Source organism: Saimiri boliviensis, chromosome X (assembly GCF_048565385.1).
Source record: "Saimiri boliviensis isolate mSaiBol1 chromosome X, mSaiBol1.pri, whole genome shotgun sequence".
Taxonomy (NCBI): Eukaryota; Metazoa; Chordata; class Mammalia; order Primates; family Cebidae; genus Saimiri; species Saimiri boliviensis.
In genome coordinates, this window is record NC_133470.1 from 17,753,630 (window position 1) to 17,897,808 (window position 144,179).

The following is a 144,179-nucleotide window of genomic DNA, read 5'->3' on the forward strand; positions in this document are numbered from 1 at the left end:
AGCTGGTATCAGGCCTCTTAAGGTTAGGAACCTGCTTCACTGGAGGGACTAAGGTGTATCTGGTCCACTGGCCACAATATTCCAGTGAGTAGTGCTGGGCAAACTGCTTCACTGAGGCAGTGGCAGGGGTATCTGTGCTTGCTTGCTCATACCAGCCACTGTGGCAGTGTGGCAAAGTGTATACATGTCAGCTGGGGCAGAGTACCAGTGGGAGCAGGGCTGCAGTATTGCTGCTTGTGCCTGCAGTGGTGGGGGAGGGTCTGCTGACATTTGTGCACATATTCACAGCAGCGGTGGTAGCAGGAAGTAGTAAGGTTGCGGGCATCCCTGTATGTGTTTGTGCCAGCAATGGCAACATGGCCAGGTGACTGCATGTTAGTGGGGAAATGCAGTGGGGTGCTGTTATACCAGCAGCAGTGGTATGGTGGGGTACACATGTACACACAAGCTGGTGGGAGAAGGGAGGTGAAGTCCACCCATGCATGTGCACCAGCGAAGTGGTAGTGGGGTAGTCATAGGCAAGTATGTGCTGGCAAAGCAGGCAGGGGAGCCTGTGGATGGGGGTGGCTTGGTGTGCATTGGCGGGGTCTAGTCTTCTGAAGCTCTCCAATGGCCATCTGTGGCCTGCTGGCAATGGAGCCATGATGAAGGCCCCTGGGAAGCAATCTGTTTGGGCATCCAAGGCTGCATTGCAAGCACGTGTGGCCAGGCTAGGGCCCTGGGAGATGCCAGCAGACAGGGCAGTGCTCAGATCTGACTGGCTTTGTTTAATAGGCAAGACCACACTGCTATGTCCAGGTCTGACATTTGCTGTAAGTCTGAAGTCTCCTAGAGGAGCATGATGAGCCTTGAAGGATGAGCATCCTTGGCTGTGCTCTACTGCAGACATTCACACACCAAATCCTCTGGGTTCAGCACAGCCTGTAATACTGGTCCTACCACCTCTCTAAATAACTCTCCCTGACAGCTCAAGTATCTGTGGGGGTTGCAGGATTTCTTGCTGCCAAGATTCTGGATATTCCTGATGAGAGTGGGCCACTTCTCACCTGCTCAACTCACCCCTTCTCCAGGATTTGCTGGGGGCCAAGAACAACAAGTCCCAGTGCCTTGCAACCTTATGCAAGGTTCCCAGCTTCCTCCTCTTTCAGCGCAGCACCTGAATTCTCCCTCTATCCACTCTAAATGCCATCCCACTGAGGATCTGCTGGAACATCAAGTGTTCCAGTCCTCGATGTCCCGGTCTTTCTGGCTGCATCTATTTGGCCATCTTGGCTCCACCATTCCACATTTTTTAACTTATTTAGTCACACTTATAAGTAAAATTGGGTGCTTGTGCCTAGATGCCATAATCTAAGGTCGTGGGTTGCAAAGGGGTGCCATTCTTTACTCTCTTGGTATCCTCACAATGAGATTTTGCAGTTCTTTCTATTAATAGATGGAGTCTGTTTCTCCTCTCTCTGAATCTGAGCTGCCCATGGGACTTGCTTTGCTGACTATTATGAAGCAAAAATGACATTGTGTCAGTTCTGAGCCAGGGCTACAAATGTTCATGCTTCTGCCCTCCCTTTTAGACTTTAGTCTGTGTCATGAGAACAAGCCTGGGAAACTCTGCTGGAAGATTGAGACCACATTAAACAGAGACAAGTCATGGCAGCTCAGGCCATCCTAGACCAGACTTCCTTTGACTACCTAGGTAGCTGACTACAGACCCTTGAGTAAGCCCAGCCAAATCCAGAAGTATTGCTCAGCTGAATCCAGCCCAAATCGCCAATTATGAACTGAATAAATGGTTATTGCTCTAAGTTATTTTGTTTTGGGGTGGTTTTTTAATACAACAAAAGCTAACCAACTTGCCAAAATACCACCATATTACAATTACAATTATGTGAAAATAAACAGATTTTAGTTTCAGAATGCAAATTTATGAAGCATAAGTCCCACTTTTCCTCTTGGAATGTTCTGCTTTTACTACATTATTTGTGGCAGCATTCTGTTGTTTTAAGAGTTTCTAGAAAAATTTTATATTACTTGACTTCCTATTTTGAAAATTTACATTCAAGAGATAAAGATTAAGAAGACCATGTCCTAGTGTATACCACAGTATTATGAGGGCAGTAGAAATTTGAGAAATGTTTACTTCTGCAGCTACATAAAGTAGCAGGTCCTAGTCCAAAGAGAAATAGACTGTCCCTTGTGATATGCAGAAGAGTTAAAAATAGAAAACAGAAAGATTCTTCTGGGGCTTTTAGTAGTACCTTTTAGATAATAAACTATAACATGATAGAGAACAACAAAAGTCACTTATAATCCTGTTTCCCAGAGGTAGTTAACATTTTAGCACATTTCTTTCCATGTTTTACATATAATTATGCATGGTTTTAAATCTTTTATGATGTTTTATATGCTTTTTTGTCCTTTAAAATGCAGGTAAACAGTGTCCCATTAAAATTTTTCTGTAAAATAATTTTTATTTCTATACAATATTCTATTATGTGCGTATATTACTATTGACTTTAGGTTATATTTCAATAATATGATGTGCAATTAAATTATCAGGAAACTGATATAAATAATATGATGAACATTTCTGTGTATAAACCTCTGTATATGCTTATGTTTCTAGGTATTTTCTTAGGACATATGCCCAGGAGTAGAATTATCAGATAGAAGGGCATTAATATTTTTAAGACTCTTGAAATATATTAAATTGTCCCTAAAATGATGGCATCAATTTACATTTCTGACTTCAGTGAATGGAAGAGAGTCTTTCAATGCACCCTCATAGGATTAAGTATATGTTTAGTTTTAAATCTTGGCTATTTTGAAAGACATGAAATAAATCTTATTGTTTTATTTTACTTTTTTATTGATAGTAAAGTTGACTAATTTTCGGGTATCTTAGCAATTTTCATTTTTATATGGAAAGGGTTTTTTGATTATGTCATTTCCTTCATTTATTAAAATATTTAAATTTCTGTGAGCTCTTTATAGATTGAGAATTTTAATCTTTGTCTCACATTTCTTGAATATAATATTCCCAACCTGTTTGATTTCTAAATTTGATAAACATGTCTTACATTATATCATATTATATTGAAGTTTCCTCTTGATTTTTTAAATTAAATTATTATTTAATAATTAATTTTTATTAAAATCAAAAGTTTCCTCTTGATTTTACATTGTATTATATTGAAGTTTCCTCTTGATTTTTTTTTCCAGTGTAGAAAACTTTTCTTAATCCTTAGATCAGATAACCATTCAGCCATTTTATTCTGTGCTTTTATGTTTTAATTTTTTAATGCTTCTGAATATTTAATCAGAGGGTCAATCATAACTCCCAGAGCTTATGTGTTTAGGAAGAATTAATTACTCCAGGTGAACTGTGGTGAGAGAATCTTTTTTCTTAACGAATATACACTTAGTGATGAAGTTAAAAGATATTTATTTTAACTTTGACAGTTGAATTTTTTTCTGTCATACTGCTAAACTTTTTCTTTCTAATCCAGAGATACAGCACTATCTCCAAGAGAAATGACCTAGATTCACTCTCTGTCTTACAAAAGCCAGTTGAGAGGAGTGAGATCTGTTTCCACATCAGTGATTAGTCTGGTCACTGTGATGAGAAACTTAGAACACATGTACATCCAGGAGACTGAATGGACAATATGGCATGTTAGAAGCTGGCCTTGATGGTTGTTTTTTTTTTAATAAAGTAACTCCCAAGATTGCATATTTTCTTCCTCTTACTGTTTCCTGATGGCTTCCTAGCATAACAAATGATTTTGTTTTCTTAATATCAGCTAAACTCATCTTTTATTGCAATATGCTTGGATGTCACTACACTAAAATTTGCACTGCAGTAATATAACTTATTGGTGGTATTGGAGGCTTTATAGAAATTATTTATCACATATTATCTGCCCACTTCTAAATCTAAAGCAGTTTAAAAAAACTTAGATACTATGAAATCAACACATCTGTAATTACTTAAGTGCAAGTTCTAAGTAATGGGAGCAAGTATTGGGATAGAGATGGAAAAGATGGGAGTGGAATAATTAAAACATAAAACAGAGCTAAGAGAGGATGATGTATAATGAATCAAATAACTTTAAGCTTCCTGGAAGCCAAAGTCAAAAGGAAACATAAGGAACACAGCAAATTATCAGGAGAGACCATCTCCTAGCCCAGATCTCTGAGAGAAACTGAACAATGGGTTGGGAAATTTGAACAATGTAATAACAAGATCTTCAATACAATTCTGTAATATATACAGAGACCTTCTTTATATGCCCATTTTTATATTGGTCTTATATAAATAATTAAGGCATAATTTCAATATTAGTTTTGTGAAGCCATTTCTTGTGGAATCAGTTGAGAAGGCAATATTGATCAAAGGGAGGATTTGGAATGAGAATCCATAGCATAGAAGAAACTGCAGGTTTGAGGGCTAGTTAGTAGAATTAGGACTTGTGAAATCTGTCATTTCAGTAGCAGAATTTGTACGTTATCTGAACACCATTGAAAGAGAGACAAAGTTAAGTTGTGAAGAAAGGGTGGGGGAAAAGTGAAGGTTTACATTTTGGATTCAGTGGCCACTTTACTCTTTCATGTGGTTCAAGAGTCTGTGTTCTTAATGACTACCTTTTCTACTCTTCACACCACAAAGAGGAAGATTCTCTTTTTCTAGGTAGGGATCAGGATACACTGTTGAAATTGAACTGGGGTGAAGAGAAGTGACTTATGAAAATGATGATCTCTTTTTCAGATTAGTATTTTTAGTTTGAAACCCTATCATCTAATTTCCCTGGATTCCTACCTGAGCCTAATGTTCTCCAGTTCCTTCTTATATTATGGCAAGGTAGTGTTATCAAAAATATAGAAAATGAGAGAAAATACATATGCATAATTACATGACTTAAATACAACTCTATATTCAATTTGGATAAACTGTTCTCATTTTAATGTATGTATATATATATATATATGAATATATATAAATTCTTTTTAAAACTTTTGATTACGGAAAATTTCAAACACATGGAACAGGAGACAGAAGGGCATAATGAATCCATCAATCATCTTCTTGCTGCACCAGTTATTGGCATTTTTTTCAACTTCATTTCATCTCTCCCACCTCCTACTTTTTCTCAACATTTTATTATAAAACTTTTCTAATATAAAGAAAAGTTAAGACTGTAAAGTAACATTCATGTGTCCAAGACTTAGATCTATAATTAATCTATTCCTATATTTGTTTTATAACATATCTATCTATCCCTCCATCTATTCATCTATCAATCCCACTTATATTTTTATGTATTTCTATGTAAGTTGAAGACATCCATATGTTTCCCCCAAATACTTCAGCTAGTGAATTTTTGAGTGCATTTATTTATACTTCCTTATTTTGAGGTAAAAGTTACATACAGTGAAGTTCACAAATCTTTAGTGCATTGTTTGATGAGTTTTGACATATGCATATTTGACCTAAGTAGCCTAAATTATTAAAGTATAAAATATAGAAAATAACCATTACCTTAGAAAATCATGCCCCTTCCCAGGAAATTCATGCTTGAACCTCTATCCTAAGGGACAACCACTTTTCTGATTTCTCTTTTTACTTTCAGAAACTGATGTTTCTTTTTTTACCTTTAGATTGGTTTTGCGTACTTTAGAACTTCATATAAATGAATCATGTAATATATGTTATTTTGTGTAAGGCTTCTTTGACTGAGATAAATCTATACTGCATGCATAAGTAATTTGTTTCAATATTCAACTTTTAAAATTATGACATATTTTATAGCAAATGCACCATATCCTTTTACCCGTCAATACTTCCATTTTGTTTGTATTCTCATTTATACATAAAGATAGTCTGATTCTTGTTTCTCTCATCATAATTTTTTTATTGCTTTTTAGGTTTTGGGGTACATGTGAAGAACATGCAAGATTGTTGCATAGGTACACACACGGCAGTGTGGTTTGCTACCCTCCTTCCCCTCACCTGTATCTGTCATTTCTCCCCATGCTATCTCTTCCTACCTCCCCACCGCCCCGTCCCTCCCCCATTTCCCCCCAACGGACCCCACTGTGTAGTGCTCCCCTCCCTGTGTCCATGTGTTCTCATTGTTCAACACCCGCTTTTGAGTGAGAACATACGGTGTTTGATTTTCTGCTCTCATGTCAGTTTGCTGAGAATGATGGTTTCCAGGTTCATCCATGTCCCTACAAAGGACACAAACTCATCGTTTTTGATGGCTGGGTAATATTCCCCCTCATCATAATTTTTTTATTTCCTTTCTTTTGTTAAGCCACAGATCACCTGCCTGGATTCCTTATTACTGCCACACTTATGTCACCAGACACTTTGTGATAGTACCATGAATGAGGGAAATTTAACATTTTCTCCTCACGTGAAACGTGTTTTTGCTATATTATTCTTTCGATGTTTTCCTAGAGCACATTTATCTTCTACATATGTTTCCAGACATTTCTTCCCACTTGATTTTCCCACCTTCATCTCTATATGCATCACATCCCAATCATAGCATTACTCCACTCATCACTCTGTAAGAGGAACTATTTTACATGAATGGTCCTATTTTCATGGATCCTTTGTTCTGTCATTTGTAAGTGGAGAACAATCACAGTAAACGAAGTAGGGAATAATGGTAAATCAAGAATGCAATTTTTACTCTAAATGAAAGCTCCTTCTTTTCCTGACTATTTTGATATAAATATTTTAAAAGTTGTGTTATACTTTTTGTCAATTTAAAAATGTTACTCTCAAATTTCCACAGACAAGCTTTTGACCTTAACTACCAGCAGTTTAAGTGTGGGACTTGGAATGAGCAAGGTGAGTCTATGTTCCACTTCACCACAGATGTCAGGTTAATTAGTAAAAAGCCTAGAGGGAGAAATTTGGGGATTTAATTTTTATCACCCACTGGTGGAAAAGCATCAGCTACCAAGACAGTGTTCTCAGTATGTCTGCATCCTGTTATTTCTCCACTTAAAATTTACATCCAGAATAAAATACACCCTCTTGGGGATCACAGGTGTTGGCAAACACATTTACTTTCCCTTTTGTGAGAAGCAGAGAAAGGCAAGTGACTTATTTCTAACATACACTGGAACTCAAATTTTTAGGTAAAATATAAAAATTTAGATATTATTTCAAAGTATCTTTCATATCATTACATACTGTATTACATAGTACAAGCAATATATGCTTTAAGGAGAAAATAAGTAGTCTATTCTTTGAAAACTACAATCGTTTGAACCAATTTACCATGAAATGTGTTAAAATGTATAATAGGGAGACATTTATAAAAATGAGCTTTCCAGGATTTGGTAGGGTTTTCCTTCTTCCATTTAAAAATGGCCATAACAGGATATGTAGCAGTGCGAAATTATTATAATGACATTTCACTTTGGCATAAAAAGAAATGTCTGCTACAATAAAATGTCTCCCCTCTTTTACCATGTTTCTGTCCCCTTTTCCCATATTTCTGTCATGTACTCTAATCAATAATTGTTGAAACAATAAATATAGAATACTTGCTGAAATGATAAGTATAAAAAACATAAGCACAAATTATGTGGATTTAATGGAAAAAGACAATTACCTGGGACAGTAATTTATGAGTTTATGGAATATGTTTAGGTTCATAATCACTTTTAATGTGTTTAATATTCACAGATGAAGTTCAATGATGTTTGGTGATTTGCTCAAGGTCTCAGTATGTCTGCACCCTGTTATTTCCGGGAAAATCAGGACTCAAGCCTCAGTCATCTGAGTTTATACCTAGTCTTCTTCCTCTTATATCAGGCATTTCCATTAAGTACAGAAGATACATATATACACACAAGTGATTATAACACAAGATGATAAACAATGAATGATGTATATGTTATATAAGATTCCACACATCACATCCAGATGGGAATATCAGGATGCATCCTTGGATTACAGTGCATTGAACCTTTCTTCTTGACAGAGTAGAGATAGGCTAAATTTCTCTTCAATTCAAAAATATGTACGGTTTCTGCATTTGGATTCAAATGAAATGTGCAAGTGCTCCAGGTTTGTGTGTCCTTTGTAAACACAACTTCCTGTTGGATTTCAGTAAGATTCTGAAATGACTTAAATAACTTCCTGAGTATTAAGTAGCTCTTGAAGAGTAAGATCTTGATGAATTATGTGTAATCAGAGACACAAATTCAAGACATGAATTTTAAAATTCTCCCCAAATACACGTGCTTAAAAGCAACATAAGGCAAGATAAGTTTGCAGGAAAAAAATGTTTTAGGGTGTTTTCTTTCTTAAGTGGTCATAAATTCTATGAAAGGGCAGAGATCTAACAAATAATAATGCCTGTTTGTACATTTTGCCATCAAACATCTCTACTCTTTTATTTTCTATATCCTCAGTGGGACCGCTCAGAACCATGGACAGTTCCCTTCCTGCTCACAGTCTTGGTTTAAAGCCCACTGAACAAGCTTTTCTTCCCAACTCAAACCATTGCCTCAGGGACAATTCAGCATTCTCAAATCTCTACATAAATTTGATAAGATGTGAGTCTGGCTCTTCAGCTGCCTCTGTGGACCTCTGTGAAGCTTCTGAGTGCTGGCAGGCATTATCCTCAAGCCCTTACTCCAAAGGTGGTACATCAAATATGAAAAAGATCAAATAGGAAAGGGAGAAATATGAACAGTAAAAATGATGTTGGAAAAGTAGTAAGATGAGGAGAAATATTTAAATTTTGGTGAGAAGAGAGGAGAGAAAACAGAGACTTATATTTTGAGTAGAAGTATGACATGGGAAAAGGCTCCTCTCAGTATGAGTTCTTCAGAGCCTTTGGGAGTGCTCAAGAAATACTTGTTGAAATACATACCTCAATAGAAGAATTTTGGAATGCTTATTCCATTTATATTAGGAAAAGAAAGAGTACTAAACACTAAGGACCTGGGACGAAAGACTTGATCAAAAGCAGATTCTCATGGGCTTGAACTTCTGAGCTTTTTGCTGACCATTTTACATTCTATTATTTAAAAAAAAACAAAACAAAACAAAACAAAAAAAAACTCTTTGGTATGTTGGACCCACCCTCAGTGCTATGATTTGAATGCATTCCTCAGAGTTCATGTATTGGAACTTAATCCCAAATGCAACAGTGTTAAGAGGTGAGATCTTTAAGAGGTAATTAGATCATGAGGGCTCTGCAGCATGAATTGATTAATGCCATTATCATGGGGATGGGTTCATTATTGTGGGTGTGGTCCTCATAAAGGTTGAGTTTAGCCCCTCTATAACTCTCTCTTGCCCGTGTAATACTTGATGTCATGTTACTATGCAGAAAGAAAGCCTTCATCCGATGCTGGCTCCCCAATGTGGGACTTCCTAAAGCCCAGAACTGTGGGAAATAAATTTCTTTTCTTTATAAACTACATGGTATCTGGTATTCTGTTATAGCAGCACACAAGAGACTGAGGCACTCAGTCAGACAGAAGGAGTTTTTCTTTGACTAATGGAAACCAAAACTGATGAATACATGTAGACAAATCTCTTTCACAAAACATATTCAACATCACATAGCTGGATGGAGAAATTTTGCAATTGATAGAGCCTTGTCTAGTGGAATGTGGCAACATATTTAGCTTTTGGCTAGTCTGGAATTCTAACCATGCCATATGCAAAATCTGTGGCAATCCCCAATACAATAGAACCAAAGAGTTTAATGAATCAATTGAGAGTAATCTGACTTGCTGGCTTCTGAATAGGACTTAGAATGGTAGTGGCTTAGTCAGTTCAGGCCACTGTATCAAAGTATCATGGACTGGGTGGCTTACAAACAATATAAGTATTTCTCACAGCTCTGGAGATTGAAAGTCCAAGACCAGAGTGCCAGCATCATTAAGTTCAAACAAGGGTCTTATTCTGGGTTGCATTATGTCAACTTACTATTGTTTCTTCACATGACAGAAAGACCTAGTTAGCTCTTTGGCCTCTTATAAGTGCACTAATCCCATTCATGAAGTCTTCAGCTTCATGACCTAATAACCTTCCAAAGATCCCACCTTCAAATACCCTTACATTGGGATTAGGTTTCAATATACAAATATTGGGGGAACATATTCAGTCCATTGCAGGTTTTAAACTCGGAGCATATGAAAAACATGAGCAGGAAGTAGGGTAGGAACTCCCAATTTCATATAAGATGGTGAACTAGCATGGGATGCTGGCTACCTGCTCCCATAGCAAACCTAGAGATGCCTCAGAAGAGACAGAATGACAGATGGATTCCATGAATTCACATAATATATGGAAAAACCTTTGGAGAAAATGAAAGTAGTCGGGTTTCTGTGTGTGAGAAGAAAAAGCAGTAAAGATGGCGTCTCCTGTGCTAAGAGAGGATGAAAAATGAGATGAGGAAGGATTGAGGGAAATCTTTCTAATTATGATTTTTATTTCCTCATTTGCTCAGGGCTGATCACTGTTAGCCCCATTGCTACCCAAGGCTAGGAAAGGCAGCAATGCCAATCATTGCTGAGTAAAATTGGGGAATCAAAGATCCTGATAAAATGAAGAATCAACAGGAATCAGTCTGGCCCTGATTGGTTGTTTTCCCCTCTATTGAAAGACTAGACAATTACCACAGAAGCTACTTGTTCCCCAAAAGTTACCTCAGTGGGTAGTAAATACTGAAGTGGGGGTGAAAACAAGAAGTGATGGGATCCATAATACAATACTAGAAGTCTCTGCCTTAAATCATGTTCCCTGACAAACTTCTAAAGGGGCGCATGGTCCTGAAACAAAGGTAGACACTATAATGCAAACCATCTGATTACTCTAGGGGAAAAATGAATGAACTCAAAGACATTTAATTGATGACTTACTCTAGGAGTGAAGTTGTATCACAGAAAGCAATGGCCCCACTCTCAAGTCAAAGTTATGAAGACAAGAGCAATTAATAGTAATGAACAACTCTGTCTAGTAGAGGGATATATTTATTAAAATAGAGGTTAGGTGGCTGTACCAAACATCTAGTTGTTTTAAAAAGACAGAAGCTTAGTTTTGCCCATCAAATGTGGTCTAATACTAGTATAACAGGACACCTGGATCAAGAGCCTAGTGTCCTTCCATCTTGTTCTGCCATCCTCAATATGAAACTTCCATCTCTTTGTCAAAGGCAAAGACACCATCAGATCTGTATTATAACCAGTGAGAAAAGTGAAAGGGGAAAAGGAAAGATAGAATTCTTTTCTTTTGAAAGTATGGACCTGCAGCTTTCACAAATCACTTATACTCACACTCTACAGGCCAGAATCTAGTCACATGGTCCCACCTAGCTGTAAGTGAGGCTGAGAAATGAGCCTTTGGCTTTGTGCTTAGATAAAAGTTGGGTGTTCTACTACCAAAAGAATGAAGGTGAGGAGAATATGAAGGAACAACTAGCATTCTCTGCTACAAGGAACACTCTTACAAGAGTCACTGATCACAAGTCACAGAAAAATAGTTGGAGATGCTTGGTTCTTGGCTGCTTGTGTGGTCTCAGAATCAATTGGGCACTTTCTCAGAGGTTAATTTATGGCAACAAAGAGAAAATAATGTAATACTGTATAATGTTGTGTAAAAAAAGTATTGGAATAATAAACTACAATTTGATATCAGGAGTTATCTCCGGGAGTGTGGGAATATGGATTGTGTTGTGTGTGTGTGTGTGTGTGTGTGTGTAGGGGGGCAACATTTTTATAATAAGCAAGTATGCATTGTATATAAAAATATCAAAATTTATGCTTTTATGACAACCAAATTCTGATGTTAACCGTTTGTTATCTCTTATAGTAGAAAAAATATAATGAGGTTGCCATTCTTCAGACTCTGTGTTTTCCATATCTTAATCATCTTTATTAAGTATCAGTCATCTTGTTGCCACTATCATTCTATATCATTCTAAAGCCAAGAAAAGAGTAAAACTGATATTATATAGTTGCTGATTTTTGTAACTGATGGATTTGGTAGGTATGAGGATGTCAATATTTAAGAGTCAATTGCTATAGAAATGAATACATTCCCATTTTCTTCATATATGCTATGAAATGGGTATGTTCCTAGGGGGAAACTGCTTTAGACTTCTAGTAAACCTCACTTAAAACCAATAAAAAATATGTCTCTAAATATAAAAGCACCAGAGAGGATTGAGCATCTACTCTGAGTCAGATGCTTTCACAAACATTTTACTTAATTCTTACAGCAACCTCTACCAGTTGGCTTCATCCTTCTTCTATACTTGAGAAAAAGGAGGCCCAGAGTACAAAGAAGTTGTAGAGCTAGTGTCTAAAATTGTTTGTTTCTAATCCCAAAACACATGCCCCTTTCACTATAACTTATCACCTCATACAAAACAAAGTGTGCTGCTTGTCTTGTTTGAAAAAGTTTCACAACATGCCAAATTATTCTTACTTTTACATCTATCCAGCTTGAAGTGGAGATATAGCTGATGTGTCCTCTAGTCCTTACAAATCAACTCCTGTATGTGTTTCTACTCAAAGCTAAATGGTCATTTAAGCCCTCAGCATGAACAATTTTTCCTGATTTTTTGTTTTATGCATTTAACACCTCTAGATAAAATGTCAATAATTATACCTTTATTCTGCATTTAAAATTTCAATAATTATACCTTTATTCTGAATTTATGTTAAAGATTATACTTATACATGACAAATTATTTATAAATACGTATTATAATCATTATTTTGATTTTTGTTTGTGGCTTATTTTCGTTCCATGGGGTCTCATTTAAGGCGCACACGTTTGTATTATTACATTTATTTGGTGGGAAATGAGACACAATTTTTGAGGGGCTGCACTGCAATAAGATTTCTACAGAGATTTTATGGGAGAAGTAAGCTGCGAATAAACTGGAATACTTGTTAACCTGAGCATTGCAACCTCAAATAGAAATTAAGTTTCCACAAAAGATCACTATGAGCAATTTAATAATGATAGTGTTGTATTTTAGCTAAAAGCTCAGAAATAGAAAAATAGGAAACATCAGGACCTAAGAAATAAATCTAGACTATGTAGAGCTGCTGCCCACTCTATACCATTTTCCTTCTGAAATTGCTTTCACATATATAACAACTCATACATCTTTCTTCTTCTCCATGGAAACCTTTCTTCTAACAATTCTACAAAGCTAATTACTGCCACAGAGATATATGGTACAGAGAAAGGTATTGAGCTTGACAATCCTGAAAAAAAAATTGAAAATGTTTTGTAAAAGGCTATTGGTTTGGGCCAACTTTGCGTGAAATGTTTAAATACGTAAATGTAATATCTTAATATGATGCAAGTAGGTACACACTTCTGAATTGTTTAGCATGTCAAATACTTTGAAATAGCCAGTTGCCCACTCTTTCAAGTTCTAAGACTTAATGTGTCCTTTGTGAGACAGAAGGGTTATTCTGCAAATAAGGAAAAATTTCTCAGTTGTTACAGGTGGACATATGGTTGCATTGATCCAAAAATGCTTAACTGACTTAGACATCCAGAAAGTGGTAAAATAATTATTCTGGTCAAAGGTTAATTTGTTGTATTGCAATTCTTGGTGTCAACAGGTACATTTTTTGGTGCCATAACTGTATATCAAGTCCAGTAGTGGGTGTGCAGTTGATTAATATGCCAATGGCAGGCTGCTGCTGAAATGCTATTTTAGCCAGGCCAGCTTGTACTAATTATAATTACTTGACACCTCTTCCCAAATTTAGTGTCAGGAAAGTTGAAATCTTGTTTCTTAAAGAGTATCTGAGGGGTGTGTGTGTGTGTGAGTGTGTGTGTGTGTGTGTGTGTATGCTGGTGTTGGGGGAGGTGCGGTGGTGGACTCTGCTTTCTGAATTGTCTTTTGTGGAATTTAATTTTTAGAACAAAACCCTTATAGTTATTTGAATTGTATCAATTTGATCCAAATGCTTTTAAAGTGGTTATGACCACACAAAAAAGTTCCTGGAATTTTTTGTTGTTGATGGGATTGGCCTTTGGAAAGTGATGATGAAAAAATTATATTAGCTTGTGCAGATTTTAGATTCTATCACCATTTCATGATTTTTTTTGTGGGGAGTGGCATTTTATCTTAATATATTTCCTGCTATGTATAAAACAGTGCCAATCCACTATTTTCAATTCAAAACTGTACACATTTTGTAAGATATCACTTTCTCAGTGAAATTTCCATAGTGTAAACCAGAATCTATCTTGCTTGATAACATTCTTCTTCTTGAACTCCTTTTTGTTGTCAGTCCAATTTGTTTGACTGCAAAATTAAGAACATAATTTTCTGGCCTTTTTCTCCTCCTAGTCCCCCAGCAGGCCCTCTTATACTTTTTCCCCATCTACTTTCTACTTGACACTCAGGATATTCTGATAAGATTGCAAATCTGACTGTACTCACTTCCCTTACTTCCCAAGCACTGGAGTCCTCCTCCCTGGACAGAGGCTGGGGAGAATCATGGCCTTTGTCTAATAGCTAATTGGAAAATTTCAAGAGGTAATTTCCAGCTTTAACCAGGTTTTTGTGAGGCTAGCAGAGTGATCATTAAAAAGTATATGGCTTAGTAATGGGTCATTTCTTATTCTTGGCAGGCTCAAGGAGGTACAATTGGAGAGAAGGGGATAAAAGAAAGGCACGAACAGTGCTTTGGATAATAATCTGCTGTACTAACTCCATTGTGAGAGAGGTGACCTTGTAAATTATGGAAACCTAGGGAATTATTGCCTTTTTCTTTTTACTGGGTTTGTTTGTACTGTCTCTGCCAAATACTGTTTGTTCTCAAAAACCATGAGTGAGTGTATGTGTGTACACACAAGTATGTGTTCCAACACTTAATCATTGGGAAATGAGAAAAATAGACTTATCTGCAACTTATACTGGTGGGAGAAGCTCAGATTAGAAAAAAAAGCTGGTGAAACCCCGTCTCTACCAAAAATACAAAAAATTAGCTGAGCATGGTGGCGTGTGCTTGTAATCCCAGCTACTCGGGAGGCTGAGGCAGGAGAATTGCCTGAACCCAGGAGGTATAGGTTGCGGTGAGCCAAGATCGCGCCATTGCACTCCAGCCTGGGTAACAAGAGCGAAACTCCGTCTCAAAAAAAAAAAAAAAAAAGAAAGAAAGAAAGAAAAAAAAAAAAGAAAAGAAAGCAATGCCAATGCACACCTGGATATTTCTATAGGATATGGAATGTCAAAGGTTACTATGAACTGTCTTGCTAGACCCTAGGTCACAACTGTAGCTTGAATAACTCAGATTTGTGAAAATTACTGGCAGCAAAGATATATCCAGGACTGAGAACAAGACTTACATGTACTGGAAAAATGTCTTGCAAGGTGAGTGAAGATTTGGAAGAACATGGATATGGAATTTGGACACCATTCCCCACATAAATACTAAGTCCTTTTCCTTCGGGTTATGGAAAGGAATATATTTGCTATGTCCTCTGAGATTTTTTCTTCCCTTCTCCACTGTAATTCTCAACCATACGTGGAATTCTAACATATATTCAGCCTTAAAGTGTGGAACTATTGGGATAAATAAACAAAGAAGGAAAATGTTTCCTGTCCCATGTTTTGCCCTCACTGGGGCCATACAAAGGGGAGCTGTAGCCCATTAGGAGACTCTACCCAATGTCCAAGCTACAGCTGCAGTGGAATGAGCAGGAATGAGGCAGCACAGAGAGGTGGGCAGCAAACTGCAACACTGAGGAAACTTTTGTGAAACTCATGAGCCCAATCAGATAAGCTCTCCCTTCTCCCCAAAATGCTGAAGGAAGTAACCACAGAAGATATGGATTGCCACTTGTATTCATGATATTGTTACTGTCCAGATTAGAATCCTTCAATAGCTTCCTATTGTCCTTGGAAAAACAGGAATGTTGGGGCTCAGAGCATAATACCACAAAATATGGCACCTTGGCAATTGAGAAACTGCAAAAGCAAGAAGGTCACTCTGACCTTCTCCTACCTTTCTCCTTTGAAGCATGGTCATGAAAGAATTTTCTGATCTACTGTCCCTGAAAAGTAGATTATAAGACCCTCAGGTGACAAATGCCCTGCAAATGAAAACTACAATGAGAACTCATCTCACCCCAGTTAAAATGGCCTTGATCCAAAAGACAGGCAATAATGAATGCTGGTGAGAATATAGAGAATGGGGACTGTTGGTGGGAATGTAGATTAGTACAACCACTATGGAGAACAGTATGGATGTTCCTCTATATAAATTTTTGGATCAGCTTCCCTATATCTGTAAAGAGGTCAACTGGAATCTGATAGGAATTTCAATGAATCTGTAGACGAATTTGGGAAGAATTACCAACTTAAAGATATTAAATTTTCTGATTCATGAGTGTGGAATGTCTCCTCATTTGTTTATATCTTTGATTTCTTTCAACAATGTTTTATAGTTTTCAGAGTATATGTTTTGTACTTCTTTTGTTAAATATATTCAATTTTATTCCTTTTGTAAATTAACTGCAAACATGCAGATGCCATATTTTTAATTATTATTTTTATTCAATAGTTTTGGGGGAGCAGGTGGTGCTTGGTTGCATGGGAAAGTTATTTAGTGGTTATTTCTGAGATTTTGGTGCACCCATCACCTGAGCAGTGTATAGTGTCCTCAGTGTGTAGTCTTTAATCCCTCACCCGACTCCCACCTTTCCCCTGAGACCCCAAAGTCCATTATATCATTCTTTTTTTTTTTAATTGCATTTTAGGTTTTGGGGTACATGTGATGAACATGCAAGATTGTTGCATAGGTACACACATGGCAGTGTGCTTTGCTGCCTTCCGTCCCCTAACCTGTATCTGTCATTTCTCCCCATGCTATCTCTTCCCACCTCCCCACCCCCCCGCCCCTCCCCCATTTCCCCCCAACGGACCCCAGTGTGTAGTGCTCCCCTCCCTGTGTCCATGTGTTCTCATTGTTCAACACCCACCTATGAGCGAGAATATACGGTGTTTGATTTTCTGCTCTTGTGTCAGTTTGCTGAGAATGATGGTTTCCAGGTTCATCGATGTCCCTACAAAGGACGTGAACTCATCGTTTTTGATGGCTGCATAATATTCCATGGTGTATATGTACCACATTTTCCCTATCCAGTCTATCATCGTTGGGCATTTGGGTTGGTTCCAGGTCTTTGCTATTGTAAACAGTGCTGCAATGAACATTCGTGTGCACGTGTCCTTGTAGTAGAATGATTTATAATCCTTTGGATATATACCCAGTAATGGGATTGCTGGGTCGAATGGGATTTCTATTTTTAGGTCCTTGAGGAATCGCCACACTGTCTTCCACAATGGTTGAATTAATTTACATTCCCACCAACAGTGTAAAAGTGTTCCTATTTCTCCACATCCTCTCCAGCATCTGTTGTTTCCCGATTTTTTAATGATCGCCATTCTAACTGGTGTGAGATGGTATCTCAATGTGGTTTTGATTTGCATTTCTCTGATGACCAGTGATGATGAGCATTTTTTCATATGTTTGTTGGCCTCCTGTATGTCTTCTTTTGTAAAGTATCTGTTCATAGCCTTCGCCCATTTTTGAATGGGCTTGTTTGTTTTTTTTCTTGTAGATCTGCTTTAGTTCTTTGTAAATTCTGGAGATCAGCCCCTTGTCAGATGGGTAGACTGCAAAAATTTTTTCCCATTCTGTTGGTTGCCGATTCACTCTACTGACTGTTTCTTTTGCCGTGCAGAAGCTGTGGAGTTTGATTAGGTCCCATTTGTCTATTTTGGCTTTTGTTGCCATTGCTTTTGGCGTTTTGGTCATGAAGTCCTTGCCTACACCTATGTCCTGAATGGTTTTGCCTAGATTTTCTTCTAAGGTTTTTATGGTATTAGGTCTGATGTTTAAGTCTTTAATCCATCTGGAGTTAATTTTGGTGTAAGGTGTCAGGAAGGGGTCCTGTTTCTGCTTTCTGCACATGGCTAGCCAGTTTTCCCAACACCATTTATTAAACAGGGAGTCCTTTCCCCATTGCTTGTTTTTGTCAGGTTTGTCGAAGATCAGATGGTTGTGGGTATGTTGTATTTCCTCTGAGGCCTCTGTTCTGTTCCATTGGTCTATATCTCTGTTTTGGTACCAGTACCATGCTGTTTTGATTACTGTAGCCTTGTAGTATAGTTTGAAGTCCGGTAGTGTGATGCCTCCCGCTTTGTTCTTTTTGCTTAGAATTGACTTGGCTATGTGGGCTCTCTTTTGGTTCCATATGAAGTTTAAGGTGTTTTTTTCCAGTTCTGTGAAGAAGGTCATTGGTAGCTTGATGGGAATAGCGTTGAATCTGTAAATTACTTTGGGCAGTATGGCCATTTTCACGATGTTGATTCTTCCTAACCATGAACATAGAATGTTTCTCCATCTGTTTGTATCCTCTCTTATTTCGTTGAGCAATGGCTTGTAGTTCTCCTTGAAGAGGTCCTTTACGTTCCTTGTTAGTTGTATTCCTGGGTACTTTATTCTCTTTGTAGCAATTGTGAATGGCAGTTCGTTCTTGATTTGGCTCTCTTGAAGTCTATTACTGGTGTATAGGAATGCTTGTGATTTTTGCACGTTGATTTTGTATCCTGAGACTTTGCTGAAGTTGTTTATCAGTTTCAGGAGATTTTGGGCTGAGATGATGGGGTCTTCCAGATATACAATCATGTCATCTGCAAATAGAGACAATTTGATTTCCTCCTTTCCAATTTGGATACCCTTTATTTCTTTTTTTTGCCTGATTGCTCTGGCTAGAACTTCCAGTACTATATTGAATAGGAGTGGTGAGAGAGGGCATCCTTGTCTAGTGCCAGATTTCAAAGGGAATGCTTCCAGTTTTTGCCCATTCAGTATGATATTGGCTGTTGGTTTGTCGTAAATAGCTTTTATTGTTTTGAGATACGTTCTGTCAATACCTAGTTTATTGAGGGTTTTTAGCATAAAGGGCTGTTGAATTTTGTCAAAAGCCTTCTCTGCATCAATCGAGATAATCATGTGGTTTTTGTCTTTGGTTCTGTTTATGTGGTGAATTACGTTTATGGACTTGCGTATGTTGAACCAGCCTTGCATCCCCGGGATGAATCCTACTTGATCATGGTGGATGAGCTTTTTGATATGCTGTTGCAATCGGGTTGCCAGTATTTTATTGAAGATTTTTGCATCTATGTTCATCATGGATATTGGCCTGAAATTTTCTTTTCTTGTTGAGTCTCTGCCGGGTTTTGGTATCAGGATGATGTTTGTCTCGTAAAATGATTTGGGAAGGATTCCCTCTTTTTGGATTGTCTGGAATAGTTTCAGAAGGAATGGTATCAGCTCCTCCTTGTATGTCTGGTAGAATTCAGCTGTGAACCCATCTGGACCTGGGCTTTTTTTGGGTGGTAGGTTCTTTATTGCTGCCTCGACTTCAGACCATGTTATTGGTCTATTCAGGGTTTCGGCTTCTTCCAGGTTTAGGCTTGGGAGGTTGCAGGTGTCCAGGAATTTATCCATTTCTTCCAGGTTTACTAGTTTATGTGCATAGAGTTGTTTGTAATAATCTCTGATGATGGTTTGGATTTCTGTGGAATCTGTGGTGATATCCCCTTTATCATTTTTTAATGCATCAATTTGGTTATTCTCTCTTTTCTTTTTTATTAATCTGGCTAGTGGTCTGTCTATTTTGTTGATCTTTTCGAAAAACCAGCTCCTGGATTTATTGATTTTTTGAAGAGTTTTTTGTGTCTCTATTTCCTTCAGTTCTGCTCTGATCTTAGTTACTTCCTGTCTTCTGCTAGGTTTTGAGTTTTTTTGATCCTGCTCCTCTAGCTCTTTCAATTTTGATGATAGGGTGTCAATTTTAGATCTCTCCTTTCTTCTCATGTGGGCACTCATTGCTATATATTTTCCTCTAGAGACTGCTTTAAATGTGTCCCAGAGATTCTGGTATGTTGTGTCTTCGTTCTCATTGGTTTCGAAGAACATCTTTATTTCTGCCTTCATTTCATTGTTTATCCAGTCAACATTCAAGAGCAAGTTGTTCAGTTTCCATGAAGCTGTGCGGTTCTGAGTTAGTTTCTGCATTCTGAGTTCTAACTCGATTGCACTGTGGTCTGAGAGACTGTTTGTTATGATTTCTGTTCTTTTGCATTTGCTGAGGAGTGATTTATTGCCAATTATGTGGTCAATTTTAGAGTAGGTGTGATGTGGTGCTGAGAAGAATGTATTTTCTGTGGATTTGGGGTGGAGAGTTCTGTAAATGTCTATTAGGTTTGCTTGTTCCAGGTCTGTATTCAGGTCCTGGATATCCTTGTTGATTTTCTGTCTGGTTGATCTGTCTAATATTGACAATGGGGTGTTAAAGTCTCCCACTATTATTGTGTGGGAGTCTAAGTCTCTTTGTAAGTCATTAAGAACTTGCCTTATGTATCTGGGTGCTCCTGTATTGGGTGCATACATATTTAGGATCTTTAGCTCTTCTTGTTGCAGTGATCCTTTTACCATTATGTAATGTCCTTCTTTGTCTCTTTTGATCTTTGTTGCTTTAAAGTCTATTTTATCAGAGATGAGAATTGCAACTCCTGCCTTTTTTTGCTCTCCATTTGCTTGGTAGATCTTCCTCCATCCCTTTATTTTGAGCCTTTGTGTATCCTTGCATGTAAGATGGGTTTCCTGGATACAGCACACTGATGGGTTTTGGCTTTTTATCCAATTTGCCAGTCTGTGTCTTTTGATTGGGGCATTTAGTCCATTGACATTTAGGGATAGTATTGTTATGTGTGAATTTGATGCTGTCATTTTGATGCTACCTGGCTGTTTTGTTGGTTAGTTGATGCAGATTCTTGATTGTGTTGATGCTTTTTTACCATTTGGTGTGTTTTTGGAGTGGCTGGTACTGGTTGTTCCTTTATATGTGTAGAGCCTCTTTCAGGAGTTCTTATAGAGCAGGTTTCGTGGTGATGAAATCTCTGAGTGCTTGCTTGTTCACAAAGGATTTTATTTTTCCTTCACTTATGAAGCTTAGTTTGGCTGGATAGGAGATTCTGGGTTGAAAGTTCTTTTCTTTAAGGATGTTGAATATTGGCCCCCAATCTCTTCTGACTTTTAGGGTTTCTGCTGAGAGATCTGCTATGAGTCTAATGGGCTTCCCTTTGTTGGTAACCTGACCTTTCTCTCTGGTTGCCCTTAGCATTTTCTCTTTCATTTCAACCCTGGTGAATCTGACGATTATGTGCCTTGGGGTTGCTCTTCTTGCGGAATATCTTTGTGGTGTTCTCTGTATTTCCTGGATTTGAATATTGGTCTACCTTGCTAGGTTAGGGAAGTTTTCCTGGATAATATCCTGAAGAGTATTTTCCAGCTTGGATTCATTCTCTTCATCACATTCAGGTACACCTATCAGACGTAGATTAGGTCTTTTCACATAGTCCCACATTTCTTGAAGATTTTGTTCATTCCTTTTTGCGCTTTTTTCTCTGTTCTTGCCTTCTCTTTTTATTTCATTGAGTTGATCTTCGACCTCTGATATCCTTTCTTCTGCTTGGTCAATTCAGCTGTTGAAGCTTGTGCATGCTTCTCGAAGTTCTCATGTTGCGTTTTTCAGCTCCATCAATTCACTTATACTCCTCTCTATGCTGTCCATTCTCGTCAGCAGTTCGTCCAATCTTTTTTCAAGGTTCCTATTTTCTTTGCGATGGGTTAGAACATGTTTTTTTAGCTCATTGTAGTTTCTTACTACCCACCTTCTGAAGTCTGATTCTGTCATTTCATCACCCTCCTTCTCCATCCGGTCTGGTTCCCTTGCTGGTGAGGAGTTGTGATCCCTTTTAGGAGGAGAGGTGTTCTGGTTTCGGGAGTTTTCATCCTTTTTGCGCTGGGTTCTTCCCATTTTTGTGGGTTTATCCACCTGTTGTCTGTCTCTGTCCCAGGGAGTTGGAGCTTTATGAGTTTCCATTGCACTACTGCCTTTTTTGATTTTTCTTTCAGGTCGGACCCGCCCAGCTAGCAGCACGCCTAGCCCTGCCCGCAGGGGCTTTGCTGAGCTGCTGTGGGCTCCGCCCAGCTGCCCTGAGCTCTTCCCTGCAGTCCTTTTTATATGGGCGTAGTTAGAACTGTCTCGGCAATGGTGGCCTCGCCTCTGTTATGGTGGACTCTCTCTGTTGTGGCAGGTTGCCTCTGCAATGGCGGGTTGCCTCGGCAACGGCAGCCTGCTTCAGTAGGGGTGGAGAGTCTCAGTAATGGCAGAAGCCCCTCCCCCACTGAGCTGGACCATCCCGGTTCAGCTGTGCTTGGTTTGAAGGGCTCAACCCAGAGGGTTTCCAATTACTGTTTTTGTTTTCGTTGTTGTTGGGGGTGGAGGGGTGGGACCAACCGAGCCTGATCACCTGGCTCCCTGACTCAGAGTCCTTTTTTTTAAGTTGAACGACCCCGCGTTCCGGTCGCCTGCCGAAAAGGCGCCGGGATCTCCCGTGCTGCGACTCAGGGAGTCGGCTCGAACTGCGGTGCCGGCTGCTGGTGGATTTTTTGCCTAGGAATCTCCTGGCCTGACTCGCTATTTCAGATGAATGGGCTATTCTGCCGTCTCAGAGCTCTGCTCGCCAGCTAAGAGGGCTCCCAGACCAGTGGCTTTTGTATGGAGAACCACAGCAACAGGGAGTGGTCACAGCAGCCGCGCGGGCGGATCAGCCCCACGGGGGCCAAAACAGCCGCACCGGCTGGGACTGCGACGCTGGCGACCCCTCTGCCTGGGTATCTCCTGGTCTGTGGGCAATAAGAGTTCGTCTGGAAATGCGGCGTCCACTCACCCTCTGCACTTTCACTGGGAGCTGAAGTCCTGAGCTGTTCTTAGGCGGCCATCTTCCCCCCATTATATCATTCTTATTCCTCTTCATCCTCATAGCTTAGCTCCTGATTATAAGTGAGAACATAGGATGTTTGGTTTTCCATTCCTAAGTTACTTCACTTAGAATAATGGTCTCCAACTCCATCCAGGTTGCTGCGAGTGCCATTGTTTTATTCTTTTTTATGGCTGAGTAGTATCCTATGGTACATATATATAATATATATGTATATATTAATATATATATTCTATATGTATATATTTCATATATAATGTATGATATATATGTATATATTATATATACATATGTAATATATGCATATATAGTATACATATGTGTGTGTGTGTGTGTGTGAGTGTGTGTGTGTGTGTCACATTTTCTTTATCCATTCATTGCTTAATGGGCATTTAGGCTGGTTCCATAGTTTTGCAATTGCTAATCGTGCCATTATAAACGTGTGTACAAGTGTCTTTTTCACATAATGACTTCTTTTCCTCTAGGTAGATATACAGTAGTGGGATTGCTGGATCAAATGGTAGTTCTATTTTCAGTTCTTTAGGGAATCTCCATACTGTTCCCCATAGTGGTTGTACTAATTTACATTTCCACCAGCAGTGTAGAAGTGTTCCCTTTTCACCACATCTATGCCAGCATCTGTCAATTTTTGATTTTTTAAAATTATGACTATTCTTGCAAGAGTAAGGTGGCATCTCACTGTGGTTTTGATTTGCATTTCCCTGATAATTACTTATTTTCAGTACTTTTTCACGTTTCTTGGCCATTTGCATATCTTCTTTTGATGATTGTCTATTTGTGTCCTTTGCTCACTTTTTGACAGGATTTTTTTTCTTGCTGACTTGTTGGAGTTCTTTGTAGATTCTGGATATTAGTCCTTTGTTGGTTGCATAGTTAGCAAATATTTTCTCCTACTCTGTAGGTTTTCTGTTTACTCTGCTGATTATTTCTTTTACTGTGCAGAAGCTTTTTAGTTTAATTATGTCCCATCTATTTATCTTTTTTTGTTGTTGTTGCATTTGCTTTTGGGGTCTTGATCGTGAACTCTTTGCCTAAACCAATGTCCAAAAGAATTTTTCCGATATTATCTTCTAGAATTTTCTTCTAGAAAATTTGTTAAAATTTTCTTAATTTCTTCTAGAAAATTTATTAAAACCATTAATAAAAATGGTTCTCGGTCTTAGATTTAAGTTTTTGATGCCTCTGGAGTTGATTTTTGTATAAGGTGAGAGATGAGGATCCAGTTTCATTATTCTCCATGTAGCTTGCCAATTATCCCAGCACCATTTGTTGAATAGGTTGTCCTTTCCCCACTTTTTGCTTTTGTTTGCTTTGTTGAAGATCAGTTGGCTGTAAGTATTTGCCTTTATTTTTGAGTTCTCTATTCTGTTCCATTGGTCTATGTGCCTATTTTTATACCAGTACCATGCTGTTTTGTAACTACATACTTGTAGTGTAGTTTGAAGTCAGATAATGTGGTGGCTCCATATTTGTTCTTTTTAGTCTTGCCTTTGGAGCTATTGTAAATGAAATTACTGTCTTTATTTCAATTTTTAATTGTTTATTGCCAGTGTATAGAAATACAATTGATTTTTGTATATTGATGTTGTATCCTCCAACCTTGCTAAACTCATTTATTAAATAGTTTTTTTTAGTGATGTCTTAGGATTTTCTTTATATAAGATTATCATCTCTAAACAGATAGCTTTACTCCTTCCTTTCCAGTCTTCATTTTCTTGTCTAATTTCCCTACCTAGAACTTCCAGTACAATGTTGAATAGAAGTGGTGAGAACAGATATCTTTGTAGTATTCTTGATCATAGGAGGAAATCATTCCATCTTTTACCATTGTGTATGATGTTAGCTATAGTTTTTTGTTGCTGTCCTTCATCAGGCTGCAGAAGTTTCTTTTCAATTTGCTGAAGATTTTTACCATGAAAAGGTGTCAGGTATTATCAAATGCTTATTTTGCATCTACTGAGATAGTCATGTGATGTTTGTTTTTATTCCAATGATATGGTGTAATACATCAATTGATTTTCAGGTGTTAAACTTACATTGCTGGGGGTAAATCCCACTTGTTCATAGTGTATAATTTTTTTTACATGCTGATGGATTAGGTTTGCTAATATATGATTACTTTGTGTCTGTATTAATAATAGACATTATAGTTTTCTTTTTATGACTTTTGTCTTATTTTGATATCAGAGTAATACTGGGCTCATGAAATGATTGAATTGGGATGTATCTCACCTCTTTTCTTTGAAGGAGTTTGAAATACTTGGTATTCATTTTTATTTAAATATTGGTAGAATTTATCTGTGAAGACATCCAGGCCTGAACTATTTTTTTGTAGGTAATTTTTTGATTACTAATTATATCTCTGTATTTGTTATCCTTGTTCATCTTTAAATTGTACAGTTTGCTATTTTTAGGTATAGTGTTCTGCAAATACCAACTAGACTACATGTTATGGTCTGGTTGTGTCCTCCAAAAATTCAAACATTGAAACCTAATTACTAAGGAGATGGTATTAGATACTAAGGAGATGGTATTAGAGGGTGAGGACTTCGGTAGGTGATTAGATCATGAGGACAGAGCCCTTTCGAATGGGATTAGTGCCTTTATAAAAGAGTCCTGAAGAAATGTATTAGCTTTTCTGCCCTTCTACCATATGAGAACACAGCAAGAGGTACTGTCTATGAAGCTGCCTTCACCAGACACCACATCTACTGACATCTTGGTTTTAGAATTTCCAGCCTCTAGAACTGTAAGCAATATATTTTTGTTGTTTATAAGTTACCCAATCTCAGGTATTTTGTCACAGCAGCCTGAATGGATTAAGACACTAAGTTAACTGATATTGTTGCTCAGATCTTTTGTATTCTTATTAATTTATTTTTTTCCAGTTATGCTGGCAATAACTGAAAGAGGTATGTTCAAATTCCCAACTCCAATTATGGCTTTTTCTGTTCTTTCTTTTAGTTCTGTAAGTTTTCATTTTGTATATAGTGAGGCTATATTATTATATGGGTACACATTTAGGATTATTATGCCTTGTCAGTATATGGATTTTTTTCTTATCATAAAATGTCTTCTTTATCCGTGGTACTACTCATAGCCTAGTATGTCTGTAAGAAGTCTTCTTTATCTGATATCAGCGTAGCTACACCAGCTTATCTTACTCCACATACTCTGTTGACCAGTAATTCTTTGGTCTTGTTTTACATGAGGGAGTACCAGAGAATCTCCTTTTCCCAATGTGGGAATGAGCTTTCTAGTCATTTTCTCTCTTCGGCTGTGCCGAGCCTTAAGATGGTGACTAGAGATATTTACCTGATGGTACTTAAATGGCATTTCATTGATAAATAATGTAATCTTATCAAGATTTAAAGGATATTTATATGAATAATATATAGATTATTTGTGGTGAGATTCAGCATCACAAAATGAGGAATCATAGCAAAGTCCTTCTTCTTACTAGTTATTTTGGATAAACAACTATTATCATGTGTTGGAGATATTGGTGCCCAAGAAAGTGATTTCGAAAGTTTCTAGAGGAGGAAAGTTTCAACATGTGTGCATGCTTTGAATAATGGAGAACAACGTTTTGGGCAGGAGGTCACAAACTTGAGAGTAGCTCTTCCTTCTACATAGACTAAAATAGCTTGGAGTCAGTTCCATTGCAGCATGAATAATAATGTGGCATTGTGACATAGTTTGCCTGGAATTTATGTATGTATTGATGTGTATAGCCACAAGTGAAAGACTCTGGTTGTAATGATAACTTGATATCAGAAAAAACTCTAAGGAGTTTAAATGAATAGATAATGCATTCTATTCAAAGGCTCTGATTGTTGTTGGACATGTTATTTATGAATCAAATCTGTGAGTACTAGTGACAAGTAAGATGCAAAAGTCTGTTGAGGAAATTCTGAAATATATTCACAGTTGTATGAATGCAAGAAGAATGGTTCAGAGCATGTGCACTGGAGTTATTTCCAGTCTAGTTGTGTGCTCTTGAGCATGTTACTTAACCTAAGATTAAGTATTTCTATCTATAATATTAAGATTATATGGTATCTGACAGTTGTTTAGTGAGAATTTAAAGATAATCCATTTAAAGCACATAGCATAGTCCTTAACACATGGTAAACATGCAATAATTTATAGTTAGTACTTTTACTTATAGTATTACTATGGCTTGATCACCAACATCGTCAATCACTAAAGGCAATTTCACTGGATGTGATTCTGGGAAAAGGAAGACCAACACAGAAGGAATGTGTGAGATGAAAGAAAAAATGTTAACCATATAAAATGCTCAACATGTAGGCAAAATAGGTCATATATTGATATCATAGTGTGTATTTTGTGGGGTTAAAATTGAGATAAAATTATGTGGTTGTATGGTTAACAAAAGTATAGAAGTTGTAAGTGGGGAGTGATTTGCATTCAAGTTCTAAGGTCTTTACGTTATTTGGGAAGAAGATAAAATTATTTATTTACTTTAGACTTGTTAAATAAACATATAAAAATTCTAAGGTCACCACAAAAGAACAGAAATACAGCATGTCTTCTGACCTACTAGAAGTAAAAATTAGAATATGAGTGCATAAAAGCAAAAATAAAACTCAAGCACTGCTTATGAAGAAAGTAAGAAGGGAGAATTTAAAAGACGTTATGGACTCTGTATCCTGCTTCTACCAGGTGGACAACATAATAAATAAAGGTTATATTTTTATGATACACTAAGCATTGTTGAGTACAGTGGCTTAGTTCTGAAGTTCAAGCATTAAATGTCTCATATAATCCAGGTCTCTGGCTTATGTGAAATGATGAACACAGGAAATGAATGTTGAGCTGCTCCACAAGTTCTCCTTTACCTGCCTTTCCCAGTTGGATGAATTTTACTGTTGCTTTGAAAGGATCAGGCTGAACTGAGTTGGATACAATTGGACCTGAAGCAGACCACAAAGTCTGAAGAAGTTGCTGCCAGAGAATCCCAGCTCTTTAGATACTCTGTGTTTTAGGGCTTACTCTTAAGATCCTGACTGGAACCAACTCCTAATTCTGCCTTATAGAGGCTCTAAGTTATTAAAGAGGAACCTCTTGGTTATACTCCAACCTGGGTTAATGGGATTCTCTAGGTCTGTGCCAGTCACGTATTGAACTAGCATGCTGATTCATTCTGCATTGCTCTTTTCCTTGTTAAAAGTCAGATAAAAGAATTAATCTCAAGAATTGTATTCAGACCAGTATATACTACTTGAAAGGAGTGAATCCCACTCATTACTTCTTATCTCTGGTCCTGTGTATTGACTGTCCTCCCTAGTCCCCCATTAGAATATAAGATCCATGAAGGTAGGGATTTTTGTTTGTTTAATTCACCACCATATCCCCAGTTCATAGAACAGTAGCTGACATATAGTGGGTGTTCAATAAATACTTGTGAATAACTTAATGAATAATATATACAGCATTCTGTTTGGGAAAGGCAACACCACGAGATTCTAGAGCTAAAAAAAAGGACCTTGGAAAACATCTTATTCAAGACTAGTAGTTTACTTTGCCAAGAAGTTGGTCAACACAGTCTCCCTGAGTGAGTTCAATCTATTTCATGGATCTACTGGCCACAGGGATACTAAATGAGGCCTCACTCATGTATTTCTCCAGCCCAGGACCATGTGTCAAGCACAAGGCATATAAACAGAGATGTTATTGACATTCTTAGTTATCTCACATGCACCTAACTACAACATTCTGATTGGTCACATTAATGAGGATATCAATCAGAAAAACTGATTTATGGCATAATTGATTAACTATATATCAAATCAGTTTTTTCACTTTAGCTGCCAGGATAGTACCTGCTTAAGCCCAAATGGTTGGCCTATTTTTGTCTTATTCTATTTTAGTCCATATTTCCTAATCTAATTTATAGTTCCCTGGTCTTAGTGCTTTATTTATTTAACTATTTTTCTTATGTACTTTCTGCAAGTCATTTCAAGTTTTTTTGTGGAATTAAGCACAGTAGGAATAAAAGGAAGCAATTATTATCTGTTTCTGCAAACTTTATTCCCTCCTTCTATCCTCTATTTTGTTTTTTCTGGCACTCCCCTTTCCTGGGTTTCCAGGGAGACAAGTAAGAACTTCCCTACTGGTCTCCCTGACTCTCTTGAGTCTTACCCACACCTAGTTTATATTTCATAAAGTTGCCCAAAAAAAGCTTTCTAAAATACATCCTTGGTAATGTTCCTCACCTGTTATAACCCCTTCGTTGATGACCCTCTACTCCCTAGGAATGAGACTCAGACTTCATTATGTGGAAATGAAGGCTAAATCCTGAAGATATGACTCTTCATGCTTCTTCTCCCACATCCTTCATTTGGACTAGATCAAATCTCTTGCACCTGCCTGGAGTGCTTTATGCTCTTCTACATCCGTATGTATTCACATGAGCTGTCCTTTCTATGTGGAAACCTTGCTGTAACTCATCAAGTTCTATAGCCTTCAGGACTCAGTATAATTAGTTCACATGTAACTAAGGTCAACTGGAAAGTGTTCCCTAAACTCTACTTGATCCTATTTCTTACAGAACACCTGTACCGTCTATTTTCCTTTCCTATAGTTCTTATCCCACAGTTGTACAATTACTTATGTTCAGCTTTTTCTAATTTTCTGTGAGTTCCCCAACCACACTGCATTATGTTCACAGTTTTTCCCAGAAACCCTAGAGCATTGCTTGGCACATAGGAGATAATTGATATTAATGCTAAGTACAATGGCGAATATTTTTATAAGGTACTGCACATTAAACACTGTTCTCCTATAATAACACTAGGAGATAGATATTATTGTTAAACACATGTTGTAGATAAGGAAACTGAGGCAAAGATATATCAAGTAACTTACCCAAGTTCACTTGGTAAGTTCTGGGGCCAGGATTCAAATAATACAATGTGGCTCCAAAGCCACTTTTTTTAAAAAACAAGGAGATTCCCTTATAGTAAATGATTCCAGATAAGGAAAACATCTTCAGAGAAATTAAGATCATTATCCATGGCCGATAATGAATCAGTAGTAAATATTCTAAGATAAACATAGATTAATTTAAAAAAATCAGTGATGTTGTTGGATAATGGTTGTGCTTGGGGTCTCCAAGCTGTGATTCCTCCAGGGTAATGAGTAGTTCTGATTGTTAGGTTATTAATAGACTTCTTAAGGCTGTCCATTCAAAGTGAAATAAATATTAATTCTTAATAGAATTTAAGTTTAGGTTTCAATGGAACCCTTAAAGGACAGCCCCAAGAGAAAATGTTTTCTTATGGTTCCAGTTCTGCACATGAATTGTAGCAAGTGTATTGATATGATTTGGCTGTGTCTCCACCCAGATCTCATCTTGAATGGTAACTCCCACAATTCCCATGTGTCATGGGAGAAACCCAGTGGGGGGTAATTGAATTATGGGGGCAGGCCTTTCCTGTGCTGTTCTCATGATAGTGAATGAGTCTCAAGAGATCTGACGGCTTTGAAAATGGGAGTTTCCCTGCACAAGCTCTCTCTTTGCCTGATGCCATCCATGTAAGACATGACTTGATCCTCCTTGCCTTCCACTATGATTATGAGGCCTCCACAGCCATGTAGAATTGTAAGTCCATTAAACCTGTTTGGTTTGTAAAGTGCCTAGTCTTGGGTTTGTCTTTATCAGCAGTGTGAAAATGGACTAATACATGTGGTTATGAACATCACTTAACCTTTAGCCTCTTGGGAACTTTATAAATGATTTGTAGTTGTCTTGGTCCTCTGAGAAACAGATTCCAAGATGAGATTAAATTTGTCAGAAACTTAGTAGGAGACTTGTTTGTGAGAAAAAATGGAGGGGCAGCTAGAAGAGGCTGGAAGAGCCATCAGACTGCAATGCAGGTCTAAACTCAAGTGAAGATCATAGGGAAGGAAGGAAGCTTGAGTGGAAGCATCTTAGTCTGTAATGCAGTTCGAAGACAGTATGGCAATACTGTAGGCGAATCCTTGTGCTTGTCACCCATCAGAGGAATCCTCTTAGGAATGTGCTTGCTTTGGTACCCTTGCTGTCCTTAGTCATTAACTGTGAGGAGCCCCACCAAGCTGCCATTACCTGAGAAGAGTAGCTTTGGAGAATGCAGTAGATGGATTTCAGAATATAACAACTGGGACTGACAGTCCACTGAAATCCTCAAAGTAGAAGATCTGAGATGCATTCTCTTGGCCACCACAAACTTTACTAGTCTGCTGTCTTTGAAAGCAAAATTGTTATTATTAAGCTTTGCTCTTGAGTCACAAAAGTGACTTACAAGCTTTGTTCTTCCAAGCATGGTGGGATTTTTTTTTATTTTGGTGAAAAAAAATATTATAAGATTCGTTTTATTCAGAACACATTAAAATCAAAGGAATTGTCTTGACAAAGTACAAAAGAATTACTATATTAAAATTTAACTGTAAACTTTTGGGTAAATTAGTTAATATATCTATTGTTGGATTTCAATTTAAATGCAGTTAACAAATGAGCATTTCCCTTTAACAGTTCCTAAAGTGGAGAAGATTGGTAAGAGAACACGTGGAGGACATTGGGAAGCAAGTGTTTTCATAAACACCACAGAAAATGTCAGCACTCTACTTCTAAACCAGACCACCTTCTGAGATTGAACTTAATCTACCACTCTTTGCATATTCTATATCTCAAGTCTCTTATGCTTGTTATTAAATTTGGCAAACCTTTTTAGAAATATAGATAAGTAAATCAAGCAATATTAGAACTATGAAATATTATGACCTCAAGATAATCACTGTTAACATTTTGGTGTGATCTTAACATTTTCCAGTGAAAATTTATGCATTTTCAAATTAGAATAACACAATAATTAACTATTAATATTTTGCAATATACATTTTCACTTCTATGTTATGAATATTTATAAAATATTAGATATTTGTCATCAGCTTCACAGTATTCATGCTTTGTATATATGTACTGCAATGTATTGAAAGAATTTCCTATTGTAAGCCATTCAGACATAATAGATCATTTCTGGTTCTTCACTATTTATAAACAATTCAGTCATACATATCTTATGTATGTGTCTTTTCTAAGTTGTCTGATTTGTTCCTAAAGATAAATTTCACAACATAGAATTGCTGGATCCAAAAGTATGAAACTATTTAAGGAAACATGATAGGATGCAAAGCACATTGAGGTTATGCCATGAGTGGTGGTCAATATTGGCAAGAAAAGGGTTAATTTGATCTGTGGATTACCCATTTTTCTGAGGAATCTAAAGGATTTAGTGTTGCCTCATTTTATTTCAAAAAAATTGGCCTCCCCTTCCCTTCTACTGGCATCAGGGGAGGATTCTCAGAACCTCGAGAAGATGTGCATTTTCTTCAGGGTAGAGCTAGAAGGCTTGGGAAGAACAGATGTAGAAAGATGAAAGTGACCACAGGAAAAAGAGAAGAGAAAAGAGGTTGGGGGAAACAGAGTAAGAGAAAATGAGGTCTCCAAGATGACATCTCAGGCAGATTCTATATATAGTGAAAGATAATCCAAAATAAGTGAATATTTTATACCTCTTGGAGTCTAATCACATGTGATCATGTAATAGTTAAATAGTTTTTCTTACTGATAATTGCCCTGAATAAGATACCAGATATAATAATCATAACAAAAATATGGCAATTACAAAATACACTGCCTATTTGTTCACCAATATTCATTTTTTTCTCTTACTCCTTGTCACTTTACATTTCCTAGGGTCCCTTGTAATTGAATTATGGTCAATGGAATGTAAACAGATGTACTTCACATCTGTTTGATATGGGAATAAATCTTATTGTTCTCCATGTTCTCTTCCTTTCTTTGTCTGGTGATGGAGCCACATGGAAGTAGCCTTAGTTCCTAAATGACTACATGAAATGGGACCCCTAGTTGACCTGCTTTGGACCATGATGTGAACAATAATAAACTTTTATTGAGGCAAGTCACTGATTTGGGGGTTGTTTTAGGAGTCAGGCAATACCAGTACACTTATATTTTAAATAGCTCAAATTATCCCAAATGGTTGAGTATTTTACTTAATTCTTATTAGATATTTGCCCTTGCAGTGTTTCTTTGTATGACAGAAACAGAAATAATTTCTGGTGGGACAATCCCTTAGTCTATCTTAGGGGCTACACAATGGCAATGTACTGAAGCTGGAAATGGCTTTAGCCACTATTCTGTCAGATATTTTCTAAACTCTAGGCTTTGACTAGGTAGAGGAGAAATGTTTGGCAATTTCTCTCATTCACTAGGTATTTCCTGTTCAGCTGATCACACTTGGGCTCAGAATCTTTAGAAATATAATTTAGGGATTGATGTTCACAATTTTCTCCCAATCTCCTCTATTAGTCTCTCAAAATGAGGTTCGGCAACAAGACAGGGCAACATAATGGAAAAAATAGATAGTTAATATTTGGGTCCTTGATTGAATTTGTTTCTTCGATTTTTTTCTTTTGGCTTTTTGCCTTGGACAAACCACCTAACATCTCTCTAAGATTCAGTTCTTTTAGTCTATAAAATAGGGATAATAATATCTGTACTTTCTCAAAGTGTAGTTGTGAGAATAAAAAGAGATCATAAATGTGAGACTGTGTGAACATCTTTGGAGGACCATACAAATTCACAGCATTATAGTAAAAATGAATTATTACTATTATTGATTTTCTCCTTGGTGTAACTCTTAATGTTATGTGGATCTATGATGGACTTGGGTGGAGGAAGAGAATCAATGGGAAACAAGAAATAAAATGAGGATGATCAAAATGGTTCTCATCCTTGGCTGGCCATAGGAATCACTTATGATGCCTTATAAAAATTCATGTACCTCAAATTTTTAACTCAAGAAGACTAGAATGGGTTTAGATGATTACGTTGTGCAGGCAGATGGAGGGTCACTGGTGTATAATCTAGCACAGTGGCTTCCTACTTATATTAGACTTACCCAGAAATTTTGAAAAAATAGATTGTCCTGCAGTCCTTCTACAATCCCCACTGCAGATATCCCAATTTAGTCAGTGTAAATGGGGTTCAGGAATTTGCCTTATTGCATGGCTCCCCATGTGTTCTGATGCAACTCAGTACATGGTTATGGTGACTATATAATTTTTATAGTTCAAATCAGAACACTTTTGACTCATGTGTTAGTCTGAATCCTCTGAGAAGCAGATGACCAAATGGAATTAGATGTATGAGAAATGTATTAGGGGAAATAACTATGAAAGAAAATAGGGAGAGGGCCAAAAGAGGCTGGAAGTCCTGTCAGACTTCAATGCAGGTCTGACTCCAAGTGAAGGAAAAAAAGGAAGGGAGCAAAGGATGGATGGAAGCACAGTGTAATTCTAAGAAAAGTTCAGCAATAGGAGAGTCCTTAAGCTAAAGTTTGGCACTAGAGAAATTCTGCATCACCCAGAAATGGGCAGGTGTCCTGCTATGGGGGAAGTGGCACCAGTGCAAGATGGGATAGATTTTAAAGCACAGTAACTGAGGCCATCAACCAATTACACCCCCTGCAGTTGAAGGTCTTAGAGGTATAATCTCATAGCCACATGAACAAATATGGGGCATCTTTAGTAATTTCACTTGGATAACAGGTGTAAATGAGAGTTGTTCTGTTCAAAGCAGGACATAAGGACACTTTCTACATGGTCTGCGCTTGAGAAACATAATGGTTAAGAGCTTTGTAATCAGTGGATATGATCTAGAAACAGTTTTCAAGCTATCCTACCTAATTTAACTGTAACTAGTTATTTGGGGGAACCTAATTAACCTTACTAAACTTCAGTTTACTCATTAGCAAAATGAGAATACAAGTAATGTAAGTGCGTTGTCAGCTAGTTGTGTGGAGAAAAAGAAATTATGTGCATGGATCAATTAACATATAAGGCTCTTAATCAATGACACTATTAGTATTCTTTCTAGTTTATCTGGAGTATTAATATATACCCCCAAATGTTGTCCATGCCAGCTCCAAGTTCCACCATGCAATCCATCCCATGACATCTCAGCATTGCAGAGTTACATTGGAGAGTAGCAGGCAAACCACCTAGAAAACACTTGCAAATGGAGTTGAAATTTGAACAACAATTATCAGAGAAGCTTTACTTTCATAGAAATGCCATCGTGTAAGGAGCCTGATCAGCTTTTTTGCAAGCCTAGCATTGATAATTTAACCACAGTTGGTCAGAATTATTTTCTAGTCTGATACTAGAGCCACTAACTCACTTTTAAATTAGGGCTTTTTCCTCCCTTCCTATGTTTGACTACAAGAGACAGTACTTTTGACTCTTTCGAGTATGGAGAATAGCTTCAGATAGTAAGTATTTTTAAATTTGTAATAGCAATACATGGAAAATAAATGGAATTAGTTTTAAGTCTGTACATTAACGTCAGAGGTTATAAACTAGTCAGATATGTGTGGGAGGATTTTTTTCTAATAAGCACCAATTCAGAGAAAACACTTAATACACTTATTGCTTATAAATTTACAAAAGGGTTTTTTTGCACTAATGTTACAGTTAAGCCCATTCTGAAAACAGTATCCACCATACTACTAAACATGACAGGTTTTTACAATCTTAATTAGTTAGGAATGCCCTTTTTGAACTCAGGTTAATTCCAGCTATTAATTTACCCCCTGGAGAACAAATCTGCCAAACATGCTTATTACCTATTCCTTTGAACAAGCAATTCATCCACTAGCATCCTCAACACTCTTTGCCAACTTTTGGCCTCCTCTCTCCCAATGATACAGATGTGTCTGATGGTGGATAAGTTTTTTTGCTAAGCAAGGTTTCTTTATAAGTGTTTGGCTTTTTAAAAAATAAACAGGTTTAAGAAAATACAATTCTAACTCCATATGTTTTAACTATTTGAAGTATGTACTAAATTGTTTTTAGTGTACTCACCGAGTTGTGCATCCACCATCACAATCAATTTTGGAGTATTTTTATCCCTCCAAAAAAATCCCATACCTTTTGGCAGTCCCTCAATTCCCACATTCTTCTTAGCACTAGGCAATCACTAATATCCTCTATGCCTTTATGGATTTACTATTCTAGACATTTCATATACATGGTATCATATAATATGCGGTATTTTGTGACTGACTTCTTTCATTTAGCATGTTTTCAAGATTCATCAATGTTGCCATGTGTACTAATAATTCATATTTTTATTGCCAAATAATTTTTCATTGCATAGCTATGTCACATTTCCTTTATCCATTCATCTGTTGATACACATCTGGGTTGTTTCCACATTTTGACTTTTATGAATAATGCTGCTATGAACAGTCATGTACAAGTTTTTGTATGAACATGTTTTCATTTCTCTTGTGTATTTATCTAGAAATAGAATTGCTGAATCATATGTTAACTCTCTGTTTGACCATCTGTGAAACTACCACACTATTTTTTATAGTGGCTGCAATATTTTGCATTTCAACCAGCAGTGTACGAAGGTTTCAATTCCTCCACATCCTTGAAACTGCTTGTTATTATCTGTCTTTTTCACTAACGCTAATCTGGTGGGTATGAGGTGATATCTCATTGAGGTTCTGATCTGCATTTCCCTGACAGCTAATGATATTAAGCATCCTTTCATATGTTTATTGGCCATTTGTATATCTTCTTTGGAGAAATGTCTATTCATATACTTTGCCCATTAAAAAATTTTTTTTCATCATTTATCTTTATTTTTGAGATGCATTTGTGAGTAACTTCTATTTCTTTTTTTATTATACTTTAAGTTCTGGGATACATGTGCAGAACATGCAGGCTTGTTACATAGGTATGCACATGCCATGATGGTTTGCTGCACCCATCAACCTGTCATCTACATTAGGTATTTCTCCTAATACTATCTTTCCCTTAGTTCCCCATCCCCAACGGCCCCTGTGATGTGTTCTCATTGTTCAAATCCATGTGTCCAAGTGTTCTCATTGTTAAACTCCCACTTATGAGTGAGAACATGCAGTGTTTGGTTTTCTATTCCTGTGTTAGTTTGCTGAGAATGATCATTTCCAGGTTCATCCATGTCCCTGCAGAGGACATGAATTCATCTCTTTTTATGGCTGCATAGTATTCCATGGTGTATATGTGACACATTTTCTTTATCCAGTCTATCATTGATGGGCATTTTGGTTGGTTCCAAGTCTTTGCTATTGTGAATAGTGCTGCAATAAACATACATGTGCATGTGTCTTTATAGTAGAATGATTTATAACTCTTTGGGTATATACCCAGTAATGGGATTGCTGGGTCAAATGGTATTTCTGATTCTAGATCCTTGAGGAATTGCCACAATGTCTTCCACAATGGCTGAACTAATTTACACTCCCACCAACAGTGTAGAAGCATTCCTATTTCTCCACATCCTCTCTAGCATCTGTTGTTTCCTGACTTTTTAATGATTGCCATTCTAACTAGTATGAGATGGTATCTCAATGTGGTTTTGATTTGTATTTTTCTAATGACCAGTGATGATGAGCCTTTTTTTTTCATGTTTGTTGGCCACATAAATGTGTTCTTTTGAGAAGTATCTGTTCATATCCTTCACCCACGTTTTGATGGGGTTTTTGTTTCTTCTTGTCAATTTGTTTAAGTTCCTTGTAGATTCTGGATAGTAGCCCTTTGTCAGCTCGATAGACTGCAATGATTTTCTCCCATTCTATAGGTTGTCTGTTCACTCTGATGATAGTTTCTTTTGCTGTGCATAAGCTCTTTAATTTAATTAGATCCCATCTGTCAATTTTGGCTTTTGTTGCCATTGCTTTTGGTGTTTTAGTCATGAAGTCTTTGCCCATGCCTATGTCATGAATGGTATTGCCTAGGTTTTCTTCCAGAGTTTTATGATTTTAGGTCTTACATTTAGGTCTTTAACCCATCTCGAGTTAATCTTTATATAGGATTTAAGGAAGGCGTCCTGTTTCAGTTTTCTCCATATGGCTAGCCAGTTTTCCCAACACCATTTATTAAATAAGGAATCCTTTCCTGACTGCTTGTTTTTGTCAGGTTTGTCAAAGATCAGATGGTTATAGACATGCGGTGTTATTTCTGAGGCCTCTGTTCTGTTCCATTAGTCTATATATCTGTTTTGGTACCAGTACCATGCTCTTTTGTTTACTATAGCCTTGTAGTATAGTTTGAAGCCAGGTAGCATGATGCCTCCAGCTTTGTTCTTTTTGCCTAGTATTGTTTTGGCTAAATGGGCTCGTTTTTGGTTCCATATGAAATTTCAAGTAGTTTTTTTTTTTTATTATGTGAAGAAAGTCAATGGTAGCTTGATGGGGATAGCATTGAATCTATAAATTACTTTGGACAGTATGGCCATTTTCATGACATTGATTCTTCCTATCCATGAGCATGGTATGTTTTTCCATTTGTTTGTGTCCTCTCTTATTTCCTTGAGCAGTGGTTTGTAGTTCTTGAAGCAGTCCTTCACGTCCCTTGTAAGATGTATTCCTAGATATTTTATTCTCTTTGTAGTAATTGTGAATGGGAGTTCACTCATGATTTGGCTCTCTGTTTGCCTTTGCACATTCTTAATTTTTTTTTTCATCTTCTTGAGTTGTGAGTTCTTTATACATTGTTGATATCAGTATTTTTTATCACATATATAATTTTCAAAATGTTTCTCCCATTCTGTGGGTTTCCTTTTCATTTTCTTGATGGTGTCCTTTAAAGCATGAATAGTATTAATTTGATGATGTCTAGTTGATCTATATTTTTCTTTTGTAGCTTGTTCATTTGATGTCATATCTAAGATCATAAAAATTTATGCCTAGATTTTCATCCAAGAATTTTATAGCTTTAGCTCTTACAGTTAGGTCTTTGATTTCATTTTTACAGATAGTGTGAGGTAGGGGTTCAACATCAGTCTTTTATATATGAATATTCAGTTGTTTCAACACCATTTGTTGAAAAAAACTCTTCTTTCCTCATTTGAATTGCCTTGGTACCCTTGGAGAAAATCAGCTGACTGTAAATGTGAGAGTTTTTTTCTGGCCTATCCATTCTATTCCATTTATCTAGATGCTTATCCTTATGCAAATACCACATTGTTGCTTTGTAGTAAGTTTTGAAATTGGAAAGTGTAAGTTATTCTACTTTGTTCTTTTTCAAGATTGTTTTAGTTATTCTGGGTCCCTTGCATTTCCACATAAATTTTAGAATAAGATTGCCAAATTTTGCAAAGATGTCTGCTGTGATTTGGAACACACATTGCATTGAATTTGCAGATAAATTTGTGTACTATTGCCATCTTAACAATATTAACTTTTCCAATCCATTATCATGAAATGTTTTTCCATTTACTTAGTTCTTTAATTTCATTAAACAACATGTTGGGATTTTAGAGTGTCAGCTTTATACACCTTTTGCTAAGTTTATTTCTAATTATTTAATTCTTTTTGATGTTATTGTCAATGGAAATGTTTTCCTAAATTTTAAATTAACCTTTATTTATTTTTTATTTTTTGTGAGTACATAGTAGGTATAGGCGTTTATGGAGTACATGAGATGTTTTGATACAGGTATGCAATGTGAAATAAGTACATCAGGGAGAATGGGGTATCCATCTGCTCAAGCATTAACTCTTTGAGTTACAAACAATCCAATTACAGTCTTTAAGTTCTTTTAAAATGTACAGTTATTATTGACTATAGTCACCCTGTTATACTATCAAATAGTATGTCTTATTCATTCTTCTTATTTTCTTGTATGCATTAAACATCCCTACCTCCTCCCAGCCCCCTAATAGCCTTCCCAGCCTCTGATAACCATCTTTCTATCCTATATCCATGAGTTCAATTGTTTTTATTTTTAGATCCCACAAATAAGTAAGAAGATGCAATGTTTGCTTTTTGTGTCTGGCTTATTTCACTTAACATAATGATCTCCAGTTCCATCCATGTTGTTAAAAATGGCAGGATCTCATTTTGTTCTATGGCTAAATAGTACTCTATTGTGTATATGTACCACCTTTTCTTTATTCATTCATCTGTTGATGGGCACTTAGGTTGCTACCAAATCTTAGCTATTGTAGACAGTGTTGCAACAAACATGGGGAAGCAGGTATCTCTTCATTAACCTGTTTCCCTTCTTTTGGGTACATACCCAGCAGTGGGATTGTGGGATTGAATGGTAGCTCTATTTTTAGCTTTAGGTTTTTGGTGGTTTTTTGTGTGTGTGTGTGTGTGTTTTTTTTTTTTTTTTTTTGCCTTGGGTACCTCCAAACTGTTCTCCAGTGTGATTGTATTAAATTACCTACTCACCAACAGTGTACAAGAGTTCCCTTTTCTCCATACCCTCACCAGCATTTGTTATTGCCTATCTTTTGGATATAAGTCATTTTAATTGGAGTGAGATATCTCATTGTACTTTTGCTTTGCATTTCTCGGATAATCAGTAATGTTGAAATAATGTTGAGCACCTTTTCATTTGCCTATTTGCCATTTGTATGTCTCCCTCTGAGAAATGTCTATTCAAATATTTTGCACATTTCTGGTTGGATTAATTTTTTTTCCTATAGAGTTGTTTGAGCTCTTTATATATTCTGGTTATTAATCCCATGTCATATGGGTAGTTTGCAAATATTTTCTCCCATTCTGTGGGTTGTCTCTTCACTTTGTTGATTATATTCTTTGCTGTGCAAAAGCTTGCTAACTTGAGGCGATCCTATTAGTGTATTTTTGCTTTGGTTGCCTGTGCTTGTATGGTATTACTCAAGAAATGTTTGCCCAGACCAATATCCTGGAGTTTCCCAATGTTTTATTACAGTAGTTCCATAGTTTGATGACTTAAGATTAAGTCTTTAATCCATTTTTATTTGATTTTTGTGTATGGTGAGAGATGGAAGGCTAGTTTCATACTTCTGCATATGGATATCCAGTTTTTGCAGCATCATTTATTTAAAAAAATTTTCCCCAGTGTATATTCTTGGCACCTTTGTTCAAAATGAATTTACTGTAGATGTGTGGATTTGTTTCTGGGTTCTCCATTCTGTTCCATTGCTCTAAGTGTCTGATTTTATGCCCTTACCATACTGTTTTGGTTACTATAGCTCTGTAGAATAATTTGAAGTCAGGTAATGTGATTCCTCCAGTTTTGTTCTTTTTACCTAGGATAGCTTTGAGTATTCTGGGATTTTTGTGGTATCATATATATATCAGGATAGGTTTTTTTTCTATTTCTGTGAAGAATGTGACTGGTATTTTGATAGGAATTGCATTAACCTATAGATTGCTTTGTGTACTATGGACATTTTAACATTAGTGATTCTTCCAATCCATAAATATAAAATATCTTTCCATTTTTTGGTGTCCTCTTCAATTTCTTTCACTAGTGTTTTATAGTTTTTATTATAGAGATTTTTCACTTCTTCAGTATTTAATGTGTGGCTATTATATTAATTTTAAATTTCTTTTTCACATTGTTCACTGTTGGCATATAGAAATGCTACTGATTTGTATATGTTGATTTTGTAACCCACAACATTACTGAATTAGATTAATAGTTTTATGATGGAGTCTTTAGGTTTTCCCGTATATAAGATCATATCATCTGCAAACAAGGATAATTTGACTTCTTCCTTTCCAATTTGGATGCCCTTTATATCTTTCTTTTGTCTGATTGCTCTAGTTGGGACTTACAGTGCTATATAGAAAAACAGTGATGACAGCATGGACATCTGTGTCGTGTTCCAGATCTTATAGGAAAGGCTTTCAGTTTTTCTCCATTCAGGATGATACTAGTTGTGGGTCTGTTGTATATATGGCTTTTATTATGTTGAGGTATATTCTTTCTATACCCAGTTTTTGAGGGTTTTTATCTGAAGGGACACTGAATTTTATCAAATACTTTTTCAGCATCAATTGAAATGATCATATGGTTTTTATCCTTCACTCTGTTGATATGATGTATCACATTGATTGATTTGCATATGTTGAACCATCCTTGCCTCCCAGGCCAAGGAACCTCACCCCATAGTCACCACCATCCCAGGCCACAAGGAGTACTGCCAGAATACTGCTGATGTTCCCTTAAGGCCCAAGGGTTCTTAAATCACCTTTGGTGAATGCTGCCTGGCATGGAACTCTTTTCAGGGAAGTGGGCTCCCCTCTTGCCAAGGGCAGGTCCAGAAAAGCCATCCAAGAATCAAGTCCTGGAGTCAGGGACCCCAAGAGCCCATTTGGTACTCCAACCTCCCATAGCCATGCTGGTACCTAAGGTGTAAGACAAAGTCCCTTTTACTTTTCCCTCTACTTTTCTCAAGCAGAAGAAGTTTTTCCCCATAGACGCTATAGCTGGTAATGTGCCGAGTCTCACCTGAAGCCAGCAAGTCTCAGAGGCTCACCCAAGGCCCTCGACATAGTACCTGGGTATTGCAAGTGATGAATTATGCTAGGACATGGTCTTTTCCTTCAAGGAAGTAGGTTCCCTTCTCGCCCAGGGTGTGTCTAGAAATGTCTGGGGCCTGGAACTGGGGCCTCATGACTCTGACTGGTGCCCTGTCCTGATGTGGCTGAGCTGGTATACAAGATTCAAAACAAAGTCTCTCTCTCTCTCAAAGTCCCTCTATTCTCCTCAAGTAAAAGGAAAGAGTCTCTTTTGGAGTCACAAGCTGTGTAGCCTCCTTTGGCTGATGTCTCAGTATAGCACCTGTCTCCTCAGTCGACTGTCTCTTGGCCTAGTTCAGCAGTAGGATTCACCTAAGAGTTGCAATCCTTGTGGTCTAGACTACCTTTCAAGTTTACTTGGAAACAGAGAGCACTGTAGCCCTAGGCAATAAGGTTTGCAAGAACTCTAGTTTTGACTGCTGGGCTTTGGTGATTTCACTCAGGCTAGGGCCTGTTTAAATGCTCCCTCTGTGGGCAAGTGTCAGCTGAGTTTGGTATGGTTTTCTTTTCTGCCCTACCAGGACAGCACTGATTTCAATGCCTCACAATTGTTGTATTCTTTTTCCCTCAGAGCCCAGAGATGTTCTCGTAGCAGGCCACCACTGCTGGGGGTTTGGGAGGGGTAGTGTCTGCCATTCAGAACTGTGTTTTTTTTCTATCTCTTTAGTGCTTCTTTCAGTGATATGAAGTTAAAACTAGGTATTATGAGTGGCCACCTGATTTTTGGTTCCATGAAGATTTTTTTTTTCTGTGTAGATAGTTGTTAACTTGGTGTCCTTGATGAGGGGACAATCAGTGGAGCCTTCTGTTCTGCTTTTCTCCTGAAATTGTTTTCTTATAGAGAGTTGTTTTTAATTTAAAGTTTCACAAAAGGCCATTTTTTTGAACTTTGAATTGGAACTTCAGAAATCATGAGTGATCACAAATACAAAAAAAAATCTCAATTCTAGGTTATTCATTGCAGAGGGTTGCTCAGGCAGGGCAATGTCTTGTCACATCTAAAAGAGTTGGCATTCTCATGGTTGCAAAGAGTGTCACTATCAATTACTTTGCTTGTAAGGAAGCTTCTTTACAGATTCAGGAAACAGGTAAGTTCTGCGACTGGCCCTTCAACTCCTCTTTCTTTAGAGCCTCATCTAGAGCTCCTCAGAGTTCTCTTAAGGCAGCCCTACTTTTCTGACATTCTTTGGTTACCATGTGGCCACCATATGGTCTCCTACCCGAGCTTGCCTTTGCTGGTCAGTATCCTGAATGTCTCAATCTCAGGTACCCATCCTCCCACCTCAAACTTTCTGTGTGATGACATTTTTCTTAGCACAGAAGTCAGCATCCAGTGACAGACTATGGTAAGGAGATGGTAGGGGCAGCAGATGTGACCACAAAAGCATCATAGGCTCCAGAGATGTGGGTGAACTTAAGTGAGAGGTACATTTATACAGGCAGAGAGAAGATTCAGAAATAAGGTCAAGGAAAAATGATCACAAACAAGGGTCAAAGCAACAGTAGTCCATAGAGCAGGCTTAAATGTCATCTTGGTTTGGGATCATAGTAGGATCAATAGACAAGAGAGTCAGAGGCTTGAACAAAAAGCAGAAGTCAGCAATGGAGCCAAGCCTCAGACAGTAGCAACGGAAATGATATTAATTCAGGTCTCAGTCACTTCCTTCAGTCACCATTAGCTCAGCATCTTCCCTTTGAGGTGGCCCTCCCCAAGATCTTAAAGGATCTAGGGTTTTAGTATCAGTCAGAGTTCAATCAGAAAAGCAGAATCATTGAGAGATATTTATCCCTATCTCTAGCTCTATCATTATCTCTTTCCCTATTACAACTATATTGTTTTCCTATATTTACAACTATAGATGGCTCTATTAAAAAATTTATCATTGTAATTTGACCTTCTGCAATTTGTGGAAGTAGATTAAACAGCCCATGTGAGGCTGTTGCTTCTGAATCTAATGCTGGGGCCCAAATTCTCAGGACTAGCAACCAGGAAGGGAATACAAACATAAAGTAGAGGAAACAAAGATAAATTGGAACCTTCAAAGCTGATCTGGAACCCATGAAGATGAACTAGAACTATGTTGGTCTCTCACCATAAGCATTATACCTCCAGCATTGATGATGAGGCTTTCCTACAGAAGTTAGCATGTTTCATCTCAGAGATAAACACCTAATTCTTGGAGGAGTTGGAGAAGCTTTAAGAGGCAGGAGATTGAACAGTTATGGCCCAGATGCTGCCCCACAGTAGGGTGAGGCAGCAGACCAGAGTGAACCTGTGTGAATTGAAATAGCACCTTATGCCCTATACTGATAATTCAAGAGTAATAAGAAGATGGCTCTGCTTCATTTGTATCATCATCTCATGCAAAATATCTCTTGTGACCCACACTAACCCAGAACTACACAGGGAAGGAAATTCTGGAGAAATATTGCACTAGCTTTGCTAAGTTGACACAGAACAAATCTACAGTGCTTGTCAGCACAGAACATGTTTCTCAGTGAAAAACTCCTTATTTTTCCAGGAGCATTTGTTGTCACATCTTCAGAAAAGAACCCCCACTATGTAGAGTTAGGTCCTACTCATTCCCAGTAGATGAGCAGAACCTAACTCAAGGCTTTCTGGGGCAAGTATTGTGATAGCTGAGATCTTAACTGGAGACCTGAGGAGCATTTTCCACTTAATCAGCTAATTTAAAAAATGGAAGGAATAAGGCTAAAGGGATGAAATTTCTCAGTCCAATGACATAAAATAGTTCCATTACTCATAAGGCTAGCCCTTTTTATTCTCATAAGAGTATAGTACAGACTCACATACATTTTAACCACAAGCTGTACTCCTGTGAGATTTGCTCTTAAGTAAAGAGAAATGACGCTGCTGAGGAGGAAGAGGGTTGCTTGGTATATTTGTCTAGCTGGCTTGCCTTAATGGTTGTGACCATAGCTCTCTAAAAAGAACTAACAGTGAAGAATAAACAGACATGGTGCAGCAGGACTACTTGTTCTTTCCTTAAGTCAAATAAATTCCCTTCCTTCAGATATTGATTTAGGATAACTTTTACAATGTAAAAGTGAATGCACTTAGCATTATCCATTTAATTTTCTTGCTTGTTTTATTTGTGATCATTGTTAATTAATGGAGGTAAAGACACCACAAAAAGAAAAACAAAACAAAAAATAACTGGCTCTAGATGGCTATATAAGAATAGTTTTGAGTTTAAGGAGATTCCAGGAATAAAAAGAATTATAGGTCAGCCTTACAGATTGTCATCTGCCCTAGGCCAAACATGATTTATGTGTGCAGTAAAGGATTCAGCTTGTTTCTTGATCTGCCCCAGGATTCCATTTTCTTCTAGTAACTATGACGTCCCTCCTCCATACACATAAACCCATCCCTGTCACCAGCAACTTTGAAAAAGGAAAGCAGTTTTGTAATGTTTGGATCCTGGTAAATTTCATATGCTTATTTTCAACAAATGGCCTGGATAAGAGTTTCCAATAAACTACAAACCAAGCTTGTTTTGTTTATTCACAGGGCAAAAATCTTTTCTAACACACAAGTGAACAAGATCATGATTTATGTATCAATAATTAAAAATATATTCTTCACCAAAATCTATAACTTATATCTTTCACTGGAGTAAGCAGTTATGGTAACTAAATACCTGAATATTTTTTCACTTCTTTGCTACATGATTCTCCTTGTTAGGAACCCCTTTGGAACCAAAATGCCCTATATTCTTAATGACTTGTGGAGCCAGATTTATCTTTCTAGTTTCATCCCTGTTGAAATCCCATTAGAGAAGATGGCCTATTGCTACATTTTCATTGCAAATTGCACACCTGATATTTTAGGACATTTAATAATTAAGTGAGCAGCAGCATGACTCCTGAGTAACTGCAAAATGATTTGACAGGAATTGAAAAGTGTATTCGCCTATACTTTAGATCCAACAGATTCTAATCTAAGAGGAAAAGGTGCCAGCACCCATTTAAAGAATTAGATGGAGGAGGACACACTGAAATTACTATGGATTGGAGAACACCACACAATATGAGCATAGGCAGTTTCAAAAGCTTTTTTGCAATTGGGAAGTGAGAATACTCTACACAGTGATCAGGATGCTTGTCCTGTTTTTGTGATGTATGCCATGCATTATCCTAGTTTGAAGTATATGTGTGTGTGTGTGTGTGTGTGTGTGTGTGTGTGTGTGTGTGTATAATTGACCAAGTATTGGGAGGCAGCATTATTTGTTTTATTTTTTCATGTTGTTTTGCAAATACAATGTCTGGTGAGGAAAAGATAGTTCTTAACTTCAGGAAATACACAGTCTAAATACTGAACTAATAGAAAGTGAAGGATGGCTAGAATTAGCAACCAGGACACTAGCCTTTCCAAGCTGATGCTAAATTCATACTGACTTTCCCCTAATAGTCTCTTCAGGCTTATTTATTTTCACCCTCCATTGGAAAATATATTTCTGACTTTATTTTCTCTAGGTCTCAAATAAGAGATCCTTGGTTTGCTTGTGGGATTTTATCTAAAAGAGCAAACCCTGACCTTGTCTACATTTCAGTTATTAGAAGTATTAACAATAACAGTTGTAACCTTTTCAGCTATAAATATGACATATATAAGGACACAACTTAGTTGAAATTCAAAACAATGAATATATTATCTTTCTCGCCTACAGAAAAATGAACATCTTTATACTATACATGTGTATTGTATATAGAAGTCAGATTTTAACTAAGTTAACAAGGAGTGCTTAATCAAATCCCTTCCCAAGGACCATTGCTATTTTGATTTTGAAGAATTCAGAAATTTAGCTTCTCAATTTCAAGATTCTGCTAGAATCAGGAATACAATTAGTCTGATAATCATATTGCTCTATTAACATTTGTCTTTATCATTAAGATAAACAGTGACTGGTTTTAAATTTTGTTTTGCCCACAAATCATTGTTAAAATAGAAATTTCTTTACCATCAGCTTATAGAGTGGGGATTCTTTAAAGAAATTTAAGGAATTATTATAGAGACTATAGGGCAACACTCCTTTTCTTTCATGATATTCAAAGGAAGAGAACTATACTAAAAAGAAGTCTGGGTAATAGAGTAATACTGAGTAATAGACTCAGAGGTTTTCAACCTCGGTTGTGCCATTACCTAGGCTTAACCCTGAATAATACAAATTATTCTATGCAGATGAGTTTTCTCATCAGGAAAATGAGGTATGAACTATATTTGCCCTACTTCTCTGTTTTGATGTAGCCCAAAGAGGAATAAGCAAGCACTTTGCCAGTTGCAGAACATCCTATGAAGCTAAAATTTTATAAATGAGGCTTCCTGTGAGTGACAAGGCCATTGCAAGTCAGGAACACCTCATGGTAAACAAATCTCTGACCATGCTTCTCTCTAAACCAATTGTTCTCAACCCCAGCTGCACATGGGGCAGCTCTAAAATATTAATGCCTGGATCACACCACCAGTGACTCTGATTTCATTGTCTGGGGTGTGGCCTAGGCATAAGGATTTCTAAAATCTCCAGGTGATTCTAACTTGCTGTCAAGGTCAAGGAACACTGCAAAGTATTGTGGAATAATGACTTTTGGATGCCTGACTCCTGCTTACACCTTATGCTACTTGTCTGGCTTAAACACTGGCCTGTAGAGACATCCTCCCAAAGCTTCACTGGATCCAGTTGTAGGAAGTGAAACACTGGGATGGGGTCAGAAAACCTACATCTAAGTCCTTGATGTGTCACCTTAAAGCTGTGTGATTTGGGGCAATTTATCACTCTGCCAATGATAATAACAATATGACAGCTAGCATTTATTGTATACTGATTATTGACTAATAATTAGAAATGGTTAACATGTCCAGCTTCCAATAACAACTGAAAGTGAACATTATTATCCCATTTTACAGCAGAGAAAACTGAGGCTTCATCATATTGAATGACTTCCCCATGTTTTTCCTTATGTGCAAAACAGGTATAACAATAACCTGTCATAGATAATAATGAGATGAAATAATGTACAAGAAAGTTATTTGTAAATTAAGACACTGTAAATAAATTTAGCAAACATATAGCCATGTGGATAAAGCTTGAGATTTTGCTTCAAACGGTCTTGAGTTTCCCAGGTCTGTCTACGTAATTGCAGGACAATCTTAAGCAGTTTATTTAGCATCATTTTACTGTGTTTTTAAAACCACATAATGGGAGATGTTATTATCTCCTTTTGTAGGATTATTGTGGATTACAGAAAATGTACTTAAAAAGCAAAGCATAGTGCCTGGCACTATAGCTTAATAAAAGCAGCTATTATTTTCAATTGTTGTTATCTCTAAGGATCAGGTAGTTTCTGCTTCCCAATTTATGATTAATACCTATTGAAGTCTTTTTGTGTCTTTATTGTTAAAGTATTATTATTATTGGAATCCTATTTTCATCCTGGATTTTGAATCATTCAGGTAGGGTTTTGGGCTTTGTATAAAGTACATTTGAAGATCTTTTGGTCTAGCTCTATATTTAAACAGAGCCTACTGTTTAGACAATATCTTATGAGTAAGAGTGGACAAATGGCACATCTCTACTTTCATTGTAGTGGAACCTGAAAATTCAGTTCACCTTGGCCACCATAATCATCATAATCCTGGTCAGAATATTCACTAGGAGCTTTAATATTTACAGACCCTTAAGGAATTTGTGGACACTGTGTCTCAGCTCCATTTTGCATAGGAGGATGCAACTATACCTAACAGTCATTATAGGGAAATTTGAGCCCTTTACCTGTTCAGTCTCACAGTTACCTACATACCCAATCCACTTACCACAGGTCACTGAAGTTTTCTTTCAAACATGCAAATTTAATGATCATTTTTGTTTGATTCTTTCTTGCTTTCAGTATAAAGTCTAAACTCCGAGGCATGGTATAATAGGCCTACCTTTCCTTGAACTTACCTTATCCTCCAGTCATAGAAAACTTGTACTTCCTGGAAGACACCATACACTATTGCAAGCTCCTGTACCCTACATGCTGCTACCTTTGTCTGGAATGTCTTTTTTTCCTTGTCCTGGCAAGTAAACAACTACTTCCCTTCTCAGCCCCAGTCTAGACTTCACCTGCTCTGTGAGGTCTCCTCCGATTCTCTGAGGCTGGATTGCATGTCCCCATTGTACCTGCACCAACCTCCAAACAAGCATATTGCCTTAGAATTGTAGGTTTACAATTCTAGAATGTGAGCCCCAGTGCTGTTCCTTACTCATCTTTAAACTCTTACTCTGAGAACAGTGCCTGTTCCATAACAGGGGTTCAGTAAATGTTCAGTGAATGAAGTGAATGAAAAACTAAAATATCTAACCTTGTTAAAATTGTGTACAAAGTTAGAGTAAATAGACTTTGAGTTAGGGCTTGAGGCCCTTTCCTATATATGAAGTGAATAAGCTTAGTATATAAACTTGAAGACCTTTATTTAGAGTATTTGGTACTTTTTGATTACTTTCTGATTCTTAACTATGTTATGGATCATTGATATTATTTGATAAATGACTTTCCAATATGGAGTACTGTAATATGCTCAAGATTCAGCATAAAGTATGCATTATAAAAAATAAAAATATATAATTATCACCTTGAAATCTGTTGATGAATATCCTCAACAGGAGTAAGGAGCTTCTCTCCTCCTACTGGCTCAGCAACTAGCTTGGACAAGTCAATTAACTTTTCTGAGCTTCAGTTGCCTACAAATGAGAGATTTGAAAAAAAATAATGTCTAAATTTTCTGCCAGTTCAAACATGGTATAATCATGTAAAACCATGCTTTGAAAAAAAGGTTGATGTGTTTTGCATTGCAGAGCATTTTCTACCTTGGATATTTGATTTTGACTATACAATAAACTGAAGGTTTCTTGAATGAAAAATCATGAGTGCAGGGAGGAAGGTTCAGGTAAAGGTTATCTTAAAACAAGAGAGAAATAGAGTCTGGGTGGAAAGTGAGATTTGTGACCCACAGTGTCCTATTTATTTTTTAGGGCAAGAGATGAAAGTAGGTTGGACTTGGAGGGGGATGGGCAAAGGGGCATCCTGCAGCTGCAGTTTCCTTTCACGTCCCCCTAAAATCCACTGACAGGATAGAGGAAAAGCTAATTGAGGTGAGATGACTTCCCATGCGCCTAAGGGTCCTAAGCCCTTTCATCTCTCTCCCTCTGAACATTTAAAACCTGCATAATGACAACACCAAGACTACAATCCTGACAGGGCTAGACTGAGCATTTTGTGCTCAAAAATGTGCTTTCTAAACTCTGGGGCCTGGGGGATTTGTAAGGGGAGATTGAGGACTTCACTGCCTCTCTCTTCCAGATGAAAAGACAGCTGCTTGTGGAATTTATGTGTTGGTGGTTTGACAGACATGAAGGTGGAAATACCTGTGATCGAATAAGCAAATGAGAGGCTGACTTCTCCTAAAAGAGATGGGAATTGCACTCTTTAAGGAATGCAGTGTGACGTGGGAGTGCCTGAACTAGTCCTTAGAAGGTTCTAATGGGATTCTCTTCTTCAATGACTTTTTTTAAGCCCTGAGACTCTGTCATACGAGGCTATATTCTGCTGACTGAGTGTGCTGATGAGGTAGTTAACAAGTGTTGTTAGTTCTTAGCAGGCAGGAGTTTTCCATTGTTTCAGCACTTACTCACCTTTTAGTTTCTCTCCAGGATGTTTGGATTCTTGGTTGTGCTGTGTTTTGCTTTGTTCCTGATAGTTTATGTGGTAAATGGATGGAGTGATTTTTGAAAATGACCTCACGGGCTTCCAGTTTCCCCATTACATTGGGGAGTTTGTCAAGAAGAGAAGCCGTTAGCTCTATCAAATAAGTGGCTACGGTCATTTTTAATGGTCTTCACTGCAAATAATCACCCTTAATCTTTTCACCCCAGACTGGATGGAGTAAGCCATATGTTTGCAAGGCACTTCTTTTTCTGAACTTGGATTTTCTTGTACTTGGAAATACGGTATCCTTGGACAAATGCTGTAGTAAGTAGCAGAGCCAATGGGCACATTGTCACCCTTCGGAGCATCAGTTTTCTCTGAGGGACTCCAAGGACAGGTGGGTTATCTTCCAAATGCTTTTTGCATTCAGGTGGCCACATTCCCCCTAACTTTTACATTTTGCTTTATTTATTTATGTTTTGAAGTAGTGCTAAATTTACATGGCATGAAATGGGAAAGATGCAAGACTATTTAGCGACAAGTCTTCCTCTTATTCCTGTCCCTCAGCCTACCTGTCCTCTCCTTCAGAGGTAATCAATGCTACTTTTTTTTTCTGAATCCTTCCAAAGATATTCCATACTTATACAAGCAACTATCTACACAGGATATATTTACTCCTTTACAAACCCACATGGTAGCAGACCATACATAACTGGACCCCTTGCTTGATTCACTTACGTGTTTCGGAGCGTTTTCCATCATCAATCCATATACACATATCTTATTCTTTTCTTATAGTTGCACAGTATTTTGTGGCATGGATTTATCATAGTATATTCAACCAATTATGAGGTCATCTGTAACTTAGAAATATGTGCATAGAAGATATTGCTGCAAGGGGCAGCATCACTGCACAGATTCCTCTTATCTTGTTCCAGCAAGTTATATGGTATTTGTGCCTCTTCCCAGGGGCATTAAGTTTTGTGCTAAACCTCCCCATAACTTGAAGGCTGAACACACACACACACACACACACACACATACACACACACACTCACCATCTTTCTGCCACCAGACCCTTGATGCCTGGGAACCATTTTTCTTTTATCCAGTGAGAAGGGTAGATTTCTTATCTCTTGACCTATATGGTTTTATTGGTAGTACTACTTCTTATTTATTTATTTTTTTTTAGTAGAGATGGGGTTTCATCATGTTAGTCAGTCTGGTCTTGAGCTCATGACCTCATGATTCGCCCACCTCGGCCTCCCAAAGTGCTGGGATTACAGGTGTGAGCCACCACGCCCGGCCAGTAGTACTACTTTTATATAGTTCTGGCATTATGCTCTGGGCACGGGAAAAATTTGTTCCAGCATTGCTAGGCCATTTAAGACTGTGACCTGTCACTGGAATATCATGGCAAATAATTGCCATGTTACCCTATTCATTATCATACATGTATGTCATCAAGCAGCCCTAGTATGCCCAGACATTACAGGTCACAGAGAAATCACTACAGCATCCTGGGTTGAGAATATAAATTTGTTTAGGAGTTGGATAATTGTAAGGTCTTTTATATTTAACAGTGGCTATTGGTTTATTTACATAGCTCAGCATATATACAGATACTGAGCCTCCCAGGGTGGGAACCATCATCTGTCTTACTCATCTTGTTTCCTTCAATGCTTAACACAGTACCTGGCATCTGATAAGCATTTGCTATAGACTGAAAGATTTGAGTATTTGTAAGAAATATTAGAAAGATAAATCATTTTGAATTTTACATAAGGTCATAATATACATCAGGGTTTGATTAGAGAAGCAAAACTATAAGCACTTATGCAAAGGACTTATTACAGGAATTTGACTTACATAATCAAGGAAGCTTGATTTTTGTATGATGGTAGCTTCTGCACCTGGTGCTGGGCCTGACGTCAGCAGGACAGGTAACTGGGAAGGAAAGATGGACAAAATGTAAGGGAAAGTAGGGACAAACTAGAACCCATGAGGACAAGCCAAGATGTGTGCCAGTCTCAAACTTCTCTCAAGCCTCCAATTTCAATAATGCAGTGACACAAATGGAAATTCAATGCTCTTCTTCACAATGCTGAACATGGATTTGACGCAGGAGTCAGAGAAGATAAAGGGAAGACATACTTAAAGCTACAGGAAAGACAGATCCGACTGTTGACCCCAGAAGCTGCATAAAGTGGTCCAGGATTTGGAGAAGCTCTAGAAGATCTGGCAGGAACTGGAGGAGCTCTATGCCCAGCTGCTGCCCTATACCAACAGGGCAAGCCAGCAGATCAGTGACAATGTGTGGGAATTGCAACAACACCCTGTGCCCTGCACTGTCCTTCCAAGTATAAAAAAGAATATGGACACTGCTTTACTTCCACTGTGTAAATCTTACCCAAAATGTCTCTTGTGACCTATGTGAACTAAAAAGTATGACAGCAGGAAATTCTGGGAAACATAGTTCCAGGTTAGCTAAGTTGACACAGAATAAATCCACTATCAACAGTGTTTTTCTTTTGATATCACCCCAAATCAGGTTATCTAAAAGGAAGCATTCACAGACTGTAAACTAACCTCCCAATTTAATCTTCAATATCTATAGAACGGCAAAGAAGAATACTATATCTTTCTACTGCTACCCCAAAATAGTATTTTTAGCCTCATGGGAAACCTACGGTTTTACTGGGAATATGACAAACATCTTCCCTGGAAGAATCCACTTTACAAATGCAAAATTATTCACCTCCAGATACCATAGAGCTTACTTCGAACAGGAAAAAAAAAAGTATTGTTTTCCAGTAGCTGTTTCTTCTGAGTTCAGTACTTTTTTCCCAGCCCACTCAAAGTTAAAAAAAAAATGTTGTGCATCCAAGTTCTTTTTTCTTCTTCTTGCATTTACTTACACTTTATTCTTAAATTTGCTAAAAGCAGTAAAACATCCCGATAGTAGATCTCAGAGAATCTATTAATGCTTTAAAAAGGAGATACTTACAGCCTATTCCAAAGTTCCTCAGTTCTATTTAAACACTGTGGTAGGGTGCACAATTGGTACTAATTTTTCACTTATTTTTGTATTTCCATCTTTGTTGTGGGACTTGTGACTTTGCAGTTCCTCTGATTACAAGGACCAAGTATATTTCCTCACCAGTTGACATGGAGCTTGGCTGAGTGACTTGATTTGGCCCATAGCATATTGGCAGAAACAATAGTAGCCAGTTCTGAGCCTAGGTCCTAAGGGCCTTGTGTCTTTTGCCTGCCCTCTTGTACTTCTTCCATCCCATAAGAAAGGCTTCTCCGGGGTAGTGCGACCCCTCTGCCTAACCCCAGAGGAGGCAAACATAGAACAGAGCTGTTCCAAATGACCTGAAGATCTGTGAGAATAAATGTCTGTTGTGTTTAAAGCCAAATGATTTTGGGAGTGGTTTGTTATGTAGCATTTTTGTGGAAATACCTGCTTTAGTTATCTTTTGCTATATAACCCCACCCTCACTAAAAAAAAAAAAAAAAAAAAAAAAAAAAACATACTTAGTGGCTTACAGAAATGATCCTTTACTTGCTCACAGATCTGGGATTTGGGCAGAGCTCAGCAGGGAAGGCTCCTCTCTCTTCCACATGGGACAGCTTGAAGGAATCTGGAAGACTCACTTCCAAGAAGGCTCACTGGTGACTGGCAAGTTGGTGCTGGCTTCCAGCTTGAGCTCACAAGGGGCCTCTCCACATGTACCTCTCCTTGGCTTTCCCACACATGGTGGCTGGGTTCCAAGAATGAGCATATTAAGAGACAGAAAGTAAAAGCTGCCAATTTCTTAAGGCTTGGACCAACAAACTGGCTCAGCCCCACTTCTGCCGTATTTTATCAGTCAAGAATTCTAAGCGCCCATAGTCAGGGGCAGAGGATACAGAACTTACTTTTTGAGAAGTATCAAAGAATTTGGGGGCCATATTCTAAAACTGCTACAATATTTAACCAATATAGGCAACTTTGAGCCTAAACCCTTCTATCAGAAAGGGAATATAAATCTCTGGAGGTAAGAAACAAAAAGGAAGGAGTAAGAAACAAAAAGGAAGGAGTAAGAAACACAGAAAACGCATGTGAGAAATATCACCCATTTCAAACTCATCTTCTTAGATGTTTCCCAGTTTCTTCTCTAGGAACAAAGCAAAAGAAGAGACCAATATTTGTGCGGCCCACTTGGCAATTATAAACATTTTTTAAAAACTTTCAACTTGAGGATTTGGAGTAGGAAGTTGACAAAATAAAATCTGGGTCACTGTGATGTCATGGGTAGAAAAATCATTTTATTCAGGTGATCTGTCTCTGCCCCTATTCTGTACTACCTTCCTATGACCTCTGGCATTGGAATGTTATTTAACCTCTCTGGGTCTCAGGTCTTTCATCTGTAAATGAAGTGAACACGGTGGTATTTGAGATTTCTTCCTGTTCTGACACTCTGTGAATCATTGTCATTTTCTTTATGACTCTGACATCTAAATGATGGCCTGGACTCTCTATATTTAACTCTCCAGAATCTATTTTTTGCTGCATGCCCTTGATAATGAATGGGATTCCTTAGTAAAACCAAACCTTAAGATCTCAGTAATAATGAGCTTCAGTATAATGATTGCCACGCTGAGTGGGACAGCCACACATGCATTTCTCCTTGTAATTAGAATGAAATAAAAACACCGTTTTTTCCTCCATTTTGTAATGGAAAGGAAGACTAATATTTTCAAAGGGAAGTTTACCAAAAGCTAAGAAAACAACAGAAATAATTGCCCCAAAATAAGTAGCATAAAATGTTCATTTCTAAAATAAAGGAAATAAAGAAATAAAGAATTTTTCTGTGCTGAAATCTCCTTATGCTAGATAGCTATCTCCTGTCCCTGTGGTGTTGTGGATTAGAAGTGATAAAACCTGGGTTCAAATCTCAGCTCTACTGTTTAAAACTTTTACCTGGGCTAAGTTGCCTAAGCATACTGAACCTTAATTTCTTCATCTCTAAAATGAGAATAATCATATCTATTGCCAAAGTTGTTGATAGGATTAAATTAGATAATATAGGCAAAAGAACAGGCTCATAGAAAGTTGACTTAGCTTGGAGTCTCTCAAAAGCAGACCTCAAAACAAGGATTCCAGTGTACATGGTTTTTGAGGAGGTTCAGGGAACATATCCAGGGAAGCAGGGAAGTTAGAGAAGAAAAGGCAGCCAATAAAGGGCATGAATATTAAGACTGCTGCCAGAGTGACTGAAGCTTAATCCCCTGGGAAAACTCTAAAAACTGCTATAAAATACATTCTTCAGATAACTCCACTCAGGAATAAACAAGGCTTGGGTATTCTGTCATTGATTGAGGGCTACTTTTGAGGTTGAGAATTCCTCAGTGCTTCTTGTGGGAGAGTACCAGTGGTTCTCTGGAAAAATTTCTCAGGCATGAAAACAAGAATACTGGCAGGTAGAAGTTGTTCACAGCATATTAATATGTAACGTCTCAGGAGCATGGACAGTGCATGGATATTATCTGTTGCAAAGGTACTCACCAAATACTCATTCCTAATAGAGACTAATGGCACTAGGCCTGACTTCCTTTTCTGCAGACTCTTTTAACTGTGCTTTTTAATCAGAGAGACATTCCTGTTTCACTACTTAAAAGACAACAGTGACTAATATCAATTCATTGCACTTGGGTGAAGAAGCTGCCATCATAGACCCCTTTCCTCTCTGCCCTGCTATCCCAGTCTCAAGGGCATGAGCCATACACAGCTGAACTTCCATCTGAAGACTGACACCTATAACTTTGCACAGAGCACCATAAGGGAGAGTCCTGATGAATGTTATTAACTTGACCCAGTAGTTCCATTTTCAGTGCTAAGGACTACGAATCTACCATGCCTCTCCTACTGTCCACCTTAGAACCCAAATGCAAATCTCTCTGGACCCTCATTCTCATCTGTACTCCTTTATAAATACTGTCTTGTGTTTCCTCTCCTGCACTAGTTGCAAATCCTCCTTTCAAACCATTTAGCTGTACCCTTTGGAGGTGCCCCGTAGCCTCTAAATTGTCACCAGATACTTTCTTTACCTCCTTGCTTTACAAGAAACTTCATTTTTCTTGCCCTATAATTTGGAACATTGCAGAACACCATTTCTGAATATTTTCATCAGAATCCTCTAAGCCTGAGCTGCATTATTGAACTTATTATGAGACCATGCAGATTGGTGCCACTCTACATTCTTGGTCATCAGTGTTAAAATATCAAATAGACTCTTAGCTCAGCTCTCCTGGCTTGCTGGATTTTTCTGGTTTGTGGCAATTAGTTCCTATATTATCCATTCTCCTCATATTCTTGACCTTCCTTGTTCTCAGCAAATGATTTTATTTCCTACCTCACAAATAAATTAGAGGCCACTGGTCAAGACTTCCATATATGTCCTGTCATCAAATCAGGCCTCATCCTTTCCTTTTTCCCTGATGTTGTATGGCAGGAGGCTAATCCCCTTGTACCTGTGTTGTCTGGATCCATCCCTTCTTCTCAAGAATCTTGGTGTCTTAACTTGGCCCTCTATCTCCAACTTTGAAGCTCCCCATTACCAATTAGCATTTTAGCATGCCCAAACCCAATTCATGCAAATAAGACTAAATAAATATAAAAACAGACAAACAAACAAACAAAAAACCTCACTTAATCCCACTGTCTAGCAAAAAAAATTGGACTTATCAAAGAGAGGTCTGGTCTTCATCCCTGACTCTTGAGAGGTAACCTTTAAACCCTTGGAATTTCTGGAATTATAGGAGTGTCTTTACTGTTCAAGGCAGGCCCCTAGGAGCATTTGATATTTACTCAAAATTCTGAACACACTGGGCTGGGGCTGTGTCCCCAGAGCCGGGCATAGCTCATGTTGCAGATCCCATAGGTTGGAATCAGGTGCCTGAGGTTCTCCCAGTCTGGTGTTGCACACTGGAGGCTCTGCAGTTTGAAGGTCCCTGGGGCAGCCCATGACTCCACTAAGCATTTCCCTAGTTGGGGATCTCTGTAGTGGCCCCAGTTCCACAGTTCTGCTGGCCATTGCCCTAGTGGGGGCTTTGTCAACACCACTTCCACTGTGATAGCTCTCAGTCCAGGCCTCTGATGGCTCTCTGAGGCATCCTGTGAAATCTTGGTAGGGGAAGCCATGCCTCCACAGCTTATGCACTCTGTGCACCTGAAGAATAAGTACCGTGTGGACACTGCCAAGACTCACCACTTGCACCCTTTACAGAGTGCCCTACCTGGGCCAAACTGAGCCCACCTGAGCCACAGCTATGTGGCCAAGAAGTGCTACATTGGAATTCAGGGATCACAGATTTGAGGCAGCCCTAGGCAGCAAGCCCTAAGGTCCTGCAGGTGCTCTGAGAACCTCTCTCGAAGCCATTCTACCCTTAAGATCCTGGAATTTTAGGCCTGTGATTGGCATGATGGGCAGTCTTGAAGATGTTTGGAATTCCTCTGGGATCTCACCCATTGTCTTAATGAATTGCACCTGGATTCCTTCTATTCATACTAATCTCCCCATGAGGCAGTCTCTTGGCCGCATGCTTGATTTTCTCTCCTAAATATCTTTTTTTATTCTTTATATTACTAGGCTGAGAATTTCCAAAATACTTATGTTCTGCTTCCCTTTCAATTATAAATTCCATCTTTAAATTGCCTCCCTTGTCTTGAATTTTACTAAAAGCAGTTAAGAGAAGTCATGCAGCACCCTGAGTACTTTGTTGCTTAGAATTTCTTCCACCAAATAGCCTACTTGATTGCTCTTAAATTCTGCCTTCCACAAAGTTATAGTACATGGACACAGCTCAGCCAAGTTCTTTGCCACTTTATAACAAGGGTGAACTTCCCTCCCGTTTCCAAACCTTGTTTCTCATTTCTGTCTGAGACCTCATCACCATCCATATTTCTACCAACATTCTGTTCATGGACACTAAAGTAATCTCTAAAAACACTGAGGCTTTTTCTAGTGCTCTCTTCTTAGCTCTCACCAGAAACACCCTTAATGATCCATTCACAGCATACACACTTTTTCCAGCATTCACTTCAAAACTGTTCCATCCGCTACCCATTAGTCAGTTCCAAAGATTCTTCTGCATTTTTAGGTATTTTTAATAGCAACACCCCACTCATCTGGTACCAATTTGTCTTAGTCCATTTGTGAGGCTATTATTCTGTGGTACAGAATACCATAAACCGGGCAATTTATAAAGAACATGAATTTATTTCTCACAGTTCTAGAGGCTGAGAAGTCTAAAATCAAGGCACTGGCTGGTGAGGGCTATTCTCTGCTTCTACGAATGGGTTTTGTTGCTGCATCCTCGGAAGGGTAGAGATGCTGTGTCCTCACATGGCAGAAGATGGAAGCACAGGCAAACCAAATGCTGTGTGAAACTTCTTTCATAAGGGCCTTAATCCTATTCAGGAGGGAGAAGCCCTTATGGCATAATCACCTCTTAATACTAACACATTGACAAAACCTGATTTTTGGAGGAAATATATTTAAATAATAGCAGTTGTGTCAGAAATCTTGGGCACACTTGGAAGTCCGAAGGACTGTATCCTCAGTGTCACATTTCTCTCCCAGCTACTACTGATATGTCTCTCCTCTTCATGGCTAAAATTTTTGAGACATCTACACAATCCTTCTTCATTTCCTTTCCTATTCATTCCTAAACCCACTGAAATTGAGTTTCTGCCCAGACTACTTCAGTGATACACCCCATAGCTAACCAATACTCACCTTGTCACTAAATCCGATGAACAGTGACATTCTTACCTGATTTGTTGAATCACTCTTATATTTTTGTTTCTGTGATACCACATCTTCTGATTTCTTTCCTACCTCTAGTCACTACGTCTCAGCTCTCTTTATAAGTACCTCTTCCTTAATCGGCCCATATATTTTGATCTTTCCCAGTGACTCTGGGTGATTTCATACATATGCCCAATTCTATACTTTAGTCTTACACTTTCTCCTTAGCTTCACTCAAATATCAACATGACTACTTGAATTTAAGTTAGACTACAAGCTCCATGAGTCTTGGAATTTGTCCACTACTATATTCCCAAGACAGAGCCCAGTGCCTGGCATAGTAGGCGCTCAGTAAATATTTATTGAGTGAATGAATAAATGAATTAGTATATTATGTTTCGTAGGCACCTGAAGCTCAATGTGTCCATAAATGAACTTGTTAATATACCTCTAAACCTACTCCTCCCCTGGAGTTTCTTGTCTCAATAAATGGTGCCACCATCCTCTCAGTTGCCCAAGCTAGAAAATTTGAGAGTTATTCTTGACTTCTTTCTCTCCCTCTCCTCTACATCCTATCCATCATCAAGACTTGTCAATTCTTGCTTCCTAAAAAAATCTCTGAATTCCATCTATTTCTTTCCATTTCATAGGCAATGCATTAGTCCAGTCACTATTATACATTACAAGAGCTACTCTATCAGCTTCCACATTGTTCTCCCTGCCTTATCCCTTGCCTCTCTACCCATTATTCACAGTACACCCAAAGTGATGCTTCCAAATACAAAGCTGACCATGTCACACATAAACCTTTACAAACTTTCTTCTACCCTTGAAATGAAGCTCAAACTCATAATGTGGTTTACAAGACCTACCCTAATCTGGTCTCAACTACCACTTTGTCCTCATTTTTAATCCTTTCTTCTGCCTGCCCCTCTCAATTTATGTCCTTGTCCTACTGAATTTTCATTTCAGTTACTCAAACTCATCATACTCTCTTCACCTCTCACTCCAGGTCTTTGAATATATTTTTTTCTCTTTTTGTCTGGAACACTCTGCACCCTTTAGGAATGAACAACTTTATCATCCTGATTCCACTAACAAACTTATTTCCACATCCAAGTTTCCCTCTTCCCATCTAGTTATAGGCAGAGTCTTCCCCTTTCTATGTAAAGTCAACATCTCTACATCTAATCTTGATTGGACTTTCTTCTATTTACTCCAATATCTTGCTCCATCAATTATCTCTTCTGTCCTATACCTTCAAGTTCTCCATCTTTGGTAGTCCTTTTTCTCCTGCTTGTAAAGAATCCTGAGTTCCTCCAAATTAAAAAAAAAAAGTTCTGTTGACCCTAGATTACCTCTCCGACAACTGTATTAATTCCCTCTGTTCTTTTAAGCCAAGTTTCTTTTTTTTTTTTTTTACAGTAAGAATAGCTTGTATATTTATGAACGTGGAAAGTGGGCATTTGTTTTTTATTACAACTCACATTAACCAGTAATGAAAATGGCAAGGTACTAGGGCAAGAGTAGACACTTAAGAGTAAGTTTCTTAAGAGATTACTATAGTACACTTATACTCAGTGTCTATATTTCCTTACCTTCAACTCACTGCTCCTTTGCTACTTCTCTGAAATGACTTATGCACAATCCATCAGTGACATACATGTTGCCAAATCAAATAGACATTTCTTTATTTTGTCCCTGGAATCTTTCTTTTGCAGTTAACCTGTTGAGCTTTGATTTCTGGAAACTTTTATTATCTTGACTTTTATGCAGTTGTTTTCTTTCTATCAGCCCCCACATTCAATTAATTATCAACTTCTGCCAAATTGACATTAAACATAATTTTTGAGCCTTTCCTTTCCCTCCATGCCTCCATACTGCCACTTCCCCGATTTAAGCTTTTACTATTTCTCAGTTGGATATTTAAAAAGTCTCCTAACAGGTCTCCTTGCTCCTAGTCTTGCCTCATTAAAAAGTATTTATTTTTCCACCACAATCAGAAACATTATCTACCAGCTGAGTGCGGTGGATCATACCTGTAATCCCAGCAGTTTGGGAGGCTGAGGTGTGTGCATCACTTGTGGTCAGGAGTTTGTGACCAGCCTGGCCGACATGGTGAAACCCTGTCTCTACTAGAAATATAAAAACTAGCCGAGCATGGTGGCTTGTGCCTGTAATCCCAGCTACTTGGGATGCTGAGGCAGGAGAATCACTTGAACCCAGAAGGCAGAGGTTGCAATGAGCCACGATCGCACCATTGCACTCAATCCTCAGTGACAAAGTGAGACTCCATCTCGAAAAAACAAAAAAAAAAAAAAAAAAAAAAAAAGAAAAAAAAAAGAAAAAGAAAAGAAAGCAAGAAAGAAAAAAAGAGAGAGAGAAATATGTTATCTATCATGACATCTGACTTCATCACTCGTTTTCTTTAAATCCTCAAATATCTCTTCATTGCCTATATAATAAAGTTCAAGCTTCTTAGTGTGGCATATAAAGTTCCCTATGACCTAGACTCTGCCTATCCTATAAGTGTCTAGCATATTTTATTTCATATTTTATCCTTAAATAAAACTAAGTAGCTTGTAGACACATACACACAATACATAAAATGTATGCTTTTCACCAATACTTTGATAATGCTTAGATAATGATTCCCCTGTCTATAATATTTTTCCCATCTTTCTTTGCTTAAGTGTCTCTCCTCTGAGATCTCATAACACCCTAGAAATGCCCCAGATATTATTATTTACCATTATATTGAAATTTCCTATTTAGATAACTTTCTCACCACTAGACTATCAATCAGCTCTTTAAAAACAGGGATTTCATTCTTAGCAGCTAGTACAGTGACTGAAGTGAACTGAGGCTCCAACTTCATAAGGAAGTCATTATTGAATAGCCAGTTCTCTGAAAACCATTTAGTCATTTCTAATCAGTGACTCTTGTAGTTGGGAAGAACCTTTTAGGTCATTCAGCTTTCCCTCACAGCCAAGATAACTCACAATTAAATGTGGTGGAGCATTCCAATCAACAGCTCTTATTTCAATGCATATGGTACCTTCCAATGATAGTAGAAATTGACATCATGACTTTCTTAGGAAGCAATTCAGTGACATGTATGAGTATTTACATGTGTTTATATTTTTATTGTATTTTTACATTTTTATTCCTTAAATGTTCATGTTTTTATTCTTAGCAATGCCTCTTTCAGAAATCTGTCAGAAAATTATCCAAAAATATGGGGAAAATTGTTACATAGTAATGGTCATCAGAAAAATATATAAAATGGAAAAAATTAAAAATAGGCAACAGTAAGGGAGTTATTAAGTAAATTATGATGCATTCATGAAATAGAAATTGGAGGGTGGAGCAAGATGACCAAATAGAAGGCTCTACCACGCATCCCCCGTGCAAGAACACCAAATTTAACAACTATCTACATTAAAAAAATACCTTAATAAGAACCAAAAATCAGGTGAGCACTCATAGTACTTAGATTTAACTATATATCACTGAAAGAGGCACTGAAGAGGATAAAAAAGACAGTCGTGAATCACCACTTTCACCTATCCCCCATCCCTTGCCAGTAGCTGTGTGACATGGAGAAAGAATCTTTGTGCTTGGGAGAGGCAGAGGGCAGTAATTGTGAGACTTTGCATTGAATTCAGTATGGCCCTGTCACAGCTAAAAATGAAACCATGCTAAACTCAGATGATGCCTGCCCATGGAGGAAGCATATAGACTAGCCCAAGCTAGAGTGGAATCACCCATCCCAGCAGTCAGAACTTGAGTTCCAGCAAGACTTGCCACCATCGGACAGTGTTCTTAAACGTGAAAGGCAGTCTAGGTCACAGACTGCAACTCCTATGTGAGTCTTAGCGTTGAGTTGAGCTCGGAGCCAGTGGACTTGAGGAGCACATAACCTGCTGAGACACCAGCTGGGGAGAATAAGGAAGTGCTTATACCACCCCTCCCCAACCCCAGGCTGCATAGCTTGTGGCTTAAAAACAAACCCCTTCCTTCCACTTGATAAGAGGAAAGAGAAGAGAGGATTTTGTCATGTATCTTGAATGCCAGCTCAGCCACAGTAGAATAGGACATTAGTAAGCATCGTGAGGCCCCCATTCCAGGTCCCAGCTCCTGGACAACATTCCCAGACATAACCTGGGCCAGAAGGAAGCCCACTACTTTGAAAGGAAGGACCCAGTCATGGCAGGACCAATTATCTGCTGACTAAAGAGATGTTTGGCCCTGAATAAACACCAGTGATACCCAGGTAGCATGCCATGAGCCTTGGGTGAGACTGAGATGTACTGAGTTCAGGTAAGACCCAGTACATTTCCAGGTGTGGTAGCTATGGTGAGAGACTCCTTCTGCATGAGAAAAGCAGAGGGAAAAGTAAAGGGGACTTTTCTTACATCTTAGGTATCTGCTTGACTACAGTGAGGTAGAACACTAAGCAAGAGCCTGAGATCCCCAATTCTAGGCCTTGGCTCCTGAAATGAATTTCTGTACCTGCCCTGGGCCAGAGGGTAACCCACTGCCCTGAAGGATGAGGCCCAGGCCTGGCAGCATTCACCACAAGCTGATGAAAGAGCCCTTGGGCCTCAAGTTAACATTAGCAGTAGCATGGCAGTACTTCCTATGGACCTGTAGTGGTGATGGCCATGGGTTGAGGTTCCTCTGTTTGTAGAAAGGGGACAGAATAATTAGAAGGACTGTGTCTCATGGTTTGAGTGCCATGTCAGCCATAGTAGAAGAGAACACCAGGCAGGCAGATTTCTAAAGTTTTTTTATTCCAACCCCACCCAGACCCCAAGGGAACTTGCTGCCTGGAAAGGAAGGACACAGTTATGACTGGCTTCACAATCTAGTGATTGTAGATTCTCAAGGGCCTTGAGTGAATATAGGTGATAGGCAGGTTGTGGTTAAAGCAGGCCTTGGGTGGAACGTAATGCTGTGGTGCCTTCAGGTCTAACTCAATGAAGTCCCAATCTTGGTGTTGTGTCACTCTGCTTTCAGCTCCAGGAAGCTTAGCACAAAGAGAGAGAGAGACTCTGTATGTTTGGGAGAAAGTAAGAGAAGGGAACAAGAGTCTTTCCCTGGTAATCCAGATAAATCTTCTGGATCTTATCCAAGACCATCAAGGTGGTCCCTCTATGAGTCTGCAAGAAGCACAGTGTTACTGGACTAAGGGTACTCCCTAATGCAGATATAGCTTAGATCACAATACCAAAGTGCTTTTGAATATCTGGAAAGCCTTCCCAAGGAGGATGGGTACAAATAAACCCAGACTGCAAAGAATAAAATAAATACCTAACTCTTCAATGCACAGACTTCAAGAAACATCCACAGGCATCAGGATCATTCAGGAAAACATGACATCACCAAATGAACTAAATAGAGCACCAGGGACCAATCTGGAAAAACAGACATACATTTCAGACAAAGAATTCAAAATACCTGTTTTGATGAAACACAAAGACATTCAAGATAACACAAAGAAGGAATTCAGAATTATATCAGATAAATTTAACATAACACCAAGAAGGAATTCAGAATTCTATCAGATAAATTTAACAAAGAGTTTGAAAGAATTAAAAAGAATCAAACAGAAATTTCAGAGTAGAAAAATGCAATTGGCATAATGAAGAATGTATCAGAATCTTTTAATAGCAGAATTCATCAAGCAGAAGAAAGAAATAGTATGAAGACAGGCTATTTGAAAGTACACAGTCAGAGGAGGCAAAAGTAAAAAGATTTTTTAAAAGCATGCCAACAAAGTCTAGAAAATAATTTCAAAAGGGCAAATCTAAGAGTTATTGGCCTTAAAGAGGAGGTAGAGAAAGATGTAGGAGTAGAAAGTTTATTCAAAGGAATAATAATGAGAACTTTCTAAACCTAGGAAACATATCGATATCCAAGTACAAGAAGGTTATAGAACAGCAAACAGATTTAACCCAAAGAAGACTATCTCAAGGCATTTAATTATCAAACTTTCAAAGATCAAGGATAAAGAAAGGATCCTAAAAGCAGCAAGATAAAAGGAGCAAATAACATACAAAGAAGAGCTCCACTACCTCTGGCAGCAGACTCTTCAGCACAATCCTTACCAACCAGGGGAGGGTGCCATGGAATGTTTAAAGTGCTGGAGAGAGAGAAAAAAAAGCCTATTATCCCACAATAGTATATACAGTGAACATATCCTTCAAACATAAAGGAGAAATAAAAACTTTCCCAGACAAGTAAAAGCTGAGGAATTTCATCAACATCAGAATTGTTCTAGAATAAATGCTAATGGAAGTACTTCAATCAGAAAAAAAAGTATATTAATGAGCAATAAGAATATTCATCTGAAGGTATACAACTCACTGTAAATAACAACTAAAATTGCAAGTACACAGGAAAACACAGATTATTATGCCATTGTAACTGTGGTGTGTAAACTACTCTTAAGAGGAAACACTAAAAGATGAACCAATCAAAAATAACTATAAGAAATATTTAAGACATAGACAGTACAATAAGATATAAAGAGAAACAACAAAATGTTAAAAAGTGGAGGGAGAAAGGGTGTAGAGTTTTTATTAGTTTTCTTTTTGCTTATTTGTTTGTTTATGCAGTGTTATCAGCTTAAAATAATGGGTGATAAGACAGCATTTGCAAGCCTTACTATGCTTTTTGACACGTTCTAGGCCAAAAAACATAAAACAGATATATAGGAAGTAATTAAATGCTAATGGAAGTAATTAAATCATACCACCAGAGAAAGCTACCTTCAATAAAAATGAAGACAGGAAGGAAGGAAAGAAGGAAGAGAAGACCACAAAGCAACCAAAACACAAATAACAGAATGGCAGGAGTAAGTCCTTACTTATCAGCAATAACATTAAACATAAATAGACAAAACTCTCCAATTAAAAGACATAGAGTGGCTGAATGGAGACCCAATGATCTGTTGCCGACAAGAAAACCACTTCTCCTAGAAAGACACAGGCTGAAAATAGAAAAAGATAGAAAAAGATATTCCATGCCAGTGAAACTCAAAAGCAGGTAGCTATACTTATATGTCACAAAATAGATTTCAACACAAAAACTATGAGAAGAGACAAAGAAGGTCAATATATAATAATAAAGGAGCCAATTCAACAAAAGAACATATGAATTGTGAATATATATGCACCAAACACTGGAACAGCCCTCTATATAAAGCAAATCTTATCAGAGCTGAAGAGAGAGATAAACCCCAATACAATAATAGCTGGAGACTTCCCACTTTCAGCATTGGGCAGATCTTCCAGACAGAAAATCAAGAAAGAAAAGATAGTCTCTTCAATAAATCACACTTGCAAAACTGGATGTTCATATACAGAAGAATGAAACTAGATGCTTATTTCTTGCCATATACAAAAATCAAAACTAAATGGAGTAAAGACTTAAATCTAAGACCTCAATTAATGAAACTACTACAAGAAAACATTGGGGAAACTCTTTAGGACAATGGTCTGAGCAAACCTTTCTTGAGTAATAAACCATAAGCACAGGCAACCAAAGCAAAATGGACAAATGGGATCACATCAAGTTAAAATGCTTCTGCATAGTAAAGGAAACAATCAATAAAGTGAAGAGACAACCCATACAATGGGAGAAAATATTTGCAAAGTACTCATCTGACAAGGAATTAATAAACAGAATATATAAGGGGCTAAAATAACTCCATAGGAAAAAAATCCAATAATCCAATTTTAAAAAGGGCAAAGATCTGAATAGATGTTTCTCAAAAGGTGGCATACAAATTGTAATCAGGCATATGCAAAAGGTGTTCAACATTATTATCAGAGAAATACAAATCAAAACTACAATGAGAAAGCTTACCCCAATAAAAATGGCTTTTATCCAAAAGTCAGGCGATAACAAATGATGGTGAGGGTATGGAGAAAATGGAACCCTTATACACTGTTGGTGAGAGTGTAAACAGTTCAACCACTATGGAGAAGAGTTTGGAGCTTCCTTAAAAAACTAAAAATAGAGCTACCATATGATCCATCAAACTCACTGCCGGGTATACACCTAAGAGAAAGGAAATCAGCATATCGAAGAGATATCTGTACTCCCATGTTTATTGCAGCACTATTCCCAATAGCCAAGATTTGGAAGCAGTCGAAGTGTCCATCACCAGAGGAATGGATAAAGATAATGTACATATACACAACAGGGTACTATTCAGCCATAAAATAGAATGAGATCCTGTCATTTGCAATAACTTGGATGAAACTGGAGGTCAATGTTAAGTGAAATAAGACAAACACAGAAAGACAAACTTCACATGTTCTCACTTATACATGGGAGCTAAAAATTAAAGTGACCACTTAGAAATAGAGAGTAGAATGATGGTTTCCAAAGGTTGAGAAGGGTAGTGGAGGGAAAGTGGGGATAGTTAATGTGTACAAAAAAATCGATAGAATGAATAAGACCAAAAAAACTCAAAAGCAAGCAGAAGATAAGAAATAACTAAGATCAGAGCAGAACTGAAGGAGACAGAGACACAAAAAAAACCCTCCAAAAAATGAATACATCCAGGAGCTGTTTTTTGGAAAAGATCAACAAAATAGACAGACTGCTAGCTAGACTAATAAAAAAGAAAAGAGAGAAGAAAAGAATAGATGCAATAAAAAATGATAAAGGGGAGATCACCACCGATTCCTCAGAAATACAAACTACCATTAGAGATTACTACAAACAGCTCTATGCACATAAACCAGTAAACCTGGAAGAAATGGATAAATTCCTAGACACTTGCACACTCCCAAGACTAAGCCAGGAAGAAGTTGAAACCCTGAATAGACCAATAAGAAGGTCTGAGGTCAAGGCAGCAATTAATAGCCTACCAACCAAAAAAAGTCCTGGTCCAGATGGGTTCATAGCCGAATTCTACCAGATGTACAAAGAGGAGCTGGTACCATTCCTGTTGAAACTATTCCAGACAATACAAAAATAGGGAATCCTCCCTAATTCTTTCTGTGAGACCAACATCATCCTGATGCCAAAAGCTGGAAGAGACACAACTAAAAAAGAAAACTATAGGCCAATATCCATGATAAACATTGATGTGAAGATTCTTAATAAAATACTGGCAAACCGAATCCAACAGCACATCAAAAAGCTTATCCCCCATGATCAAATAGACTTCATCCTGGGGATGCAAGGCTGGTTCAACATATGCAAGTCTATAAACGTAATCCACCACATAAAAAGAACCAAAGTCAAAAACTATGATTATCTCAATAGATGCAGAGAAGGCCTTCAACAAAATTCAACAGCCCTTTATGCTAAAAACTCTCAATAAACTAGGTATCGATGGAATGCATCTCAAAATAATAAAAGCTATTTATGACAAACGCATAGCCAATATCATATGGAACAGGCAAAAATTAGAAGTATTCCCTTTAGGCCGGGTGCGGTGGCTCAAGCCTGTAATCCCAGCACTTTGGGAGGCCGAGGCGGGTGGATCACGAGGTCAAGAGATCGAGACCATCCTGGTCAACAAGGTGAAACCCTGTCTCTACTAAAAATACAAAAAATTAGCTGGGCATTGTTGTGAGTGCCTGTAATCCCAGCTACTCAGGAGGCTTAGGCAGGAGAATTGCCTGAACCCAGGAGGCGGAGGTTGCGGTGAGCCAAGATCGCGCCATTGCACTCCAACCTGGGTATCAAGAGCGAAACTCCATCTCGGAAAAAAAAAAAAAAAAAGAAGTATTCCCTTTAAAAACTGGCACTAGACAAGGATGCCCTCTCTCAACACTCCTATTCAATATAGTATTAGAAGTTCTGGCCAGAGCAATTAGGCAAGAAAAAGAAAGGGCATTCAATTAGGAAAAGAAGAAGTCAAAGGGTCTCTATTTGCAGATGACATGATCTTATATCTAGGAGACCCCATTGTCTCAGCCCAAAACCACCTTAAGCTGATAAGCAACTTCGGCAAAGTCTCAGGATACAAAATCAATGTGCAGAAATCACAAGCATTCCTATACACCAACAGACAAACAGAGAGCCAAATCATGAGCAAACTCCCATTTACAATTGCTACAAAGAAAATAAAATACCTAGGAATACAACTAACAAAGGAGGTAAAAGATTTCTTCAAGGAGAACTACAAAGCACTCCTAAATGAAATAAGAGAGGACACAAACAAATGGAAAAACAATCCATGCTCATGGGTAGGAAGAATCAATATTATGAAAATAGCCATTCTGCCCAAAATAATTTATAGATTCAATGCTATCCCCATCAAGCTACCATTGACCTTCTTCACAGAACTGGAAAAAACCACTTTAAACTTCATAAAGAACCAAAAGAGAGCCCACATAGCCAAGACAATCCTAAGCAAAAAGAACAAAGCTGAAGGCATCATGCTACCTGACTTCAAACTATACTACAAGGCTACAATAATCAAAACAGCATGGTACTGGTACCAAAACAGAGATATAGACCAATGGAACAGAACAGAGGCCTTGGAAGCAATGCCACACATCTACAACCATCTGATCTTTGAAAACCTGACAAAAACAAGCAGTGGAGAAAGGATTCCCTGTTTAATAAATGGTGTTGGGAAAACTGGCTAGCCATATGCAGGAAGCTGAAACTAGACCCCTTCCTTATACCTTATACAAAAATTAACTCCAGATGGATTAAAGATTTAAACATAAGAACTAGCACCATAAAAACCCTAGTAGAAACCCTAGGCAAAACCATTCAGGACATAGGCATAGGCAAGGACTTCATGACTAAAACACCAAAAGTAACAGCAACGAAAGCCAAAATAGACAAATGAGATCTAATTAAACTTAAGATCTTCTGCACACCAAAAAGAAACAATCATTAGAGTAAACCGGCAACCAACAGAATGGGAAAAAATGTTTGTAATCTATAAAATTAGCAATAATGTTAATATTGCTAATATTGTTAGATTGGAAAAAATTTTTGCAATCTAACAATATTAGCAATAATCTTATTGCTAATAAGACATACTGTCTGACAAAGGCTAATATCCAGAATCTACAAAGAACTAAAGCACATTTACAGGAAAAAAAAACCACAAACAAACCCATTCAAAAGTGGGCAAAGGATATGAACAGACACCTTTCAAAAGAAGACATTTATGCGGCCAGCAAGCATATAAAAAAATGCTCATAATCAATGGTCATTAGAGAAATGCCAATCAAAACTACAATGAGATACCATCTCATTCCAGTTAGAATGGCAATCATTAAAAAATCTGGAGACAATAGATGCTGGACAGGATGTGGAGAAAAAGGAACACTTTTACACTGTTTGTGGGAGTATAAATTAGTTCAACCATTGTGGAAGACTGTGTGGCAATCCCTCAAGGATCTAAAAAAAATTCCATTTGACCCAGCAATCCCATTACTGGGTATATACCCAAAGGATTATAAATCATTCTATTATAAAACACATGCACACGTATGTTTGTTGCAGTGCTGTTTATGATAGCAAAGACCTGGAACCAACCCAAATGCACAACAATGATAGACTGGACAAAGAAAATGTGGCACATATACACCATGGAAAACTATGCAGCCATAAAAAACTAGTTCGTGTCCTTTGTAGAGACATGGATGTATCTAGAAACCATCATTCTCAGCAAACTGACACAAGAACAGAAAACCAAACACCGCATATTTTTGCTCATAGGCAGGTGATGAACAATGAGAACACTTGGGCACAGGGAAGGGAACAACACTCACTGTGCTAGGTGGGTGTAGAGGGGAGGGGAAGAGAGGGATGAGGGTGCAGGGGGGATGGGGAGGGATAACACTGGGAGAAATGCCTGATGTAGTCGACAAGCAGGGGGTGTGGGGGGTGGGGATGGATACAGCAAACCACCATGGCATGTATGTACCTATGCAACAATCCTACAGGATGCAGGATGTGCACATGTACCCCAGAGCCCAAAGTACAATTTAAAAACAAAAAGAAAAAAAAATGCATAAGACCTACTATTTACTAGCACAACATGGTGACTATAATCAATAATAATTCAGTTGTACATTTAAAAATAGCCATAAGAGTATATAATTTAATTAAGGTGACAGATACCCATTTGTCCTGATGTGACTATTATGAATTGCATGCCTGTGTCAAAATATCTCATGCTCTTGTAACCCAGAAATATATATATATACACATATATATACAAGCATCTAGTATGTACTCACAAAAATTACAAACAAAAAACAATTTTTAAATATAATAGATGTTAAATTTTGTCATTTTTAGTGAAAAGTCACAATATAAAATCATCTATTCATTATAATGTTACTTATACAAAAAATGTTTAGAAAAAAATTACTGAGAAGAAATGGTCATTGATTATGGATGATATATTCTCATTTTATTTAGTGAAATTTTCTAGTAAGCATGGATGATTTTTATAAGAAAAATTATAGGTTTTGTTTTGCTTTATTTGCTTTTAGTTCTGTTATTTTTGTTGTTTTAAGGAACTATTACCCTTATCTTACATAGTAAGAAAGAAGATAAACTTAGTTAACTTCAGGCATAGTAGATGAGATTTAACAAACATCAACTGAGTTTTTACTGATAGCTGAGGCTAGGCTACAAATACAGATGAAACTAGTGAGACTTCCACAAGGACACCTAGATGTAGAAAATACTCAGAAGACCAGGAACTCAAACTTTAGGAACTGGTTTATTTAATAACCTCATTCTCCTCACACGTTTCCAGCACCTCACCTGTGTTTCCATAGTTTCTTTCTTAAGCACAGTCCAGCATACACAATATAGTCCATTTCTTAATCCCAGTGCAGTTTGAGTGTTCCATTCCTTATTCCCTTTTTGCCCATGCCTTTGCCACTCTTGTCTCACAGCAATTCAGAGTACAGCAGCTCAGTGCCTTCTTCTTCAAATCTTATTTTACAGATGGGAACACTGAGGTACTTGGAATTCAAGTGACACTGTCAAGGTTTCACAATAAATTAGTAACAGACCTAGGATTAGAATTCAGGCCTTATGGTTCCCATGACCACACATTCTAGTGTTCTCCAACTTAATTTGCTAAAGGGACAGCTTCTTTCTTAAGCTTTTCAGAATAAGAGCCCTTAATTTCAAAGCAACTTTTTTTAAAAAAAGAAGAAAAATAGAATCTCCAAAAACTAATGAAAACAGAAACTTGTTAAGGGATTTTGAGAACTACTTGGATCTTGAAGTTATTACCAGAGGACAGGTTGGAGAAACAAACAAGAGTCAATCACTATTTTGACGCCAATTATCTGGTAAAAAACAAAAAACATTCCTTTCATCCTTTGAATGCTGTTGACTAAAAGAGGAGCTGATCGGAGCTGTTAGTCTGGAATGCTAAGCAGCTCTGGGCAAGAACCTTGCATTCCAGGCTGACCCTGTCCCACTGGGAAAAACTGGGTGAAAGAAGTCATTGATCACACATTCCCAACTTTTTACTTCCTCCTGACAAACAAGAGTACGTTTTTTAAGATTGCTATAAGAGGTATTTTTCTAATTAGGGACTGTTTCCCCCTTTTATTAGTAAGCAATTAGACCACACTTTAGTACATTAAGGAGGTTTTGTGAATCCAATTGCAAGCATATAAATTCTGTAATTGTGTAATTGTATATTGGGCATAAAACCACAGATTTTCTTCTATTCTGGCTTGACCATTTTTTAAAAGCAATTTAGGGTTTTCTAAGCTAATGCTTATGTGGTGAGTGTTTTTTAAAAGCCTAGGGTAATACATATAATTTAGCCATTCTTTGTTTTTAAATCCAAACCAGAAAATGACACGAGTTCCATACAAACATATATCAAGTACTTATTCTGTCTTTCTTCTTCATCTCAAAGCCTGGGGATAATTCTTTTGTTAAGTACAATGGTAGCATAGTATCACTGTTTAGCATAGAAACCATCAAGTTTATCTAGCCAAGTAATTCCACAAACCCTGATTTAAACATCTGCAGCTCATGTGCATGTGACTGAACTCATCTTAATTACATTATGGCCGGGTGCACACTTTGGGAGGCCGAGGCGGGTGGATCACGAGCTCAGGAGTTCAAGACCAGCCTGACTGACATGAAGAAACCTCGTCTCTACTAAAAAAATAGGAAAAATTAGCTGGGCATGGCGGCACATTCCTGTAATCTCAACTATTCGGGAGGCTGAGGCAGGAGAATCGCTTGAACCTGGGAGGCAGAGGTTGTGGTGAGCCGAGATTGCACCATTGCACTCCAGCCTGGGCCACAAGAGTGAAACTCCATCGCAAATAAATATATAAATAATGTTTGCAAGACAGGAGTGGGGAAGAAATGGAAAGATCATATAAGTTTGAATATGAGCTTGTTAAATTAAATATATCAGGTTAGGTAGAGCCATATGACATTACCAGTATTTGACTATTTCTCATTTACAAACCTAGTAATTTCCTGTGGTTCAGTTTCTATATATATTGCCCCAAGTTTTCTCAAGGCCATCACAAATACCGAAATAAAAACCATTGACTCACATTCTTAATAAACAATGAATTCATTTATTAAAGTATCAAAAGGCTTTGTAAATTACATTGGTAACATATTTTACAACTAGATGCCCTTGAGACCTTAGGCAAAACATTAGGCTTTTGGTTAGACCCTGTTTCCTTCTCTGACAGATGAGTGGGTTGAACTAGAACTAAAAAATAATAATTAAATTTCCATAAAAGGCATTACTAATCAAAATTAGGACACAGTGTAGATAACAATGCTGTTATGTTAAGAAAGGTGAGATCTATGTCATTATGAAAATATATCATAGTATTGCATTTTATATGCTCTAAGAAACCCTTAATGCAATGAATTAGACTACAAAGAACTGATTTACTGATTAACTGGACAATAATAATAATTAATAATACTAATGAAAACAACTAACATTTATTGAGTGCAAAATATGAGTTACACACAAGTATGGTTTGGCTCTGTGTCCACATCTAAATCTCATCTCAAATTGTAATCCCTATGTATCATGGGAGGGATCAAGGGAAAGGTGATTGGATCATGGGTCCATTTTCCCCATGCTGTTCTTGTGATAGCAAGTGAATTCTCACAAGATCTGGTTGTTTGATAAGTGTAGGGCTCTTCCACCTTCAAGCACTTCTATCTCTTGCCGCCTTGTGAAGGTGTCTTCTTCCCCTTTCGCCATGATTCTAAGTTTCCTGAGGCCTTTTCATCCATGCAGAACTGTGAGTCAATTAAATCTCTTTCCTTTATGAATTACCCAGTCTCAGGTAGTATCTTTATAGCAGTGTGACAATGGACTAATATAACACTTAAGCACCTGTTACACATTATCTCATTTGATTCTTATACCATATATATTATATGAGCTGCAATGTGCTGGTAAATGCTTGATAAACAAGTATCTCAGAGGACAAACAGCCCCAATTTGTAGCGTTTGCTGATTTCTATGGTGTAAATATCTTCACCTTGGCTGAATTCCAGCTACCAACCTGACTTCACAAAAACAGCAGGTCTAGGAAGAGATCCCCAGTAGCATACTGTTATATGGTAGACATAAATAATTTCAAAAATGCAGATAATAATAAAACGTGGTAAAATAATTAGAAAGTGATGGATTATGAGTATTATTTTTGTTTTAACATAAAAACATAATTTATATAATTTAATTTATTATAAAGGCTGTGTATAAAAACTAATTCACAGAATTGTTGAACATTTAAAAGAGTTCTGATAAACCGAAGGCACCACTATATGAGATGTTGACTTTGCTAACCAGTTTCATTGAAAATAGGGAATAGTGGCTGGGTGCAGTGGCTCACACCTGTAATCCCAGCACCTTGGGAGTCCAACTTGAGGTCACGAGTTCAAGACCATCCTGACCAACATGGTGAAACCCCGTCTCTACTAAAAATACAAAAAAACCAAACAAACAAACAAACAAACAAAAAAAACAGGCATGGTGGCACACACCTGTACCCCTAGCTACTTGGGAGGCTCAAGCAGGAGAATCGCTTGAACCCAGGAGGCAAAGATTGCAATGAGCCAAGATCACACCATTGCACTCCAGCCTGGGCAACAAGAGCAGAACTCCGTCTCAAAGAAAAAAAAAAGAAAGAAAGAAAAAGAAAACAGGGAATAGTAGCATACAAAAGGTGAAGAGGTAAAGTAAGTTGCAAAGATTATCCTCTAGTAAGCTCAAATCCTGATTTTCCAGACTGTAAAGTTTAAATCCTTGATTCTGAGGAAGCTTATACAATAAATTTTAAGAACATAACTTTTGTCATAGTAGGTAGCTAGTCAGGCCTGAGCAAGGCAGGAGAGGGTTCCCCTCACCCCATCAGGAATGTCAGGCAACCATCACGTGATGGTCAGGTACCATCTCCCTATAAATAGCAAAAACCTGAAACTGGTGATTAGTAGCTTTCTGACAAGATCTCAGGAATTGGGTGAGTGAGATCAGTCATGTGCATTAAGAAGCAAAGTGGCAGAGTTTAACTGGTATCTGATCTTTGTCCAGGAAGAAGAAAGCCTCAAGTGAGCATGCATATAACTCCAGTAAGCACACTGTGCATGCTCCCCTCCCATGTACTAGCAGGGCATTCTGTATGCAGACAGCACACCCCAAGGGAAGTATGGGGAACATTCCCGTGTGAGACCCCTAAAAGGCGTAAGTCTCACTATACGGTGAGTTTGATCCCAAACACAGTTTCCTACTGGAGGCAGTCAAGCTATCCGGAAATATAGGAACTTAAAGATGAATGATCAGTTTCTAATATCAACCACAATATCGTTTGGGCCTAAAACTATGAGTTGCTGCTAGACCGAGTGACCCCCTGCCGGCAACCGGTTCCTGCTTTTAACCTTTTTATGACTCTCTCTTTAAGAATAAGTTTTAACCTTTTCTTTACTTACCTGACTGTCTAATGGTTTAACTGTCGATATTTGCAAAGCAAATGCCACCATAAGGGATGGCTTTGATTCCTGACTCAGAGACTCCTGAATGGGGAAGTTGAGTTAAGTTGAGTCAGGAGTAGACAAAGGAGAATCCCATTAAAAGATATTCTGATGAGCAAAACCAAAAAACCTTTTCACATCTCAGTTCTAAAACAAGGTCAAACCAGAGATACCTGCAGCCAGGAGGAATAATGTTTGGATGTAAACAAGCTTTGTGAATAATGTTTGGGTGTAAACAAGCTTTGTGAATAATGTTTGGATGCAAACAAACTTTGTGATTGTAGGAAATTCTGTTACTTTTTACAACCACCGATGGCATATCTGACTTCTCTATTGTATAGGCCATGTGAGGCATACATTTGCATTCCTCTTGCTATGACGTAAACCAGAGCCAAGAAAGTGTATTTATTCCTGGCCTTTGAAAAATAAAATTTGCTGTTTAGGCACAGCCTATCAGCCCTCCAGACGCCTCGTTTTCTCTCTCTCTGTCTTTATTAATTTTCCAGGCACACTCCCTCTTCCAGGTATTGGGACCCTCTTGCAGGTCGAGAGACCCCGGGCAGACGTGCCTACCCGTCCCAGACGGTCCACGACAGGGAAGAATCAGGAGAGGAGGGATACAAGAGCCTGAAAGTATGCCAGTGTATAAAATCCCATATCAAAAGGGCAAACCACACACTTGTCTTTCAAGTTGCCCTCTTGGCCCTCTTCCCAATATACTTTACTTTCTTTTCATTCATGCTCTAAAGTTTTTTAATAAACTTTTACTCCTGCTCTAAAACTTGCCTTGATCTCTCCTTCTGCCTTATGCCCCTCCATCCAATTCTTTCTTCTGCAGAGGCAAGAACTGAGGTTGCTTCAGACCTATATGGATTCGCTGCAAGTAACACTTTTATATAATCCAAGACATATACGTTTTTGATTGTAGATACGATGGCACTAAGCAAGGCTAAAAGGGAAAAAAACTAAAGCAAGATGAAAATTTAAGGGAATATTTTCTAGAAGAGAGCCTATTGAGAGAAAAGTTACCAATGCAGGTCACTGGTAACAAGTTTCTGTTTTATGACATTTTCTAAGGTTGGTCAGAAGGAACCAGTAATTGTAAAAAGAGAAACCAGAGCAGTGAATAAGCCAATCTATTGTTAGACATCACCAAGGGGTATTGAGGTCAAAATTCCCATGGGAGGAGCTCACCAGTCTGCAATGATTCAAGGAACAGCTGTCTTTTTTGTTTGCCTGCACTGGAGTCTCTGTAAATTATGACAGATATCACCACATTTTTTACCCCAATTGTTTGAGACTTTTTTTTTCTAGACAAAAGAAGGAAATTTCTACATTCACGTTGATAACTCGGTAATTTCTACATTCGTTTTGATTCCTCGGTAATTTCCAATGCAGTTTATAAAATAATTTATATAAATTTTGTTGCTACAGAATTTCACATATTCAGAAGTTTAGTGCTTCATTGGTATCACTGGTAACACTGGCTAGCTACTCCAAATTAAGCACAAATGAGTAAAGCTTTCACACCTTTCATGAAGATTCAGGCTTGCTCCGACACTTACCAGACACAAGATCAATGTCTGGCCATAGTAAGTGCTGTGTAATTGTTAGCTATTATTATTAGCATTTAGAACTGCTGGGTTTCCGGTGGGTCACAGATTCATGCTGTAGACAACATTTCCTTAGAATGCCGCACCCAGATTGTAGAATTCTCTTCATATGCAACATTAGCTACAGGCTGCCAGAATTTGTCCTTTAATAGTACTAGTATGACCAACATTTTCAGTTGGTCTTTGGTGTTCTTGTATTTTTGGTGGTAGAAATATTTTATCACTTACGGAGGCCCATTGTAGAAGCAACATTTCCCCAAAAAAGAGGTTAAGTTCTGGCTGTCTTATTGGTTTAGGCTTATAAGGTGTTTGGGCTGATGTTGGGTGATGTCAGTTCATGTGAAAAACTGTGCTTTTGATAGTACAGCCAGTGAATCTTTTCACCAGGGCTGAGGTCAAAGGAACGTCCTCATGATAGCTGGAAACTCACTTATTTGTCAATTCTTGCTTTACAGTGGGTCTCTAAAAGTTCTCAAAAACTTTTTTATTCAACCATTGTGGAAGACAGTGTGGTGATTCCTCAACAATCTAGAAATAAAAATGCCATTGGACCCAGCAATCCCATTACTGGGTATATAACCACAGGATTATAAATCATTCTACCACAGACATATGCACATGTATGTTTACTGTGGCACTGTTCACAACAGCAAAAACTTGGAACCAACCCAAATGTCCATCAATAATAAACTGGATAAAGAAAATGTGGCACATATACACCATGAAATATTATAGAGCCATGAAAAAGGATGAGTTTGTGTCCTTCTCAGGGACATGGATGAAGCTAGAAACCATCATTCTCAGCAAACTGACACAAGAACAGAAAACCAAACACCACATGTTCTCACTCATAAGTGGGAGTTGAACAGTGAGAGTACATAGACACAGGGAGGAAAATATCACACACCGGGGCCTGTTGTGGTTGGGCCTAGGGGAGGAATAGCATTAGGAGAAACACCTAAGGTAGATCATGGGTTGATGGGTGCAAGAAGCCCCCATGGTATGTGTATACCTATGTAACAAACATGCACATGTACCACAGAATTTAAAGCATAATAATAATAAGAATAAGAAATCTGCTTTTTTTTTTTTTTTTTTTTTTTCTCGTGATCCACCCGCCTCGGCCTCACAAAGTGCTGGGGTTACAGGCTTGAGCCACCCCACTCAACAGTGTAAAAGAGTTCCTATATCTCTACATCCTCTCCAGCATCTGTTGTTTTCTGACGTTTTAAATTATTGTTTTTCTGAAATGACAAGTGATGATGAACTTTTCATTATATGTTTGTTGGCTTCATAAATGTCTTCTTTAGAGGAGTGTCTGTTTATATTCTTTGCCTACTTTTTGATGGAGTTGGTTTTTTTCTGGTAAACTTAAGTTCTTTATAGATTCTGCATATTAGTCCTTTGTGAGATGTATAGATTGCAAAAATTTTCTCCCACTCTGTGGGTTGCCCATTCACTTCGATGATAGTTGTGTTTTGTTTCATTTTAGTTTTCTGTGAAGAAGCTTTTTAGTTTAATTAGATCTCATTTGTCAATTTTGACATTTGTTGCCATTGCTTTTGGTGTTTTAGTCATGAAGTCTTTGCCTATGCCTATGTTCTGAATGGTATTGCCCAGGTTTTTTTCTAGGGTTTTTATAATTTGAGGTCTTCACTTTTAGTCTTTTATCCATCTTGTGTTAATTTTTGTATAAGGTGTAATTAAGGGGTCCAGTTTCAGTTTTCTGCATATGGCTACCCAGTTTTCCCAACACCTTTTATTAAATAGGTAATCAATTCCCGATTGTTTTTTTGGTCTAGTTTGTCAAAGTTCAGATGGTTGTAGATGTGTGGCATTATTTTTGAGGGCTCTGTCCCATTCCATTGCTCTATATATCTGTGTTGGTTCCAGTACCATGCTGTTTTGGTTACTGTAGTCTAGTAGTATAGTTTGAAGTCAGGTAGCATGATGTCTCCAGTGATGTCCTGTTTGCCTTGCTATGCGGGCTCTTTTTTCATCCCATATGAAATTAAAGGCAGTTTTTGGCAATTCTGTAAAGAAAGTCACTGGTAGCTTGATGGGAATAGCATTGAATCTATGAATTAGTTTGAACCATGGGGCTATTTTTATAATGCTGATTTTTTGTATCCATGAGCATGGATTTTTAAAATGTGTTTGTGACCTCTCTTATTTCTTTGAGCAATGGTTTGTAGGTCTCCTTTAAGAAGAACTTTGAGTATTGACCGAGGAAGGACAAGGCAGCGGTCTTGGTTCTCCGTGAGTCCATGCTTAACATTGAACTTATATCCCTTTAAATACCAGCTGTTTCTCCAATTTAAGTTCATAGTAGTTGTAACTGATGGGTTGCCATAGGTTGTAGCTTGACTTATACCATGGAGTTCATTCAAATTGCATATATAAACAGTTTCAGTATTGGCTGATTTAGAATGACAGTCTGACAAAATGTTTTGGTATTCAATTAAGTTTTCTTCTACTTGGGTAGGAGTTTTAAAAACAAGTAAGTCTTTTCATTAAAATTCCAGGAAATCTTACACAGTCCTTAAACTATTTGGGATTATTTGACAAATGATGTGATTCTAAAGTTTCCAGAAATCTATATTCAAGAGCTCTTTTTCATGGTCTTTCCATTATTTCAGGAACCTTCTAAAAGACACCATATTCTAGGACATTTTGTGCTTGTGAAGTTTTCAGAAACTGCATCAGTATTAAGCAGTTAAGTGTGGAAATGATGTTAAATAGTTATAGTTACATGATTGACAAGAAAATTTGTTCATTTCTGTGGTCTACAGTTTATCATGGAAACAATATAATTGATAGCATATATTTTGACGTATTAGAATTTTAGGAATTTCATACAATTTTCAAACGTATATGAACACTGATTACAATATAATCTGAAAAAGGTAAAATATTTCTTATTTTGACAGTGCTCCTTATGTAAAAACATGTCAAATAATTCCATATACTTCTATTTTGGATTTTTCAGTGCCTTCTTGTGCATTCCAAATTAAGAAGTCAAAAAGACTTAATTTTGAAGATAAAATTGGATTTGGGGAAGTGTATCAAATATATTAATATTCATATAAATATACTAAAGGCCTAAAACATTTGATATAAAATGGAATGCCAGGTCACAGTAAGTCATTCATTTAGCCAAAATGGTAACTCAAAAAATGTTTAAAGGCAAAAGCCTTTACTCATTGATAGAAGACTCAGCTTTTCAAGCAATGTGTGTCTTTCCCTTCTTTTTTCTGTAATTTATTTGAGGAGAGACAGAAATCTTTTTTATTCTTTAATATTATGTTAAAATCATATTCAAGAAAGAAAGCCAAATTTCTCTCTTGCATTAGTGTACTGTTAATGTCAACTCAAATTTTTAATAAAACCTTAAAGATGAATTCATCCAGTCTTCATCAGTTTGACTATAAGTTGAAATTCTTATAAGCTTTTGATAACCTTTTACAAATTTGTATTAAAGCAAAATTAGTGCTCTAAGAAAAAAAAAACTTTTTTATTTGTTAACATATAAACAAATATAGTACATGTTTCAGTATTTATAGCAAACTGTAAGGTAGACGTACGAGCTTCATTAGAATTGATTAATAGAAATGCTCACTTTGTATAATGGGTAGTGAGAATAGTGAACAGTCTAGAGCAATCAGCCTTCTCACACTTTCTGTCTTGAAATTAGATCCTTTGTATACGTCTTTCCCTTTTTTTTGGAGAGATGGGGTTTCACCATTTTGCCTAGGCTGGACTTGAACTCCTAGCCTCAAGTGATTCTCCCACCTCGACCTCTCAAAGTGCTGGGATTACAGGCGTGAGCCATCACGTCTGGCCCATATTCATCTTATACTTCGTTTTTATGCTTTGCTATTGCTACCTGTAATTATATTGAATTCATGTTTATTACTAAATTTCTAGCTGCCTTATCAGAAATGGCAACTCCTTCCATAATTTTACTTATTTGAACATTTGTAATCTTTTCGCCATCATAGCAGCCTTCAAATCATGTCCTTTTAGAGCTGGCAAAGGCCTTCAAGTTCATTTAGCATAAACTTGTTATTTTACAGTTGAGGGATTAAAGGTCCAGTGAGGTTAAATGTCTTGCCCAAAAAACTTGGCACATCATCATCTTACTAGTTTTGAATTTTGCATTTTTTAATAAGTTACGAGAAATGTGTGGAATACCATCCATTTGTAAAATGAATAAACTTTCTTTAACCATTTTAACTTCTTGGAAAGAATTTTTTCAACACAGCAATACAATGACATCAGTGAAATCAATCATATTTTCTTGATAGGTCATAAAACTTTGGACAGTGACCACTGAGGACACAAGATAATGCAGGGCAGGGGTGGGGTGGGGACGGTGGTGATGATTAAGCTGTAGTGTCCAACACAGCTGCTACTAGTTAAATGTGGATATCATAATATTGAAATTAATTAAAAGTTAATAAATTAAAAATCCACTTCCTTAGTCCTACTAGTCACATGTCGTACGTTCAGTAGCCATGTGTGACTAGTAGCTATGGTACTAGGCAGCACAGAATATTTAGATAAAATATCTCTGTTATCTCAGAAAGTGCTATTGGACAGCATTAGAGGATATGTTTGAATCTCCACTCAACTGCCATTTTTTTGGAGGCTTCTAAACTAGGAATTTTCTTCTTTCTTGAGATAGGTGCCAATCCTGACACCAGGTAGATCTCTCAGGAAATGGACAGAGGCTTTCTAGAGTAACAATCTACTCAGCTCCTAAGCTGCACAACCACCCCTGATAAAAGAATTAGACTCAGTAGCTCATGCTCCTGGTTCATCCCACTCTCACCTTGTTTGGGAGTGATGGTGCATGGGAAAGTATGAAGGAGGGAGGGGCCAGAATTTAGCATATCCCAAATAGTCTGAACCTTGCTTAACTTTTTACTTGTCTACAGTTTTCTTAACCCCAACTCCCCAGTCTCTCCATCTTCAGGGGATATCAGAGGCATGGCCTTGATGAAGTCCAATCACTTTCTGCTTCTTTGGGGCTGGAGGAAGTGATTAGATAGATTCTAGGGAAAGAGATGTGTGAGGGCAGAACCTTACCAAATTTGCTGAGGTCCTCAATGTGGTCAGCTCAGTCAGCTCCACTGAGGGTATAAAGATGGTAAAGATTACTTTGTAGGGGTTTCTTTTCCCAGGGGTCCTTTTTATTTGCAGGTCCCTGAGCTGAAGGCCTGAGACTGGGCTTGGCTACCTAAGACCCTTCATTATCCACCTTGGCAGTGTGTTGGTCCATAGGAGACCATAGTCCTTCCCTACCTTACAATGATGAAATGCCATTGTAATTCATAGTAAGGAGTTAATAAAGACTTAACAGATCTTTCTCCCAGAAGTATTTACATTTCAAAAACTACCTCTGAGCTTTCCTTGTCTCCCCTGCACCCCTCCTCACTGTTTGCTGCCAGTAAAATGAGGTATTTGAATAGTCACGTGTCAAATGGTTTCATTCTCTGGGAAATGCATTGTTATGCGATTTTGTTATTGTGCAAACATCACAGAGTGTATTTATACAAACCTAGATGGTATACCCTACTACTCACCTAAGCTCCTAAGGTATATGGTATAGCCCATTGCTACTAGGCTACAAACTTGTACAACATGTTACTATTTATACCAGCATCACCACAAATACATGAGTAATGTGTCACACTGAGATATTACAAAATATACTATGTCACTTATGCAACAGGAATTTTCAGCTTCATTATAATCTTATGGGACCAACATCATTGATTGAAATGTTGTTATGTGGTGCATGACTATAACTGATTTCTAAGTCCATTCCAAGAACTAAAGTTGTTTGACCTGCTGATTCTGAAGAATGCTAATGCCCTAGGTAAAAAAAAAAAAAAAAAAAAAAAAAAAAAGCTTGCCTAGGCCTGGGAGTTTTACTGGGGCAAGAGATACCTTCTGGCAGTGAAAGTGTCTTCTTACTTCCATTCACATTTTTCCTAAAACTACAATTATATTTATTCTCTTTTCCTCCATGTACATTTATAATTTCGAGCCAGTGGGAAAAGAGCACCCACACTACTCTCATGGTTTAAGTTGTTAAAGTGGGATCCTGAAAGCACCTGACAGAATTTGTAAAACATGGTATTTGTCTCTGTGTCCATCAACACATCCAAAATAAACCATGATTTACAACAATGTGATTCTTTAGAAACCCTCAGCACAGAGTTCTTTCAGCGTAACACTGAAAACTTAAGTATTTCCCCTGGATAACAACAATAGCTGCAATTTATTAAGTAACTCTTATATGACAGACATACCTACTTGACTTTTTTCAATAGTCCCTCCAACCCTTATCTGCAGGGGATATGTTACAAGGCCCCCAGTGGATGCTTGAAACTTCAAATAGTACCAAACCTATATAGACTGTTTTTTTCCTATGCATGAATACTTATGATAAAGTTCAACTTAAAAATTAGGCACAGTGAGAGATGAACAACAATAACTAATAATAAAATAGAAAAATTATAACAGTATTCCAGCATTACTACTCTTGTGCTTTGGTGCCATTATTAAGTAAAATAAAGGTTACATGAACACAAGCGCTTTTATGCCACAACAGTCTGATAACTGAGGTGGCTGCTAACTCCCTGGATGAGTCACATCCTGTGCCAGTTGGAGCAGAGCAGTATAAAATTTCATCACACTACTCAGAATAGCTCACAATTTAAAACTTATACATTGTTTACTTCTGGAATTTTCAATTTAATATTTTCAGACCATGTTTGACTGTGGGTAATTGAAACTACAAAAGTGAAATCATGGATAAGGGTGGGACTACTGTATAAGTGTTATCTAATTTCCCTAATTCAAGTGCCATCTCCATTCCACAAACATCAAAAGAGCTCAGAAAGTCCTGATAATTTACACTGATTCTTACGGCTAGTACTTTGGATCCAGGTTTAGAATAAGAATTCATCAATTGCTACAGTACATCTATTTAGCACTCTGCCATTAATTTTTAAATTATGTTCCAAGGAATACTAAATGTCCTCTCAAGATATTAAGGCTGTTAAGAAAATTGAGGTTGGGTGGGGGAAGTGGGGAGGGGAAAAAGACCGCAAGGTAGCCTCAGTCCCTGTTCATGTCTTGTCTGTCCTGCTCACCTGCCAAATTTAAGCCCAGCATACACTCCTTTAGCTATTTTATGTACTTCGTTAGGATTCCACGTACTATTTCTCAGCTTAAAAAATGGTTCAAAAACCATTGAAAATAGAGTGTGCTTTCTCCAATGTCCTACTGAACCACTGAAACCATCCCAGCAATAGCTTTTGTCTATTTATAACTAATTGACATTTATATATGTTAATTGATCTTGTCACTGAAGAATCATTAATAAAAAACAAATCATTGTACATCTTTAACTATGTTGTCCTTAGTTACAGACTTGGAAATGCTCTGGTGGAAATTGATTATTCAGAGGCATGTGAGGCCGATTCATCAGAAAAGAAAAGAAGGTGCCTGGGATATTGCTGCTTGCTTTCTCTTAAAAAATAAGTTCGGTTTAGACAAGATGATCATTTGATGTGTGATGGTCCTTGGATGAACAAAATACGTTCATTTAACTTCCTTCCAAAAGGATCATTTTCTCGATCAGAGGTAACAGGACTGACTTTCAAAGTAGGGCTTTTTCACTCTTTTTCTCATTCATCAACTAACTAGAGGATTTATGGCCTCACAGTTTTTCTATTACATATAACTGCTTGAAAGCCTAAACAGAGATAAGTTTCAGTTTTTTGTTTTTTTTTTTTTTCACTTCCTACAGTATTTTTTTTTTAAAGGAAAGATACTCCTCCCAAAAATTTCTTATTTCACTTATGGCATTCTTTGAGTTACACCTGGGTGTGTGGGAGTGGGGCGGTAGACATATGCATACTTACATATAGGCCAAGCGTTGCCTGCATATAGTAGGGTCTCCATGTATTTTGGACCAACATTTTGGACCAATGAACATTTTGATGGGTTCAGGACATGCTACCCCAAAATGTTACCTTGGCATATTGAACGTGTAAGCTGAAGAAATTTGAGAAAACCGCAGAAGCAGGAAGGTCTCTCTGACCTTCCACTACCCTTCCACCACTGAAGCAGGTCATAAAACCTAGGAAGGAATTTCTGACCTTCCCTGAAACAGGTCATAAGACCCTCAGGTGAGAAGTGCTGTCCCTGTACCAGGAGGAAAGGAGCATTCTTATCTCTGAAGACACAGGCACACAGAGAAGAAGAATCTGAGCAAACATGTCTTGATTAGTTGATTACCATTAGATCACACCCTTTTTGTGCTCTCACATTTCTCTATGACTCTTCTTTCTTCATCAAAACTATTTTTTAAAAAACATTAAAATTACCTGTTTCTTGGGGTCTTTGTTTCCTTATGAAGTTCCCGTTACATAAAACTTATATAAAATATATTTGTATAGCTTTTCTCTTATTAATCTTTTGTTACAGTGGCCTCAGCAATGAACCTAGGGTGGGTAGAGGAATATTTTTATTGCCCCTACAAATGTTAGTTACTTGATTCAAGAGGAAGCTGCCCTTGGGTAACCTACTTGTTCAATACATTCACCAAACAGCAATCATCAATAATAATCAAATATCTTTTATGGGTAACCAGAGAGGGAAAAATCAGAGATGTTCTGATAGGAGATAAATGACTGCTTGGTAAATAAATTGTAAAGCAGATTCCAGCAAAGACTATAAAATCAGAGTTTTAGAAATGTAGAGGCCCTTTCATCTTGGAATTCTATGCTTGTAACCATAATATTTGAATCCTATCCTCTAGGACTCTGTGATCCAGAGGGAAGATGAGACATTTAGCTCATGATGATGATTGAATGTCTCTGTTTGCCAAAATTACTCTGATCCTTGTATGGAGAAATAAATCTTTATCTAGAGTAGAAAGCTACCAAGGGTGAGGCATGCTGTGAGATGCTTGGTCAGAAAATGAAGCTGAAAAAATATACTCCAGGAGAGAGGATATAGTTTTATGATCCTGGGTGAAATGGTGTGTTTGTTTATAGTAACAGGAGTCTTTTTTTGGTCATTTCAGTAGGTTTTCCAGAAAAAGTGGGAAGAAAATTGATGATGCCCTGGGGAGGTAAGAAAGATTGACTGGGAAAGGGCATCAACCCCTCCAATGCCTGAGAGAATTACAGCAGGGATCTTTCTAAGAATCAGCCTAGCAATACCACCTAGACCCAAGGAATCTGCAGGCACAGCACCCAGAAGAGAGTGACACCAGAGAACTGACAGGCCATGAAGATAGAAGAGATATTTTTTTCCTGTGAATTGCAATTTTGCATAGGATATGTTTTCTAAGATGTGACAAATCTCACTGCAAATGTGGAGTGGGCCCACTGCTATACTTACCTATGTGCAGGAGTAGAAGACACTCAATACTAAATGATAAATAATATTCCCCAAAAATTACCAGGGAAAGTTTTGTCACTTATCTCTTCAATAGAAGGCTTAGGCTTAGTAAGTGTTTTAGTCTGTTTTGTGCAGTTATAACAAAATACCCAAGACTGAGTTATTTATAAAAAGCAGATTTCTTTTTTCTAAATTATACTTTAAGTTCTGGGGTACATGTGCAGATTGTGCAGGATTGTTACATAGGTATACACATGCAATGGTGGTTTGCTGCATCCCTCCTTCCATCATCTACATTAGGTATATCTCCTAATGTTATCCCTCCCCAATACCCCCACCCCTGCTATCCCTCCCCATCCCCCCCAACTCCCCAACAAGCCCTGGTGTGTGATGTTCCCCTCCCTGTGTCCATGTGTTCTCATTGTTCAGCACCCACCTAGGAGTGAGAACTTGTTTGGTTTTCTGTTCTTGTGTTAGTTTGCTGAGAATGATGGTTTCCAGCTTCGTTCATGTCCCTGCAAAGGACACGAATTCATCCTTTTCTATGGCTGCATAGTGTTCCATGGTGTATATGTACTATATTTTCTTTATCCAGTCTTTGATGGGCATTTGGGTTGGTTCCAAGTCTTTGCTATTGTGAACAGTGCCGCAATGAACATACGTATGCATGTATCTTTATAATAGAATGATTTATAGTCCTTTGGGTATATAATCCAATGGGATTGCTGGGTCAAGTGGTATTTCTGGTTCTAGACCCTTGAGGAATCACCACAGTCTTCCACAGTGGTTGAACTAATTTACACTCTCACCAACAGTGTAAAAGCATTCCTATTTCTTCACATCCTCTCTAGCATCTGTTGTCTCTGGATTTTTTAATGATTGCCATTCTAACTGGGGTTAGATGGTATCTCAATGTGGTTTTGATTTGCATTTCTCTAATGACCAGTGATGATGAGCTTTTTCTCTTATGTTTGTTGGCTACATAAATGTCTTCTTTTGAAAGGTGTCTGTTCATAACCCTTACCCACTTTTTGATGCAGTTGTTTGTGAGTTTGTTTGTTTGTTTGTTTGTTTGTTTGTTTGTTTTGTAAATTTGTTTAAGTTTTTCATAGATTCTGGATATTGGCCCTTTGTCAGATGGGTAGATTGCAAAGTTTTTTTCCCATTCTGTTGGTTGCCGATTGACTCTAATGATAGTTTCTTTTGCTGTGCAGAAGCTCTTAAGTTTAATTGGATCCCATTTGCCTATTTTGGTTTTTGTTGCCATTGGTTTTGGTGCTTTAGTCATGAAATCTTTGTCCATGCCCATGTCCTGAATGATACTGCTTAGGTTTTCTTCTAGGGTTTTATGGTTTTAGGTCTTATGTTTAAGTCTTTAATCCATCTTGAGTTAATTTTTGTATAAAGTACTGTAAGGAAGGAGTCCAGTTTCAGTTTTCTGCATATGGTTAGCTGGTTTTCCCAACACCATTTATTAAACAGGGAATCCTTTCCCCACTGCTTGTTTTTGTCAGGTTTGTCAAAGATTAGATGGTTGTCAATGTGTGGTGCTATTTCTGAGGCCTCTGTTCTGTTGCATTGGTCTATTTCTCTGTTTCAGTTCCAGTACCATGCTGTTTTGATTACTGTAGCCTTGTAGTATAGTTTGAAGTCAGGTAGCATGATTCCTCCAGCTTTGTTCTTTTTGCTTAGGATTGTTTTGGGTATGCAGGCTCTTGTTTGGTTCCATATGAAGTTTAAGGTGGTTTTTTCCAGTTCTGTGAAGAAGGTCAATGGTAGCTTGATGGGGATAGTATTGAATCTATAAATTATTTTGGGCAGTATGGTCATTTTCATGATATTGATTCTTCCTATCCATGAGCATGGAATGTTTTTCCAACTGTTTGTGTCCTCTCTTATTTCCTTGAGGAGTGGTTTGTAGTTCTCCTTGAAGACGTCCTTCCCATCCCTTGTAAGATGTATTCCTAGGTATTTTATTCCCTTTGTAGCAATTGTGAATGTGAGTTCGCTTATGATTTGGCTCTCTGTCCATCTGTTGTTGGTGTATAGGAATGCTTGTGATTTCTGCACATTGATTCTGTATCCTGAGACTTTGCTGAAATTGCTGATCAGCTTAAGGAGATTGTGGGCTGAGATGATGGGGTCTTCTAAATACACAATCATGTTGTCTGCAAATAGAGACAATCTGACTTCCTCTTTTCCTAATTGATTACCCTTATTTCTTTTTCTTGACTAATTGCTCTGGCCAGAACTTCCAATAGTATATTGAATAGGAGTATTGAGAGAGGGCACCCTTGTCTTTTGCCAGTTACTAAAGAGAATGCTTCTAGTTTTTGCCCATTCAGTATGATATTGGCTGTGGGTTTGTCATAAATAGCTTTTATTATTTTGAGATACATTCCATCGATACCTAGCTTACTGAGAGTTTTTAGCATAAAGGGCTGTTGAATTTTGTCAAAGGCTTTCTCTGTATCTATTGAGATAATCATGTGGTTTTAGTCTTTGGTTCTGTTTATGTGATGGATTACGTTTATAGATTTGCACATGTTAAACCAGCCTTGCATCCCAGGGATGAAGCTGACTTGATAGTGATGGATAAGCTTTTTGATGTGCTGTTGGATTCGCTTTGCCAGTATTTTATTAAGAATTTTCGCATCAATGTTCATCATGGATATTGGTCTGAAATTTTCTTTTTTAGTTGTGTCTCTTCCAGTTTTTGGTATCAGGATGATGTTGGTCTCATAAAATGAGTTAGGGAGGATCCCCTCTTTTTGTATTATTTGGAGTAGTTTCAGAAGGAATGGTAACAGCTCCTCTTTGTTCCTCTGGTAGAATTCTGCTGTGAACCCCTCTGGCCCTGGACTTTTTTTGGTTGATAGGCTATTAATTGCAGCTTCAACTTCAGACTTTGTTATTGATCTATTGAGGGATTCGACTTCTGGTTTAGTCTTGGGTGGATGTAAGTGTCCAGAAATGTATCCATTTCTTCTACATTCACTGGATTATGTGCTTAGAGGTGTTTGTAGTAATCTCTGATGGTAGTTTGTATTTCTGTGGTATCAGTGGTGATATCCCCTTTATCATTTTTTAATGCATCTATTCTGTTCTCACTTTTATTTTTTATTAGTCTGGCTAGTGGTCTATTTTGTTGATTGTTTAAAAAAAAAAAACAGCTCCTGGATTTATTGATGTTTTGAAGGGTTTTTGTGCCTCTGTCACCTTCAGATCTGCTCTGATCTTAGTTATTTCTTGTCTTCTCCTCTCTTTTGAATTTGTTTTATCTTGCTCCTCTAGTTCTTTTAGCTGTGACGTTAGTGTGTCGATTTTAGATCTTTCCTCACTTCTCATGTCAGTTTTTAGTGCTATAAATTTCCCTCTAGACACTAAAGCAGATTTATTTCTTACAGTTCTGGAGGCTGGGGAGTCCAGGGTTTAGAGCCTTGCAAGGCCCTTCTTATTGCATCATCCCATGGCAGACGGGCAAGATAAGGTATATATGAGAGAGCAAGAGAGAGCTGAAGTTAATTTTATAACAACCCACTCTTGTGATAACTAACTCAGTCCTGTGATAATGACATTAACCATTCATGAGGGCAGAACCCCCACCTGCCAACACTGTTGCATTGGGGGTTAAGTTTCCAACACAAGAACTTTGGGAGACACATTCAAACCATAGCACTAAGTATTTGAGAAAAACAATAGTTGTCAATGCCAATGAATATGTACACTAATGAGGAATCTAGCGGATACCACACAGAATTTCTCTCCTTTCACTGTGGAGTCCTCATGGCATCTAATTTTACATTAAAACAACCTCATGAGGAAGGGGAAACTAAAATTCCTGGGGGTTCAATAACTTGTTGAAAGTCACACAGCTAGGTGGAGGTACCACAATTAAATCCACATATTTCTGGATTCAAACTCAACACTCTTTGTACTTTTTCTCACCACCTCTCTAACAGGAAGGTAGGAAGATACAGGGAAGTTTGTGGTGATGGTTGAATTCATGGTAGAAACAAAATTATGTTATGGGATTTCCTTCCTTTTCCTACTACAAGTGCTTTTTTTTCTTTTAATGTTCTAAGAAAGCATTCAGTCACTTAGCATGAGGAAGGAAAAATAGGTCCTGTTCTTTGATGTATTAAAAGTATTAATTTATTAAAAAATAAGATCAATAAGCACAGCTTACAGTGAATATTTGACTTTTTAGATAATTATTCTTTTCTTAACCGTGGATGGAGAATCAATTTTTCCCCCCAGGGGAAAGTGGAGGAAAACAAAATTAATGAAAAACCAATAGTAACAATTCAGTGTGGTTTCTGTTACACCACAAAAGACTCAAATTGCCCACTTTTTAATATACATGAAGAGAACAGAACATTTTATTCATAAGAACAAATAATACTAAATAGTTCTTTATGAAGGCTGGATGACTATAAGATATAGTAGGACAAATATTTGAAGGACAGAGCTGTCTATGAGACCCTCTATCCGACAAGCTCTCAGTGGGCTATGCTTTACCATCAGCTCTGGGTTATTTAGCTGCATGAACTTGGGAAAACTATAGAGAGTTGGAAACTAAAGAAAACAGGTTTTCTACTCTGAGAACTTCATGTTATAGATCAGGAAATGAGGCCCCACCATAGTAAATGACTCGTTGACTATCAGACAAATAGTGGTGAACTAGTACTGTCCTGTTCCTCAATCACTTAACATCTTGGTGCCTCAGTTTCTTACTCTGCAAAAATAAGAAATTTAAATAGGAAACTTCATTATATCACGGAAGAAACACAGGATTTGGAGATTGAGATCCTCAGTTTGACAGCCCTTCTCCAATACCTGTCCATTGACCTCAGGCAAGTCCTGAGGCCTGAGGTCTTATTAATATCAGATTTCACAACATGGTCACCCCTTATTAGTCACAATTTTCACTAATTTTACAGTTGTAACTAAAAGTTTTATTCAAGCTTTAACACAGGAGTATTGAGAGAAACTAATAAAATAAGGCACAGACAAGTATTTAGAAAACTTAAATACTTCAGAGGAGTAAAGGAAATGATTAAGGTGATGATGATAATGATGATGATTAATTCTTTCTTGCTCTCAAATTCTAGTTTTTTAGGCCCTGGTGAGTGCCTTGTCTCTGATTCCAAGATGGCATCTCTTGCTGTCTTTTAAGATGGCAAAAGGGGCAAATAGCTGCATTGCACCTCTTTTGTAAGAAGAGGTGGGGAGATTAAGGAGAGATAACAGGAGAAATACCTAATGTAGGTGACAGGGGGATGGAGGCAGCAAACCACCATGGCATGTGTATACCTATGTAACAATCCTGCAAGATCTGCATATGTACCCCAGAACTTAAAGTAAAATAAAAAAAAGAATGGTAATCCTCTGCCTTTATGACTTAATCAACACCTAAATACCCCATCTCTTAAATCTATCACATTGGTTACTCAGTTTTAATATGTGAATTTGGGGGAGGACACAGCCAGACCATAGCAGGGGAGTTCTGTGAAGTGGGTAGCAAGTGATGTTTAAAAGCAATGATTCAGAGCAATTCACCAGTCACTATTCTAGGAGTATTGGGGTAGGGAAGGAGTGGAAGTAAGCAAATTGTCCTAGTTTGGTTTCCCCTAAAAGCAGAGCCTAAGAAATAATTCAAAGGCAGTAATTTAGACAAGATATGAGGCCAGGAAACTTTATAAGGAAGGGAGGAAAGTAAAAGCCATTATAAGGATACATTATGTAGGTCATTGCTATAGGCAGTGGGGGCAGGACTCCACTGGTTTTACTAAAAAGCCTATAAAATGCCTCCTAGGAGGGGGACTAGGGCTTTTATCCTTCAGCTCCCAGCCTTCCACTGATTAATATTTTCCTTTGAGAAGTGAAGGGGATCTAAATATGCCACTTCCAAGTATGCCATTTTGGCATAGAGTTTCTTTTTCTTTTTCTTTCTTTTTTTTTAGCTGAAGGCAAATCAAAAACAGCAGATTCAGAAAAAAACCTCTCTAGTCTCCCCCATTCACCTTAAAACAGGGGACAAATCTCCCTATTGAAGGTGTTTCCCCCTCCATTCTCTCCTACCAGGAAGGGCAGAAAGACTCTTAATCACCAAGTCAACTCTAGGCTCTAACCAACACAGAAACAACATCAAGAGGAAAGGGATCCGCACAGCAAATACTACTAAATAATTCTTATCTTCCATTAGCTTCCCCCATGTATTTACCTTCCCACAATTTACCATGCATAGATGCATAAAATCATTTTCTTTAGTCTTGTCACTGATTTACAAATTTGTTGCCATTTGTTAAAATGGTTTAGAATCCCCTGGGTCTGACTGCCTCTTTATGGTTTTCACTTCCCTTTCTGTCAGACTCCTGTGACATGTAAAAATCCTAACATTGAATAAAATTTGTGGGAGGAAAGTAGATCTTTAGGACTTGAGTGAGGAAAATGTTTCCAAGTGTGGACAGAAGGGAAAAATGCTCCTGAGAGACTAGCTTTGAGGAGGGGATGTGGGAGAAAAGAATACCTTCTTTTTATTTCTTCTACTCTTAAAAAGCTTTTTCTCTTCATCCAAGCTGACAAGCACTATTGGGATACCCTCACTGTCCCTCTCCATCTCTAGTTCTCTCCTTATAATGCCTCAAGATTATGTCAATTGGTCATAGCCAGTCAGGGATTTTGGGTGAGTGCTGAAGGAACTGCAGGAGCCAGAGAAGAAAGAAACTGTGTAGAGTCAGCCTGTCTGCCAGCTTGTTCTAACTGGCCCTGAGTCTTTGGGGGCAGCCTGCAGGGGCTGCAAGTGAGATTTCTTAACAGTGTTCTAGAAGCAGTTGATGGAGATAGGGTGGCCAACTAGATGCAGCCAATAGCTTCTTCCACTAAGATACAAGACCATAAAGAAAACTGACATACTTCAAGCAGCTCTTATGAAGGAATGCATTGAGACAGGACATAAGGTTGATGCAGACCCTGGACTCAAGGGTGAGGAAGCTGTGAACCCTGTATGGGGTTTTTCTGAGCACCATTACTAAATCCTGGCTGCAAGTGACTCTTCGGGAAGGAATGAGTTAAATAGGCATGGAGTGGCCCACTCTTGCCATGCCCCATCAGAATCCTAGCTGCAGGAGACCCCATGATGGCCATGAACAATTGAGTTGGCAGGGAGAGTGGCTTGGAGAGGTGTCAGCTATAGGATTCCAGCCTCCACAGAATCCACAGGGTTTGGTTCTGGAATGGCTGGAACAGATCCAGGGATGTACACCCCACTGTCAGACTTTGAACAGAACAGGGCTTTCTTGTCCACAAGACAGGGCCAGTCTGATCTTAGCTCTGCCCCATCTGCCGGCCTCTCCCAGGGCCCCTGCCTCATTTCACTCACCTGAAGCACAGTCTCACATGCCAAAATAGAGTGTTTCCCAGAGGCCATTGCCATAACTCTTTTGCTGACAGACTTCACCTGTCAGAGAGCTTTCAAAGAGGGCTTCCACCAATGCATACTTGTTTGAGGCCTCCCCTCACCACTTTACTGGCATGCGCTCACCCGCAACCTATCCCTACCACTTTGCCAGCATGTGCACATGTGTGGACTTCACTGTACCGACACCACTGGTGCATGTGGACATTTGGACTTTACCGCCATGATCGTGCCCCTGCTGGCACACAGTACATGGACCTGGCTGGACCACTCACTGTACTGCTGCTGCCACATGTACATGTGCAGACCATGTTTCCCTGCTGCTGCTGGTGCATATGTACCCAAAGACCCTGACATGTTGCTGCCCTGCTGCTGCTGGTGCATGTGTATGAACATAGACCCTGCTGCCACCACTCTGTTGAAGTGCTTTTTCTGGTGCCTTTTAGTGGAGTGTTGTTCCTGGTCCACAGGACCAGGAACACAATGGATCCACTAGTGCAGCAGGTACATCAACTCAAGAGACCAAAAACAAAGACATGGGCATGGTCCTAGCTCTCCAGCATTAGAGCATGCAGCCTAACAGTGATTATATGAGCCTTAATCACCTGAAATTATCCAGAAAAAAAGCCAGTCAGCTGAAGTCAACTTATATCACAGTCACACCCTGAAAGGCATCAAAGAATATAAAAGCAAAAAGCTCCATCTAAAGAACAACTTCAGAGATTAAAGGAACATCAGCCCACACAAATAAGAAAGAAACAGTGCAGGAACTCTGGCATCTCTAAAAGCCAGTGTGTCTTCTTACCTCCAAAAAACTGTACTAGCTTCCAAGCAATGGTTCATAACCAGACTGAAGTGTCTAAAATTACAAACATAGAATTCAGAATCTGGATCCAGATCATCGAGATTTAAGAGAAAGTGGAAAGCCAATCAAAGAATCAAAGAAATCCAGTAAAACAATTCAAGAGCTAAAAAAGAAACAGCCATTTTGTAAAGAAACAAACTGATCTGACGAAGCTAAAAATCTCCCTACAGAAATTTCATAATACAGTAAGAAGTATTAACAGCAGAATAGACCAAGATGAGGAAAGAATCTCAGAGCTCAAAGATTGGTTCCTTGAATCAACTCAGTCAGACAAAAATAAAGAAAAAATAATAGAAAACAATGAAAAAAACCTCTGAGAAATATGGGATTACATAAAGAGATTAATCTATGACTCATTGGCATCTGCAAAAAAGAGAGAGAGTGAGAAAGCAATATGAAAAACATATTTGAGGATATTGTTCTTGAAACTTTCTCCAGCCTCACTAGAGAGGTCAACATTCACATTCAAGAAATTCTGAGAAACTCTGTCAGATACTGCACAAGATTACTATTCCAAAGACATATAATCATCAGATTCTCCAAGGTCAGCATGGCAGAAAAAACTAGTAAAGTCACCTAGAGTAATTGGCTAGTTCACCTACAAAGGGAATCCCATGAGACTAATAGCAGACCTTTTAGCAGAAACCCTACAAGCCATAGGAGATTGGGGGCTCATATTCAGCATTCTTAAAAGAAATTCCAACCAATAATTTCATATCCATTCAAATTAAGCTTCATAAGCAAAGGATACATAAAATCCTTTTCAGACAAGCAAATGCTAAGGGAATTCATTACCACCAGATCTGCCTTAAAAGAGGTTTTTAAGAGAGTGCTAAACATGAAGATAAAAGACTGGTAAAAAGTCACCATGAAAATACACTTAAGTATGATACATAAACCATTAAAGCTATAAAGAAACAACACAATAAAGTTTGCATAACAACAAACAACATTATGAAAGAATTAAATTTGCACATATCAATATTAACCTTGAATATAAAAGGGCTAAATGCCCCACTTATAAATTGGTAAGTTGATACAGAAGCAAGACCCAAGTGTATGCTATCTTTAAGAGACCTGTCTGACATGCAATGACACCTATAGGCCTAAAGTAAAGAGATAGAGAAAGATCTATTAAGCAAATGGAAAACAAAAAAGAGAAGGGGTTTCTATTCTTAATTGAGACAAAACAGACTTTAAAGCAACAACAGTTAAAAAGGACAAAAAAGGGCATTATATTATGATAAAGAATTCAATTCAACAAGAACATTTAACTATTTTAAATATATATGCATCCAACACTGGAGCAGCCTAATTCATTTAAAAAGTTCTTTGAGACCTATGAAGAGACTTAGATAACCACACAATAATAATGAAATACTTCAGCATATCACTGATGGTATTGCCCAGGTCATTGAAGCAGAAAACTATCAAAGATACTTGGGACATAAACTCAACACTTGACAAAATGGACCTAACAGGCATCTACAGGACACTCCATCTAACAACAACAGAATATACATTCTTCTCATCTGCACATGGAACATGCTCTAAAAGCAATTCTCAACAAATTCCAAAAAAAAAAAAACAAAATTATACCCACCATACTCTTGGACCACAATGCAATTAAAATAGAAATCAATACTAAGAAGATATCTCAAAACCATATAATTACAAGAATATTAAACAATCTGCTCCTGAATGACTTTTGAGTAAATAGTAAATTAAGAGAGAAACCAAGAAATTATTTGAAACTAATGAGAACAAAGATACAATATGCCAGAATCTCAGCCACAGCTGAAGGAGTATTAAGAGGAAAGTTTATACTGCTAAATGCCCACATCAAAATTTAGAAAGATCTCAAATTAATAAACTCACATCACATCTAGAGGAACTAGAAAAACAGGAGCACATCAACCCCAAAGCTAGCAGATTAAAAGAAATAACCAAAACCAGAGCTGAACTGAACAAAACTGAGATGTGAAAAACCATATGAAAGATCAACAAAACAAAAAGTTGGTTCTTCAAAGAATAAATAACATTGAAAGAGTGCTATCTAGACTAATAAAGAAAAAAAGAAACAAGATTCAAATAAACACAATCCAAAATGACAAATGGGACATTACCACCAACCCTATAGAAATATGAAAATCCCCAGAGACCACTACTAACACCTCTATGCACACAAACTAGAAAACACAGAAGAAATGGGTAAATTCCTGGAAACATACAAGCTTCCAAGATTGAATAAAGAAGAAAGTGAAACACTATACAAACCAAAAACAAGTTCAGAAGTTGATTTAGCAATAAAAAACTTACCAAACAGAAAATGCCCTGGACCAGATGGATTCACAGCTGAATTCTACCAGATGCATAAATAAGAGTTGGTTTGAATCCTAAGGAAGCTATTCCAAAAAAATCAAGGAGTAAGGACTTCTTGCTAACTCATTTTATGAGGCTAACATGATTCCAATAACAAAACCCAGCAGAGACACAATCCAAAAAGAAAGCTTCAGGGTAATATCCCTAATGATTGTAGATGCAAAAGTCCTTAACAAAAATATTAACAAACTGAATCTATCAGCACATCAAAAAACTAGTTCATCATGATCAAGTAGACTTTATTCCTGGAATGCAAAGTTGGTTCAACATATGCAAATCAATAAATATGATTCATCAAATAAATAGAACTAAAAACAGAAGCCATATGATCATCTCAACAGATGCAGAAAAGGCTTTCAATAAAATTCAACATCTCTTCATGTTAAAAACCATCAACAGACTAGGCATCAATGGAACACAGCTCAAATTAATATAAGCCTTCTATTACAAACCTGCAGCCATTATACTGAACAAGTATATAAAAGCTAGAAGCATTCCCCTTGAGAACCTGAACAAGACAAAGATGCCTACTGTCACCACTCCCATTGAACATAGTTCTGAAAGTCCTAGCCAGAGCAAGCAGGCAAGAAAAAGCAATAAAATGTACCCAGATAGGAATAGAGGAAGCCAAACTCTCTCTCTTCAAGAACACTTTGATTCAATATGTAGAAAACCCCATTGTCTCTGTCCAAAAGCTCCTAGATCTGATAAAAAAACTTCACCAAAGTTTCAGGATACAAAAACCAATGTATAAAAATCAGTAGCATTTCTATACACTGATAACATCCAAGCCAAGGGCCAAATCAAGAAAGCAATTCCATTCACAATAGTCACAAAAAGCATAAAATACCTGGGTCTGGATTCAAGATGGCCAAATAGGAACAGCTCTGGATTGCAGTTCCCAGCAAAAATGCAGAGGGTGAGTGATCACCACATTTTGAAACTAATTTTTACCCATAGACCAGGAGATTCCTGGGCAAAAAAACACCATGAATCTCCAGCGGGGCTGTTTCAGCCGGCACAGCTGGTCTCCACACAAAACTCACAGAAATCTGGGCACCGTTTCTACTGGTGACTGGAATGCCTGGGAGATAGAGTCACCCATTTGACTGAAGAAAGAGGGGGCTGAAACAGGGAGCCAGGTGATCTGGCTCAGCCGGTACCACCCCCACAAAGATGAGCAATCTGAAATGCTCTGGACTGAGAGTTTCACAGCAAGCACAGCTGGATCTGGGATGGTCCACCTCTGTGGGGGGAAGGGTGTCTGCCATTACCAAGGCAGTTCACAATTACCAGGGCAGTCTGCCATTACCGAGGCAGTCCGCCATTACTGAGGCAGTTCTAATGATACCTCTATAAACAAAACTGCAAGGAAGTTAACATAACAGCTGGGCAGAGCCCACAGCAGCTCAGCAACACCTCTGCTGGCAGACTGTGAGTAGGCTACTTTCTCACTGGGCAGGGCATCTCTGAAAAAATGCAGAAGCATGACAGGAACTTATAAATAAAGTCCCACTTTCCTGGGACAGAGCAACTGGGAAAGAAAGGCGATCATGAGCTCTGCTGCAGCAGACTTAAACATACCTGCCCAGCAGCACTGAACAGAACAATGGAGCTCACAGCTCAGCACTTGAGCTCCTATAAGGGACAGACTGTCTTTTCAAGCAGCTCCCTGAACCCCGTATATCTAGAGACACCTTATAAAGGAGAGCTCAGGCTGATATCCGGTGGGTATCCTTCAGGGACAAAGCTAACAGAAGAAGAAACTGGCAGCAACCCTTACTGTTCTGCAGTCACTGCAGGTGATCCTCAGGCAAGCAGGGTCTGGAATGAACCTCCAGCAGTCCTACAGCAGAGGGGCCTGACTGTTAGAAGGAAAACTAAGAAACAGAAAGAAATAACTTCATCATCAACAAAAAGGTTGTTCAGAGACCGCATCTGAAAGCCACCAACTACAAAGACCACAGGTAGATAAATCCACAAAGATGAGAAGAAATCAGCACAAAAGGAAGAAAACACCAAAAACCAGAATGCCTCTCCTCTTCCAAGAAATCACAACTCTCACCAGCAAGGGAACAAGGCTGGATGGAGAATGAGTCTGATGAATTGACAGAAACAGGCTTCAGAAGGTGGGCAATAACAAACTTCTCAGAGCTAAAAAAACATGTTCTAACACAATGTAAAGAAACTAAGAATCTTGAAAAAAGGTTTGAGGAAATGCCTGCATAGACAAGCCAATTCTAAACAAAAAGAACAAAACTAGAGGAATCACCCTACCTGACTTCGAACTATGCTACAAAGCTACAGTAATCAAAACAGCATGGTACTGGTACCAAAACAGAGATATACACCAATGGAACAGAACGGAGGCCTCAGAGGCAACACAACACATTTAAAACCATCTGATCTTTGATAAACCTCACAAAAACAAGCAATAGGGAAAGGATATTCCTTGTTTAATAAATGGTGTTGGGAAAACTGGCTAGCCATGTGCAGAAGGCAGAAACTGGACCCCTTCCTGACACCTTACACTAAAATTAACTCCAGATGGATTAAAGACTCAAACATAAGACCTAACACCATAAAAACCCTAGAAAAAAACCTAGGCAAAACCATTCAGGACATAGGCATAGGCAAGGACTTCATGACTAAAACACAAAAAGCATTGGTAACAAAAGCCAAAGTACACAAATGGGATCTAATTGAACTCCAGAGCTTCTGCACAGCAAATGAAACAATTAGTAGATTGAACAAGGAACCAACAGAATGGGAAGAGTTTTTGCAATCTACCCATCTGACAAAGGACTTACATCTAGAATCTACAAAGAACTAAAACAGATTTACAAGGAAAAAACAAACAAACCCATTTAAAAGTAGGTGAAGGATATGAAGAAACACTTTTAAAAAGAAGACATATATAAGGCCAACAAACATATGAAAAAATGCTCATCATCACTAGTCATTAGAGAAATTCAAATCAAAACCACATTGAGATACCACGCTAATTAGAATCGCAATCATTAAAAAATCTGGAGACAACAGATGCTGGAGAGGATGTGGAGAAATAGGAACACTTTTACACTGTTGGTGGGAGTGTAAATTAGTTCAACCATTGTGGAAGACAGTGTCACAATTCCTCAACGATCTAGAACCAGAAATACCATTTGATCCAGCAATCCCATTACTGGGTATATACCCAAAAGATTATAAATCATTCTACTATAAAGACACATGCACATGTATGTTTCTTGCAGCACTATTCACAATAGCAGACTTGGAACCAACCCAAATGCCCACTGATGATAAACTGGACAGGGAAAATGTGTCACATATACACCATGGAATACTATGCAGTCATAAAAAATGATGAGTTTGTGTCCTTCGTAGGGATATGGATGAACCTGGAAACCATCATTCTCAGCAAACTGACACAAAAACAGAAAATCAAACACCACATGTTCTCACTTACAGGTAGGTGTTGAACAATGAGAACACATGGACACATGTGAATAAAATACTTAGGAATACAACTAAGGAGGGGAGCATCACACACTGAGGTCTGTGGTGGAGGGGACTGGGGAGGGACTAGTGGGGTATAGGGAGTTGAGGAAGGATAACATGGGGAGTAATGCCAGATATAGGTGATGGGGATGGAGGCAGCAAACCAGATTGCCATGTATGTACCTATGCAACAATCCTGCATGTTCTTCCCATGTACCCCAGAACCTGAAGTGCAATAAAAAATAAACAAATAAATAAATAAATAAAAATAAAAAATAAAATACCTAGGAATAAAGCTAACCAGAAAAGTGAAAGATCTTGATAATGAGAATTACAAAATGATACTAAAAGAAATTAGAGACAACACAAATGAACAGAAAAACATTCCATGCTCATGGATAGGAAGAATCAATGTTGTTAAAATGGCCATACTGCCCATAGCAATTTACAGATTTATTGCTATTCATATCAAACTACCAATGTTGTTTTCCACAGAATTAGAAATAAGTATTCTAAGTCTCATATGGAATAAAAAATGAGCCCTAGTATCCAAAGTAGTCTTAAGCAAAAAGAATAAAGCTGGAGGCATTATACTACCCAACTTCAAATTATACTATAAGGCCTTGGTAACAAGAACAGAATGGTACTGGTACAAAAACAGACACATAGACTAATGGAACAGAATAGAGAACCCAGAAATAAAGCTATACACCTACAACATTCCAATCTTCAGTAAGGTTGACAAGTAATGGAGAAAATACTCCTTATTCAATAAATAGCACTAGGATAACTGGCTAGCCACATGCAAAAGATTGAAACTGGGCCCTTTCATTTCACATACAAGAAAATCAATTCATGATGGATTAAGACTTAAATGTACAACCTAAAACCATAAAAATCATAGAAGAAAATCTAGTAAATAGCATTCTTGACATAGGCCCTGGCAAAGATTTCATGATGAAGGCTCCAAAAGCAATTGCAACAAAAACAAAAATTCACAACTGGAACCTAATTAAACTAAAGAGCTTCTGCACAGCAAAGCAACTGTCAATAGAATAAACAGACATCATACGGAATGGGAGAAAGTGTTTGCAAACTATGCATCTGGAAAAGGTCTAATATCCAGAATCTGTAAGTAACTGAAACAAATCAAAAAACCCAAAACAAACAATCATTAAAAAATGGGCAAAAGACATGAGTATATGCTTCTCAAAAGAAGACCTACACATAGCCAATAAATGTATGAAAAATGATTAACATCATCAATCATTAGAGAAATGCAAATCTTATACCAGCCCGAATGGCTATTACTAAAAAGTCAAAAATTAACAGATGCTAACAAGGTTGCAGACAAAAGGGAACACTGATACACTGCTGGTTGCAATGCAAATGAGTTCAGCCACTGCGCAAAGTAGTCTGGAGATTTCTTGAAGAACTTAAAATAGAACTACTGGCTGGGCATGGGCAAGGTGGCTCAGGCCTATAATCCCAGCACTTTGGGAGGCCGAGGTGGGCAGATCAGTTGAGGTCAGGAGTTTGAAACCAGCCTGGCCAATATAGTGAAACCCTGTATCTGCTGAAAATACAAAAACTAGCCTGGTGTGGTGGTGCACACCTGTAATCCCAGGTACTGGGGAGGTTCAGTAGGAGGTTGGGGCAGGAGAATCGCTTGAACCTGGGAGGCAGAGGTTGTGGTGAGCCAAGGTTGTGCCACTGCACTCCAGTCTGGGTGACAGAACAAGATCTTGTCTCAAAAAAATACAATAAAAATAAAATAGAACTACCATTTGACTCAGCAATCCCATTACTGGGTATATACCCAAAGGAATATAAATCTTCCTACCGTAAAGACACATGCATGTCTATGTTCATTGCAGCACTGTTCACAACAGCAAAGACATGGCATCAACCTAGATGTCTATCAACAGTGGACTGGATAAAGAAAATGTAGTACTTATATACTGTGGATTACTATGCAGTCATAAAAATTAATGAGATTATGTCTTTTGCAGAAATATGGATGAAGCTATGGGCCATTATCCTAAGCAAATTAATTCAAGACGAGAAAACCAAATACTTCATGTTTTCACTTATAAGTGAGAGCTTAACACTGAGTACTCACGGATACAATGAAGGAAACAATCTACATTCGGGCTTACCCAAGGGTGGAAGGTGTGTCGAGGGTGCGGATTGAGAAAATATGTGTAAAGTACTACATTCACTACTTGGGTGATGAAACAATTTGATACCAAATCCCAGAAACACAAATTTTGCCCATGTAACATACCTATATATGTACCCCCCAAACCTAAAATAAAAGTTGGAAAAAAATAAAGTTTTGTGTCTTTTCTCTTATTAATCTGTCTTTTGTCAGTTTATTTTGCAGTGCCCTTTGTACTGAACATAAGAGAGTAAAGGGAACAGGTTTTTTTCTTCCTCTGTAGAGTCGTTAATAACCCCACACATCTGGGCTTGAGATGTGCAGTTTTCTCAAGTACTCCTTGAGGCATACAGTTTTAAAAAACTTCAGAGAAAGCCCAGGGGTGGAAAGGCTTAGAGAAGCTCAAAGTACCTGAAGTGGGATGCTGTTGGCAGTAGCCTGATCTGGATGAAATGTGATATGGGACACCCAAAACATCTACAGAGACTAGAAAGAGGCCACTGATAGAATGCAGAAGTGACAGGGTCTTGGACTAGGATTAGTAATTGTTCCAAAACCACTTATTAAGCATCCACCATATGGTAAGCATGTTCTAAACATTGGGAATCCAAAGAAGAATGATGCAGTTCCTGCTTTCAATGAACTTTCAGTCTATTACAGGAGAAAGCTGAAAATACATATAGTAATTAGAATGTAGTATGCTAAGTATTACCACAGAGGTATATTTAAAATATTATCAAAATAAGAGGAAGTACAGAGAAAAAGAGCAAAAAACAAGAGTAAGGAGATTTTAAAGGTTAAACAGTCAAATTAGGTATATGACTAACTCTCCCCTGTCTTTCATATCTGGCAACCAGATATGTGAATTTAAGATTTTGAATGACAGTGACTGACAAATATTGGAACCAAGAGAACTATAAAGTTTGGAAAATGAGTTTATTTAATGGAGAATGATAATGAATTATTTCTACACCACAAGAAGTTGAAAGTACAAATATGTCTAGGAGGTTCCTGAAGATACAGGGCTGATGATAGGTTTAAAGGCTAGGGCTAGAAATCACCTAAGAATTCTGTAGACTTGGAGGAGGGCAAGAACTATGACAGGTTATGCTCAAAAAGTGAAACACTGATGAGCAAATCAAGTTAGTGCTGAGGATGGTGCCTCAAACAGCACCTGTGGCTAAAGATCAAGAGGAAGAAAAGATGACAGAGGAACTGAGACAAAAGATTAAGCAGTGTATAAGAAACTAAGGGAAGAGTTAGTTACAAGAGGGGACTGGTTGGCAAGGAAGTCAAGGAAGGTTAGCTAGTCATTCAGTAAACACCAAACAAATTTTATGTGTTAAACCCATATGAACATTAGCTTAGTTGTAACTATGGATATTTATAGACAATTTAGTAGCCTTTGACCTCCAAGCAAAGGAAGTTACATTAAGGCAAATATAGCAAAAATATCTGACTGCTATCCCTAGGATAAGCCAGAGCCTATCAAAAGTTAGGCAGTTCTTGGTCTGGGGCAGGTGTCTGTACTTTGAGTGATTCCTGTAATCATGCATGGTAGACACACTTATGCACCATCCTGATCCCTCTTTGGTGAAGAACTTCTTGCACAAGTTGCTGAGAGTACTATTGGTGCAGATAATTTCCAATTGTCATTGTAGAGATTGCATTAGTTGCCTGAGGTCATATCCTTTTCAAGAGGATGCATTTCAATGACTAACTGAGTTGAGAGTATAACGGCCTGATTATCCTGGCCAATCTTGGATCTTTCCATGAGGTAGCCCATGTGTCGTTGCTTACCTCACAGCTTTATTTCTTCTGTCTAGTTCTTCTTTCTTTTTCTCCCTTCCATAAGATACTCCTTAAGAAACATCCTGTGAACTAAACTTAATCTGAGCATTTGCTTCCCAGGAAAATCACTCTTTGACATCATGCAACCTATATCCAATCAGTTAAGTGACATCATGCAATCAGTTAAGTGTCTTCAAGTAACATATAACTCCATATCAACAGGGTTAAACCATAAAAAAAATTGTAATCTCATATCACCTGAAGTCTTGAGGTGGAATTGTTCCAGGGTTTGTTAACCCAGTGACTGGTTAAAACCATTAAGTTCCCAAGATTCTTTTCTTTGTTGTGCTGTCCTTGGCATGGTTGTGATTCAGCTTAGCACTCCTTATGGTCACAAGATAGCATCACAGATAAGTGTAAAAATGTCCTGAAAAAGAAAAGGACTGATATTTCCCATGTGAATCTTTGTGAAGAGCAAGACACCCTTTCTCAGAAGCTGTTTTGCTAACTTCCCCTTAGTCACTGGACATAACTGGGGCTTACATTTTCCTCCAAACCGATCACTGGAAAGGGAATGAGATAACAGAGATTTTCAGAGACCAATGAGAATTTGCTACTGAATCTTTTGGGGGAATGGATGGATATGCCCCTGAAAAATAACAGGCTAACTGCATTGCCACAATGCTACAATGTGTTAATTTAGAATTCTCCGGGGCTGGGCGCAGTGGCTCAAGCCTGTAATCCTAGCACTTTGGGAGGCCGAGGTGGGTGGATCACGAGGTCGAGAGATCGAGACCATCCTGGTCAACATGGTGAAACCTCGTCTCTACTAAAAATGCAAAAAATTAGCTGGGCATGGTGGCACGTGCCTGTAATCCCAGCTACTCAGGAGGCTGAGGCAAGAGAATTGCTTGAACACAGGAGGCGGAGGTTGCGGTGAGCCGAGATCATGCCATTGCACTCCAGCCTGGGTAACAAGAGCGAAACTCCGTCTCAAAAAAAAAAAAAAAAAGAATTTTTCTTCTAAGTAACTCACTTTACATAACCTAAAATCTGGGTTAGGTAGCTGGAAGGAACTGTTATTTTTATATAAAGCACCTGGAATGGCCTTCTGTGAATCTTCCTACAATAAAATTAATTTTTTTTGGCAGAGGATGAGATGTGTATTGTTTCCTAACCATCAGTGAGCTGACTATGTATTGGGTGTACATACATTTTTACCAGGGCTTGAGTTCAGAGGAAAGTGGCAGCACCTGATATCATGCAACAATTTTAGTGAATTGCAAGGACGAGTTAAGAAGCACATTTTAAAATAAACCAGTCACAGAAGAACAAATACTATATGATTTCACTTATATGAGGCATCTCGATGTATTAGACTGTTTTCACACTGCTATAAAGAACTGCCCAAGACTGGGTAATTTATTTAAAAAAAAAAAAAAGAGGTTTGACTCTCAGTTCTGCAGGACTGGGAAGCCTCAGGAAATTTACAATCTTGGTGGAAGGGAAGCAAACATGTCCTTCACACAGCAGCAGGAAGGAGAAGTGCTGAGCAAAGGGAGAAAAGCACCTTATAAAATCATCAGACGTTGTGATAACTCACTATCATGGAAACAGCATGGGGGTAACTGCCCCCATGATTCAATTTTCTTCCACTCAGTTCCTCCCACAACCCACAGGGACTATGGGAACTACAATTCAAGATGAGATTTGGGTGGGGACACAGCCAAACAATATAATTCCATCCCTGGCCCCTCTCAAATCTCATGTGATAATATTTCTAAAGAAAATTATGCCCATCCAACAGTTCTCCAAAGTCTTAAATCACTCCAGCATTAATCCAAAGTCCAAGTCCAAAGTCTCATCTGAGACAAGGCAAGTCCCTTCCACCTATGAGCCTGAAAAATCAAAAGCAAGTAGTTACTTATGCAATGGGAGTACAGCCATTGCATAAATACACTCATTCCAAATGGAAAAAATTGGCCAGAACAAAGGGGCTACAGGCCCCATGAAAGTCTGAAATCCAGTAGGCCAGTTATTAAACCTTAAAGTTTCAAAATGATCTCCATTGACTCCATGTCTCACACCCAGGTTGCACTGATTCAAGAGGTAGCATCTCACAGGCTTGGGCAGTTCTGTCCCTGTGGCTTTCCAGGGTTCAGCCCCCCTCCTAGCTGCTTTAATGGCTGGTGTTGGGTGCCTGTGGCTTTTCTGGGTACACAGTGCAGGCTGTCGGTGGATCTACCATTCTGGGGTCTGAAGGATGGTGGTCCTCTTCTCACAGCTCCACTAGGCAGTGCCCTTGTGGGGACTCTGTGTGGGGGTTCCAATCCCACATTTCCCTTTTGCACTGCCCCAGCAGAGGATCTCCATGAGGCTTCTGCCCCTGCAGCAGATTTCTGCCTGGACATGTAGGTGTTTCCATACATCCTCTGAAATCTAGGCAGAGGTTCCTGAACCTCAACTTTTGAACTCTGTGCACCCACAGACCCAACACCACATATAAGCCACCAAAGCTTGGGGATTTCAATCTCTGAAACAATGGACTGAGTTGTATATTGGCCCCTTTTAGCTACAACTGGGATGCAAGGCATCAAGCCCTGAGACTGCACAAAGTAACAAGGTCCTGGACCTGGCCCATGAAATCATTTTTTTCCTCCTAGGCCTCTAGGTCTGTGATGGAAGGGGCTGCCCAGGGATGTTTCTGACATGCCCTGGAGACATTTCCCCCATTGTCTTGGTGACTAACATTTGGCTCTTTGTTACTTATGTAAATTTCTGCAGGGGCTTGAATTTCCCTCCAGAAAAATGAGTTTTTCTTTTCTATCACATCATTAGGCTGAAAATTTTCCAAACTTTTGTGCTCTGCTTTCTCTTGAATGCTTTGCTGCTTAGACACTTCTTCCGCCAGATACCCTAAATCATCTCTCTCAAGTCCAAAGTTCTACACATCTGTAGGGAAAGGGCAAAATGACACCAGTCTCTTTGCTAAAGCATAACAAGAGTGACCTTAGCTCCAGTTCTCAAGAAGTTTCTCATCTCCATCTGAGACCACCTCAGCCTGGACTTCATTGTCCATATAACTATCAGCATTTTAGTCAAAGCCATTTGACAAGTCTCTAGGAAGTTCCAAATTTCCCCACATTTTATTGCCTTCTTCTGAGCCCTCCAAACTTTTCCAACCTCTGCCTATAACCCAGTTCCAAAGTTGCTTCCACATTTTCAGGTAACTTTACAGCAGTATCCCACTCTCTGTGGTACTAATTTACTGTATTAGTCGATTTTCACGCTGCTATAAAGGACTTCCCAAGACTGAATAATTTATAAAGAAAAGAGGTGTAATTGACTCACAGTTCCAAAGGGCTGGGGAGGCCTCAGGGAACTTACAGTCATGGTGGAAGGGGAAGCAAACACGTCTTTCTTCACATGGTGGCAGGAATAGAAGTGACAAGCAAACAGGGAAAAGCACTTTGTAAATCCATCAGATGTTGTGAGAATTCACTCACTATCACAAAAACAGCATGGGAGTAACTGGTCCCAAGATACAATTATCTCCCACTGGGTCCCTCCCATCATATGTGGGGATTATGAGCACTACAATTCAAGGTGAGATTTGGGTGGGAACACAGCCAAACCATATCACTAGAATAGTCAAATTAATAAAGAAGAAAGTCAAATGGTGGTTTGCAGAAGCTGGGGAGGGAGGGGGAAATAGGAAATTATTGTTTAATAGGTACAGAATTTCAGTTTTAAAAGATTAAAAAAGTTCTGGAGATGAATGGTGGTGATGGTTACAGTGATTGTTCTTAATGCCACTGAACTGTATGCTTAAAAACAGTTACAATACTAACTTTTATGTAATGTACATTTTACCACAATTAAAAGATGTAAGTATATTTTCGGAGAACACATGCAGGAAGACGACCCACCTAATGAGGTTTTAAAAATTTGTTTATTAGGACATTTTAATCACGTACTGGAATTGCTTTAGCTTATAAAAATCTACTGCAAGTGTATTTCACTGTGTTCTATTTGTAAAATGGCTTTGATTATTTTAAATGATTGTGGCTCTTAGCTCATCATCTAGCAAAATTAATTCTAAAGAGTGGTTTGAGTCTAAATAGTTAATTATTCCAAAATAAAATTATAGTATTCTAATAATAAAGACTCCAATCATCCTATTTCAGCCAGTGAGTGGCCGCTTTTTTCATTTATGTCTTATTTATGTCCACATTGAAGTCATTTTTTAATTAAAAGAATAATGAACTGTATTGGGGCAAAAATGATCAAAATTGGATGAATATATTAATGTATTTTAATAGCATGACTGGGAGTTTCACAAATCTCATTCCTATCCAAAGTATGTCACTATAAATAAGTTTCCACTTACTCCTGCTCAGAAGAGAATACTCTGCTAAAATATTTTTAGCTACTTAAAGCCCAAACTGGATGTCCATCTATTGATGTAGAGCAAATGTTTACACTAGGGAGAAGCTGTATTAGGTAATTTCTATGGGCTCTTTAAACTCAATGGCTCTGAAATATGCTCAGTCTTTGATAATGACTCTCATTAGCAGCGAACAGAAAGAGATATGCATCTTAAGAAAATTTTAATATTATTGTGGTTCATACTAATGAACAGTTTTTCTCACATAATATAAATTCAGAGGCCACTATTGTAGGCCAAATAACCCCACTAAAGTGATCTGTCCTATTTATTTCCATTTTCCCAATTAAACTCATAAAATCTAATAGTATGACAGATGCTGCTCAGTCAGTATTTTGGAAATGTAAAAATCAAATAAATAAATGATTGGGAACCGTCTTAGGCAATTTCTACAACAATAAAGAGAAATACTTTCAGACTACTGAAACATGATCAGTGTAGCAGGTTCTGTCAGTGCCTATCCATATCTTTTTGGTACTCAGTGTTTCTGTTTAATGATGTCTTACTTCAAGCACATGGAACTCTCTGCTTGAGAATTTCCTCTGGCCATAGGAGAATGACCAGCTCATATAAGGATCAGGCTGGAAGTGCCAAGGAGTTAACTTTCCTGGGAAATGCCCTCCCCAAATGATAACTGGAAATGGTGGGTAAATATCTCACCTTTCTATCTCCTTGGGTGGATGACTCTAAGTCAAGCTTTACTCTGTCTCCAAGGAAATCCCCAATAAGATTGAGCCTTCATTGTCTAGAGCAGTTATATGCTCATTAACATACTTGCATGGGCTTCCTTCCTTTCCTTGTCTCAGTGCTTCACTCCTCTACCAGTGCTTTCTGGGATCATTTCCCAAGTAAACTACTTGTACTCAATCCCCATCTTAAGGTCTGCTTCTGGGGGAAACAGAACAAGGGTAATAGTAAGGGAGAAATGTTCTCATAGGAATCCAAAAACTGGTGCACTGGAATGAAACTTAGTCTCATGGCAAATGAGTTTGGCACTGAGATTTCACGAGTATTTGCTGTAAGGTTTCATTGTTACATAAAACATGTTGTTTTTTTCTTCTCCTCTCTCCTCCATACTAATTCCTCACCCTCTATTCTGCAGATCTTTCCTCAAGTATGGAGCACCTACTTATTCATAAATTTGAATTGCTAATGATATTGAGAAACTCATGGCTTATCATGACCCTCCCACTCTTCTCTACTTAATGAATTTTCAGTTTTAGCCTTCACTGTTAACTTTAGAAGTCTAATTTCATTTTCCAGTTCAAATGGTGGAGAGTAAAATTCTAACATAACCAAACTTTGAGCAGAGTTAATTACAATAGACTAGTAATGCATAGTTAGACATCATCTAATCCAGGGCACGTATGAGAGTGAAAGAGTCACTATTAATAAACTAGGACTATTGGTAGAAACCAGGGCTATTTGGAGTATAAAAGAAAAATATCTTGGGTCCCCCAAATCACTAAGAAAACTCAAGCTGCAAACTGCTTACGGAAAATCTGCCTCCCATTCTATTCAAAGTCACCACTCTGCTTCCTGAGATAGATGCATATCTGATTTGCCTCCTTTGGAAGGGCTAATCAGAAACTCAAAAGAATTATCACCTATCTGTGACCTGGAGGCTTTCTCCCTGCTTTGAGTCTGCCTGCCTTTGCTTTAAGTTGTCCCACCTTTCCAGACTGAACCAATGTACTTCTTACAAATACTGATTGATATCTCATATCTTTCTAAAATGTATAAAACTAAGCTGTACTCCAACCACTTTGGGCGCATGTCATCAGGACTTCCTGAGGCTGTGTCATAGGCATGTCCTCAACCTTGACAAAATAAACTTTCTAAATTAACTGAGACCTGTCCCAAATTTTCGGGGTTTACATTTTGGTAACCATGGAGGGATTCTGAGTGGAGATGCCCCTGACCTTTGACAAGTCTCATATCAGTGCTTGGTGCCAGCATGAGCTAACTTTATGGCTCAAACCAATAGGACAATTTGCTGAAGTCTGGGAGCACCCCCTCCAGAGAATCCCTGATCTCCCAAAATGTGGTTGAGATCTAAAGTTTATTTTGTGTACAAATCCTCTTTTTTTGGAGTTTTACTTGCTTCCAACTCAAGGAAAGCAAGTTTTTTCCTGCTTCCATGAAGAAGGAAGGCAGGTGACTCCTTTATGGAATTTGAACTCACTTCTGACAGGGAAGATGAGGGGTGTGTGTGTGTGTGTGTGTGTGTGTGTGTGTGTGTGTGTTTGTTTTCCTGTTTCTAAGATGCTAGAGAGCAGTCTACAGCCTGAGATCCATCACTGGGTAAGAAACTGGTTTGGGAGTTTGTCTTGCAAATTCCTTTTAAATGACTAATATTAGCATTTAACAATCAGCTGGTGCTAATTTCTCCTTGGACTCAGAGCACTCAGAAATTCTATAATTTGTGTGATAATTGTTAGTATAGCAGCATTTTGTTCTAGCTGAAATATGGTAATCAGATTTAAAAAAATTTTTTTAAGGAGTTTAGCGTTAGCTGAGTTAGGTCAAAGTTAGCTTAAATAAAAGGCTAACATCCAAGATGTGTGTGTGTGTGCGTGTGTGTGTGTGTGTGTGCGCGCGCGTGTGTGTGTGCGCGTGTGTGTGTGTGCAGGTGTGCATGATTGTATTTGAAAGGCCTTCATGTTTTGTTTTGTTTTTTTCCTCCTAAGACCTTGTCTTTTTTTTGAGCAAAAGTTTCTTTTTTCATTTTTTCTCAGTTGACTGAATTCTGTTTTCACCTAATTTTTAATTTTTTTACTAAAAGAGTTATTGCATCAGAGGCTACTCTTGGGTTTTTAAAGAAAGAGTGTAGTTTATGTTTAATTTGGCTCAAAGATAAATAAAAGTGTTTCCATCTAGCAACACCAAACTTGTTCTCTCTGTACCTTATGATGTAAATTTTGCTTTTGATTTCCAACTGAGTTGTTTCCTTTCTGTTTAAATTTAAGGCTGTTTAGCTGACAACTGCCTAGGGTAGTGAAGCAGGTTATCAAGAATTTGAAACCCTAGATAGAAAAAAAAAGAGGGGAGTCTTTATAAATCTATAAAATGCACTTCTATCAGCATGCCTAATACATCTTTATATGTATTTATGTGTTGTGCACAAAATGCTTCACTACTAAAAATACATAAGAGCTCTAGTTAATAAGCTTAAAGAAAAATATAAGCCCTTAAATCATACTAAAACAGGAAAGACTAGTCAAATGCTTTTTCCAAATTTATGTAACTTAAGTAAAATCTTTAACAAATAAGCTAGCTTTAAAATTATTGATAAAGTAATATTAGAAATGTCTTAAGATTTGCCATATACATTTTTTGTTTTGCATTTATTAATAAAGCAATTTCATACCTATCCCTGCCCAATATACTAGAAGGTGTCAAAAGTTGGCATAGGGGTTACAAAACTATAAAACGGGTCCAAAACAGAATGATTTTTGCTCGTGTAATTTTTAATAAATAAGACACGGATATGGGTTTAATGAAAATAGTTGCATCTTTTTAATAAGATTACTGTAACTTCTAATTCTGTGGCTTTAGGCAGTCTAATCCAAAGGCAATAAAGAGGTTTGTTTTGGGAAAGGACTGCTATCATCTTCCTTTCAAAGCTAAACTATAAACTAAGATCCTCCCAGAATTAGTTCGGCCTATGCCCAGGAATGAACAAAGACAGCTTGGAGGTTAAGAACAAGATAGAGTTCATTAGGTCGAATATTTTTTCACTATCTCAGTCATAATTTTGGTGGTTTCATAACTTTTAATTCATGACTATCACAGTTTTCATAAATAATCTAGGTAAATGATTAAAATAAAATAATTAGCCGGGCGCGGTGGCTCAAGCCTGTAATCCCAGCACTTTGGGAGGCCGAGGCGGGTGGATCACAAGGTCGAGAGATCGAGACCATCCTGGTCAACATGGTGAAACCCCGTCTCTACTAAAAATACAAAAAATCAGCTGGGCATGGTGGCATGTGCCTGTAATCCCAGCTACTCAGGAGGCTGAGGCAGGAGAATTGCCTGAACCCAGGAGGCGGAGGTTGCGGTGAGCCAAGATTGTGCCATTGCACTCCAGCCTGGGTAACAAGAGTGAAACTCCGTCTCAAAAAAAAAATAAATAATAAAAAAAAAAAAATAAAATAAAATAATTAGATAAATGTAATGGGATACATACTTGCAGAAAAGCTGGTCATAATTCAGAATATGAAGTTAAATTGCATAATAGATACTTCATTGTGTGGGTATTTTCCAATAAATATATATTGTAAAACAACATTCTTGCACAAAAGTATGTCCTTTTAAAACAAAGGTAAAAAAATTTTGTCTAATTTAAAGTTTATTTAAAGGTTATGTATAAAACAAGGTAAAAGGAACCAGGGAGTAAAAAGAGATGTAAAGAAAATTATAAAGAGGTTTGTGTGTGTGCGACCCGCAGAGACCCTTCCCAAAGCAAATGAGAGCGAGGAGTTGTTAAGCCGAGTCCAGGTTTATTGGGGTTTGCGGGCAACTCGAGCGGGAGAGGGAAGAGCTGCACCCAGCAGCTGCCGGAGAGGGTTTTTATAGGGGCGGCGGCCTGTTTAGGCAAGGTGTTGTGAAGTGATTGGTGGCGGTTGGGCATGGGCGAAGGGGGAGTATTGTGGAGTGCAGGGATTGGCTTAGCTTTGGCGGGCTAAGGTGGGGAGTACAGGTGAAGTGTTATGGAGTGATTGGTGGAGGTTAAACAAAGAAGAAGGAAGAGCCATGTGGCAAGAGGGGATGGGCTCCGGAGGCGGTCCGCTGGATGTGGGTCCCAGGCATGGGGAATGGGCCCTTTCTACCTAACAGTGTGTATGTGTGTTTGTGGGGGTGGGTAAGAAAGCTTAAAGAGAAAAAATCTTATATGGTAAATTTTAGTCCTAAAATAAAATGGTTGTTTAAGAAGGAGGGATGTTCAGGACAAACCAGAAAGTCCAAATATTATTATTAAGTTTTAGTTTGCTTAGAAAAAAATACAGAAATTTAATTTAATTTTTTTTTTAAATTAAGGTTGTTACATCCATGGATCTTCCTGTATATGCATTTAAAGTCCTTGTGACATTGAGTTACAGGGCTTTGATTCCTGGATCTAAAAAGGACACCAAGTCCTGCTAAATCTTCAACACTGACAGCAATTAGAGCATCATCTTCAGGCCCCATAGAAGATGCCAGTCAAAATAAACATTTCTGAGACACAGGGCAAAAAAATTAAAGTCATTTTAACTACTCAAGGCCCAGGGACTGTGGTGGAAGAGGTGGATGTGTAAGATTGTCAAGGCCAATTTTGACAGATAAAATATGTTCAGTTTCTCTATAAATCAATCACTAATGTCAAAGGCACAGTGATGCAAGACCAGCATATGGGCACCTGTGTCAGACTGACATGGTTTTCTTGAAGCATTAACCAATTCCTTAATAAAGGTTGGAAAAGGCTATGGAAGCTAAATCCTATCATCAAGATTAAACTTCATAGATTGTTTATAAAATTTTGAAAAAGAAATTTAATTGGCCTCATGCTGTTTTTATTAGGGCTTATCATTTGGAAAATTAAGTCCTCTCTACCAAAGAATAAAGCTAGTCACTTCTTTCTGAAATCCTTGAATTATCACTTTGTTGAAATAAATGACTTTACAATGACCTGCAATCCTATTTTGTAATATCAAGTGTTTTAAATCTTTTATATTTGACAAACTTTTAAAAATCAAATTACGTCTTTTTGTAACCTAACTAATCCTTTAAGATATTAGTTCCCTAAAGTCCAAAAATAACATAATTTGGCTTATTTGGTACAAAAACTATATAGGAAACATTGTCAAATATGAAATGATGTTTGGTTTTCTTCAGGCTGCATTTATAAATGTGTTATTTATATGTGTTCCAAAATTATGAGAAACTCCTGTAATTCTGATATAACTTAGTGTAAATTATTGGTAATAGTCATAATTGTTCTTTTAAATTATTGTGTGCCACAGAGGTAACACATTTCTCCTTGTCAATTGTGTTTTTAAACTACGGCTGCCTTAAAAATTTTTTTTTCATCAGTGGACAATAATGTCTTGTTTTGGTCCTCTTTAGAAGGTCATTTTATTATCAGCTATAAAATTTCAACAGGTGCTCCTGAATGCAGGTTTCTGATATCTTTGGAGACTGTCACATCAGAATAGAGGAAAAACTTTCAGGACTCAAGGAAAGCTAAAATGTTCACGAGTATCAAGATGAACAGGAATTAATTGTGTGGACTGAACCAATCTTTTAGACTTTTTACTTAATATGTTTGCTGATTCTTTGTTTTGTTTTTCAGAGGCTTAAAACTTCTTTTGAGCTATTGACAGCTTTTAACAATTTAGTATACTCCTAAGAACAAAATTGGGAGCATATTTGTTTCTTTATATCTGATTCCTCCAGAATTGGAAACTATTTGTGAGTATTCTTAACTTGTGGCAATACAGTTATTTGCATAAGTGCAATACAAATCCGATTTCATTTGTAACAGGGCATAATTGGAGCAATTGATTATTTTACCAAGGCTTTGACTGCAATGGCATGCTTTCCTTTAAGAAATCAAACTTGACTAATGGAGCCAATAAAGCCTTTGGAAAAACTGGCCTAATATTTTGTGTAGACAGTCCCTGTACATGGTTTCTGACCTGTAGTAAGTAAAGAATGTGACTCTCTGGCAGGTGCAGAAGCCCCAGGTTTATCTTTGAACCTCAAGAGGAGATAAAATTCACCCAACTCACAGATATTGGATGGCACTAATCCATGGCTGGGCACAGCTTTTAAAAAGTCTTATCTGGGATTCCTTCTATGGAATAAAGTTCCATCAATGCCAATTTAAAGCCTATGTAAACAATAATTATTCTTGCTGCACTGTATACAAACAATTAAGACAAGTATAATAAAGCAAACCCATCCTATCATGATTTGTCTTTAACAAAAATGGAAAACTGGAGAGAGGAAAATTGTTTCAAAAACAATTGTACACCTGTTATTAAATTCTAGTCTTTCTTATTGTTTTTAAATTGTGATTATTTCTACAGTTTGGGCTGAATTCTAATTTTTTCTTGGCTATAATTCTTCAAAATGATGTTTTTATTTTTTTTCCTTCTTTTTTCCCCATTTTTCCTAATTTGGAGTCACTGAAAACTAAACTGTGCTTTCTTAAAATCTGTGAACAGAAGCCAGACAATTTAAACTTCAGAAGAAAATAACCTCAACCTATTTACATATATCAGCCACTTTCATACCTGCCTATTATTGTATGGACTTCAGGGTAATGTGGCCTAGATTAATTTTTCCAGGATTCTTACTCTGTTTATTATTGTTTATTCTTCCTTCCTCCCTGCTATTTTCTCTTCAGAGGACAAGACAATTCACAACCTGCTAAAAATGAGGTTTTGGGACCTACCCATCTAGGAATAAATCATCATAGTCATGAGAAATCAGATGAAACCTGAGACCAGAGACTCATTTCCTTGTAAAATGCTTTCTCCGAAATATTTTTTTTTTAAAAAAGGGGGTAATGTTAAAGTAAAATATCTTGGGCCCCCAAAATCACTAAGAAAAACTCAAGCTGCAAACTGCTAAGGCAAAACCTGCCTCCCATTCTATTCAAAGTCACCTCTCTGCTCACTGAGATAGATATATATCTGATTTGCCTCCTTTGGAATGGCTAATCAGAAATTCAAAAGAATGAATCACCTGTGACCTGAAAGCTCCCTCCCTCTTTGAGTCTTCTTGCCTTTGCCTTAAGTTGTCCCGCCTTTCCAGACTGAACCAATGTACTTCTTACATGTATTGATTGATGTCTCATATCTCCCTAACGTGTAAAACTAAGCTGTGCCCCAATCACGTTGGGCACATGTCATCAGGACTTCCTGAGGCTATGTCACAGGGGCATCCTCAACTTTGGCAAAATAAACTTTCTAAATTAACTGAGAACTGTCTCAAATTTGGGGGGATTCACAGGAGCAAATTTGAATTTATGGCCACCTTGGCTTTTGGTGGTAATCAATGGCTTTTCCTAAGATAAATTGCTCATTGATTTTCAATTTAGCCATGAAATTTCAATTTAGCACACTTCCTCTGTGTGCATTGGCCAGGGGGATGATAGTGGCTGGCACTTGATTTTCCATTAAAGAGGCTAATGATTTCCTTTAAAAAATGAAAATATGGTCCTTGTTCAGTTGTAAAACATTCATACTCATACTATAGGACAATAAGGAGCCTTATGGTCACCAGTGATCCTCAGACCAAACTTGGAAAACACCCTACAAAAATTCACTCTTTAGTGCATTGTCACAACACATTTTAAGGCTGAAGATAACTCAGTAATGAATTCAACTATGATCTATTTTATATTGATGCAAAGTCACTTGGTAAAATATAATTCTCCAACATAATGGTTCAAATAAGTATTGAAGAAGTTGCATCATGGAAAGCCTATTGTATTCAGGCAGTATTAGCATTGTCTAAAATAAATAATCTTGGGATCCATAGATGTCTCAGATTTGCATTATTATTTGAGGTGTAATTGAAATTGAAATATTCATAAGTGCATTTATGTCTGTCTCAGATTCAGAGAATGAGTGAGAAGGAAAGTCCTTGATACTACTAAATAAGCAAGTGCTTCCTTTAGTGTCTCTTATCTTTGAAAATTAAAGAGAAGTTTGTTCAATCATCATTCTGCATCATTGTATTATAAAATATGTATCTTTCTAGATTCATCTTATAAATATTGTTTTGAAAGTTATTTCAGTAAAATTGCAGAGAAGGCCTATGTTTTTCTATAGAGTTTCAGATAGACAAGGTAACTAAGCTCTTTTTCTACAGCAAGAACAAAACATAGAAGCTTTCAGTAACTCTTTGGGTATGTTGAGCAGTGACTGGGTAAAATAGCAGCCAGGAGTTCTAAGTTCAAATTTCACCTCAGCTACTCTAAATCTGTACATCTCAGAAACAAGCGAATTGAGCTTGACTAGACTTTCAAATTTGGCTCTGCTGAATCTATGAAGTTCCATGTTTTCCTCACAAGTCACATTCAGGCAGGAGAGAAAGGAGGAAAGATTTCCTTTCATGTCTCAAGCAGTCAGAAATTTCAGATTTCCAACACATTTCAACCAAATGATGGGTCTGACGTCCTCCATGCCCATGACTTTAGTAACTGTCAATATGCAGATAACTTCTAAAGGTATATCTCCATATCAGATGCCATTTATGCGCACCCAATTTTCTACATCCGAAAGCCTACACAACATCTCCAACCGAATGTTCCAAAAGCCTATCAAGGTCAACATGCCCAAGACTAAATTCTTATCTTCCACAGACAAATGGCCTCTTGCTGTGTTCTTTATCACAATAAGTAGCATCAGTAGCCTTTGAGTTGTGCAATCCTTAACACTAGGCATTATCCTAGATACCTTTTACTTCTTTACTTCTATTTGTCCTCACACTCACATCCTGTGAATTTGACTCTCTAATATTCCTTGAGTGGTTTCACATCTCTCAATTAATCTTGTGACAAAAGTAGTCCAAGCTGATGTCATCTGTTGCCTGGATTATAAGAGTTTTCAAACTGGTTTGTTTTCTTCTCTGAATCTTTGCCTCCTTTCAATCAATTCTCCATATTTAAAGATTTACCTTTGAAAGTTAATTCTGACCTTGTTACTTTCTTTATTAAAATAGTTCAGTGGTTCGTAATCATCTTTAGGAAAAGACCAGACTCCTTTATATAGCTTACAAAGCCATATATAGTTTTTTTTTTTCCCTGTCTCTTTCTCTAGCTTTATCTCATCTCATATTCTCTTCTTTGTACTCTAGCCACCTGCATCTTCCTTTCAGGCTTTTGTATAATCCATGGTCTCTTCTGCCACAGGATTGTTGCAGGTGTTATCTTCATTTAAAATGCTTTTACTGCTCCATTCCATTCTCCGACTATCCTGCCTGGTTAATTCCTACTCATTCATTAGACAATTGTTCACGAGTTAATACTTCATAAAAACTTTGCAAAATTCTCAAACTGGGTCACATCTTTTGTTCTTTGTACTTTTATAACCACATTTCTTTTCTTCATCACATTTAATCCACTCATTTATGCAACTATTTTATTAATATATGAAATCTCCAGTAGTTCTAAGCTCTGTGAGAATGAAGACATGGCAGATTGCATTTTCCAAAGACAGTTGCAATAGTATCTCCTATTTCAACATGGTTCTCTGTGATGTTATCTTGTGACTTGCCGCATCAAGAGGTGGAGTTTGATTCCTCTCCTTTAAGTTGGGATTGACTTACCATTGCTTTGGCTAATGGAATGTATCACAGGTGACATTATGTGACTACTAGAGCTAAGTCATAAAAATCAGTGCAACTTCTTTTTTTTCCACAGAACACTTGCACTTTGAGCCCTAAAACACCATGTACGAAGTTCGAGTACCCTGAGGCTCCTGTACTATGAAGAAACCAAGCCACACAAGAAGTTCTTTGGAGGAAACAAGACTAACACTAAACAAAGACCTTGGTGAAAATAATCAGCTGACTAGGTAGCACCAACCTGAAAGTAAGATACAAAAAATGTATTTGTGCTTCTGGTGTCATGCAATATAATTGTGGAGCTACACATGGAGAATCTATTTTAAAAGGCCATTATCTACAAAAATAAAGGCAGTTATAGAAACTAAAGTCCAGTTTCTGCTTTCTACTGCAGGTCTTGTTTTTGTTTTGAAACAGAGTCTCACTCTGTCGCCAGGCACCAGGCTGCAGTGCTGTGGCACGATCTTGGCTGGGCTCACTGCAATCTCTGCCTCCCGGGTTCAAGCAATTCTCCCGCCTCAGCCTCCTGAGTAGCTGGGACTACAGGCACGTGCCACCATACCCAGCTAATTTTTGTATTTCAGTAGAGATGGGGTTTCACTGTGTTGGTAGGATGGGCTCAATCTCTTGACCTCATTATCTGCCCACCTCAGCCTCTCAAAGTGCTGGGACTACAGGCGTGAGCCACTGCACCTGGCCCACAGGTCTTTTTCTTTTTTTCCTATTGTACCTCCCTTTCTTAGCGAGACATAAGGGTGATCTCATAATTCAGCAGCCACACTCAGCATTTATGACCTAATTGTATTTGTATGCAAGTTTCACACACACACACACACACACACACACACACACACATCCCCCACCCCCACATATTTCTACCTTCTTCATTTTGGCAAAATAATCTCAAATGCATAAACTCACAAATGCACAGATACCACTAGGAAAACTCACAGTAGGATCTTCAAAATATATAAAGAATGTAAGCATCTGTGGGACATCCGCTTTTAACTATATTCATGTGGTCCTGAAAGATAAGATAGTTACAAAGTGTTCCCCAAATAAAAGACACATCAATCCAGTGGCTGTAATTGTTTGCAGTGTAAGAGTTAAACATTTAGACAGCCCCAAAATAGGCTTTCTTGAGCATCAGGGAAAATGGCATCCTTTATAACAGGAATGGTGCATTTCTACTCATCATTGGACCTCAGAAACCATCAATTCTGAGTCATGATAAATGACTTCACTTTTACTGCAAAATGACTCATAAACAACTTGGAGCTCAAGAGATTGTTTTGCAAGCTATTTTAAATTTATTTGGCCATGTTCCTTATTTAAAGATCAATATCCATATGAACCTTTAGATAATTCTTCTTTAGAACAGGTAATATCAACAAGCAGCCCATGAAATTGGAATGCTTGTAAGGTATTTTGAAATTACTCAGCAGATTTTCTTTGTTATTGTGGCCTTGATTTTTGTTAAACTGCTACTGCCTCTAGATTTGTTATTTCTCTCTTTGACATATTCACAGGTGTGCTGGGCTAGAGAAATCAACCACAGAAAAAGTCCCACAAGACCATTTTTAGATTACTCCCTAATTTAATTTAATGGAGGCTGAGAGTATAGTATAGAACTTTATTTAATGTGCTGTAATATTAAATATTTATGTGTGTACAGAACTCTTCCATGCCTTGTATGAGAACAGCAGTCGGAATTCCCTATTAATCTACTGTCTTCAATGTTAAGAAGAAAAAAAATAAAGAAGAACCTGTCTCTAGTTTGCCGAAAGGTGAAGAAACATTTAAAGTCTAAAATCTCATTATCAGATTTACAAATATGAAAAAGACTAAGAAAGTGTTGCCAAGGGTGAGAGGAATCGCCTTCTAGAGGCCAGTTTAATACAGCAAACCAAGTTTTAAAATTTTGTCTTGGGAAATAATCATATAGATATAGTAGGTTCAAGAATATTTATCAAAATACTAAACAATGGGAGAGAAATAGAAACAAACTAAATATTCATCAATAGGCATGAGCTAAGTAAAATATGATGGTTTATGCCTTAGTTTGAATTTTCAATATCTGTTCTTTCTAAAATGGTAGACATTTTACTAAACATAACTACATAACTACTGAACACTTGAAATATGGCTACATACCTAATTTCACCTCTATAGCACCATAGACATCCAATTTCAGAGATGTATAGAGACTATCTTATTAATCATTTTTTATTTTAATTCCAGGTTGAAATATTTTTTTATATATTAGGTTCCATAAAATATATTGTTAAAATTAATTTTATCTATTTCTTTTTGCTTTTTGATGTGATTACCAGAAAATTTTAAATTGCATATATGGCTTGTGTTTGTGGAGTAGTCCTATTTCTAGAAATAGAAGTAAACCTTGAGACGATTGTTAATGCAAGCAATTAAGAAGTGCTTCTGGAAGAATATGGTAAAAGATTGGAAAAAGCAGAAAAGGGAATCAGAAGAAGCCAAGCAAGTGTATGATTCAGATAAGTTTCAATCTCAGCCTGATACTGCAGGGAGTTCTGGAGCATGAATTACACCTCAGAATTTGTCCCACCTTAAGGCAAACTGGGCTGGGCTTTCCTATCCTTACATCAGTCAGTCCTGAACCTCAAGAGTCACCCTGAGAACAGGTAAACACTCAGAAATTTCCGGCTTTCCATTGCCTTGGTGAAGCAGCTCCTTTAGACTAAGGACATACTCTAAAAAAGGTCACAGGTGCAAGCCATTGGAAACAAAGCACATGGGAGCTGGGGGATGGGTGAATATAACAAGTTATAAAGATCAGAGGGGATGAGAGCAGCCCACTGACAGTGTCAGCTATATTTTATGTAATGGAATACTATGCAATGACTTTTTAGATTTAGATTTATGGACATAGAACATGTCCATAACATATAGCAGCATACAAAAGCATATTAGCAAGCATCATATATGAACATCATATATGATCCTGCTCATATAAAATTATATACATATTTCTATCTTCATAGAAATATATTTGGAAGAATTATCCACCAAAACATTAAGAGAGTATAAATCTGCATTGTAAAATTTTGCTGATTGTAATTTTATTCTTTGTTCTTTTATTTGATTTTTGACAATATACACATTTTATGTATTAGAAAGACAATAAAGCAATTGAATGCACAAATAAATTGAAAGTAATAAGTAAAACCTAAGATCTGAGATATGAGAACCTGTGAAATTTTACTAACTTTATGAATTAGTCACCCATGACATTTTTAGGATACCTGGGATGTACTTGGTGACGTGATCATGGATGACATTCATCTGGTGACATTTGTATGGTCAAATGGCCAGCATCTGTGCTGCCTGGAAAATGTTTGTGTTATGCTGGTCAGTATCTCGATGAAAAGAACTATTAAGACATAAATGTGTATGATCAAATTGGCCCTGGGTTAATTAAAGAATAAAAGGGGATGCCTGAACCAGAGGACTCAAGGTTCAATACAATCTAAGTAAGCAAAACATCCTGAGGAATTGCAGAACTAAATATAAACGTTTTAAATAAAGATAAGATCAGTAACAGTGCCTTTTTTGGCTGTATTAGAGCCTGAGGCTAAAAAGAATAGTAATACTCCCTCTTTCTTTGATTAAAAAAAAGTCTACATTTCCTTCAGGATGGAATTTTGCATTATTTTTTGATTTTTTAAAGTACTATATTAAAATATCTCATTTGATTACGGAGAATTTTGGTATCCCCATAAAATTTGCATCCTAGGTAAGTGCCTCACTTGCCTCACTTGCCTCCCCTTAGTCCCACCTTAAGTTGGAGGTGTCTCATGAAACAACCTTAGTCTAACTAATCACTTGCTGTGCACATAAGACTATCATCTGCATATCACTTTTGAGAGTTGGCTGTCAGAGTGACAAATAGAAAACCTTGCTGTAACCCTTCCTTTCATTAATGGCAATCCAGCACTGTCTTTACCTGAATTATATTAGGAAGAAAAGGGATGTTGAGACACAAGCATTTTCAGATCTGTTTGAGAACCATTGACAAAGCAGTAAATAATATGTGCTGAAGATGTGCTAACATTTACACGTATTTTAATACAGAGATAACAAAAGCAAAAAAAAAAAAAAACCAAGGGGAAAAATTGTTCATTAGATGCAAAAGTGATTATTAAAAAGAAAGCTCATAGGTCAGAAATTACCGAGAAAAAACTTCCAGTAAGGGGTCTCTGGGAGAAATTCCAACATTCATTCTTGGTTTTGTGGGATCTTGCATTAAGACTTACATAAAAAGATGTGCAGGATTGCATTACAGTGCATTTTCATATTATTTATCATTTTGTTTGTTCTCAGATTTTTTTTTTTTTTTTTTTGAGATGGAGTTTCACTCTTGTTACCCAGGCTGGAGTGCAATGGTGCGATCTCGGCTCACCGCAACCTCCGCCTCCTGGGTTCAAGCAATTCTCCTGCCTCAGCCTCCTGAGTAGCTGGGATGACAGGCACGTGCCACCATGCCCAGCTAATTTTTTGTATTTTTAGTAGAGACGGGGTTTCACCATGTTGACCAGGATGGTCTCGATCTCTTGACCTTGTGATCCGCCCGCCTCGGCCTCCCAAAGTGCTGGGATTACAGGCTTGAGCCACCGCGCCCGGCCTACTCTCAGATATTTAGCTTCCCTTAGTAAGAGTATTCTGAGAGGATCAATGTATTGAAAATGGCTGACCCCACTCTTTTTTTCACTCTCACAAATACCTCTTTCATAAAACCCTGCCCTTAAATAGTTTACAAAATGAGTGGTAAAAAAAGAATAGGTTAAGACTAAAAGTTATTTCTTTTTTTCCTGAAAGCTTTGCGTAAAATTGCATATGCAGTATATATTTATAGTTATCCCAAAATATTTATGCTGTTGCACGTTTTATCCTCTCTAATTTTTTAGAAATGGGTATTTTCAAGTTGCATTTCTATTGCAGACCCTAGATCTGAAAAAGAATCCTTGTGCTAAAACATACTGATTTTTATTCTTGTTTACAAATAAAATTCAAATAGAGTTGATTAGTCATCTATGAAGCAGTTGATAATTAATGTTTGAATAATTTTCTTAAATGATGCAATGTAGTTTTTCCACAGGAGGCAATATGATATATAAAAAGTTCAGTTACTTTTGGGATATTTGTTTTATATTGTGAAAACCACATCCTGAAGGAAACACCTCAGAATTAAGTAGCACTCAAAACCAAAAGTTATTATGTGTCTATTGGCAAGATCAATACAACATAGTGGTGAGAGACACTTGAAAATATGTTTGTAATAAAATGGAGAGAGTGACTGACTCTTTTACAATGCTCACTTTGAAATGGGTTGAAACGAAACAGAACTGTTCATGATAGACCACAGCCCTTTGGCACATGCTGTTCCGGAGCACATGAAGGGTGTTCAAGGCTGATCCAAAGACAAATAGGAGGTGCACAATAAACTCCTCAGCTTTCTTGTCCTTTGAGAGTGGGGTAGGGAGTAGACAGCTTGGAATATTGTTCTACATTGTATCCCAGAGTTTTTCAGTGGAATTGAGCCCCAGTTGCTCATAGTGACAATTTGCTTGATAAAGTACTCTGCATTAACTTCCTTCTTTTCCCTGTTTCAGTTCCTACTCTCCTACAAAGCCTTCCTGTGATCACTTCCCAGACAAACTACTTGCACTTGAACTGATGCAGAGCCTTCCGGAAGGGCCACAAATCGAAGCAATCTCCTTGGAGTAAGGCAGTGAAGAAATGAATCTAGTAATGAATTCAGATTGGTCTCTCTGTCAATTCCCAAATCATTCAGTTTGGTGCAGCTCTCCTAGAATCTTCAGATGCTTTCAACTCTGCTGTCTTTTACAAAAATAAAATAAAATGGAAAATATTTCATTTGATATACTTTTTTAAATTGCATTTTAGGTTTTGGGGTACATGTGAAGAACATGCAAGATTGTTTCATTTGATATACTTCCTTCCTCTCCTCTCAAAGTGCATAATGCTTGAAAGTAAGCTCTCATGTCTAAGAGTGTACAATCTTGATGTAGAAAATTAGGCACAAAATAAAAAATGAAAAATTTTAAACTAATGTTCTCAAAGCCTCTACATAATGACAGCTTTTATGGCCCAGTGTTGACAAATGAAAAGGATCCCCTTTAGGGCAACTGTGTACGTTCACAAAATAAACTATTAAAACAGCTTGGGGAATTTTTTTTCAAATGAAACAGGTCCACTTGAACATGTCTTGCTGAAAAGTCGTTAGTGACCCTTGGCATTTCATCTAGACTTCTATATGCTTGCCACTGGGGCCACATTAATATTTGAACATCATACCAGCAAAACACAGATGTACCAAGGCAGTGGAAAGTCAAGGTATAAGAACTGTCTTCAGCTCCATCTGAATAAATGAGCAGAATAATGCTGAGAAGCCTAGATATAACAGTGTTCCTTAAAAATATATGGCACAGGGAAAAATAAGATGTGCTGCCATAAAGAGCAGTAACCTTTGTATGTTTCTAATTCAACCCTTCAATTCCCATGTTTGCATCTAAATATCCCACCCTTTGTAATTGCTTTGTAGCATTTACTGCTGGAAAATACAGTGTATTATTCAGATATTAGTACACATGTTATTTAATGCACAACTGAAAATCCAAGACATTCTGAATATGAAAATTCATAGTTGTATTCATGATCGGCAAAAAACTGTAAGCAATGATACAATCTTATATTTGAAAAAAATCTGAAGACTCCACCAAAACACCTACTAGAACTAATAAATTTAGTAAAGTTTCAGGACACAAAATCAATACACAAAAATCAGTAACACTTTCATATGCCAACAGTGAAAATCTGACAAAGAAATAAAAAAGTAGTCTCATTAACAATAGCCACAAATACAATGAAATACCTAGGAATTAACTTAATCAAGGAAATGAAAGACCTCTACAATGAATACTGTAAAACACTGATGAAAAAGAAATGAAGAGGACAAAAAATGAAAATATATTCCATGTTCACAGACTGGAAGAATCAATATGGTTAAAATGTCTACACTACCAAAAGAAATCTACAGATTCCATACATTTCCTATCAAAATGCCTATGACATTCTTCACAAAAATAGAAAAAAAAAATCCTCAAATTTATATGAGATCACAAAAGACCCAGAATAGCCAAAGCTATACTGAGTAAAAAGAATAAAACTGAGGGAATCACATTACTTGACTTCAAGTTATACTATAGAGCTATAATAACTAAAATAGTATGGCACTGGCATAAAAACAGACACACAGACAAATGAAGCATAATAGAGAATCCAGAAACCAATCTACACACCTACAGTGAACTCATTTTCAACAAAGATGCCAAGAGCATACACTGGGGAAAAGACAGTCTTTTCAACAAATAGTGCTGGGAAAACTGGATATCCATATGCAGAAGAATGAAACTAGACCTCTACTTCTTGCCATATACAAAAATTAAATGAAAATGGACTAAATTCTTAAATCTAAGGCCTCAGACTATGAAACTACTACAAGAAATATTGAGGAAACTCTCCAAGACATCGGTTTGGGCAAAAGTTTCTTCCATAATGCCCTACAAGCACAGACAACCAAAATGAAAATGGAGAAATGAGATCACATCAAGGTAACAAGCTTCTGTACAGCAAACAATCAGCAAAGTGAAGAGATAGTCCACAGAATGGGAGGAAATATTTACAAACTACCAATCTGATAAGGGATTAATTACCTGAATACATGAGGAGCTCGAATGATTTTATAGGAAAAATCTAATAATCCAATCAAGAAATGGACAAAATATTTGAGTAGACATTTCTCAAAAGAAGCCATACAAGATGGCTCATGCCCGTAATCTCAACACTTTAGGAGGCCAAAGTGGGTGGATCACCTGAAGTCAGGAGTTTGGGATCAGCCTGGCCAACACGGCAAAACCCTAAAATACTAAAAATACAAAAATTAGCTGGGTATGGTGTGGGTGCTTATAATCCCAGCAACTTGGGAAGCTGAGGCAGGAGAATCACTTGAACCCAGGGGGTGGAGGTTGCAGTGAGTCAAGATCATGCCACTTCACTCCAGCTTGGGCAAAAGAGGACATACAAATGGCAAAAAGGTATATGAAAAGGTGTGCAACATCAGAGAAATGCAAATCAAACTACATGAGATATGAGATATCATCTCACTGAAATTAAAATGGCTTTTATTTAAAAGTTTACAATAACAAACATTGGTGAGGATGTGGGAAAGAAAGGAACCTTTGTACACTGCTGGTGGGAGTGTAAATTAGTACAACCACTATGGAGAACAGTTTTTAGGTCCCTCAAAAAAATTAAAAATATGATCCAGCAATCCCACTCCTGGGTACATACCCAAAAGAAAGAAAATCAGTATATTGAAGATAAATCTGCACTCTTATGTTTGTTGCAGCACTGCCCACAATAGCCAAGATTTAGAAGCAACCTAAGTGTCCATCAATAGATGAATGGATAAAGAAAAGATAGTACTTATACACAATGGAGTACTATTCAGTCATAAAAAAGAGTGAAATGCTGTTATTTGCAATAACATAGAAGGAAATGGAGGTCATTATATTAAGTGAAAATAAGCCAGGCTCAGAAAGACAAACATCATCTGTTCTCACTTATTTGTTGGATCTAAAAATCAAAACAAGTGAACTCATTGAGATAGAGAGAAGAAGAATGGTTAGCAGAAGCTGGTAAGGGTAGTGGGGGGCTTGGAGGAAGGTGACAATGGTTAGTGGGTACAAAAAGGATCAAAGAATGAATAAGTCCTAGTATTTGCTACCAAAACAGCAGGACTATAGTAATTAAAAATTTACTTATACATATTAAAATAATTAAAAGAATATAATTGAATTGCTTGTAGCACAAAGGATAAGTGCTTAAGGGAATGAATACCCAATTTTCCATGATATAATTATTATCATATCGTGCCTTTATTAAAATATCTCATACACCACTTAAATACATATACCTACTATGTACTCACAAAAATTAAATATTAAAAAAGAAATTTAAAAACTGCAAGCAACCCAAAGGTCCATTAACAAGTAAATGGACAAACAAATCAAGGTATATAAAAGCAATTAGATACTAGAAGACTATACAAAGGATCAACATGGATGAATCTTAAAAATATATTAAGTGAAAGACGCCAGACACAGGCTAGGCATGGTGGCTCATGCCTGTAAACCCAGAAATTTGGGAGACTGAGGTGGGTGGACCACTTGAGGTCAGGAATTCAAGACCAGCCTGACTAACATGGTGAAACCCCATCTCTAAAAAAATCGAAGCCAGACACAAACTATATGTGATACTATATGAATACTATATGTGCCATTTATATGAAATTCTAGAAAATGTGAATCTAATCAATAATAGAATGCAGATCAGTGGCTGCTGAGAGCCAGGGGAGGATGGACTGCAAAGGAAGCTTGAAGGAACTTTTTGTGGTAATGAAAATGTTCTACATTTTGATTGTGATGGTTCCTATGTATATTTTAAATTATGTCAAAACTCGTTGAACTGTACACTTAAATTGGCACATTTTATTATATGTAAATTAATCTTCAATAAAATTCATTTGAAATAAAATATATTTGTATCTTCTACCAAAACTTTATTTAACTAACAAACCAATTGCTATCATTTAGTAAGGAGGGCACTGAGCAAAATAGACTTAGGACAGTTTTATTTTGTCAAGGGTTCAGATAGACTTCAGTATCATCTTGCATTGTAAGCATCTAGGGAAGCCTGGGACTCTAAAAATCTGATACTTTAAAAAATATATATAGAAACAGTAGAAGGGGAGGAACAGAAAAGGATATTCCATGCCCAGGAATACCATGTTTGTGTGTGGGTGTGGTGGGGGCAAGAAGGAGCAAGGGTATCAAAACATGGGCATGCCTCTATTTGGTGGTGTCTTAAAGTAAAAAAAATTAAAGATATATTTTGGAGTGAAGATTACCTCAAACTTTAGTGAACATTAAAATCACCTGCACAGTTAGTCAACATGCAGATCCCTGGATCCCATCACAGAGATTCAGTGGGTTTGGAGTAGAGCTGAGGTTATGCATTTCTAGCAAGCTTCTGGGTGATGCTGATGCTGCTGATCAAGAGAACACACTTTGTGTAGACCTGATATTTAAACCTAATGTTATTCTAAAGCAGGGATGAACCTTCATATCTAATTATTGCTGAAAATAGTTCTGTTGTCATGGCCAAGACATGCTGGTTCAGAAGGTTTTTAGAAGAGTGGATTTATTCAAGAGAACTCTGATTTTGTTCCTTGCTCCAAATTTGGTCAGTATTTAATGAACACTCCTTGGAATTTGTTGATAAGAGAAGGTGAATAAGCTTATGAATATAGATCCTAGTTGCTTACCATTTCTTTCTCAGAAAATTCCAAGTATCATTTATAGGGGTGAGCAGGAATCCCTGGTCCTGCCATCAAAATGTGAGCGGTGATTGCTTGAACTCCTTCAGTTGGAAGTTAATGGTTTTGTGATCCCCAGAATATGCAATTAATGAGTTTCACTCTACTGACATTTTTAATGTCAACATTACCAACAGCAGATGGGAGATGTCTGCATTGGGTGTCTGTTTCCAATTAAGATCTTTAATTTATGGTAAATGAATATGTATCAATCATGTCTGCCTTACATTCAGTGTATGCTTGGTTGATCAACAATAAAGGCTGCCAGGAATGTTTTGGCACACAAAGAGAGACTGAGTCAGCCCACAGGTAGAAGGCTCACTGTTTTAATGGTTCCTTAACTACTTAAACCAGAAAAAGTAAAAAAAAAAAAAAAAAGCCAACAAATGAGCTTAGTAGTTCTTTTGTTTAATATATGTATGTGAAAATTTGGAAAATTGAAGAGAATAAAGAAATACCTGTAGACATCTCCACCCTAAAACAAACGCTGTTAGCATTTAGGTATCTTATTCCGGTCTTTGGACTATGCATAGAAGCATTTAGATAGGTATAATTACATATTGATTCCTGAATTTTTCACCTAATATATCCTATGCTTTATTTTCCTTGTTTTTCACAATGTTTCTGCTATCTATTGCTTCATAACAAATCACCCCAAAACTTAGTGGCTGAAAACAAGAAGATGAATTTGGCTTAAGAATCTGCAATTTTGGCAAGGCTTGGCAGGGACAGCTGGACTCTGCTACTCTCAGTACTAACTGGGGCATTTCAAAGGCTGGGGGCTGAATCATCCGATGGCTTGCTTGTGCACATGTATCTTGGTTGATGCTGGATGTTGGCTGGGGCCTTAGTTTGGCCTGTCAGCAGAATCACCAAGTGTGACTATTCCATGTTGCTTAAACTTCCTTAAAATATGGTAGCTCTATTCCAAGGGTGGGCTTCCCATGAGAGTAAGCCACATGGAAGCTGTATTGGCTTTTATGATCTAGCTTCATAAATCACACAGCGTGACTTCCACTACTTTTTTTTTTTTTTTCAGAAATGAGTCACTAAGGCCAGCCTGTATTTAAGGGAAGGGAGATTAGACCCCACCTTTTTATGGCAAGAGCTTCAAAAATTTTGTGGATATGTTTTATAAAATGTTGGCATGATATGCTATCAAGTGAATATAGCAATCTTAACCATTTTGCCTACAGTTACATTTGAGTTCTTCTGTTCTTAGACTGTGATTAACATCCTTATTTAGCGGGTTTTCTAGAAATAATTATCCTTTACATTCCACCAATTAGTTTGCAAAAGAGGATTTTTGTTATACATATAGGCACTTAGTAAAGGTGATTGTTTCCTTTGCTGTACAGAAGCTTGTTATCTTGAAAGGATTAACATAACCGACCTTAATTATAATAAGATCTTTCTAAGAGCTAACGCTGCCTTAATAGATGACAATCTTAGATAAAGGTGGGGGAAGCAGATAGATGCTCTTACCTTACAAGATCCAAGAAATCCAAATACATCCATAACTGTAAAATTTACACTATGAGTTACAACATTTTCCAATTCAAGATGGACTGTCAGAAACAATGTTTCAAGGTTATTTGGCATTGGTGAATGTAGATGCTAGAAAGTTGATATGCCCCAATAAATGTGGGGCGGGGGACAAATGCTGGTGATAAATATACCTAGGGTCTCCCCCAGGGTGTGTGGTGTCATCAGTAAATATTTTTGTTGGGTTTCTGTCTATGTAAACAGTTTGGTTAAAAATATATGACAAAATTCATAGACCCATCTAATTTAATGATGAATACTCACAATTATGGGCATAGAAGAGGAACTTACGTATTTGTTTATTATCCAATCACAGTATATAAAGATTCTTTAATTACATAGGCAGCATCTTTTCCATTAAATCCAAGAACCACCTGTTCATGTACTTTGTGGTCAAATTGCCATTCCTGGATAATTTCATATTCCCCACTAGGAGGAAAAGGTAACAACACTGTGTTTACTCACAACACCATGACTTTTAATTCTTTATATTGAAATAATCTAGATCTTCTTACATCTGTAGTTCTCTAATATCTTTTATTTAATGAAGGTTAAATGACTATGATTCTGTCTCCATTGTGCTGCCCATGAATATTGGCTTCCAGTGACTGTCTCAAAGGTTGTTACTGTGCTTTATTGATGATGATTATTCATGTAAATCTTACCCAGCGTAGGCAGGAAAATCTGAACAATAATTCATTTTCTACTCATGATAAACTTACATTTCAGAATTTTATAGAGTAAATGTAGAAAAATATGTATTCCAACCATGTATGTTCTCAAACTCTTTACTCCACCATCACTATATTTCTAGAATATGACTATACCCCTTCCTATAACACATCACCAGAAATGGGAAGGATAGGCAAGGAACACTTAGGCAGAGTGAGAAGAGCAGAAGGAATATCTATTTTTGGTCTGGTCCAATAGTGTCGCTCAGAGAGGAGACAGCCCAAGCCAGTTTCAGTGACCAGAAGGACTCTGAGAAATTTTCAAAGAAGGCTTCTAAAGTACTGGGCTTTCAGTGTAGCTTTAAGCTGGGGGCCTGGGGCAGAAGCTCAGTTTGCCCAAGTTTAAAGGCAGTATAGAACACAACCACAGATAACAGAAGAAAGTTAATTCTTGCAGATAAACGCTTTTAGGGGAGAGTATAATAACAAGTGATACATTATAGGATAGAAGGGTAGCCAGGTTCAGGGAGGTCAGCAGGTTATAGATAATGCTCTGGCAGCAAAAAATAAAAATCCTCATGATAGGTCACATGGAAGTGGACTCCATTAAGAGTCTGAGACTAGAAAAGAATCATTGAATTTTAGTTCAGTAGTTTTAAAAGTATTCCAAGCTCCAGGCTCTGTGGTGTTTTCTTGAACGTTGACTTTCAATACTCATCTTTCTTGACCCAGTAGTAGAGTTTGACACAGTTTATCATTATTTCTACCTGAAATACTTCCTTTACTTCCAGTGCATTAAATTCACTTAGTTTTCCATTTAACTTTCTGGCTTGTCGTTCTCTGTCTCCCAGGCTGATTTCTCGTCACCTTATGGACTGCTAAATATCAGAGTGTCCACATCTTAGTCCTTGGTCTTTATCTTCTCAATTTACCCTCACTCCCTTGATGTTCTCATCTGGTTTCATGGCTTTAAATACAATTTATATGCCCTTGACTCTCATATTCATATTTTCAGCCCAAATGTCTTCTGTGAATTTCAGAATCATATGTACTACTATGAACTTGACATCTCCATGTGGATGTCTAAGAGACATCTACAAACAAATGTGTCCAGTTCTAAACTCCTGATATTCAACCTTCCCTAACTTGATCAGTCCATAGCATTCTCCATCTTATTTGATGACTACACTATCTCTCCACTTGCTGAGAACAAAAAATCTTGGAATAATTCTTCACTCTTTGTTTCTCTTATAGCTAATGGTGTCCTGGAGCCAGCTGAAATGGGAAAATAAGGACCAATGATGCACATAACTTCCCAACTCTGTTTTCAGTAATGTTACATTGGTAGCTTGAAATCAGCCATGGTAGGAACATCTGTATCATTTAAATCAGTAGATTGTACATATCAGGCCTCCCTTCCCCCTTCTCACTCCCAATCTGGTTGTTTAGCATTTACCAGCACATGGCTGCATATACATGTCATCCCCAATCCATCAGCAAATCTTGTTGGTTCTGCCTTCAAAATATACCCAGATCTGGTGACTTCCTACTACCTCCATAGATACTACTCTGGGCTGTCTGTGTCACATAAATTCTCATGTGGATTAATGTGTGACATCCTGACAGGTCTCTCTGATTCTGCTCTTGCCTCCTAATAGTATATTTCTCAAATAGTAACCAGAGTGATTTTGTTAAGAGGAGTCAAATTCTATCACTGTTCTAGTCAAAATCTCCAGTTGTTTCTCATCTACTCAAGAATAAAAGTCAAAGTTCTAATGATATCCACAAGGCTCTCCATGATCTGGTCTTCTGTTGTCTCTCTGACCGCATTCTCTCCTGCTCTTTCTCTTGTCTACTCAACTTTAGTCATACTGGCCTCCTGGCTGTTTATCAACAACAGCAGGCATGCTCATTCCTCAGGATATTTGTGCTTGCCTCAAACCCATCCCCAAACTCTATATTCTTTCTCCAGATATATCCCTCAGCTACTTCAGTCTCTAATAAAATGTCATCTTATTGCAGCCTTTCCTGAAACCCTATGTAAAGTTTCAATCCATACCTTCTTCACACACACACAGCACTTCCTTTCTCCCTTCCTTGCATTATTTTTCACTCAGAAATCATAATCATCTAACATTAAATATTTTATTTTTCTTATTTATTTTATATTTTCTCTACTAGAATGAAAGCACCACTAGGGCAGGGATTTATGTCTATATCATTCCCCAACAGATCTCCAACACCTACAAGAGTTCCTGACACATAGTATGTATATTCTCAATATAAATTGTTAAAATTAACATATGAACAGCACATATGGGTAAAGGATGAGGTCGAATGGGCAGTGTTCTGTGATTGCCAGCCCCCACTGAACATTTAACTCAATTTTTTAGATATTGTGTTATAATATGTTTTACAAATTGCATTGTGCATATGTAAAACACTTGTGAAGAAGTATTATTGCATAAACAATAATAACAGTTATAGTGATAAGGTTTGAAATACACTGTTCTAGTCCAATACTGCCATTTTACATATTGCAGAAGCTGAGAATGACTGAGGTGAAGGGGCTTGCCTAAGGTCTCACAATCATGCCCCTACTTCCCAAGTCTGAGTGTGGTAGAGGGAAGAGATAGCTTAAAGCTGCTAATTTGGGTATCACTAGAGACTCTGCCATCACCACTGGAGTGGAGTAAAAACGCAGTTGTGTGAATGAACTTTTCAAGAAGAGTGCCAATAGGATTTACAAATTATAGTAATAGTAATTACATGATTAGGACCATGGAAGTGCATCTATGGCTCATTGCTAATTAGATGAAGAAATCAGACTCATCTAATTAAGAATACAGAGAAGCAATATATGAGAAAACAGAAAACTTTACAAGAAAGCCAAAGCTTAAATATAAATTACACTAAGATGAAGTATGATTTAGAACAAATAAATAAGATATAACAAAGCTACACCTTCAATAATCTGATAATTTAGGAATGCGGAAAAGGCCACTGATTGATTCTCTGAATTCTTATGTAATCATTTTGAGGTTACAACAAATTGCAGTTCTAGCCATTTATGTAGGATGTGTTTGTTTATACCTGAAAGTTATTTTTCATTTTGTGGTGCATTTTGCTTATAAATCAGTTCTTCCCCAGAAACATCTCTGAAAAGATCACCTCAAAAGTAGGTTTCGGTACAAACTGTCCTTAAAAAATGAATAGACGGGGGCCGGGCGCGGTGGCTCAAGCCTGTAATCCCAGCACTTTGGGAGGCCGAGGCGGGTGGATCACGAGGTCAAGAGATTGAGACCATCCTGGTCAACATGGTGAAACCCCGTCTCTACTAAAAATACAAAAAAAAATTAGCTGGGCATGGTGGCGTGTGCCTGTAATCCCAGCTACTCAGGAGGCTGAGGCAGGAGAATTGCCTGAACCCAGGAGGCGGAGGTTGCGGTGAGCCGAGATCGCGCCATTGCACTCCAGCCTGGGTAACGAGAGTGAAACTCCGCCTCAAAAAAAAAAAATAGTCATTGCTTGGCTTGGTTTAATTTGGTATCATCCTGGTGCTTTTTGTTAGTAGTATTTGTTTTTATTTTTATAAGACCATTTGCTTTTTACTTCCTATAGACTAATCTTTATGCCTATTAACATGCATTTGGTATTTAAGAACAATGAGAACACATGGACACAGGGAGGGGAGCACTACACACTGGGGTCCGTTGGGGGGCAATGGGGGAGGGACGGGGGGTGGGGAGGTGGGAAGAGATAGCATGGGGAGAAAGGACAGATACAGGCGAGGGGACGGAAGGCAGAAAACCACACTGCCATGTGTGTACCTATGCAACAATCTTGCATGTTCTTCACATGTACCCCAAAACCTAAAATGCAATAAAATAAATAAATAAATAAATAAATAAATAAATAAAAATAAAAAACCTAATAATAATCCAACTTCTTCCCATTGTTCACAATTTTTATCACTACTTTAAAAAAATCACCTTACAAAATAGATTCCTTAATTTCTTTATTTTCACTACAGTTTATTTCCTTCTGGTAATATTCAATTAAAATTAAAGTTAATTTTTATGTTAAATATTAGCAGGGGTTGTTTCTGGATGGTAGATTTGGTAGTGTTTATGACAATTCCTTTTCTATTTCTGAAAATTTCTTTCTAATCAATACATATTAATGTTATAATTAGACATTATTTTTATAACTTTGAATAATATAATTTTAAACAACAAAAAGCCAACTCCATTAAGTCAAAGTATACATGCATATGTACATATCATTAAGAAATCAAGTTTTATAATGAGGAAAGGAATCTCTATTCAATAAATAGTGCTGGGATAACTGGCTAGCCACATGCAGAAGATTGAAACTAGACTCCTGCCTTACGCTATAGACAAAAATCAACTCAAGATGGATTAAATACTTAAATGTAAAGCCCCAAACTATAAAAATGCTGGAGGACAACTGAAGCAGTACTATTCTCGACACAGGAGCAGGCAAAGATTTTATGATGAAGATGCCAAAAGCAATTGCAAGAAAAGCAAAAATTGACAATGAAATCTAATTAAATTTAAGAGCTTCTGCCCAGAAAAGAAACTACCAACAGAGTAAACAGACAATCTAGAGAATGGGAGAAAATATTTGCAAACTGTCACAATGGTAAAGACATGAAACTAACATAAATGTCCATCAATGATAGACTGAATAAAGAAACTGTGGTACATGTACACCATGAAATACTATGCAGCCATAAAAACAATGAGAATACATCTGACAAAGGTCTAATATCTAGTATCTATCAGTATTTTAAACAAATTTACAAGAAAAAAAACCAAAAAATCTTCACTAGAAAGTGGGCAAAGGACATAAAAAGGCACTTTACAGAAGAAGACATAGATGTTGCCAACAAACACATGAACAAAAGCTCAATATCACTGATCATTAGAGAAATGCAAATCAAAACCACAATGAGATACCATCTCATACCAGCCAGAATGGCTATTACTAAAAAGCCTAAAAATAACATGCTGGCAATGTTGTGAAGAAAAGAGTACACTTATATACTGCTGGTGAGAGTGTAAATTAGTTCAGCCATTGTGGAAAGCAGTGTAGTAATTCCTCAAGGAGTTAAAAACAGAAGTACCATTTGATCCAGAAATCCCGTTACTGGGTATATGTCTAAGGGGATATAAGTCATTCTATCATAAAGGTACGTGCCTACAAATGTTCATTGCAGCACTATTCACAATAGTAAAGACATGAAACCCACATAAATGTCCATCAATGATAGACTGAATAAAGAAACTGTGGTACATGTACACCATGGAATACTATACAGCCATAGAAAGAATAAGATAGTGTCTTTTGTAGGAATGTGAATGGAGATGTGGTCATTATCCTTAGCAAACTAATGTGGGAACAGAAAACCAAATACTGCATGTTCTCACTTATAAGTAGGAGCTAAACTATGAGAACTCATGGACACAAAGAGGGAAATGCAGACACTGGGGCCTACTTGTGGATGGAGGTTGGGAAGAGGAAGAGGATCCAAAAAACTAACCATTGGATACTAGACTTAGTGCCTGGGAGATGAAATAATCTGTACAAAACACCCCCATGACATGAGTTTACCTATATAAGAAACCTGCACAGGTACCTCTGAACTTAAAAGTTAAAACAAACAAACAAACAAAAAAGGGAAATCAAGCTTTACTCTTGTTTGGTCTTTCAGGTTTTATCTAACAAAGAGGCTCTTCCTTCACTGATGTTAAGGATAAATAGTAACAGAAAGGTTGGTTTTTGATAAAGAATCGTAGAAATTTCCTTTCTTGCCATTGAACCTAAGAGCCATAAACTCTCCTGTTTACTGTAATAATATTAACAGTGACCAAAAGAGAGGAAGTGGGGCCATAAGTAAAAACAGCAGCAGCTAATGCTACTGCCACTAATCCTAGAAGGAAGCAGAGCCTTTTTTAGCCCTTCCCATTTCTCCTTTTGTTTTCTTCAAGGACTCAGACTCAGCCCTACTTGAAGCAAAATCCACTTGGCTTTAAATTCAGCAAATTGAGGCTAAATATCTAAGATGTTATGAGTCTCAGACGTATTCACTTCTTAATATTTCCTTCATTCTCTGTTTGTTTATAATTTAGAGACTGCTAACTTCAGAAAGAGTACTTAAGATGCAATATTTTAATAAAGAACTCTTGGAGGGAGGAGGTGAAGCAAGGTGGCCAAATAGAAGCCTTCACCAATTGTCCTCCTCACAGTAATAAAAAATTGAACAACTATCCATATAAAAAAGCATCTTCATAAGAACCAAAAATCAGACAAGTGATTACAATGTCTGGTTCTAACTTCATATCACAAAAAGAAGCACTGAAGGGAGTAGAAAAGACAGTCTTGAATTGTTCATAGGCTCTCTCTCTTATTTCCTGGCAGTGACCTAATGACACAGAGAATCTGTACACTTGAGGGAGGGAGAATACCGTGATTGTGGGAATTTGCATTGGCCCTCAGTGCTGCTCTGTCACAGCAGAAACCAACACTGGGCAGAATTCAGCAGACTCCCATAGAAGGAGCAGTTGGACAAGCCCTAGCCAGAGGGAATTTCTTGACCCAGCAGTTGGAACATGAGTTCCAGCATGCCTTACCACCACAGGGTAAAGTGCTCTGGGGTCCTAAAAAGGCAGTCTGGGCAACAAGAACTACAATTCTTGGGGAAGTCCTGGTGCTGTGCTGGGCTCAGAGACAGTGAACTTGAGGGGCATGTGACCTAGTGAGACATGAGCCAGGGTGGCCGAGGAAGTGCTTGCACCAGTCTCCCCCAACCCTAGGCAGCAGAGCTCACAGTTCCTTCCTATACTTCTGGAAAGGAGAGAGAAGAGTAAAGAGAACTTTATCTTCCAACTTGGATACCAGCTCAGCCACAGTAAGACAGGGTACCAGGCAGAGTTGTAAGGCCTTCATTCCAGGCCCTAGCTCTCAGGTGATATTTCTAGACACAACCTAGGCAAGAAGGCAATCTACTGACTTGAAGGGAAGAGCTCAGTCCTGGTAGGATTCATCATCTGCTGAATAAAGAGCCTTTGGGCTATGAAAAATGGGGAGCAATACCCAGGCAGTACTCACCATGGGCCTTGGGTGAGAGTCAGAGCCATGCTGACTCTCAGGTGAGACCAGCACATTCCCAGCTGTCCTGGCTATGGGGAGAGACACCTTCTGCTTGAGAATAGGAGAAGGAAGAATAAGGGAACTTGTCTTTCAGCTTAAGTACAAGTTCGGCCACAGTGGGATGTAATACCAAAGGGGCTCTTGGGCTTACTGATTCTAGGCCTTAGTTCTTGGACAGCATTTCTAAACCTTCCCTGGGCCAAAGGGGAGCCCACCACCCTAAAGGGAGAGTCCCAGGTCTGGCAGCATTCACCACAAGGTGACTGAAGAGCCCTTGGGCTTTTAGTGAACATTGACAATAGCCAGGCAGTACTCTTGGCCACAGAGAGAGAGAGACTCCTCTACCTATGGAAAGGAGAAGGAAGAGTGGGAAGAACTTCATCTTGTGGCTTAGGTGCCAGCTCAGCCTCAGTAGAATAGAACACTTGGTTGATTCCTAAGGTTTCTGATTCTAGGCCCTGGCATCTAGACAGCATCTCTGGACTCACCCAGGGCAAAAGGGAATTGGCTACCTAGAAAGGAAGAACACAAGCCTGGCTGGTTTTGCTGCCTGCTGAGTGTAGAGCCCTAGGATCATGAGAAAATGTAAGTAGTAGCCAGGCAGTGGTTACCACAATGTGTGAGCAAGATCTAGTATGGTGATGGCTTCAGGTCTGACCCAGAGCAGGCCCAGTGGTGATGACCACAGGTGTGCTTGTGTTACCCGTCCCTGAGTTACAGGCAGTCCATTACAGAGAGAGAAAGAGAGAGAGAGAGAGAGAGAGAGAGAAAGAAAGAGAGAGAGAGACTGACTCTGGGACAAAGTAAGAAGAAAGAACCATCAAGATCTCATGAAATTTATTCACTATCATGAGAACAGCATGGGAAAAACCTACCCCATGATTCAGTTACCTCCCACCAGGTCCCTCCTGTAACACATGGAAATTCAAGATGAGATTTGGGTGGGCATGCAGCCAAACTATATCAGGTACTAAGTTCTAAAATATAAATTTTTGGGGGGTACCAACATTAAGACTATAGCATTACCCAAAGCAATCTCTTGATTCAATGCAATCCCTATCAAAATCCAAGTGGCATTTTTGCAGAAATAAAAAAAAAACCATCCTAAAATTCATATGGAACCACAACGAACCCTGAACACCCGAAACAATCTTGAGCAAGATGAACAAAGCTGGAGCCCTCATACTTCCTGACTTCAAAACACATTGCAAAGCTGCAATAGCCAAAATAAAACAGTACTTACATAAAGAAAAGCATATAGAACAATGGAACAGAATAGAGAACTCAGAAATAAACCTATGCATACGCAGTCAACTAATTTTTAGCAAGGGTGCCAAACTACACAATGAGGAAAAGATAGTCCTTTCAAGAAATGGTGCTGGGAAAACTGAATATTGCATACAGAAGAAAAGCCAACTACAAATGGACAAAGAGCTAAACATAAGACCTGAAGCTATAAAACTATTAGAAGAAAACATAAGGGAAAATCTTCGTAACATTGGTCTTGGCAATAATTTATTGGATATGACACCAAAAGCACAGACATCAAAAGCAAAAATAGGCAAGTGGGACTACATTAAACTAAAGACTCTGCACAGCAAAGGAAAAAATCAGCAGAGTAAAAATACAACATACAGAATGAGAGAGAATATTTGCAAACCTTCAATTTGATAAGTGGTTAATATCCAAAATATGTAAATCCTATGACTCAATAATAACAAAATAATAATCCAATTAAACAACAGGAAAAGGACTTGATTAGACATTTCTCCACAGAATACATAAAAACAGCCAATAGGTATATAACCTGTTCTGTAACTCAACAGCAATAAAACAACAACCTAATTAAACAATAGGCAAATTTCTTGATTAGATGTTTCTCCAAAGAAGATACACAAATTGCCAACACAAAAATATGAAATTATTCTCAGCATCACTAATTATCTGGGAAATGCAAATCAAAACCACAATGATAATCACCTCATGCCTTTTAGGACAGCCATTATTAAAAGATAAATAAATGACCCCTGAAATAATAAGTTTTGGTGAAAATGTGAAGAAATTGGAACCCTTGTGCACTATTGGTGGGAATGTAAAATAGTGCATCCACTATGGAAAACACTAAGGAGCTTCCTCAAAATGTTAAAAATAGAACTACTATATGATTTGGCAATCCCACTCCTGAGTTTTTAACCAAAACAATTGAAAATAGGCTCTTGAAGAGATATTATATTTATACTCACAGGTTCATTGTAGCGTTATTCACAATAGTCAAGAGTTGGAAGTAACATAAATGTCCATCAATGAATGAATGGATAAAGAAAATATGGTATATATATATAATGGAATATTGTTCAGCCTTAAAAAGAAGGAAATCCTGTCATGTTCTACATCATGGATTAATCTTGAGGAGATTTATGCAAAGTAAAATTAGTCACAGAAGGAAAAATGCTGCATGATTCAAGTTATAGGAGGTACTTAAAGTAGATAAACTCATAGAAGCAGAAAGTAAAACAGTGGTTGTCAGGAGCTATTGGGAGAGATGGGGAGTTATTGTCAATGGATAGAGTTTAGTCATGCAAGATGAAAAAGTTCTAGAGATCTACGGGACAGCAATGTGTATGTATTTAAAAGTATTATATGTACACTTAAAATTTTAGGAGGGTAGATCTCATATCATATGATTTTTACTACAATAAAAAATACCTCTTAACATTGTAGTACTAAGTTAACAAAATTGTTTGTAGAAGAATTTCATACAGACATATTGGCTTGCCATCTTTATTGATGTGAACAAAAAGGGAATAATACAATTTTTTCTCCCACCATAGAATAAAGCCAACTCACACTGATTGAACATCTACTGCTATCTTGTTTACAAGTTGTCTTATTGCATTCTCTAAAGGAATCCTTCAAAATCAATATTATTCATACATTTGTTGATTCACTTAACATATATTTTTTAAGTCTTTGTTATTTGAGTGTCACTGTTTAAGGCACTGGAAATACAGCAGTGTACAAGACAAACAACTTGACTTCATGAAGCTTACATTCTGGTGAAGGAGACAGAAAGTAGATAGTTACATAATTTTTATAAATAGATATAAAAGTATGATGTAATATGAAGTAAAATAATACAATGTGATACAACACAATGTTAAGTGATTGAAAGTGTTATGACAAATTATAAAACAGGTTGATAAAATAGGATCAGGAGCTATTTTTGAGCGAAAGGTCAGAGAAGGCTACTCTGAGGAGATAACATTTGCATAAATCTGAATTAAGTAAAAGAAAAAGCCGTAAAATATCTGAGGAAAGAGCATTTCTGGCAGAGAGAACAGCAAAACAAATGCCAAGAAGAAGGAGCATATTTGATATACTTAAATAATGCTGAGGACGCCAGTGTGGCTGAAGTCCAGAGGAGGAAAGAAAACATCAGAGAAATGGAGGCTTCATTTTTCATCTAGCGCAGTGGCCAAGCTAGTATAGCAGCAGGTTGTTCAATT